The 128,346-nt window shown below is 38.1% G+C and overlaps 1 protein-coding gene across 1 annotated transcript; it reads right to left on the bottom strand.

The window, feature by feature from the left end:
* Positions 1 to 20,515: 20,515 nt before the first annotated feature.
* WDR44 (WD repeat domain 44) lies at positions 20,516 to 105,715 on the bottom strand. The gene is made up of 20 exons (XM_082865430.1): positions 105,632 to 105,715; positions 82,006 to 82,039; positions 76,576 to 76,650; positions 71,396 to 72,026; positions 70,775 to 70,905; positions 69,061 to 69,156; positions 67,585 to 67,721; positions 66,367 to 66,450; positions 61,373 to 61,479; positions 60,466 to 60,617; positions 57,567 to 57,705; positions 56,237 to 56,301; positions 41,710 to 41,823; positions 33,166 to 33,288; positions 30,369 to 30,560; positions 30,060 to 30,161; positions 29,728 to 29,843; positions 28,743 to 28,870; positions 24,435 to 24,569; positions 20,516 to 21,201 (listed from the first exon to the last, which is right to left on the bottom strand). Exons 1-20 carry the CDS (start codon positions 105,706 to 105,708, stop codon positions 21,107 to 21,109), a joined length of 2,733 nt encoding a protein of 910 aa, XP_082721556.1. The 5' UTR covers positions 105,709 to 105,715; the 3' UTR covers positions 20,516 to 21,106.
* Between the last annotated feature and the right edge of the window lie 22,631 nt (positions 105,716 to 128,346).

Below are 128,346 nucleotides of genomic sequence, written 5' to 3'. Positions count from 1 at the left end.
AGGGAGTAGAGATTTAGTGTTTAATAGGCACAGAGTTTCAGTTTGGGAAGATGAAAAAGTCCTGGAGATGGTTGGTGGTGATGGCTGCACAACAATGTGTATTACTTAATGCCACTGAACTGTACACTTAAAAATGGGTAAAATGGGGACTTCCCTGGTGGCGCAGTGGTTAAGAATCCGCCTGCCAACGCAGGGGACACAGGTTTGAGCCCTGGTCCAGGAAGATCCCACACGCTGCGGAGCAACTAAGCCCACGAGCCACAACTACTGAGCCTGTGCTCTAGAGCCCGCGAGCCACAACTACTGAAGCCCGCGCTCCTAGAGCCCATGCTCCGCAACAAGAGAAGCCACCACGATGAGAAGCCCGCGCACCGCAACGAAGAGTAGGCCTCGCTCGCAGCAACTAGAGCAAGCCCGCGTGCAGTGACGAAGACCCCATGCAACCAAAATTAAATAAATAAAAAATAAATAAATTTATATAAAAAAATAAATAGTACTTTTCTATGACAACAAACTTGGGTATATTATGGAGTAAAAAGCAAAAATGCATGGATTTTTAAAGTTAAACCCAAGATTTCAATGAAATTGTATGCTTACAGCATGTATACGCCTCTGCTCAGAACACCTCTGTCTGTGCACGGAGCCCTCAGGAAGGGTTTAACTGAGAATAAGGCCCATTTTATTTAACAACTCCAGATCTCTTCAGCATGACTAAGTAAATGGGCGGTAATGATTTGTTTTCTCCCCCCGTCAACGCTTGTGTAAGGAGCTTTTCTCCTTTGCCTACTTGGTTTATGCCCTGGAGTTTTTGTGCAAGACTGGCTAACGTGTTATCTCTGTTCAATTTTATTCAATATGTGTCAGAAATCAAGTGTCCTCAGAGGGGCATTCCTTATCAAGGCTTTCCAGATACATTCTGTGATTGCAGAGCCAGCCCTAAAGTCCAGCTTGTAGGTTCCTCTTCTAGAATCTCTTAAACAAACTTTTATTTTCTTCCAAGTCTTAACAGTGACCTCTGTTCTCTGAAGTGATTGCAGGGCATGTTGGACGGAACTGTGAGACACTCTGATATTCTAGAAAGAGAAATGGGTCAGGTAAAAACCCACTTATTCATCCATTATTTCAATGACATTTATGAAGCACCTACTGCGTACTAGGCACTGTTCTAGATGCTGGGGTTTCAATGGTGAGCCTAACTTGACACCATCCGGCCCTCAAGGAACTCTTGTTCAGTGCAAGAGATAGGTCTTAATTAAATAAGCACAAATACATGGATAATTATCATAAGAATAAATAAACAGGACTTTGCAGCCACCTCAACTCTGCTCTGGTGTGTGGACAAGAATGTCTAGAATACAGGCTAATTATTCTCATCTCTTCCTCCTGCCTATAATAGAATTATACATCTGCACCCTTTGCAATGCAACTTTGTAGTACATCCCACCCAGTGGAGTAAGTGGAGTATATTTCTTCCTTCTATCTACTTTGGGTTTGAGCATGTGACCTACTTTGACCAAGCGTTTCATTTGGCCCATATTCGTGGGCCAAAGTGATAGTGTATCAGTTCTGAGCAGAGGCTTTAAGACGCATTTTGTATTTTTGCTTCTGTCTTGTCCTCCTGCCGTCCATTAAAAGAAGACCATATACAGGTAGCTGCTCCTCTTTGGCATGGGTCCTGAATGAATGAGCAGACCTGAACCCAAACCTAAGAGGCCAGGCTAGCCAATCCCAGTAGACCCACAGCCAGCCCACAGAACCGTGAGCAAGAGATAAAGGTTTGTTGTTGTATCTGGAATTTGAGGGGTCATTACTGCAGCAAAAGCTGACAGTTCATCAGCTTATAGGTATTTACCTGAGTACCTACTATATGCTAGGCCCTGGGCTAGGGGTTGGGATTAAGTGGTTAACAAACCCAGACAGCGTTCGAATGAAAATCACAGACTACCCTTTTTGTTTGCCTGACATATTTTTTTCTCATCATTTTTTTAAAATAAATTTATTTATTTGTTTTTTGGCTGTGTTGGGTCCTCGTTGCTGCACGCGGGCTTTCTCTAGTTGTAGCGAATAGGAGCTACTCTTCATTGCAGTGCGTGGGCTTCTCATTGCGGTGGCTTCTCTTGTTGCGGAGCACGGGCTCTAGAGCGCAGGCTCAGTAGCTGTGGCCCACGGGCTTAGTTGCTCCGCGGCATGTGGGATACTCCCGGACCAGGGCTCGAACCCGTGTCCCCTGCATTGGCAGGTGGATTCTTAACCACTGTGCCACCAGGGAAGCACCTCTCATTATTTTTTATTTCCTCCTTAAAGTGGGGCCAGCAAAATATGCTAAAAATATGCCTGAAACCTCAACGTTATTTGTTCCGGTCTTGAGTTTCTGCCTTCCACCAATTCCCCAACATTTTTTAGCTTTTCTTGGGCTCCTAGAATGGAGCTTTGATAGAACTGATAGGGCCCCTGCTCAAAAGTGACAAACTCATTTAAAACTTACAGCAAAGGGGGGATTCCCTGGCACCCAGTGGTTAGGACTCACGCTTCCACTGCAGGGGGCATGGGTTCTATCCCTGGTTGGGGAACTAAGATCCCGCAAGCAAAGGATACCAAAAGTGCTATTTACATCATCCTATTTAACCCTCCTAACACTCGTAAGGCTTAAGTCTTCATTGAAAGCGTTACTGAGCATCTGCTATGTGCCAGACATTATTCCAGATGCTTGTGGACATAATTAAACAAAATAGACAACGACCCTTGCCCTTGTAGGCAGTGGGGGAAGACAGAAAAGAAACTATTACAATGTTAAATAAATTAATTAAATAGGGCTTCCCTGGTGGCGCAGTGGTTGAGAGTCTGCCTGCCGATGCAGGGGACACGGGTTCGTGTCCCGGTCCGGGAGGATCCCACATGCCGCGGAGAGGCTGGGCCCGTGAGCCATGGCCGCTGAGCCTGCGCGTCTGGAGCCTGTGCTCCTGCAACGGGAGAGGCCACCACAGTGAGAGGCCTGCGTACCGCAAAAAAAAAAAAAAAAAAAAGTAATTAAATAATGTTTTAGAGTACCATAATTACTATGTAAAAAGAAAAAATAAATATGACTAGGTACTATTATCTTCTTTGGAAATGAGGTCTCAGTATCAGACCTGTGTTCAAATCTCAACCTTACCAGTTAATAACTAGGTGATTTGGGGCAAGTTACTTAACTTCTCTGAGCCTCAGTTTCCCCATCTATACAAACAGGGTAAAACCTCCCCTGAAGTATTGTTTTGAGGACTGAGATGATGCAGGCGCAGTGCCTCCCACATTGACCCATGGTAAGCGTCAGTGATTGGTAGCTGTCTCTGCTGGGAAGTCATGCATATCACCTGTGGTTGTAGAGATCTAAGGGGCATGATCATGATTTGCAACCACATTTTTTAAGCTTGTAAATTTAGAAATAACTTCAAAATTACAGAAAAGTTGAAAGAATAAGAATGGTACAGAGAATACCTCTGACTGCTGTACATGCTCTCTCTCTCTCTCTGTATACATATTTTTTCTGAACCATTTGGGAATAAGTTACATAATTTATGACCCATTACCCCTAAATATTTCAGCATGTATTTCATAAGAATAGGGATATTCTTTTACATGACCACAGTACAGTTATCGACTTCAGTAAATTTAATATTGACGCAATTTTATGTGATCTACCATCATATTCCAATTTTGTCAACTGATCCAATAATGTCCTTTATAGCATGATCCTCCCTCCCATACAGGATCCAGTCTAGGATCAGATATATATTTAATTGTCGTGTCTCTTTAAACTCGAAACATTTCCATAGACGTTGTCTTTTATGACATTGACATTTTCAAGCAATACAGTCCTCACCCTCCTCCTTATTTTTTCAGTAGGACATTCTTTATTTGAGGTTTGCCTGACATTCAGGTGATGCTTTCTCAACTGAAATACTACAGAGGCAATGCTGGGTCCGTCTCAGGGTCTCACATCTGGAGGCACACACTGTCCATTTGTGCCTCTCTGGTGATGTTAATTTGATCACTTGGTCAAGATGTTAACCAATTTCTTCACTGTATAGTTATTTTTTTACTATGCAGTTGACAAGCAGTTTGTGGGGTGATACTTTAAGACCATGTAAATATCCCACTCCTAATCAAAAGCCATTGATGATTCTTGTCTGATCAATATTTAACATGATGTCGATTTTCCAACTCAAGTACTTCTTTTGCCTTCACCAGTTGTACTCTACAGTTAACAAGATCCCTCCCTTTTCCTCCATTTATGTAGGCATGTACGTGTTTACGTCTATCTATTATCTATCTATTATTGTTATAGGCTCATGGCTTTCTGTTTTTTCAATGTTTCATATTTCATGACTGTACTTAATTATTTGGATTCTCAATTTGTCACATATTTGGCCTATGTCCCTTTCAAGCTGGTTCTTGTTCTTGTGACATACACCCATCATTATTTTGAGCACTTTCTTAATTTCTGGCATAACAATATGTTCCAGAGTCATCTTGTTCCTACCTTGTCTAGCCCTGAAATCAGCCGTTTCTCCAAGGAGTTCTGTGCAATAAAATCTTTTGACTCGAGCTTGAGGCTCTTTCTGTCACACCACAGTGAGTTCAGCCCTGCAAAGACCAAGGCTATACTTGGGGGATTTTTATGGAGAGGTGCACCTCTGGGGTACAGGATGATTTCTGGGGAGTGATGGGAAACAAAGCTTATCAGAAAGTTGTCCAGAGTATAGAATTTTTTGTGGTAAGCAAATGGAAATCAATGAAGTTCCTAATCAAAATTCTTGATTGGAAATCCCAATAAAAAGAATGGGAAGGCTTCCCTGGTGGCGCAGTGGTTAAGAGTCTGCCTGCCAATGCAGGGGACATGGGTTCGAGCCCTGGTCCGGGAAGATCCCACATGCCGTGGAGCAGCTAGGCTCGTGCACCAAACTGCTGAGCCTGAGCTCTATAGCCCATGAGCCACAACTGCTGAGCCCACGCGCCACAACTACTGAAGCCCGCGCACCTAGAGCCCGTGCTCCGCAACAAGAGAAGCCACCGCAATGAGAAGCCCGCTCACCACAACGAAGAGTAGCCCCCGCTCGCCACAACTAGAGAAAGCCCATGCGCAGCAACGAAGACCCAACGCAGCCAAAAATAAATAAATAAAATTAATTTATAAAAAAAAAGAAAGATTGAATTTCTTAGCTGGGGGTAGACAGTATGGACAAGGCAAGTATATACTTGATTTCCTTATATTGAATAAAAAGAAAATTGTATAAAACACGTCTCTCATAATTTCTTCGTGTAATATAGGAGCACAATTGCTAAGAGAAATGAAATCAGCAGAAATAGCAATTTCATTTTTGTCCATGTAACATCAGTTTCTTCGGCTGACTTTTGTTTTGGGGGGGTGGGGTCCAGACTGACTGCAAAGAATACAAGCGTTTTGAGCTTCATCTCCTTTCTCTGGCTGCCCTCTAGTGGAGATGAACTGAAATTACACAATGGCTTAAAAACAGATTGCTAAAGGAAAAATAAAAAACAACTAGGTGAAATAGGCGAGATCACCAGTTAGAGCAGGAAGGACTTGAAATATCTTTGTATTCAATCCCTTATTTTGCAGATAGGGATAATGAAGCCCAGGGAAGGGGGGAAGCTATTTGCTCAAAGTCATAAAGCTAATGACAGAGCTAGGACACACGCTGCTCCTGGAACGCACCATCATTTCAAAGAAATCCTTGACAACTTTCTATTAAAAACAGCCCATTTGAAAAAAAAACAGCCCATTTGAATGCAGAAGAGTTTACTTAAATTTTGTAATACTCTGCCATCAAATATATATTTTTCAGAACTTCATTTTTAGGAATGTGAGGAAAATCAGTGGTTATTCCATACATGCACCCCACCCCATTCCCAATTTTCTTTTTTCTTTTTTTTTTGCGGTACGCGGGCCTCTCACTGTTGTGGCCTCTCCCGTTGCGGAGCACAGGCTCCGGACGCGCAGGCTCAGCGGCCATGGCTCACGGGCCCAGCCGCTCCGCAGGATATGGGATCTTCGCGGACCGGGGCACGAACCCGTGTCCCCTGCATCGGCAGGCGGACTCTCAACCACTGCACCACCAGGGAAGCCCTTAATAACAGCTTTTTAAAGATATATTTTATATGCCATAACATTCAACCATAACAATTCGACAGCTACCATCATTCCTTTCAAAAACATATAGACAAGCTCCTCTTTAACAGTTGAAAACTATTATTCCCTTTTCTCCTTGAACATATAGTTCCATTCCTCTTCTCCCAGATTTTTATCCTAATGTAACATATTTTCATTCTTGAAAATGTTTATATTTATCACCCTGTCATGCTTCTTTGCAGCAAATATACAGATACACATGTTAAACTTATATTTTTCATTTCCTGTGACCACAGTGCTCTAAATGTTAACACTTTTATTCTGATTTGAGTTAGCCTTACAGTTACATGGCTATAAGGCTTGATCAAAATAAATGTAACAATTTTAATCAATTATTAAACATAAGGAGTACATTTTTATTGGAAATACAGCTCTAAATGTGGTGTATGGGGCCCTTTTCAATTAGTTCATATTTCTGTGGCTGACTAGTTCTTACTGCTAAAAGGACACAGCATTCAGCTTCAATTTTGTTCCTATTTTCTTTTCCATTTATAGACATAAGCATTGAGGAACCTTATTCACAAATTTAAGTATATGAGAATTCTGTTATAGCAATGCCACTCAATTCTTTGAACCTTTCCAAGTATATAAAAAAATAGAAGTGATCTATTACCAAAGTTATTTTTTAATGGTTATCTGACAATTAGGTTCTCATTCAATTTTGTTGAAAGCAAAGAATCAGAAACCACTTAACTGGCAAGAAGATACGCTACCCCATTGTTGCAGTAACACATGTTCTCAGCACCGACACCAGTATTTTGAATTGTCCCTCTGTTTGCCTCTACGGTGGTTTTTACACCCTGGGGCCATTCCCTACATAAGTTTTAGGATAGATAAGTATGATTTTTTTTTATTTTTGGTCTGTCAAGGGAGATACAGGTGATCATGAAAGGCGAGGCAGGAAAGGAGATTCTGCAGGTTGCCTCTTTCTCAGGCAGATGGATTTTAGGAACTCTGAGGACATATGAAAATGGAGGATCTGGAAATTGATTCCTTTAAGACTATCTGTGCCTATATATGCCTTGGAAAATCTTCATGTATCCTCAGGGGTATGTGCACATATCTTTTTGTTGTTGTTGTTGTTGGCCTCGCTGTGCATTTGTGGGATCTTAGTTCCCTGACCAGGGATCGAACCCTGGCCCCCTGCAGTGGAAGCGCGGACTTCTAACCACTGGACCGCCAGGGAAGTCCCTATGTGTACTTATCTTTAACAACAGCTGCTCCAACCCAGGGCTTCTAAAATGTTAGTGCTTATCAGAATTGCTTGGTGAGTTTGTAAATATGCAAATTCCAGGGCCTGGCTCCCTTTAATTCTGATTCAGGTTTGGGGCACCCTGGACTCTGCATTCTAAGCACACCTCCTCTCCCCTCATCTGATGCAGGTTGTATGTGCCTGACGCTCAAGAAATCCTGGGCTAGAATATAAGATGCAGAGGAGAGTTTTTGCCTGTGGGCTGTAGCATATACGCATACCCTTATTTTCTTAGCTCAGGCTCTAGACTGAAGGGAGAGGGCCTTGAAGAAGGAGAAACAAAATGTTCTGTTCTCGACATTAACGCATGAGAGTGAAATGCTTTCATGTATTTATTTATAAGCTTAAAATAAATCCTCTCCCTAATGGAGATGCACAAAAGCTTGGCTGACGGAATCCAGCCTCTAATGGTTTATTCCTTTGATTTAGCAAATGCCCATGTCAAGGCAAAAATAGAGCCAATGAAGTCACACATAATTCCCAATCTCTCTTCTGTTACTCTAGCCTTTTTCACATTGTACTTTGCACTGCAGCAGACTCAATTGCGATTGAACATCTGTTGAGTATCTCATACTTGCAAGACCCTGTGATCAACTTTCACGTACATTCTATGGGTCAATTCATAATAATCAACCATGAAGTGGAATCATTCTCTTCTGTCTTCTGTATCAGTTTCAACTTGATTCTCAGGAAGTTTTAAGGCTTTCCATCACCTTCCACTCCCATTGCCACCAGTGTCTATTCCAGCCTTTGCTGCTTCTGCAGTCTGTCTGTACCTTCCCCCCGCCCCCCATACTTAGGGGTATACTCTTGCCACACACAGAGTTTCACGAAGATCTGTCTTTTTTGCCTCATGCCAAACTCACCTTTTAGAAGATGCTCCTGATTATGGACTCTGATTTACCAAAGCAAGATTCAATTTAAGTTCTCTTTGGCCATTTTTGTAATAGTTAAGTTTTACGCATACTCAAATTTTTTAGAAAGTAGGTTCACTTCTGGCTTGCCCTGCTTTACCAAACACTTTGTTTTGTAAATAACTTAGGTTAGTTTCATGGTTCACTAAAATGTATGTGAAATTCGTTTGGGGGTTCAGCAGATTGATACAGTTCATTTTTGCTTTTTGGTTCCCTCCATTTGGTCTGGTCCCAGGAGAGGCAAAATACTGCCATCTGCTCCAGTACTCCTCCCCACTCTCCCCAGCTAGCGACAGCGAAAAATCTAAGGCCTTTTGTTCTCCTAGCAATTTTAAGTTATGCTTTTGGTCTCCTTATCCAGATAATGAATAATATGCACTGCAATATTTTAAATGTTGAGTACCAGCTAGAGGAGACAATATTTACTGACCCAGCTGATGAATGTGTTTGGGGAAAAAACATTAGGGAAAATGCTTCTCAATATACTGATTTGGGGCATGGTTAGTTGTAATTAGAAATTCTAGGTGTAGAACTCAGACTGGGCCATTCTGGTGCTACAGGTCAGAAGTTATAATGTCAGCATGAACATAAACACATTAACAACACAAAGCCTGACCTGTCCTGGCAGTTGGGTGAGACAGGTGATGGGCTTGGCTTCATTGGGGTTCCTAGTTGCCATGCACCCAATACAGCGAGCTCCAGGAGCAGTTGAATTTACTGCAGTGGAGATCTCAGGGATGCTCTGACTTGGGACCACTAGTGCCCCTCTGGTAGTTTTGGTTATTGTTGGGATTGGGCTGTGAGCCATCAATTTATTGTCATCGACCTGGTGTAACATTCCATATGCCAGAGGTAAGTAACCTTGGTATGGCCTCTAACAGTGACGTAGTTTGGAATATCTTAGACAAAAATGTGAGGCCCATAGCATTTGTGTTGCAGTCTTCTTATCTCCCATATGTTTCCCTTTCTTCCTTCCTGGTATCTTGCAACATTTTTCCAGTGCACTATTTTTCTTTATACTCAACTATTAGTTTATGCCAACTGATAAGGAAAATTAACTGATACCAGCATAACTAGTTATTCCTTCCCGGGGTGAAAAACCTTCAAGACCCAAACAAATGAAGCTATGGAGGTATAATAAAGGCAGAGGAGCTGATACACCCAGATGCGGTGGCTAGCCAACTCTGTTAGCCACCCTCCCTTCTCCTGCCAGCCAATTCTATCACCAGGAATTCCATCTCTGGAAGTGAGCTCCCCAAGTTGACTTCAACAGACTTCACATGGCTATGACTTTGCAGGTGACATAAACTGCGAGTGACTTGCATATCGTATGTCCTCTAGATATCTGCTAAGAAACAGGAAAGTGGGTAAATTCTTAGCTATACTGCCTCCGAAAGAATGCTGACCAGGCACATGGACCACTTGAGTTAGACGGGCTCTTAATCTAAATGCCTCATTTTGTTAGGCTCTCAGAGAATTCCTTAACTTTCCTCAAGTCACAAGGCCACCAGAACCAGGACTACAAACTGGGGCTCCCAACTCCTGTGCAGAAGATTTTTACAGTCTATGATACTGCTTATCCTTAGGAGTTCATGCCTTATACTTTCATTTTAAGGATTTATCATCTTAAGTCAGTAATTAGAAATTCTGACAAAGATATTTGCCTCTATATCTCCCATTGTTATTCATGGTAATAAGATACGGGTACACCCTGAGTGTTCCATACATTGCTTAAATTGTGTCCATATGATGGAACATTTATGCACCATGAAAAAACATGGAAACTGCCCATGATGTGTAGTATGAATATTATTCAAATTATCTTGTTTAATTATATAAGCTCTTAAAAATATATATGCATAAAAATAGAGTTAAATATCCTAAAATATCAATACCAGTTATCTCTGAATTACAGTATTATGGGTGATTATTTCTTATAATTTTTGGTATAAGTCAAGTTTCCTACACTGTGTAAATATTAAAGTAGAATAATATTTTAAATTAGAAAGGATTTCTTATGAATTTGTGTCAGTTTAGAGATCAGGTATGCAGCAACCGAATTCTCTCTTCTACCTAAGCCTTGCTACTAGTCCCAGCCAGGAATCAGCGTATATAACCCAACTCTGCTCCCACAAATGCTTCTCCAAGGGTAGTATTTTACATGTAAATAATCCTTAAGTCATGGTTTCTCCACTGCTTTTTGCCAAATCCTCCTAAGATTTAGGTTTCCCACAAAACTGGAAATTGAATAGATGTGTAACAGATCCTCCTGTTATTTATGCCCTTGTACTAATCCGAAGAGGCTGTATTAACAAGTTCTAATAGTGGAAAAAGGTTTCTACTAATGAAGGGTGTTCTGATTGTGACCTTTGAAGGAAAGGGCTATACCTTATAATTTTTTATTCTTTACAGTACCTCACAGAGTAGGAACTCAGAAAATATGCAATAAAATGATTGAAATCGTAATTGTAACTCCTTCATGAATTTCCGAGATCCAAAGCATATTACAAATGGTTCAAGGCAACGTAGGTGATTATCTGAAAAGCATTTGCTTTGAAATTTTTCCTATGTTGTTTAGCTTCAGCCAGCTGCTTCACACTTGGTTCTTACAGACTTCAAATTCTGGTGAGCTCTTCAGCCATACATCAAAAATATCTTTTTTACTGGAGAAATTAGGGTTAATTTTCCTATTAAATTCCAACAGTTTTTGCAGAAATTGACAAGCTGATCCTAAAATTTATATGGAAATGCAAGCGACCGAGAATAGCTAAAACAATTTTGAAAAGAAAGAACAAAGATGGAGGACTCACAGTTCCCAATTTCAAAAGTTATTACACAGGGGCTGTAATCAAGACAATTTGGTATTGGTATATGGATAGGCATACAGATCAATGGAATAGAAGTGAGAATCCAGAAATAAACCCTTACATTATGATCAAGTAATTTTTGACAAGGATGCCAAGATAATTCAATGGAGAAAGAATAATCTTTTCAAGAAACAATGCTGGAAAAACTGGATAGCCACGTGCAAAAGAATAAAGTTGGACCCCTCCCTTATACCATACATAAAAATTAACTCAAAATGGATCATAGACCTAAATGTAAGAGCAAAAACTATTAAGACTCTTAGAAGAAAACTTAGGAGTAAATCTCTATGACTTTGGATTAAGCAATGGTTTATTAGCTATAACACCAAAAGCAAAAATGACAAAAGAAAAAATAGATACATCAAAATTAAAAAGACTTGTGCTTCAAAGGACACATCAAGAATATGAAACGACAACATACAGAATTGGAGAAAATATTTGAAAATCATATATCTGATAAATCATGTATCAGGTATATCATATATGTGATTCGTATCCAGAAAAAGTACTAACACACTCAATGACAAGAAGAAATATAACTCAATTAAAAAATGGGCAAAAGACTTGCATAGGCATTGCTCCAAGAAAACATATAAATGGCAAGCAAGCACATGAAAAGATGCTCAACATCATTTGTCATTAGGGAAGTGCAAATCAAAATCACAAGGATAATGGACTTTACATAACTAGGATGGACAACAAGTGTTGATGAGGATGTGAAGAAATTAGAGCCCTCATACATTGCTTGTGGAAATGCAGAATGGTACAGCCACCGCAGAAAAGCTTGGCGGTTCCTCAAAAAATTAAAAAGAGTTACCATATGACCCAGCACTTCTATTCCTAGGCATATACTTAAGAGAAACGAAAACAAATGTCCCCACAAAAAGTTGTGCATAAATTTTAAGAATATCAACATTCATAATAGCCAAAGACAGGAAACAACACAAATGTCCATCAACTGATGAATGGATAAACGAAATGTACAACGGAATATTATTTAGAAATAAAATGAAGTACTGATATATGATACAACATGGATGAATCTTGAAAATATTAAGCTAAATGAAAGAAGCCAGAGACAAAAGGGCACATACTGTACGATTCTACTTATATGAAATGTCCAGAAAGAAATTATATTAGTGGGGCTGGTACTGGATGAGGGGAAGCGGGAAGTGATTGCTAATGGGCACAGGGTTTCTTCTTGAGGTGATGAAAATATTCTCAACTTGGTGGTGATGGTTGCTTAAGAGCATTGAATTGTACACTTTATTATTATTATTATTTTTTGTTTGTTTTTTGCGGTACATGGGCCTGTCACTGTTGTGGCCTCTCCCATTGCGGAGCACAGGCTCCGGACGCGCAGGCCCAGCGGCCATGGCTCACGGGCCCAGCTGCTCCGCGGCATGTGGGATCTTCCCGGACCGGGGCACGAACCCGTGTCCCCTGCATCGGCAGGCGGACTCTCAACCACTGCGCCACCAGGGAAGCCCGAATTGTACACTTTAAATGGGTGAATCTGATGGCATGTGAATTATATCTCAATAAACATGTTTAAAAGGTTTTATGTGGTGCATGTGAATGAGTTTCGATCTTAGACATTTACTTATGTTTATGTCTAAACATTTTATACAAACACACACACACACACACACACACACACACACGAGCCCTGTCTACACAGCCCTTTCTATGCTGTCAATTTGTTTCACCTTTGAGCTTGTCTAGTTTAGATGCATTTCATGTATAACCTTAAATGCAGGGCCTGAAAAAACATAGCCACAGGCTGAGTAATTAATTTGAGTATTTCCAATTTCCCTATTTCCTGCTGTTACTACAGTCTTATCACTTTTTAGATTTATTTTAAATAAAATGACTGTTGGGGACAGTGTTAATGGAGTGAAGTGTGTTGCCCCCAAATTCATATGTTGAAGACCTAACCCTCCAGTACCTCAGAATGTGACTATATTTGGAGATAAGGCCTTTAAAGAGGGAGTAAGTGTAAATGAGGCCTTAAGGTGGGACTTAAGCCAATCTGACTGGTGTCCTTATGAAAAAAGGAGATTAGGACATACAGAGACACCAGGGCACATGTGCACAGAGGGATGACCCTGTGAAGAGGCAAGACGGTGGCCATTTTTAAAGCGTAGGAGAGAGTCCTGAGAAGAAATCAAACCTGTTGTTTAAGCCACTCAGTCTGTGGTATTTTCTTATGGCAGCCCTAGCAAACTAATATAGGCAGACTCACTGCAAACAAGTTATGGGGCTGTCAGGCTAACTTCTATAAAGACCCACAGCATGAATCCAAATGACCTATGTACTCAACTTTCAGAGTATCCATTGGAACGGCTCTACCTCTGCATCTTTTCATCAGGAGAGAGAATTAAGGTATTCATAACTAAATTAGAAATGTCTTTGAGAATGGACTTCATATATTCTAATGAATTACTAATTCCTTTAGATAATCACCCAATTCTGTATATGCTCGAATAAGTTTGCTTTTTGATAACTGAGATTACTGCTTATACTTATAAGCAGTACTTATATAAACACAGTCTTATATAAGCAAGGGGGAATCAATACCTGCTTGCATGGTAAATCAGAGAACTGGGTTTTGACTTAACCCAACATCATATGTATATATATACATTCATGTATATATATATGTATCAGTAAATGGCTTGGCATTGAGAAGTAGGAAAATCAGGTAAGACTACCCTTTAATCATGCTAAGAGTCTGGATGGAATCATCATTCTTGTCTGTTTCTTCTACTGGACTCCCTCAAGGTCTTGACACAGACTAAGCGCTTGATGTTTGCTGAATAAGTGCAACCCCAGTGCAGCAACAGGACAGACTGTAAAACTGCTTTGGGATAATGCTAAGCATTTGAAAGCAAGGCAGGAAGTTGTCTACAAAAGAATGTCACTGCTTACTTACTAAGTAAGTTAGTAAGTAAGGAAACCACTATTGGGATTTGTACATCATCAAATCCCAATAGATTTTTAAGTTTTAAAAAATTTTAATTTTTTAAAATTTTTAATTAATTAATTTTTGGCTGCGTTGGGTCTTCATTGCTGTGCGCAGGCTTTCTCTAGTTCTGGCGAGCGGGGGCTACTCTTCACTGTGGTGCACGGGTTTCTCTTTGTGGTGGCTTCTCTTGTTGCGGAGCACAGGCTCTAGGTGCGCAGGCTTCAGTGGTTGTGGCACGCGGGCTCAGTAGTTGTGGCTTGTGGGCTCTAGAGCGCAGGCTCAGTAGTTGTGGCGCATGGGCCAAGTTGCTCCGTGGCATGTGGGATCTTCCCGGACCAGGGCTCGAACCCGTGTACCCTGCGTTGGCAGGTGGATTCTTAACCACTCTGCCACCAGGGAAGTCCCCAATAGATTTTATTAGAGGAACAGATAATGTAAATGAATCTAATATTTAAAAAGGTGGTGTGAGTGGAGAAAAAAGGCGCTGATCTTAGTAACTTCGAAAAAGTGTTGTAACCAGAAATTATGATATAAAAGACAAAGGACTGTATGTAAAAACTGTATTCTAGTTGGTAAAGGTATTTCTCATGGGGGTATGGGTTAGCAATTTTGAAACTGCTGAATATGTTATGTTGTGATTGAACAAATAAGTAAATGGGAAGTAAATGGTGGAAACCAGGTGTCTCACTGTTGGAGAGGGAGGTTATCCATAAGCAAGAGGAGGAAACTAGAATAATCCATTTGTTAATGGATTACTCAGAGACATCAGCAAGGATTCACATCTAATTTAATATAGAGATGGTTACATAGAAATTTTTATAGATGTGTGGAGATTAGTATACATGCACATATTTCTTTGCTCAGTCAGCTGAGAGGGCCTAAGAGAAACAATGCCCCAGTAGCAATGAGCACACCTGTCACCCAAATCTTACTTTCTAATACCAGTCTCCAATAAAAGGAACTGGGATAAATGGTTGATTATAGGGCTGGAGCAGGAAATACACAAAATGAACCTGGAGCATGTTGGGAGTGACAGAAAGTAAGGAAGTGCTCAAAAAAAAAAAAAAACAGTCAAAGGGACACAGAAGCCAACTTGAAAGAACTCTCAATGGCTAAGGCTGGAACAAGTTGAACAACAAAATAATGTAGTATTGCGCTGTAACTCAAAGTATAAAATAAATACCCGTAAGTCCATGCTGATATAAACAAATGGTTGAATAAATAAATCAGGAAGAGACCTACCTCCTGTACTCAGCAATTCCAAATTAAGTTACACAGATACTTGCTCCTCAAGGAGGTGGGCCTTAACTCTTCCCTACCCCTTGAGTTTGGGTTGTGCTTAGTGATTCACTTCCAAAGAGAAGATTTATGGAAAGTGAGAAAAAAGTAACTTTATAATAGAGAAACCTGACAAACACTCCTCAGCCAGGTGATGTCATGTTGGTAGTATGTATCCTTTTTTAAAAAATACATCTTTATTGGAATATAATTGCTTTACAATGGTGTGTTAGTTTCTGCTGTACAACAAAGTGAATCAGCTATATGTATACATATATCCCCATATCCCCTCCCTCCCACCCTCCCTATCCCACCCCTCTAGGTGGACACAAAGCACCGAGATGATCTCCCTGTGCTATGCGGCTGCTTCCCACTAGCTAGCTATTTTACATTGGGTAGTGTATATATGTCAATGCCACTCTCTCACTACGTCCCAGCTTACCCTTCACCCTCCCCATGTCCTCAAGTCCGTTCTCAACGTTTGCATCTTTATTCCTGCCCTACCACTGGGTTCATCAGTACCATTTTTCTGGATTCCATATGTATACGTTAGCATACGGTATTCGTTTTTCTCTTTCTGACTTACTTCACTCTGTATGACAGACTCTAGGTCCATCCACATCACTACAAATAACTCAGTTTTGTTCCTTTTTATGGCTGAGTAATATTCCACTGTATATATATGCCACATCTTCTTTGCCCATTCATCTGTCGAAGGCCATTTAGGTTGTTTCCATGTCCTGGCTATTGTAAATAGTGCTGCAGTGAACATTGTGGTACATGTATCTTTTTGAATTCTGGTTTTCTCCGGCTATATGCCCAGTAGTGGGATTGCTGGATCATATAATAGTTCAATTTTTAGTTTTTTAAGGAATCTCCATACCGTTCTCCATAGTGTATATCCTTGATGTGATGTAATGAAAAGAGTAATTCACCTCTGTGGTCTTCCTCCCCAAAGTTCATAGCCTGTTGAATCATGAGAAAAATACCAGACAAACCCAAACTGAGGGACATTCAACAAAATACTTAACCAGTACTCCTCAAAACTGCTGAGGTCATGGAAAGCATGAGAAAACGTCATGGCTAAGAAGAGCTAAGGAGACCTGACGACCATGTGTAATGTTACATTCTAGACAGGAATCCGGAACAGAAAAAGGATATTAGGTAAAAACTAGTGAAATCTGAATAAAGTGTGGAGTTTAGTTAACAGTAATGTACAAATGTTGGTTCCTTAATGTGAAAAATGTGCCATTGTAATGTAAGATGTTAACAATAGGAGAAATTGGTGCAGGGGATATGTGAACTCTTTGCAAACTTTTCTGAAAAATCTAAAACTATTCTAAGATAAAAAGTTTATTTAAATTAAGAAAGCACAATATGCCTAAATGGAATAAGGTATTCTGGACTGGATCTTGGAAGTGAGAAAGGACACTAGTGGAAAACTGGTGCAATGTGAATAAAGTCTGGAGTTTACTTAATAGTATTGTACCAATGTGGGTTTTAGTTTTGATCACTGTGCCATGGTAACGTAAGATATTAACATTAAGGGAAACTGGGTAAGGAGTATATGGGAACTCCGTATTTTCTTTGCAACTTTTCTGTAAATCTAAAGTTATTCCAAAATAAAAATTTAAAAATGTAATGCAGGGTAGCTGGACGTACAGGCAAACTCCATGTGCCTGGACCACCATAGATTACCTACATGATGACATTTGATTTGCTGGGGACTCTGCAGTGGATCTCTCCCCTCATTTCCACACCACCCTTCACACTGGCCCTGCTGTATCAACCTGAATTTACTTCATGTGCATGGGTCTACACCAGCCAAGTGGTTGTGGCTAACGGGGGGAACCTGGCTTCCCCAAGGCTAGATGACTCAAATCTAGAGAACGAAAGAAAAATGGACCAAGCTTCAGAACTGAAGGGAATAGGAGAGCAGTTGCGGGGAAGGGGGGTCTGTTAAACAGGAGGTAGCTCAAAACAGAAGACAGGTAAGAATTTAGAGGAAATAGACAATGATTTTAGTCTGGGAGGAGGGAGCCAGAGACCAGCGAAGATGTTGGCATGGTGGGTACTCCATTTTTTCCACCTTACCTATGGCTTACTCATAAGGTCTTTTACCCATATTATCCTTGCTATTTGTAATATTATATGAAGCCTGAGAATCAAGTGGCTGCCATGAGTTACTAGGAAGGGTAGAACAGACAGGGGATAGGATGAGAAGGGGCATTTCTAGGGCCACAGCCACAAGATAGTTCCAAGTCTCTTACTTGTTTCTGTGGCCATCTTCTCCATCATCAGACTGTGAGCTCCTCTGGCACATGGCTGCTGCCTTATTCTTTTCTAGTCCCAGCAGTGGTCTGTACATAGTAGGTGTTCAATAAACATCTGCTTAATGAAGAAGGCAGGAAGCTAGAAACCAGTGAAACTGGGAATGATTTTCTTTTGAAAACTTTATCTTGAATCCCCATAATAATTAAATAACTTAAAAACATTCTGATAATTTGATTTTTTCGTATCAGTGAGGAAAGCTGGCTCTCAAAATTATGCAACTGAAACTAGAATTTTGGGGATGGATATATTAATGTTAAACATATATTTCAAAGAATAAAAAGCAACTACCCAGCTGTATAATTTGAAGACCAGAGAAAATGGCATGCTAAATCTGTTGAGTCATTCATATTTTAATTCCAATTAAGGTAACCAAGATAGAGGCAGGGGAAGGCTCAATATGACTCTTCAAAGAGTTTTCAATGAAATGTGGTTTTAAATTTGTTCAGGCAGCCACACCAAGTCTGTGATGAAATTTTCACCAAAGGAAAAAGGGAAAATAGGGTAATATGGTTACTTTTTTCAAAAGCTAGGTTTATTCACTTTAGACTGTTTGTTGCTCTAAGATAAAACTGTGCTTGACTTTTCTTAGTGACTTTTTTAGTATTAAAATGTTCTCTCTTTTATGATGAGGTGATAGTAGACGGTGGCAGTTTTTAAAAGTGTTGAGTTGGCAGAAAAAGGCTGGTGTCCTATGTCAATCCCTAAAATACTATTTGTCCATGAAATCTCAATATCTAGAAAGCACTTCCACATCTTTTTTTTTTTTTTTTTCGTCTAGGAGGGCACTCAGGGATTCGGGAGAGGCAGTGAGAAATGTGTGTTTGTTGAGTACACCTACTGGTTAGGTACCAAGCTTTATACATACACGATTTCTCAGTAAATCTTTATAATTTCCATTAGATATTCTTGTACTACAGATAAGGACATGGAAATTAATACAGAATAACTTGCTCAAGGAAGGTGCTAACAGAGGAGACCAAATGTAAGTTTATCTAATTCTAGAATCTGTGCTCCTTCCTATAATACCACACAACTTATTACAGTGAGTTTCTAATATTCATTTTAGGGAAAAATATTGTTCAATTTTTCTTTGTATACATCTTCATGCTACCTTTTCAAACTCACTTTCTGACTTGTAACTTCGCAGTGTATTTATATAGTGATAGCCAACAATTTATAAAACGAAATTTAGAAGTGTCAGTATTGTTCTCTTAAGCTTGCATCCCAACTATTTTTTGCCTTTTTGTTCAAGAAACCACATAAAACCTATCAGGAAATATTCATATTGGCAACACCCTGATTATCTGCAGTTGAAACATCTAGCACCGCGGCAGACTACAAGGCCTCAGGCAGAAGTCAGTGAAAGCCAAGAGGGTTGAAGACACTGAATTCTTTGACACACTAGACCAATCACACTGCCATCCAGACCCTGAGACTACGAAAGTGACTGGTTAAAAAACCAATGGCATAACAACTTGGTCTGTCAGGTAGAGTACAGAAAAGTGAGCAGAGGTGGGGAGAGAAGTGTGAGGGAGGTGAGAGGAGGGGAAGGAGAAAGCACAGCACTGGCAAGAGGAAGAAAGCAGCATAGGGGTAAAACCAAGGCAAATAATATGCAATGAACTAGAAAATCCATGACACCTCAAGACCATGCTGATGGGCTTCCCTGGTGGCGCAGTGGTTGAGAGTCCGCCTGCCAACGCAGGGGACACGGGTTCGAGCCCTGGTCCGGGAATATCCCACATGCCGCGGAGCAACTAAGCCTGTGTGCCACAACTCCTGAGCCTGTGCTCTAGAGCCCGCGAGCAACAACTACTGAAGCCCGTGCACCTAGAGCCCACGCTCTGCAACAAGAGAAGCCACCGCAATGAGAAGCCCACACACCGCAGCAAAGAGTAGCCCCCGCTCACCGCAACTAGAGAAAGCCCATGTGCAGTAACAAAGACCCAACGCAGCCAAAAATAAATAAATAAAATAAAATATTTTTTAAAAGACCATGCTGATTGATAAGGATGTGATCACGGCTCTCCAGCTTCTCACCTATATACTGAAAACAAATGCAGTAAAGAACATATAAGCATACAGATGAACTGTTAGCAGTGTTCATTTTAGAACTAGAATTAAAAACTTTTTTTCTTAAAGGTATGTAGCTAATGCATTATAATTTAGGGGTCCAAAATTTGATCTCTGCTTGCTAAAAATCAAATTATAAAACAAGATTTTGGTTTTTTTACATTTCTCAATTTACCGAAGTCATCTGAAAATAAAGTCATATGTTTAACAAGTTTTGGCCACCAACTTTTAATAATACATATTTAATTTTCAGAAACATATGCTAACCATCAACAACATTATCAGGGTTCATCACCCCAGATGTTATTTCATTGGTACATTATATCAATATTTACAAAGGCTTTCAAATTCAACAACACAAAACAGCTTAATTTTTAAAACTACAATGCTTTAAAAAATGTAAACTGTCCATTTTTACATTATTGTAAAAAAAGAAGACTCACTCCTTAATGTGGCTTAATTTTTTTAAGTGAGCAAAGCCTGGTGCTCATGGATAAAGAATGAAAAGAATTCTTTACATAGGAAACATTGTGCTCCAGTGTGGCAAAAAAAAAAAAAAAAAGAATATATATATATATATATATGTGTGTATATATATATATATATATATATATACACACACACACACACACATACACACATACAAAAAAAGAATCTTAAGTCCACAATTTAGACCACACACAAAAAAAGTCCCCAAATTGAGAAATTTATAAAAACCATTTACACATGGTTGTTGACCTATTGAAAACCTATATAACATTTAAAAAATATTAACTCAGTCAAAAGATACCACTTCTCTTAAAAATGAAATTTTGTGCAAAAGAAATTATTTAAGCTAGAAACAAGACACTCCCCCTCAGTAAGAGGCCAAAAGAGCCACTGAAATAATTTAACTCTGTTAGATTTAGTGCATGTAACCAAAAGGCACACACATGTGATTAATATATTAATATATTTTCATGCAGAAACCTGTGCATGTTCACAATTATATAACACAAACATAACAAAACGTGAAGCCTAATGTTTGGCAATGTTATTCTAGCTACATTCCTTTCTAGTCTATCAGTCCCGGGTTTACTAGATCATTAACGTTGCCTCTCAAAAAATATATTATATTTGAACAACTTCCAATAAAAATTAAAAAAGGATGTTGGCCTGAAACACTATAACTCTTTTTCAGTTCTGATACATATAGAAACTTACTGATATGTTTATTTTAAATGTCATTTCAAATTAAGATACATTTTTCCTTTTGTTAATAAACACTTTGATTGCTCCAGTGAAGTCAGCAGAGAGAAGAACTTCTGTGTTATCTGTCTTCATAATACCTTAAAAGCATAAAAGAAAGTTTTTAGTTGATTTTAAAAGAATATGAAGCCTGCTGCCACAACTGTCACATGCCCATGACCCTCTACCTTTGGGGTGGAAGAACCTCTCCCAGCCTTCAGTCTCTTTTCTGGCTTGCTCCTGTGATCCTTTCATCCTCCTGTACCTCTCCTCTCTGAGGCTCACTTCCACTTACCTTGTCTTAGCTGCTCTTTTCCTGGTAGCTAAGGAGAGATTATGGTCCCTTGGGGCCAGGATGCCTGGATTTACTCCCAGACAGCCAAGGCCTCTAAGTTGTCTAATTCTTCATTTCGCGACAAGAGGCTAGCATGTTATTCAGCCCCAGGACTGGAATGTTGGCAGGACGGGATCAGCTGGGCAAGTCTTTTGCCAACAGGGTTCACTAATGAGGTTGACAGTAAGGTTTACTGTACAGCAGACATACTGGAACTGCCATGAAATGAAGCACACACGATCACTCTGTGAATGCTGAGAGAACCTTTTGCCTTTCCGGTCCATACTGAAGAACCATGTAGCTACTACGCTGAATGGCAAAAACGCTTACCACTTACATTTGCTGGTAAAAACATTTAATGAACAAAATTCAGTGTTAACTATTATGCATAGGCAAAAATTGTGGGCTTAAGAAGGACTGATTAGTAAGGAAGAAAATAATCCAAACTTTAACTGGGAAGTTGTGTACAGGATGAGTTAGACAAAATGGTTTCACTTAGATTTGTTAAAAACATATGCTAAGCTGCTGAACATTCCTAACCACACTTTTGGTATATCTCAAAGTAGTGCTAAGCAGCAGAAGCAGCAGCAAACAACTGAGGGATATCAGAAAGGCTAGAGAAGAAAATAATTCATCATATATATATATATATATATATATATATATATATAGAAATGCCTTATAAGGTACAATATAATGAAGATGATAATGTCTATTACATGCCAGGCATTTTGCTAGACACCTTACATGTGTTATCTTTAATTCTTCTCACAACCTTGTTTTGTCTTTTTTTTTTTAGTTGTCAGCTGTATCTTTTTTTTTTAATTGAAGTATAGTTGATTTAAAATAGTGTTAATTTCAGGTGTACAGCAAAGTGATTTGGAGATACTCCTAATTTATCCCTCCCCCCTTCCTCATTGGTAGCCATAAGTTTGTTTTCTATGTCTGTGAGTCTGTTTCTGTTTTGTAAATACGTTCATGTGTACTATTTTTTAGATTCCACATGTAAGTGATATATTTGTCTTTCCCTGACTTACTTCACTTAATATGATAAGCGCTAGGTCCATCCACATTGCTGCAAATGACATTATTTCATTCTTTTTTATGGTTGAGTAATATTCCTGTGTGTATGTGTGTGTGTGTGTGTGTGTGTACACTGTAGTTTTGATTTGCATTTCTCTAATAATTAGCGATGTGGAGCATCTTTTCATGTGCCTGTTGGCCATCTATAGGTCTTCTTTGGAGAAATGTCTATTGAGGTCTTCTGCCCATATCACAACCTTATAAACGAGGCATTATCACCATTTTAAACATGAGGAAAACTGAAGTTTAAGTTGCCAAATACGTCAGAATAAAGAGGAGGGCAATCAGATATATTTTATGATCTCATACCCCGAGTTTAAGAGTTTATTCTTAGAGTATACCTACACAGGTACAAAACAGCAAACACAAATCTGAGTATGATCCAAAGTTGTGCCTCTTTAAAAAGGACGCAGTGAAGTAATAACTGAACCATGTTAATATGGTGCAGTTTGAGAAGTTTAAAAAAGGTACTTTTCATTTTTCCTCAAATGGTTTAAAAAGCTAGAATTTTCTGTTCAATGTGTAGGGGAAATGTGCAGAGTGTAAAAAGGTATTGGGGAAAAAGAAAAGGAAAAAAAACCAACCAAATGACTTAATTTAGAAGAGAGAAGTAGGATTTGACTGTGAGAAAAAAAAAAAAAGAAAATGAAAAGAAATATTTCCAAACAGGCATTTAGTAAAGGTGTAATAATTCTGAGTTGGTTGATTTTTAAATCTGGTAATAAAAGAAGTGCTAGGGACTTCGCTGGTGGCACAGTGGATAAGACTCCACGCTCCCAATGCAGAGGGTCTGGGTTCGATCCCTGGTCAGGGAACTAGATCCCACATGCCACAACTAAGGAGCCTGCCTGCCACAAGTAAGACTCAGCGCAACCAAATGAATAAATAAATAAATAAATATTTAAATTTAAAAAAAAAAAAGAAAGAAGTGCTAGACTGAAGTTCATCTTTGCTATCAAAATTTTTCTTCACAGACAGAAGAAATAGTGTATTTAGTACAGTGTATAGTGCAAATAATGCCACAAGGGAAATTACTTGATATTAAATGAGAAAAATGCTTGAGAACTTTTTAGTATTCAAATACTTTTAGAAGCACTCTTACTACATTGTATCTATTGTTGTGACTTTATAACTCTCTACAAGGCCTGGTTATAGTCTCTAAAGTGAGAAAACACATTTAATAAAATATTCTGCAATAGATTTTAACAATACAAACTTGTTTTCATTAACAACTGGCCTAAGTTTCCATGGTTTTACCTTACTCTTAAGAATTAAGAGGGACCATTTTTATATAATTGGCACTCAATACTACTTGACGGGTTTCTTTTTACTTCCTAATCTGAGCATTTTATATAATTGAAAGTACTATTCCTTCTCAAAGTATTTGCTGCAAAGGGAAAGAATTACTGGCTTGTAAATAGCTATCTATGAGAAGCTGTAAATTTGTGGCAACTAGAAAAGAACACTGCTTTCATTTTGGTTTAATTCACTTATTCAGTAAATGTTTATTAAGCACCTACTATATGCAGGCAAGCACTGTGCTAGGCATTGGCCCTACAACAATAAATAAAACACATAAAATCTTTGCCCTCACAGAGATTATAGTGCAGCAGAGACAGATAATTTATCTTGTATGTATTTATGTCTGGTTTGCATTTCTCTAAAGAGAATAGTTGTCCATAAAAAAAATTACCAACTTTCAAAAGTTTCAGTTTTAATTCCCAGGTGAATTTAAAAGAAGTAAAACTTGCAAGAACTATATTACCAAAATGTTCAGAAATGAACATCTGACAACCATTATGTTGCATAAAGGAAATATTCTTCATACTCATGAAGACCTCATAATACCCACGGGTCAATGAGGCTATTAAAGGCTGACTAGAGAAAACGAAGGACAAATAAAATATGAATACCTACCAGAGGGCATGTTATCCAAAACTTCAGCATCTTCACCTTTATCGTTCCCTTCTGATTTTTCAGACTGCACATCCAAAGACAACATCAAACTTGGGTTTGGAGCAAAGATGGCTGATGTAACAACTGCATTATGGGCTGGGGAAAAAAATTTACTTTAAGACAACTAATAAACTTGATTCTAAACATCAAGACAAAAAGCATAATATTTCAAAAAACATAATAGTGTATGTTATATGCAAGTACCTTTAAAAACTAACATATAAGTAACTAAGAACTATTTAAAACCCAAAAATATTTTCTTAAAAGAAACCAAATCCATCATAGTAGGGGACTGTAACACCCCACTTGCACCAGTGGACAAATCATCCAAAATGAAAATAAATAAGGAAACACAAGCTTTAAATGATACATTAAACAAGATGGACTTCATTGATATTTATAGGACATTCCATCCAAAAGCAACAGAATTCACTTTCTTCTCAACTGCTCATGGAACATTTTCCAGGATAGACCGTATCTTGGGTCACAAATCAAACCTTGGTAAATTTAAGAAAATTGAAATCGTATCAAGTATCTTTTCTGACCACCACGCTATGAGACTAGATATCAATTACAGGAAAAAATCTGTAAAAAATACAAACCCATGGAAGCTAAACAATACACTACTAAATAACCAAGAGGTCACAGAAGAAACCAAAGAGGAAATCAAAAAATAACTACAAACAAATGACAATGAAAACACGATGACCCAAAACCTATGGGATACAGCAAAAGCAGTTCTAAGAGGGAAGTTTATAGCAATACAATACTACCAAAAGAAACAAGAAATATCTCAAATAAACAATCTAACCTTACATCTAAAGCAATTAGAGAAAGAAGAACAAAAAACTCCCAAAGTTAGCAGAAGGAAAGAAATCATAAAGATCAGAGCAGAAATAAATGAAAAAGAACTGAAGAAAACAACAGCAAAGATCAATAAAAGTAAACCCTGGTTCTCTGAGAAGACAAACAAAACTGATAAACCCTTAGCCAAACTCATCAAGAAAGAAAAGGAGAAGACTCAAATCAACAGAATTAGAAATGAAAAAGGAGAAGTAACAACTGACACTGGAGAAATACAAAGGATCATGAGAGATTACTACAAGCAACTCTATGCCAATAAAATGGACAACCTGGAAGAAATGGACAAATTCTTAGAAAAGCACAACCTTCCGAGACTGAACCAGGAAGAAACAGAAAATATAAACAGACCAATCACAAGCACTGAAATTGAAACCATGATTAAAAATCTTCCAACAAACAAAAGCCCAGGACCAGATGGCTTCACAGGCAAATTCTATCAAACATTTAAAGAAGAGCTAACACATAACGTTCTCAAACTCTTCCAAAATATAGCAGAGGGAGGAACACTCACAAACTCATTCTACGAGGCCACCATCACCCTAATACACAAACCAGACAAAGATGACACAAAGAAAGAAAACTACAGGCCAATATCACTGATGAACATAGATGCAAAAACCCTCAACAAAATACTAGCAAACAGAATCCAATAGCACATTAAAAGGATCATATACCATGATCAAGTGGGGTTTATCCCAGGAATGCAAGGATTCTTCAATATACACAAATCAATCAATGTGATACACCATATTAACTGAAGGAGAAAAACCATATGATCATCTCAATAGATGCAGAAAAATCTTTCGACAAAATTCAACACCCACTTATGATAAAAACCCTCCAGAAAGTAGGCATAGAGGGAACTTACCTCAACATAATAAAGGCCATATGTGACAAACCCACAGGCAACATCGTTCTCAATGGTGAAAAACTGAAACCATTTACTCTAAGATCAGGAACAAGACAAGGTTGTCCACTCTCACCACTATTATTCAACATAGTTTTGGAAGTTTTAGCCATGGCAAACAGAGAAGAAAAAGAAATAAAAGGAATACAAATTGGAAAAGAAGAAGTAAAGCTGTCACTGTCTGCAGATGACATGATACTATACATAGAGAATCCTAAAGACTCTACCGGAAAACTACTAGAGCTAATCAATGAATTTGGTAAAGTAGCAGGATACAAAATTAATGCACAGAAATCTCTGGCATTCTTATACACTAATGATGAGAAATCTGAAAGAGAAATTAAGGAAACACTCCCATTTACCACTGCAACAAAAAGAATAAAATGCCTAGGAATTAACCTACCTAAGGAGAAAAAAGACCTGTATGCAGAAGACTATAAGACACTGATGAAAGAAATTAAAGATGATACAAAACAGATGGAGAGATATACCATGTTCTTGGTTGGAAGAATCGACATTGTGAAAATGACTATACTACCCAAAGCAATCTACAGATTCAGTGCAATCCCTATCAAACCACCAGTGGCATTTTTCACAGAACTAGAACAAAAAATGTCACAATTTGAATGGAAACACAAAAGACCCCGAGCAGCCAAAGCAATCTTGAGAAAGAAAAAGGAGCTGGAGGAATCAGGTTCCTGGACTTCAGACTATACTACAAAACTACAGTCATCAAGAAGTATGGTACTGGCACAAAAACAGAAATATAGATCAATGGAACAGGATAGAAAGCCTAGAGATAAACCCATGCACATATGGTCACCTTACTTTTGATAAAGGAGGCACAAATATACAATGGAGAAAAGATAGCCTTCAATAAGTGGTGCTGGGAAAACTGGACAGCTACATGTAAAAGAAGGAAATTAGAACACTCCCTAATACCATACACAAAAATAAACTCAAAATGGATTAAAGACCTAAATGTAAGGCCAGAAACTATCAAACTCTTAGAGGAAAACATAGGCAGAACACTTTATGACATAAATCACAGCAAGATCCTTTTTGACCCACCTCCTAGAGAAATGGAAATAAAAATAAACAAATGGGACCCAATGAAGCTTCAAAGATTTTGCACAGCAAAGGAAACCATAAACAAGACGAAAAGACAACCCTCAGAATGGGAGAAAATATTTGCAAATGAAGCAACTGACAAAGGACTACTCTCCAAAATTCACAAGCAGCTCATGTAGCTCAATATCAAAAAAACAAACAACCCAATCCAAAAATGGGCAGAAGACCTAAATAGACATTTCTCCAAAGAAAATATACAGATTGCCAACAAACACATGAAAGGATGCTCAACATCACTAATCATTAGAGAAATGCAAATCCAAACTACAATGAGGTATCACCTCACACCAGTCAGAATGGCCATCATCAAAAAGTCTACAAACAATAAATGCTGGAGAGGGTGCGAAGAAAAGGGAACCCTCTTGCACCGTTGATGGGAATGTAAATTGATACAGCTACTATGGAGAACAGTATGGAGGTTCCTTAAAAAACTAAAAATAGAACTACCATATGACCCAGCAATCCCACTACTGGGCATATACCCCGAGAAAACCATAATTCAAAAAGTGTCATGGACCACAATGTTCATTGCAGCTCTATTTACAATAGCCAGGACATGGAAGCAACCTAAGTGTCCATCGACAGATGAATGAATAAAGAAGATGTGGCACGTATATACAATAGAATATTACTCAGCCATAGAAAGGAATGAAATTGAGTTATTTGTGGTGAGGTGGATGGACCCAGAGTCTGTCATACAGAGTGAATAAGTCAGAAAGAGAAAAACAAATACCGTATGCTAACACATATATATGGAATCTAAAAATTTTTTTAAAAAAAGGTTTGAAGAGCCTAGGGGAAGGACAGGAATCAAGATGCAGACGTAGAGAATGGGCTTGAGGACACGGAGAGGGAGAAGGGTAAGCTGGGACGAAGTGAGAGAGTGGCATGGACATATATACTCTACCAAATATAAAACAGATAGCTAGTGGGAAGCAGCCGCATAGCACAGGGAGATCAGCTTGGTGCTCTGTGACCACCTAGAAGGGTGGGATAGGGAGGGTGGGAGGGAGACGCAAGAGGGAGGAGATATGGGGATATATGTATATGTATAGCTGATTCACTTTGTTATAAAGCAGAAAGTAACACACCATTGTAAAGCAATTATACTCCAATAAAGATGTTAAAAAAAAAAAAAAACCCACCAAAACCACATACAAGTTCTGAGATTCCATGACTTCTCAAATGTTAGACAAGTATACGTTCTTCCTTGGTACAGAAAAATCAAACAAAGCCAATACAATGCGAAAGCAGTTAAAACTGCCAAACTATCTCTCTGAAATAAAGCCTATACAAATTTACTTATAATACATCTCCATTTTAACTTTATTCACTTATAAGACACATAAAAGTATGCATTTACTTACCTTTAATACCTTCCCAAAAGTCATTACGATCTCTCCTCACTGAAGTAAACTTGCTTAAGTCATGATAAGTACTCCAGATATAAACATACTTATCTTCTGAGCCACTAACGAGGTAACTAAAATCATGGCTACATTTAGGGAAGAAAGAAAAAAAAAATCTAAGTTGTGGGTTTTTTTAGGTTTCCCTCTATCAGAGCTTCCTAGTTTGAAACACCTAAGAAAATAGCCAAGAGAACTTGTTGAAATACAGACTCCTAGTCTCACTCCAGAGGTCCTGAACGTGTAGGTTTGATATGGGTGGCTAGTGGCATTAGTATTTTCATCGAAGCTCTAGGTAACTGCTGCTGGGTTAACCCACACTGGGATGAGTGCCTACTTAAGAGATAAAAGAGAGAAGCAGAATGCTTTACCAATTAAATTACTGGGTAATTCAAGAAGAAAGGAGAACTGGTAAGAAAAGAGCTGAAATAAGGAGGGCTATAAAGGAAGAAAGGCAGGTATTTCAGGAGAGCCTGCAGATCCCAAACTAACAGTTCAAATAATAATGATATGCAAAGGTGTAAGTACAGGACACTGTACTTTAGGGTCTCGAAATGCTTTATTAGCTTCTGTACCTAAAAGGATCAAGACCATGGGTGGGGTGGGCGGTGGTGGGGTAAATCTCCTCTTAGAAAGCATACATGAAAGTACAAAAGCACAAATTCTGGAGCTGGGTCTTCTAATCCTGGTTCTGCAACTACCAGTGTGACTTTAGGCAAATTACTTAATTTTCTGGGTGTTGGTTTCTTCATCCACAGAGCAGGGGCAATTCGAACTCTACCAAACAGCTGGATAATGTAAGTAGGACTGATAATATGAGACACCAGTTGTAAAACTGCAAGGTAACTAACAGCACCATATAAACATAAGCCATAGATCAATGGAAAAATGGGAGTAGGGGAGAAATGTTCTGATCCCTTTTGGGAATTCCTCATTGTCAATTTACCTGAAACTTGCTTTGATCTGGCTGCTGCTGTTGACATAACCCTTATACTTCATGGACAGTGACAAATCTCTAAGATCGTATAGTCTGATTCTGGAGTCATTTGAAGTTACCAGTATCTAAAAACAAATCAAAGGAAAAGTTAAAAATACCATCTTTTAATCTGTGCTAAGGTACAACCAAAAAAGGGTGTTAGACACATACAGAATATATCTCAAAACTAGAAAAAGCAATATTCCATAGGAAAGGAAATATATTCTTAGCTAAGATATGAAGAACTTACTTTCAGGAGTCTATATATAGTGTGGAGACAGATGGTTTTGAATACCTAGTACCTTATTTTCTCCAGGTAAAGGTTCAATGCCAGTAATTTTTCTTCCAACCTTGTTGCGCCCTCTGGTAGATCGGACATGTATCTGTGTGTGGTATTTCAAATGCTAAAAAAAAAAAAATCACAATTTAAAAAGATCAGAATTAGAAAGAAACTCAAAGATCATCTGAGCCAACTCACAGACAAACATGGTATTATTTGTTCCAATTTACAGATAAGGCAGTTAAAGCCCAGACAGGATACACCAACTTATTCCAAACCACGAAAGTATCTATGTATTCAAGTATGTAATTTACACAAGACAGTCATTTACCTCTGTATCATAGAAAATACACCTGCCATCATATGTCCCAATCACTGCATATTTGCCATTCTGACAGAAATTTGCAGCTGTGATCAATTTTGTTTGACCATCTACTTCATTCCACAAAGCCACTTTTTTGTCAGGTATGTTCCAAAGGCGGAGCTTTCCATCCAATGACCCACTTAGAAAATACCTGTCATCCTAAAAATGTGATGAAAGAGGAAGCTTTCATTTTATCACATGAAGAAAAACTCATTAGCAAATCAATACATTAAGTCTATCAGAAATAATGTTAAAATATATAGATTTCATTTTAAAAGTATTAAAGTAAGCATTATTTCAGTCACTAAAAATAACAACAATTAGAAACCTTAGTATTCATTTTGGAGAAATGACATTCTAATCACTTTATCATATCCTTAAACTGCTTTTCCCAAGGTATAGATGTTAATAGATAATGTGTTTGAGTATACATTGTGTAGAAGAGTTCTGTGGTCAAATAAGTTTGAGAAATTCTGGGTTACACAAAGTTAAACAGGATTCTCAGTTAACATGCACTCTGAATCTTTAACGGGCGACTTTTTTGGGGGTCAGGTAGGGATATCTAGCAGGGCTAGCAACTCAAGGAACATGCTTTGGGAAATACTATCCTAAAATGGTACATTTGCCCATACCTTCCTTGGGATACATGTAACAGATGGATAAAAGAGTAACTAATGCCAGTTAGCCCACAGAACCAGTCAATTTTTGGAACTCTGATACCCTGTCAGCAGAGAATTGCTTCACTATTTAAATTCTCAATCTCAAACCAGGGGTACTCAGCTGGGAGCAACCTGGCCCCACAGGAGACATCTAGTAATGTCTGGAGACAGTTTGGAATTGTCACAATTTAGAGGGTGGGGCGCTACTGACATCTAGTGGGTAGAGGCCAGGAATGCTGCTAAACAGCATACAATGCACAGGACAGCCTTTCCTCTCTCTACGAAAAAGAATTATCCAACCCCAAATGCCACTGGTGCCAAGGCTTAGAAACCCTGTTCTAAACTAAACCAAGCCTACCATGAAGCTGCTCTAATTTTTGGTAACATAAGAATTAAAAAGAAAATAAAATAATTGGGATGCCAAAACAAGAAACAGATTTTCTTCTCCACTCAAGATTATTATTCTTACCCACTTCTCAAGCCCGTCAAGGATAACCTTCATAGAATAGGCATTTTTATGGCTATGGTACAGTAGGCTCAACTCAATGTCTACCAGCAGAAGTGCTGAACAAATAAAATTACTTCATCTTGGTCTTACAACTCAGAATTTTATTTACATACATATATACACGTGTGTACGTGTGTGTGTATCTCCATTTTGCTATTTCTTTTATGACTCTGCTTCGTTTCTTCTAGGTAACATTATTTGATAGAGTCATATTTCCTAGGAAAATGTCAACACCACCCCACTCTTCCCTAGCCCCTCTCATAAATTCTCCAGGTCGGTAGAATTTTTAGAAATAAGGCTTTTCAGCTTCCAAAATAAAACCAAATAAAAGTATAGGAAAATTATTGACTAAACAGAAACCTTAATAATAAAGTACTACATAGATAACTATTACCACCTAATACCCCTCTCTTTCCACCTTGATACATTATAGTTAAAATAGAGGTGGGGGGATTTTGCTCACAGGTGCTGACAGGGGTAAAATCTACCCTTTTGTTGCACCCTTAGGTGACAGGATGGGGATATTATTTAGAAAGAAGCCTCGAAAGCTTGATGGTCAAAACTGATACAGTATTAACATAGATTAAGCATTTTTAATTTTCAAAAGTTCTTAATAAAATCTTCTCTAAGGGTTCAGAATTATTACTGCCTATGTTATAAGCCTGCCCAGGGATGGAAATTATATTGAGAGAAAAAGGTCATTCTTCTCTCTTAATTTGGGGAAGGAGAGAAAGAAATGTCAATATAATTGAAAGGTTGCATTAAAAAGACAATGGGTACTAAACACATAGAGATGAGGACATGATTGGAAATGTAATCATACACAAATGTAGTGGAGGGAAAGTCAACGAGGGTCAGCTCAAGCCCTCCACTTATTTCAACCTAGCTAGTGAAGCAGTGCCAACACGTGACATCCCTTGTGCTTACAGCTGCAAAGAACTAAAACTACTCTAGCCTCATGCATTTGGTGGCTCTATCCTGTAAGGGCATAAGATAGCTCTGGAGTCCATGATGGTAGATTTTTCTCCTTTAGTTGAAATCATATGAAATTCTTTCTAGAGGAAAGATATTAAAGGATTTTCTACATTGAAAATGAGTATGAAGGGATCTCAAGATTAACAATGTTTTCAGACCTGAAATAGGAATTCAGTCTATCTTGTAATGAATTTTGGTCTTTGCCTCTTTCAACCTTTTCCTCTTTGTCTCTTCCCTTCCTGACCCTCCTACAACTATTCCTGCCTATATGCTTCCCTTTCTCATTTATTTACCTGCCGTCTTTTCTTCTTCCACTGTCTCCAACCGCTCTCCTCTTTAATAAGATATTTTATTTCTTTATTTATACCCTGCAGGTCTTATTAAAGATTTGGGATGACTTTTCACTGTCATATTTAGACTATAATATTTCCAGCTCTTCTAATGAAGATTAGCACAATATTTATTTCCTTTCTTATTTTTAAAGCAGAATGAAACACTAAATTAAGTTGCTCTTAACTATGTGGATATTAGTAATTTTTTTCCTGTAGTTCAATTACCCTCCAGAGAAACCTGGTTCCCTCACCTTCCTCATAGTATAACAAAAAAACATGTAAATACTTACTCTTGGATGGAAAGCTATGGCAGTGACAAAATCTATATGCTGAAAACAGCAAAGGCATTCTCTTCTGGAAATGTGCCATAGCCTGACAGTTTTATCCATTGAAGAAGAAAGCAGAAAGTAGTTCTACGGAGAAATTGACATTGATTATTTTATCACCATATGAAAAAAAATACTTACACCATAAAAGTGAACTTTTAGTTTTCGGTATCTCAAGAGTTTTGTCATTACTATTGTTATACGCAGCATCATAAAGTACAAAGATATCCAATTCACTTGGACAACCCCATTTTTTTCCCAAATAGTTAAATACCATATTTCTTTGATTCTAAGACTTTTTCACATTACCTATTCTGAAATGAGGATGAATCTTATGACTTCTGTTGAAAGAAATCTGCCAGATGGCGACAGAGGACTAAGGTGTGCCTTGGTTGTTGGAGCCTGCATGTACTAGAAGTTAGCTATGAATGTAAGGCATCTATTCATTTGATCGTCACTTCAGTTATTTTCACATTGATAACACTGGTGAATTTTAACTCACATGAATTCCCTAATTGTCACTTAAAATGTCTTCAAAAAGATTATCCTATAATGCAGCATGGAAATGAAAAGTTATTGTGCACCTGTCACACCTTAGGCAAGCAAATTAGAGAATAGAAATTGTCAAATGTCTCAGAATAGAATTTTCAAAGCTAGAAGAAGGTAGTGTAACTGATTTAGGCATTATGATGGCCCATCACCCATAAGCCAAACATCTATCTGTCAAAAGCTTCCAGATGGATACATAAGGGGATAGGATTCCCAGGTGCTCGGCCCTACCAGGCGCCGGACGTGCCACTGCGCGGGGCGCAAGACCAGATTTTGTATGTCACTCCCTCTCGCGAGAACACCGGAATCACAACTAAATGCTGAACAATCATCGACAGGAAGACGCTGGAACTCACCAAAAAAGATACCCCACATCCAAAGACAAAGGAGAAGCCACAATGAGACAGTAGGAGGGGTGCAATCACAATAAAATCAGGGGCTTCCCTGGTGGTGCAGTGGTTGGGAGTCCGCCTGCCGATGCGGGGAATGCGGGTTCATGACCCGGTCCGGGAGGATCCCACATGCCGTAGAGTGGCTTGGCCCGTGAGCCATGGCCGCTGAGCCTGCGGGTGGCCCGCAGCAGTGAGAGGCCCGCGAACCGCAAAACAAACAAACAAAAAACCAAAAAAACCCCAATAAAATCAAATCCCATAACTGCTGGGTGCGTGACTCACAAACTGGAGAACTCTTATACCACAGAAGTCCACCCACTGGAGTGAAGGTTCTGGGCCCCACATCAGGCTTCTGGAGCTGGGGGTCTGGCAATGGGAGGAGGATTTCCTAGAGAATCAGACTTTGAAAGCTAGCGGGATTTGATTGCAGGACTTTGACAGGACTGGGACAAACAGAGACTCCACTCTTGGAGGGCACACACAAAATACTGTGCACATCAGGACCCAGGGGAAGGAGCAGAGACCCCATAGGAGACTGAACCAGACCTACCTGCTAGTGTTGGAGGGTCACCTGCAAAGGCAGGGGGTGGCTGTGTCTCACCGTGAGGACAAGGACACTGGCAGCAGAAGTTCTGGGAAGTCCTCCTTGGCGTGAGCCCTCCCAGAGTCTGCCATTAGCCCCACCAAAGACCCCAGTGTTGGGTCGCCTCAGGCCAAACAACCAACAGGGAGGGAACCCAGCCCCATCCATCAGCAGACAAGCCTATTAAAGTTTTACTGAGCTCTGCCCACCAGAGCAACAGCCAGCTCTACCCACCACCAGTCCCTCCCATCAGGAAACTTGCACAAGCCTCTCAGATAACCTAACCCACCAGAGGGCAGACAGCAGAAGCAAGAAGAACTACAATCGTGCAGCCTGTGGAACAAAAAACACATTCACAGAAAGATAGACAAGACGAAAAGGCAGAGGGCTATGAACCAGATGAAGGAACAAGATAAAACCCCAGAAAAACAACTAAATGAAGTGGAGATAGGCAACCTTCCAGAAAAAGAATTGAGAATAATGATAGCGAAGATGATCCAGGACCTCAGAAAAAGAATGGAGGCAAAGATTGAGAAGATGCAAGAAATGTTTAAGAAAGACCTAGAAAAATTAAAGAACAAACAAACAGAGATGAACAATACAATAAGTGAAATGAAAACTACACTAGAAGGAATCAATAGCAGAATAACTGAGGCAGAAGAATGGGTAAGTGACCTGGAAGACAGAATAGTGGAATTCACTGCTGCGAAAAAGAACAAAGAAAAAAGAATGAAAAGAAATGAAGACAGTCTAAGAGACCTCTGGGACAACATTAAACACAACAACATTCGTATTATACGGGTCCCAGAAGAAGAAGAGAGAGAGAAAAGACCCGAGAAAATAAATGAAGAGATTATAGTCGAAAACTTCTCTAACATGGGAAAGGAAATAGCCACCCAAGTCCAGGAAGCACAGAGAGTCCCATACAGGATAAACCCAAGGAGAAACACACCAAGACACATAGTAATCAAACAGACAAAAATCAAAGACAAAGAAAAATTACTGAAAGCAGCAAGGGAAAAACGACAAACAACATACAAGGGAACTCCCATAAGGTAAACAGCTGATTTTTCTGCAGAAACTCTACAAGCTAGAAGGGGGTGGTATGACATATTTAAAGTGATGAAAGGGAAAAACCTACAACCAAGATTACTCTACCCGGCAAGGATCTCATTCAGACTCGATGGAGAAATCAAAAGCTTTACAGATAAGCAAAAGCTAAGAGAATTCAGCACCACCAAATCAGCTCTACAACAAATGCTAAAGGAACTTCTCTAAGTGGGAAACACAAGAGAAGAAAAGGACCTACAAAAACAAACCCAAAACAATTAAGAAAATGGTAACAGGAACATACATATCGATAATCACCTTAAACGTGAATGGATTAAATGCTCCCACCAAAAGACACAGTCTCGCTGAATGGATACAAAAACAAGACCCATATATATGCGGTCTACAAGAGACCCACTTCAGACCTAGGGACACATACAGACTGAAAGTAAGGGGATGGAAAAAGATATTTCATACAAATGGAAATCAAAAGAAAGCTGGAGTAGCAATACTCACATCAGATAAAATAGACTTTAAAATAAAGAATGTTACAAAAGACAAGGAAGGACACTATATAATGGTCAAGGGATCAATCCAAGAAGAAGATATAACAATTATAAAAATACATGGGGCTTCCCTGGTGGCGCAGTGGTTGAGAGTCCACCTGCCGATGCAGGGGACACGGGTTCATGCCCCGGTCCGGGAAGATACCACATGCCGCAGAGCGGCTAGGCCCGTGAGCCATGGCCGCTGAGCCTGCACATCCGGAGTCTGTGCTCTGCAACGGGAGAGGCCACAAGAGTGAAAGGCCCGTGTACTGCAAAAAAAACAAAAACAAACAAACATGCACCCAACATAGGAGCACCTCAATACATAAGGCAACTGCTAACAGCTATAAAAGAGGAAATCGACAGTAACACAATAATAGTGGGGGACTTTAACACCTCACTTACACCAATGGACAGATCATCCAAACATTCCATCCAAAAACAGCAGATTACACTTTCTTCTCAAGTGTGCATGGAACATTCTCCAGGATTGATCACATCGCGGGTCACAAATCAAGCCTCACTAAATTTAAGAAAACTGAAATCATACCAAGCATCTTTTCTGACCACCATGATATGAGACTAGAAATCAATTACAGGGAAAAAAGCATAATAAAGACAAACACATGGAGGCTAAACAACACGTTACTAAATAACCAAGAGATCACTGAAGAAATCAAAGAGGAAATAAAAAAATACCTAGAGACAAATGACAATGAAAACAACGATCCAAAACCTATGGGATGCAGCAAAAGCAGTTCTAAGAGGGAAGTTTATAGCAATACAATCCTACCTCAAGAAACAACAAACATCTCAAATAAACAATCTAACCTTACACCTAAATGAACTAGAGAAAGAAGAACAAACAAAACCCAAAGTTAGTAGAAGGAAAGAAATCATAAAGATCAGAGAAGAGATAGAAGAAATAGAAATGAAGAAAACAATAGGAAAGATCAATAAAATGAAAAGCTGGTTCTTTGAGAAGATAAACAAAATTGATAAACCATTAGCCAGACTCATCAAGAAAAAGAGGGAGAGGACTCAAATCAGTAAAATTAGAAATGAAAAAGGAGAAGTTACAACAGACACCGCAGAAATACAAAGCATCCTAAGAGACTACTACAAGCAACTCTGTGCCAATAAAATGGACAACCTGGAAGAAATGGACAAATTCTTAGAAAGGTATAACCTTCCAAGATTGAACCAGGAAGAAATAGAAAATATGAACAGACCAATCACAAGTAATGAAATTGAAACTGTGATTAAAAATCTTCCAAAAAACAAAAGTCCAGGACCAGATGGCTTCACAGGTGAATTCTATCAAACACTTAGAGAAGAGCTAACAGCCATTCTTCTCAAACTCTTCCAAAAAGTTGCAGAGGAAGGAACACTCCAAAACTCATTCTATGAGGCCACCATCACCCTAATAACAAAACCAGACAAAGATACTACAAAAAAAGAAAATTACAGACCAATATCACTGATGAATATAGATGCAAAAATCCTCAACAAAATACTAGCAAACAGAATCCAACAACACATTAAAAGGATCATATACCATGACCAAGTGTGATTTATCCCAGGGATGGAAGGATTCTTCAATATACGCAAACCAATCAATGTGATACACCATATTAACAAATTGAAGAATAAAAACCATATGATCATCTCAACAGATGCAGAAAAAGTTTTTGACAAAATTCAACACCCATTTATGATAAAAACTCTCCAGAAAGTGGGCATAGAGGGAACCTACCTCAACATAATAAAGGCCATATACGATAAACCCACAGCAAACATCATTCTCAATGGTGAGAAACTGAAACCATTTCCTCTAAGATCGGGAACAAGACAAGGATGTCCACTCTCACCACTATTATTCAACATAGTTTTGGAAGTCCTAGCCACGGCAATCAGAGAAGAAAAAGAAATAAAAGGAATACAAATTGGAAAAGAAGAAGTAAAACTGTCACTGTTTGCAGATGACATGATACCATATGTAGAGAATCCTAAAGACTCTACCAGAAAACTACTAGAGCTAATCAATGAATTTGGTAAAGTAGCAGGATACAAAATTAATGCACAGAAATCTCTGGCATTCCTATACACTAATGATGAAAAATCTAAAAGAGAAATTAAGGAAATACTCCCATTTACCACTGCAACAAAAAGAATAAAATACCTAGGAATAAACCTACCTAAGGAGACAAAAGACCTGTATGAAGAAAACTATAAGACACTGATGAAAGAAATTAAAGATGTTACCAACAGATGGAGAGATATACCATGTTCTTGGATTGGAAGAATCAATATTGTGAAAATGACTATACTACCCAAAGCAATCTACAGATTCAGTGCAATACCTATCAAATTACCAATGGCATTTTTCACAGAACTAGAAAAAAAATTTTCACCATTTGTGTGGAAACACAAAAGACCTCAAATAGCCAAAGCAATCTTGAGAAAGAAAACGGAGCTGGAGGAATCAGGCTCCCAGACTTCAGACTATACTACAAAGCTACAGTCATCAAGACAGTATGGTACTGGCACAAAAACAGAAATATGGATCAATGAAACAGGATAGAAAGCCCAGAGAGAAACCCACGCACATATGGTCACCTTATCTTGGATACAGGATGCAAGAATACACAGTGGAGAAAAGAAAGCCTCTTCAATAAGTGGTGCTGGGAAAACTGGACATCTACATGTAAAAGAATGAAATTAGAACACTCCCTAACACCATACAAAAAAATAAACTCAAAATGGATTAAAGACCTAAATGTAAGGCCAGACAGTATAAAACTCTTAGAGGAAAACATAGGAAGAACACTCTTTGACATAAATCACAGCAAGATCTTTTTTGATCCACCTCCTAGAGAAATGAAAATTAAAACAAAACTAAAGAAATGGAACCTAATGAAACTTAAAAGATTTTGCACAGCAAAGGAGAGTACAAGCAAGACGAAAAGACAACCCTCAGAATGGGAGAAAATATTTGCAAACGAATCAACAGACAAAGGATTAATCTCCAAAATATATAAACAGCTCATGCAGCTCAATATTAAAAAAGCAAACAACCCAATCCAAAAATAAATACTTATTAAATAAATGAAATTAAATAGCGTTCTTGAACCAAGCATGATCTTACAAGTCAAAAAAATTAGATTCAGATCTAAGTTCTACTCATAACTAGTTTTGTGATCTTGGATGGGTCAGAGGCCCAGTCTTCTAATCCACAGTATGGAATATCAACTACCTCACAGCATTGTTATTTTCAGTATTAACAAGGTAATTCTTATTACGTGGCACAAAATAAGTCTTCAACAAACAGAAAACCCACTATAAACATCAACTGTGCTAGATACTCAAGAGAAACAACAGTGAAGTAAGAGCTGATCCCTACTCTTGAGGGGCTTAGAATCTTGTTGCCAATAAGATGTAGAAATGTACATAGATAAACACTTAAGTAAAAAAGAAAGTTTAAGAAAAGTGCACAGAGACAGATGAAGGCATTAAGAACAAAAACTGAGGTTTCCTGGAGAAGAAATTCTGCCTTAAGACTCCAGCATGAATGTACAACAAGGTGACTAGAGTTAACAACGCTGTATTATATACTTGCAAGTTGCTAAGAGAGTAGATCTTAAATGTTCTCACCACAAAAAAAAGGTAACTATTTATGGTGATGAATGTGTTAATTACCCTTATTGTAGTAATCATTTCCCAATATGTAAGTATATCAAATCATCACTGTGTACACCTTAAACTTACACAATGTTTTAATTACATCTCAATAAAGCTGGGAAAAAAACCAAAAAAAACTGAGTTTTCAATGCCTGCCCTACAAATTTCAAATTTGCCTGCCCCCACAACTGTGTGAGCCAATTCCTTAAAATAAACCTCCTATGTATGTATTTCCTCTCGGTTCTGTTACTCTGGAGAACACTGACTGATACAGTCATCAATGGAGGATTAATATCTTCAGTTGGTGTTACATTTTACAAAAAATATTGGTTTGCTTTAAGAAAGTAAAATGAGTGCAGGGTTCCCAATAAGGTGCTTTGTACTTTTTATTCTAGATGAATACGATTATCAGATTAAGGACACTTTAAATTTCCATCTTCCGACAACTCAGATTTCACACAGGGTGGGGAGAGAGTACAAAGATACAACTGGGGCTCAATTTAAAACCAGACTACCAGGTGAGGCCCAAGCTTGTTCCAGGAGGTTAGAGAAAAACGTTATGAAATGCATCCATAACATCTAAACAAATATGATACGAGCATAATTCAAAAATGGAGTGATTCAAAGCTGGAGCTCAGGGAAAGGCTGACTTGCCAATATATACCAGTGATATCTTTGTGATACAGTTAAAATATATGGGCGTCACTGGTATCCTTGCTAGTATTTTGTTAACTCAGATGACTTTTCTCAATTTAAAGCTTTTAAATATTACTTTCCCCCACAAATTCTTAATATATTTTAGATTTTGATTACTGACAAATTTTAATACAAAGAAAGTATAAGGAATCATGCAAAAATTCCAAAAACTGCTTCATGCTTCAAACACCTTAAATAAAATTAAAAATATCTCTTAAAAATTTTGCAAACTTCTAAGATATTTGATCGGTGGCAAAATAGCCCCTCTACTTCTAAAATTTTGCTCTAAGGAAAAAAAAATTACAAAATGAAGACTTACCATTGATCTGCAGAATATAATTATTAAACCTAAATTAATAATTTCATGAATGTAGCAGATTATCCCCAAAACAGTCTTGATTAGATAGGTCAGACTTCACCTTTGTAGCTGAAGTCATATCCATTTTGCTGAGGATAGTTACTTTGCAAAACTATTTTATAAAAGAAGCAAATACAAGTATATAGACAGATCCAGATAGAAGCTGTTAAGTAATATAAACATTTTATTAGCCTAATCTGACATTTCTCTTTTTTAACTTTGATTAATTTGTAACTCCCACAAAGTATATACAAACATTCAAACACCTGACTGTGACAATCATACAAATAAAACATTTGCTTTTATCCTAAAATAGTTTCATAGAATACAAAATTCAAATAAGAATTTCTTACTTTAGGACTTCTATGATGGCGCAGTGGTTAAGAATCCACCTGCCAATGCAGGGGACATGTGTTCGATCCCTGGTCCGGGAAGATCCCACATGCCGCGGAGCAACTAAGCCTGTGTGCCACAACTACTAAGCCCACATGCTGCAACTACTGAAGCCTGTGCACCTAGAGCCTGTGCTCTGCAACAAGAGAGGCCCATGCACCGCAACGAAGAGTAGCCCCTGCTCGCCGCAACTAGAGAAAGCCCGTGCACAGAAACGAAGACCCAACGCAGCCAAAAAAAAAAAAAAGGATTTCTTACTTTAGACCATGAAAGATCAAGGAGATCAGCAGTATGTCCTTTATATTTGCAAAACGGCCGTTGTCGAAATGGTGCATTTTTATCATCTGGGTCTTCATCAGCTCCACTGCATACCTATTTAGACATGAAAACAAATGTTAAAACTAGAAAAAACAAAAGCTTCATACTCTTCCCACCCCATTTATTCTCTCATTTTATATGATGCCTGATTGAAATCTTGATCCACTAAAAGCTGACTCCCCTTTATGCTGAATCTACTACTTATTACTTCCTCACCTCCTTGTCCTAATAAACCAGGATCATCCCTGAAGACATCGGGCTATCACAATCTTTCCCTCCCTAACAGAGCCCCCACTTTGTCCTTTTTTGAGCATCTCTTCCTTTAGGAGAGGTGGGAGCCAGCACCAGGGGGTGATCACGATTGGTCTAAGCTAATTAAGATGAGCTCACTCCCCTTTCCAGTGATGACTGGTTTAGGCATGGGCATATGTTATAATTTTCATCAAACAGACATGAGGGCAAGTCCATCTGGGGGATGAGGTGATAGGGGAGGCTTCTAGAAAGATTTCCTCACTCTTAAAAAGGGGTATACTAAAGGGACCTTCCTCTTTCCTGCTTCTGAACATTGTTGTCTGCATGTGACACCTAAGACAGTAGTAGTCATCTTACTACCATGAGGGCACCAAGCCCAGGAGAACAACAGATAAAGAACAGCAAAGCAAGAGGACGGAAGGACCTTGTGTTCCTGATGACACTACTGAGCTGCTGAATTAAGCAACCCTAGAGCCGCCTTACCTCCAGACTGGCTTCCTCATTGTTAAGCCATTTTCAGTTGGATTTCTATTATTTGAAGTCAAAAGCATCCTGACAGGTAGAGGTAGGTAGAAAATAATGCCATACACATGTGCCGTGCATTTAGTTTACAACATGCTTTTGTATTCATTATCTGAATGAATCCTAACGACCCTGTGAGGTACGTATTACCATTATGAGGATGAAGAAATTAAGCAAAAAACCTGAGAATCAAAGAGGTCAAAATAACATATTAAAAGTCACGCAGCCACCTGTAAACAGCAGAACCAAAGCAAAGGTACAAGTAATCTAACTAAGTCCAGAGGTTGTTCCTCAAATGTTTTAGAGGATGTCACTTGAGCAGAAATATGGAATGTTAGCTAAGCCTTGCATATTTAGGGAAGGGTAGGTAGGATGATGAGGATGGAGAAAAACGTATATGGAGATAAAGCAGGGGATTAGGGTAGAAAGGTACTTTGAGACCAGATCATAAAGAGCCTTGGATTTGTGGCTTAAAAATTCAGACATTCTAAGGTGATGGAGAGCCAACAAAGGTTTCTGAAAAGGAAAAGTAACACAATCTGACTGGGGCTTTAGAAAGAGAATGCTGGGCAATAATGTAAAAGATGGTTTGGAAAGAGAGTCGGGGCAGGAAAAGCAGTCAGTAAGTTTAAGTAAGAATAACGAGGGCTTAAATAGGACAGTGGCCATGGGGATAGATAAAAACTACCACTGCTATCTGTTAACAACTTTACAGTTTATAAAAACATCTTCACATTCTCTGTGGAGGTAGACCAGCAACACAGATGCCCTGACCCTTTGCCAAACACTCCTCATCCTAGATGATTACAGCTACTTCCCCTAATTTTACTGCTAGATTAGTGAGCACTGCTGGAAGACAAAACTAAACAGGCTTCTTGCCCTGTTACATAAAATTCAACTTTTTGTTTAATAATAATTTTCATTTTATTAACTCCTCAGCATATTTCCCCTAGCTGTGATCCCAGATCTTGTTTTTCCTCCTTAATCGTCCATTTTCTTTTCATTGTATTCTACATATTTTCAAAATACTTAAATAATGTATTTTTGATTATAAAGTAATATACATGCTCAGTATAGACAATTCAGAAAACATAGAAAGTAGAAAAACTAAAATTAAAACCACCTATAATCTGCTAAAATTTTGGCCACCTTCAATCTTTCATTTTTTAAAAACATAATTGAAATCACATTGTACACATGATTCAGTATCTTCCTTTTTATTTTACATGAGCACTTTCTGTATTTCACTCTTTGGAAACGTTTACTAGCTGCATATGGATGCACCATAGTTTAATCATTTCCAATTTGTTGGTAATTTAGACATTTCCAATTTTTTGCTAAATAGCAATTCAACAAACATCCTGGAGCATGAACCTTTATCCCTATTTTATTATTTGTTTATCCTAATAGAAGGGTCAAAGGCTTAAACCATAGACTTTTATAGTATCTTCTGTTGTTTGTCTTAATAAAATCAGATAAATTTATTAAAGAAAATTCTAGAAATACAGAGAAGTATAAAGAATCAAATAAAAAAATGAGCTAAACCCCTACCAGCTAGTGATAACTACTAGTTATAATTTAGTGTATTTCTTTAAAATTTTAAAATCTATATTTATAGATATTTTTAGTCAAGATTAGGATAATATTATATCTATTTTTTTATTCTGCTATTTTCACTTTACAATTTATTTAGAATATTTTAAATGTCATCAAGTAGTCTTTGAAAAGAATTTAAGGACTGCATAGTATTATACTGTATGGATTATACCATAGTTTTTATTTTCCAACTATTAAAAATTCAGGGCTTCCCTGGTGGCGCAGTGGTTGGGAGTCCGCCTGCCGATGCGGGGGACGTGGGTTCGTGCCCCGGTCCGGGAGGATCCCACATGCCGCGGAGCGGCTGCGCCCGTGGGCCATGGCCGCTGGGTCTGCGCGTCCGGAGCCTGGGCTCCGCAGTGGGAGAGGCCACGGCGGTGGGAGGCCCGCGTACCGCAAAAAAAAAAAAAAAAAAAATTCAGTTTGTTTAAATTTTAGCTACTGTGAGAACATTAATATGAAAATCCTCTTACATCTTTGGGCATACATGATCATTTCTTTGTGATAGATTTTTAAAGGTAGAATTACCAAGTGAAATGTTATATATTTTATCTATATCTCTCTAGATATCTATATGTAGAGAGATATTTATATCTCTATGTAAATATAATGTATATATAAAACTTTATTATGAACATTTCAAATATACACAGAAGTAGACAGTATAATGAAACCCATGCATCCATCACCTGTTTTAATGATTATCAACATTTTATTCACCTTGTTTTTCAATCCTCCCCCTTTTATGTATTTGCTTATTTTTGCTGGAGCAGTTAAAGCAAAATCTAAGCATCATTCATTTTATCAGTAAATACTCTACATGTATCTCTAACTAGTCATCTTCTAAATTTAACTACCATTACATCATCATACCTAAAAAAATACCATCTGTATCATCAAATATCAAATCCATATCCAAATATCCAGATTATCTAAAAATGTCATTTAAAGTTGGATTGCTTTGAAAACTTGTAAGTCTTTTGATATTTATTAACACTTACTATATACCAGATATGGTATGCTACTTGAAATACCAAAATAAATATTTCTTATCTGTTTATAATCTATTCTCAGTATTTAAAAGCCAGAATAAAATATGTCAGATTGTCATTCTCTGTTCAAAAACCCTCCATTGGCTTCTTTCTCAGAGCAAAAGCCAAAGTCCTTGCAGTGTCCTACACCTTATGACTGGCCCATCTACACCTCCGTGACTTCATTTTCTTTTTTTGTTTTCGTGACTTCATTTTCTACTACTCATCTCCTTGCTCACTGGCTCCAGCTACCCGGGCCTCAGTGCTATTTCCTGAACATACCAGGACTCCTGCCTTATCACAGTTTCACTTGCCTCCACTTAGAATGTTCTTCTCCTCCAGATAGCCAGATGATCCCTCTCTCACCTCCTTCAGATTCTCCTCAAATGACTTCTCAGTGAAGCTTTGCTTGTCCACCATATTTACCTCCTGTCACCCCGCCTTATCTGCTCTATTTTTCTCCACGAAATTTATCACCTTCTAATATATTACAAAATTTACTTGTTTTGTTTCTCTGTTTCCCACCACTAGAATAAGCTTCATAACAATAGATTTTTTTGTTTCTTCTGTTCACTACTATATCCCCAACTCTTAGAACAATGATAAATACACAGTAGACACTCAATAAATATTTGTGGACTAAATGAAGACATAGTGCCAGACCTTCAGATGCCAACTAGCAGAGCATAATGGTTAAGAGCATAAGCTCTAAAGACAGATCAGAGCTGGGTTCTAATTCTCTTGCTGTATCTACCAACTGTGTGAAAGTGGTGTTACTCAATATCTCTAAGCATTTTCTTCATCTGTAAAATAGGGTTCTTAATAGTACTTCACAGCACTACCAGGGCTGTTGTGAGGTGAAGTAAGACATAAAATGTACTTAGCAAAGTACATGGCACATAGTAAGGGCTCATAAAATGTTAGCTGTTGTTACATAAATTGATATAGTATACAGTAAGTGCTTTTAACAGAACTATGGGCAAAGTACCATGGGAACAGTGAGGGAGCACATGAGTAAATTACTAGGTGAAGCAAGGAATGCTTCAGTGAGGGGACGAGTCTTAAATGAATTTGCCAGGCAAAGGGGAACTGCATATGTATTGTTAAGTACAGGGAATCAACAAAGGGTCTGACATTTTTGTTGGGGCATGAACAACCAAGTGGCTCAGAACATAAGGTCTGAGAGAGGGAAGGGTGGGAAATAACAATGAGAGCTGAGGTCAGGCTGATCTCTGAAAGACTGGGTCATCTAAGGAATTTAGACTTAATTCTATAGGAAAAAAGAGAGCCAAAGGAGTGCTTAAAACAGGAGAGTAACATGATGAGATTTGTTTTACAGGAAAGTAATTCTGCTGGCATAATTTTATCCATAATTCTGTGGATAAAAGACTGGAATCTGGGAGAACAGCTATAGTGGTCCAGGTAAGAGATAAAGGCCTGGATTGTAACAGTGGAAATGAAAGAAATGGCCAGATTCCAAAGACATTTCTGAGATCAAGTGGGCAGGATCTGGTAAATGAGCAGACACTGAAGGGAGAGGAGACAGTGAAAAGTGATCACAGTTTCTAACTCAGGAGATGGTATGGGTGTTAAATAATGAACTGATATCAAGTATGCATACCATCAAAGGAGTGGTTTTCTCAGGAAAATGATACTTAATTCTGTTTTGGGCATATATTATCGGGTTGGCCAGAAGGTTCGTTTGTTTTCTTCCATAAGATGGCTCTAGTAGCACTTAGTTGTCTTAAACTTCATTTGAAACAATTTTATTAGATTGTATGTACAGCTGTCATATCAGCGTGCATTTAAAAAAAGACTTATCAAAATTGGTGAATTTTTGTGTAGCCATTTTAATATTGAAGATGGAAGAAAAAAAGCAACGTTTTTGGCATATTATGTTTTATTATTTCAAGAAAGGTAAAAACACAACCGAAATGCAAAAAAGGATTTGTGCAGTGTATGGAGAAGGTGCTGTGACTGATCGAGTGTGTCAAGAGTGGTTTGCGAAGTTTTGTGCTAGAGATTTCTTGCTGGTCGATGCTCCAAGGTTGGCTAGACCAGTTGAAGTTGATAGTGATCAAATTGAGACATTTATTAAGAAAAATCAACGTTATACCATGCGGGAGATAGCTGACATACTCAAAATATCCAAATCAAGCGCTGAAAATCATTTGCACCAGTTTGATTATGTTCATCGCTTTGATGTTTGGGTTCCACGTAAGTTAAGTGGAGAAAAAACTTCTTGACAGTATTTCTCCATGCAATTCTCTACTTAAACGTAATGAAAACATTCTGTTTTTAAAACAAATTGTGACAGGAAATGAGAAGTGGATACTGTACAATAATGTGGAATGAAAGAGATCATGGGGCAAGTGAAACGAACCACCACCAACCACACCAAAGGGCGGTCTTCATCCAAAGAAGGTGATGTTGTGTATATGGTGGGATTGGAAGGGAGTCCTCTATTATGAGCTCCTTCCAGAAAACCAAACGATTAATTCCAACAAGTACTGCTCGCAATTAGACCAACACTCGACGAAAAGCGTCCAGAATTAGTCAACAGAAAATACATAATCTTCCATCAGGATAACGCAAGATTGTGTGTTTCTTTGATGACCAGGCAAAAACTGTTGCGGCTTGGCTGGGAAGTTCTGATTCATCCACCATATTCACCAGACATTGTGCCTTTGGATTTCCTTTTATTTAGGTCTTTACAAAATTCTGTTAAAGGAAAAAATTTCAATTCCCTGGAAGACTGTAAAAGGCACCTGGAACAGTTCTTTGCTCAGAAAGATAAAAAGTTTTGGGAAGATGGAATTATGAAGTTGCCTGGAAAATGGCAGAAGGTAGTGGAACAAAAGGGTGAATACGTTGTTCAATAAAGTCCTTGGTGAAAATGAAAAATGTGCCTTTTATTTTTACTTAAAGACTGAAGGCACTTTTTGGCCAGTGCAAGATCATTGTTGATGTCTGTCTTCTCCCATGCATTGCTCGTTGGTATGAATTATCCACTGCATCTTTATATTTTCAGTGCCTAACACACTGTCGACGTTTAAAAATTGCTTGTTGATTGAACCAAATCTAAATCAGTGCATATTTTAAATAAATACTGCATATGTACAATTTCATAAAAATTCCCTCTCATTCCCTTACAGTTAAGGCCTTTCATCCATTTTAGACTCTAATTTTGAAAGGGATCAGAATATGTCACCCCCAAATATGCCCCTTTGCCTAAGGATTATTTTGAGCTGAATGCAACTAAGAGGAAACAGACACAAGAAAAAGTCTCTGCCCTCCCCCTTTCTACCTGAAAGCAGAGCATAAAGTGCCCTTTGTGAAGGTGTCTCCCCCTCACCTCTCCTTTACCAGGAAGGGGAGAATCAATCTTAACTGCCTAAACAGAACCTTACTAAATTACCCTTATCTTCCATTAGTTTCCCCCAGTAGATTTACCTTCCCACAATTTACCACCCCTAAAAGCCTAAACTTCTTTTTCTTTATCTTGTCACTTTTCCACAAATTTCTTGCTCTTTGTTAAAATGATATATAAGTGCCTAAGTCTAATAGCTTCTTTGGGTCTTCACTATTCCTCTAGGAAGGCCTCCATATGCATACGTAATAAACCGTTTCTCCTCTTAATCTGTCTTTTGTTAGGTTATTTCGAAGTTCCCAGCCACAGAACCTAAGAGGGTAGAGGAAATTTTTTTCCTCCCCTACAATCTACTCTCAAAAATTCTAAGCAGAAGTTAAATGCTGTAACACCCATATTGATATTCCACTAATCAAGTGCACCAAACAGATTTATCCAAGAAAAACATTAATTTTTAGGTAGATAGCATATTTATGACTTCTTGTGTCAAGCAGAAATGTTACAAGTCTGTAGCATAATGGAGCAAACTAAATACGCTGCTCTTCCTTACATTTACTGAGCTACTTTTGGAAATCAATAGAAACAGAGAGCATAAGAGCCAGAATTCTAGGCTTGGCATGACCAACGAGTAGGTGAGTGATCTTGGGTGTGTCACTTTGTATGCCCAACTGTACAATAGGTACTTTTATGTATTCTATTTTACATGGATGCTAAGAAGGCAAGAGTAAAAATGTATCAAAAGAGATATATAGAGAAGCACGCCAGGCTGCCGACCACTACGGCAGCCCTCGGCGCCCCAGTTGCCCGCTCCGAGCCTGCAAGTCGGCTCTGGGGCCGTCCGGAGGGCCCAGCCACAAGAGAAGCCTCGACGACTCGGCTCCTCACTCCACTCCTGCATGGGCGATTCGTCTTGCTCCCAACCTCAGAGCCCACCTCCCCATTCTCTATGCGAAGGCCTTGGAGCCTTCCCCAACTACTCCAACCGATTTCCTCAAGGCAGCAAGACCCTGACCGCCTCACCGCGGGTCCTCGAACTCAACGAAGGCGAAGGGCGGTCCTCCGCGGCGGTTCTTCAGATAGATGTCGTGGATAGCACCGTATTTGTAGAACACGTCCTCAATGTCCTTGGTTCGGATGTCTGGAGAGCCAAGCCGTGACTTTGTCTTTCCGCCGCATCTCCTGCGAACTGGCCGTGAGCTGCTTACCCTATCGCTAGGCCCAACGCAGCGGAAAGGTCCAGTGAAGGGCGCAGAATGAATTGTGCCTGTTATTTCTCCAGCTGCTCTCAAAGAACGAGGAAAAGCGCTCCTGCCTCTGCGTATTGCAGAATCCTGAAGTTCCTTCCTTTTTTCAAGTCATTACCAGGCTTCTCAAGTAATATGAATGAGCACAGTGAATGTCTCAGGAGTCCCCAACCCCTGCGCTGAGGACTGATACTGTTCGTGACCAGGCCGCACAGCAGGAGATGAACTGCAGGCGAGTGAGCAAAGCTTCATCTGCCGCTTCGCACCGCTCCCCGTTGCTCGCATTACCGCCTGAACCTTCCCACCCGACCCCCCCATCCACGGAAAAATTGTCTCCCACGAAACTGGTCCCTGGTGCCAAAAAGTTTTTCCACAGACAAAAGGCGGGCTGGGACTTCCTTGGTGGTGCAGTGGTTAAGAATCTGCCTGCCAATGCAGGGGACACGGGTTTGAGCCGAGGTCCGGGAAGGTCCCACATGCCGCAGAGCAACTAAGTCCATGCGTGACAACTACTGAGCCTGTGCTCTAGAGCCCGTGACCCACAACTACTGAGCCCACGTGCCACAACTACTGAAGTCCGCGCGCCTATAGCCTGTGCTCTGCAGCAGGAGAAGCCACCGCAATGAGAAACCTGTGCACCACAATGAAGAGTAGCCCCGCTCGCCGCAAGTAGAGAAAGCCCGCGCACAGCAGCGAAGACCCAACGCAGCCAATAAATAAATAAATAAATATTTTTTAAAAAGGCAGGCTAAGGACATGGGTGCGGCGGGGGGCAAGGACCATAGGGTCCTGGTCTATTTCACTATGACAAGGTCAGGGTGTAGCAAGAAAAGTCTGGATGGCTGTTTATCAAGGTCTCCTTGGGTGACATTAGCTTGGAAATTATTGCATTTAAGGGTATGATCTTATACTATCAGTGTCCCAGAGTAGATTGGCATGTTTTAGGACACAAGAGTGAAAAACAAGAAAGCGAATAAACCAAACCATTTGTTCATTTGTTGGGGGGTGAAACAGATTCATTTTTGATAACCGTGATGTTCAAATTGTACACACCAAGAAAACTTTTTGTCAGGTCTGGAAAGCAAATCAGACAGTTTCTTAGTAAATAAGGAATCAAAACAAAATGAGGTGAATCGCTTTGAGAGATGTCTCATTCAGATCCTGGTGAAACCTGATAAATGATCCCTGCCCCACAGCAGAGTGTACCTCTTCAAAGACAGGAAGATTCATACCCTCTGGACTTTGCATCTCTGTTCCCCGAATAGTGCTGGGTAAAGATTGGCAATTCTCTGTCTGTAGGCTAATCTTCATGCAAAATTTTCTCTGAACAGTGTACTATACAATTAATTAGATCTTTGCTGACCAGATTACAGCCACTTCGTTTTGCCTCCTGAGATCACCTCCTCATCTTAATTAGGGCTTTAGAGTGTTTCTAAACTCCTCAGTTACACAGTCACGGACAGTTTTATGGATTGCTCTCACAATTCATTAAGTATGGATTTTACCAGTTTAATTCTTAGAAGCTGCCTATTTCAATACTGTTGCTGTGTATGTAAAGTTACTTCCGCAAAAAGAAACTTTAAATGCTTTCGATTCAATCCTGTAAGTATAAACTAGTGTAAGCACTATACTGTACCCTGGAAATAATTACTTCGGGAAAAAAGGAAATTCAAAGAGTTAGTTACCGTAAGGGTTGAAATCACAAGACTCAGTTTTTCAGTGATTTTCCTAACACTTAAAATCTACCTGTGGTGATGGTTACACAAATCTGTAAATATACCAAAAACCATTGAATTGTACAAGTAAAGCAAGTGAATTGTATGGTATATAAATTATAACTCAATAAAAAATTTTTTAAATGACTGGGGAAAGAAATATCTCCACAATCAGCAAAATCACTCTCCAGTACCATTCCTCTAAAGGTGTTATTAAGGCTTGGAGGTGTTCTAGAGTAATTTGCACTGAAATATGCCTTCCCTAATCTGGAAATTCTGTTTTCAGTATTTGTGTATCAATCCTTACTGTCATTTCTGGGGATAACTGTTAGCTTTACTAGGTGAAGAGACACAAAGATTAGGAGTACTTAATTCTGCCATGAATAGCAGTTACTTCCAGAAGGAGTTCACTTGCATAGTTCTCTATTCCCTTGTTCCACCTGTTTAGTGATTAGTATTCTCTGAGAAAAGAAGAAATATTAATGGTATATCTTTTTATTTCATTTATATTTGTCTCATCTTCCCTAGTAAACTAGGTTGAGGACAGATTTTTGCTGTAATTCCCTTTATTACGAGTACATTTTCTGTTAAAATGAATATTATTGACTATTTCCTGACTGCTCTTTGAAAATAATGGGACTTTAGATGAGCAGAATGTTGTTTCTATGGAAACTGTATCATGTTTCTGTCAGTGGATAGACACAATGGGTACAAGGATTGTTTTTCATTTCACAGTGTAATAATAGCCACTTTTCAAGCCCAAGTAAATCATCTAATAATATAGTCTTGGTAATCTTATTTTAGGACTGGCCTCCCTCATTCTTTGATTCTTCTTGTTTTGTTTTTGGCTAATTCTGCCCATCTTTACTGTCCTATTACGGATAACAATAACATGATTTTCCCAGAAAACAGCTCTCAAAATGATCTATTACAAAGAGATATATTTCTTCCATGTCTCCCTCTTCCTATTGATATTATTACTCCCTCTCTCCCTCTTCTTGCTTAAGTTCTTTCTCTTAAAAATTAAAACACCAAATCATATTGTACATAATTGGAGTAAATGGCTGTTTAAAGAATTATAATAAAAATATGGCAGATATCCTTTATTTGCTAACAATGCTATCTTTTTTGGCAATTTTATGTTATACTATGAGTCCTATATAAGTGTTAGCTATTATTATTAGTAGTAGTAATGGTATTATATGTTAATGTGGCTGTCATGTTAGAAATAATTTCAATAAAAATTTTTTTATTTGAAAAAAAAAAAAAAGAGATATATATAAGATATCACTATCATGAGAAAAAAGAAAAAAAGAACACACATATCAGGGAAATAAACTCCACTGTGCTTACTGTGCCTCACTGCAGCGAGTACTAGGTTAAAGACAAAGGCATATGAAACAGAGGCTTCTTTTAACTGTCCCCATATAGAATGACAGAAGTGAAAGGAACCCCAAAGTATCTTTTCCTGAAAACAATAGATATAAATGATACTCAACTACTCCAGAAAAAAGGCTCAGTACTCCAGGGGCTCAGTACTTTTTGGGTCAAAGAACTACTACGCTCATTTTTTTTTTTTTTTTGGCCACACCAAGAGGCATGTGGGATCTTAGTTGCCCGACCAGGGATAGAACTCATGCCCCTTGCATTGGAAGCGCGGAGTCCCAACCCACCGGACCTCCAGGGAAGTCCCTATGCTCCTCATTTAAAAGGTCTTCTATTCAAACAAGATTGGGAGTTACTTAGGGTTTTTTTTTGGGGGGGGGCGGGGATGGAAGTAGTTAAGAATCTGTAAGTAGAATTGTTAAAATAAGCATACTATAAGATAGTACAAATAGTCTCTGTTTTTAATAGTAATCAAGGCCTGGAAACTTTATGGTAAATTAAACTAATAAAAGCAAATCCCTTTCCCCTAAAGCAAAGTGGTTAAAGTTTTCACTGCTACATTAGTCAGTGAAGGCTTTATGGAGGAAGTGGGCCTTCAAGAATGGGCAAGTTTTAAGTAGAAAAAAGGGAGACCGCAGGCATCCGGATAAGGGGAATAGGAATGAATGAAAGGCACAGAAGCAGGAATTCAACACTGATTTAGGTCTACCACAGTCAGGCATGGGGTTAGGTTCCAAAGATACTAAGATCTGTGAAGTACAGTTCTTTGCCTTAAATCAGCCCTGAGCCTAGCCAGAGGGACAAACTGCCAAGGAAGGCATGGTAAATAATATCAATGTCAAAGTACATATGATGTACTACTGTCAGAACACAAGTGAGGAACAATTTTGTCTGCTTGATTCAGGGAAAATAATAAGAGAAGATAAGATATTTGAGCTGAATCTTGAAGGATGAGTAGGGCTTTGCCCTGTAAGAAAAGGGGACAGGGAGGGAATTCCTGGCAAAGCAAACAACATGAACAAAGACATGAAAGCGAAAGAGTGTTTAGGATACAGACCTATATCTGGCATGGCAAGTAGGATGCACAGGTACTAGGGAATTAGAGCTGAGTTAAAAAGGTAAGATGAGGTAATATCAGGAAGAGTGGTGACAAGGAGCCACCAGAAGACTTTAAATCACAAAATGGCACAGGTCTGTATTTTGACAAAAAAAAAAAAAAGGGAATCTCCTGGAGGTCCAGTGGTTAGGACTCCATGCTTTCACTGCAGGGGGCACAGGTTTGATCCCGCAAGCCACGTGGTATGGCCAAAACAGAAAAGCTGGTGGCAGTAGAGACCAGCGACAGAAAAACCAACTAGGAGGCTACAGCAAGCATTTAAATGAGTGTCAAGGACCTAGACGAGGTGAGTAATGAGGGGTCAGATTCCATGGGCATTTGTAGGAGGAGGTGGAGCGGACAGAATTTTTAACTAATTTGGTATGTGGGTACGGAAGAAAAAGTAATGAGTGTTTCTGAGTTAAAAAGGTAACTTATGGATGTTGATACCATTAAAGAAGGCTCAAAACAGGAGAAGCAGGGTTGTGGGTAGATAATAATAAAACTATTTCCGTGAATGACCATTAATATCTAGCCAGTTGCTCAAGCTGGACACCTGGGAATCATCCTAGGCTACTCACTTACTACCCAGGTAGTCCAGTCATCAAGTCCTTCTTTTGTATTTCTCAAATTCAGCTCCTCTTTATGGTTTCTAGACTCACTGCTTTCATAATCTACCATAATCGAAGTACCCATTTCTCTCTGGGGTTGAGGGCCTCTCAAGCGGTCTCCCTGTCTCTAGCCAGGAGCCCCCCACCCAATCTATCTTTTACACTGCTACGAGAATGCTCATTCCAAAACAAAAATCTGAACATTTTAATTCAGCTTCTGACCCAAACCCCTCAAAGCCCATCTTCCCCTAGTACCTTGAGGATAAAGTTCGTATGTTTTGGTTTAATAGAAAAAGCCACTGAAAATACCAATCCTGCCTACCTTTCCTACAACTCTCACACATGCACCCTTTGCTCCAGCCAGGTAGTACCTTTAGCATGCCATGTCGTTTCAGCCTCCATGCCTTTGCACTTGCTATTTGCTCTGATGCGCCCCTTCCTTCCCTCACATAGTTGATTCCTCGTTCAAAGCCTCCAGGGAGCTTTTCCTGACACACTAATTCATAAGGCTAACTTGTATACTTGTGTAGTATCTTCTATAGAGTATTACCATCCAATACTATAATTGCAGATATATCTATTTCACTAGTTAGCAAGGTCCCTGAGGCCAGAAAATAAGTCTCATTTGATTTTGCAGAATCTAGCAGTGTCTGGCACATGTAACAGGCACTCAGAAAACATTTGTTGAGGGAGTTTAGTTTCAGACCTATTAATTGATGTGCTTAAAGAACGTGTAGGTGGAGAGAGCCTATATATATTATTATGTGAAAAGGGCAGCATGCACAATAAGATTTCACTGTTGTTTAAAAACCATAAAGCTATTGAAAGGAAACAAGAATTATGGAGCTAAAGCCAGTTCAGGATTGGAGGTAGCGAGTGAATATGTCAACTGAGAACAGCCAAAGGACAAAACCCAGAAAAACAGCAACATTTTAGGGGGTGGAAGAGGAAGAGACAGCAGGGATATAGGAAGAGAACAAGGAAAAACAGAACCATGGAAAGCTGAGAGGAGTATGTTTAGAGTAGGGAAAAATTAAGGTCAAATACTATAGAGCCAATGAAATCCCAGGAAAATACTGTTGAGCAGATGGACATTTTAGGTTCTATTTGTTTACATCACCCTTGCCTTGCTGAATACACAAGAAGCACAGGGACAGCTTAGAGTAATATTTTGCATTCCGCTTCTTAGGTTAAAACTAGTTATATTTAACCTTCCAGCTCTGAAACCAAATGAAAATCATTAAGATATTTTAAACCACCTGACACTGGGATAAAACATTTATTAAACCAAGAAGATGGAAAAATGAAAATATTTCAATATCTTTTTTCTTTCCTTAATTATCTTTAATTCAGGTGTCCGTTACTATTATTATTTTTAAAATATCTAACATGGATTTGAGGGGAGGGAATTTTTTTATTTAAGTTTACATTAGTATAGTAGCTTGAGTAATATTAGTTACTGTCTGACAATCTTTAAACATCACAATTTTTCATTTAACAATTCTAATAGAAAAAAACTCTCAGTTCTAATGCATCTCAATTTTAAATGCTTTCATGTACCTGTAATATCTGATAAACAATAAGGTACTTTATGGTAAAAAATCATAGTATGTAACAATAGTAACCATAAAATAATAAACATACCCCTGTATCTGTATCAGATTTTGATGAATTTAGACTTTCCTGAGAAGGTGATGGGGACACACGTCCTAAAACAACATAATAATTGTAAAAAGGCACGTATATATACAAGTGTACACACACACACACACATCAATCAGAAATAATAATACAGTAACACCTATTTAAAAGTCATAGAATACATCATTCTGGAAAAATACATTTTTCTAAACAAGCGAAGTGTTAACTCTTATGCACCAAAATATTTGTTTTTATCATTTTTATATAAAATATTTATAAAATGGCTTAACCACTTCCCCAATTTAAAAAAATACTTTTAAGTCCTCATTATTCATCGTGAAGACATTCTTGCCAATCGTAACAGTTAGGAAGATGAATACAGGGGCAGGAAGGGTCTGGGCTGGGGTAAGTCTCAATGGCCACTGAAAATAGTCTTTCTGCTCCAGGCAGGGCAATAAATGTATAATAAACATAGTTTTACTTTTTGTCAACTCATCATCATCTTGAATTATGTATTATAACATATTGCAAACAACCCCATGGGGCTACTAAAGTATATGGGCCTCGCTGGCCAGTTTAGTGGCCCTCCCTAGATTTCTATGTTCCTCAAACTGCTGCTTCAACTACAGTCTATACTCCTGCCCATACTACCTCTATTCTCCTTTCTCCCATCCCTTAACTTCTGTGTTCAGCCTTGGATGATTGGGTGGTGAGGGGTTTGTGGAGAAAATGTACTGCAGTTAAATAATGACAATAATTACAAGAAAAGAATCCCATAAACTTAAAGCTCCTATTTACATCAATTTTACACACTTTGCTGATAACACAATACAGAAATATTTTACATAGTTGTAATCGTTGCGTATACACATCATGTTCTGGGGTTTCTCTTTTCCATTTAACCTAGTTTCATATACCCTTTGATGTACTGACAAATCACATTTACTTTCCATGGCTATGTTTCCTTAATCATTCTTTACTTACTGGATGTAAACATTATTCTCATTCTTTTTCTAGATTAATCAGATATTTCATTTTAACCTAAGATAGAACTGAAAGTTACCAGGGGAAACCAAATAACTTTGTTCTCGGTAGTTGATGAATTTAACTCTGCAGTACACCTAAAAAGAGATAAAGTCAAAAACTTTGTGGTAGCTTTTTTCACTGGGTTTAGATGCTTTTTGCTGTTGACTTCTGTTTTAAGTTTGTGGCTTTTATGGAAAGTAGTGCTTGCTGCAAATGATTGCCAGATAAGAGGGTATCATTATACCTAAAATGTAAAAATGCCAGATGTCGCCAGATTTTTTAAAACCCACCAATAAATGAAAAATACCTTCAGTATTGTATTTCATCCGCATATTGTTGAAATAGTCGAAAGCATTTTTTAAAGCCCATATTCTTACTACATTGTCTTGTCCAGCTGAGGCAAGTAATCTGCCACAGTGAGAAAATTTCATGGTCCAAACAGCTCCCTGTGAAAACAAAGGAAGGTTCAAAGTTATTACTTTAGAAGTTGAGACATTGTTTTTAAGCCAAAGAAAAAAATTATGCCAAATTACACATACAGTAAATCCCCTACATATGAACAACTTCCATTCCAAGAGTGCGTTTGTAAAACGTCAGCCTAGGTACCCAACTAACACAATCAACCATACAGTACTGTACTGTAATAGGTTTATAATACTTTTCACACAAATAATACATAAATAACAAACACAAAAAATAAAGAAAACATTTAAAATCTTACAATACAGTACACCTTGAAAAGCATAGTACAGTACCAGCTACATCACCGCTGCTTTTACGCCTGTTTCCAGACATCATGGGCTTGAAATAAAGACACTGTACTACTGTACTCTATACAGTACTGTAAAGTACACAAAAACACAACCACTTGTAGAGGATGCACACACGTGACAATGTACACCAGACACGTGAACTAACTTACGTGACTAGACATGTGAACGCACATTCGCGTCTTTGAAAGTTCACAACAAGGGTCGTATGTAGGGGACTTACTATACACCAAGATAATGCTCACATAACTAACACCACTTAAGGCCAATAGTCCAATGATGCTATAATACCACAAAAAGGGACTTTTAGAAGAGAGGGAAAAGACAGTTGCAGTTTGCATAATCTAAACTAACAACTTCAGGCTTCCCTGGTGGCACAATGGTTAGGTATCCGCCTGCCAGTGCAAGGGACATGGGTTCGAGCCCTGGTCCGGGAGGACCCCGCATGCCATGGAGCAGCTAAGCCCGTGCGCCACAACTACTGAGCCTGCGCTCTAGAGCCGATGAGCCACAACTACTGAAGCCTGTGCGCCTAGAGCCCGGGCACCGCAACAGGAGAAGCCACCGCAATGAGAAGCCTGTGCACTCAACGAAGAGTAGTCCCCGCTCGATGCAACTGGAGAGGGCACACGTGCAGCAGCGAAGGCCGAACGCAGCCAAAAATAAAACAAAACAAAACAAAATTTATAAAAAAATAAAAATAAACTACTTCAAGACCCAAAACCTTGTCCACATATTAATGGAAATGGGAGATCTGAGGTGGCCAGAAACCTTCATTGCAAAAGAACAAATCCTAGTCTGGGATCTCAGTCTCCTAGCTGAACATGAGGGCAAGTGGGATAGGAGGGGGCACAGACCTCAGAATAGCAATAACAACTCCTGACCAGGGCTGAGGGAAGAATAAGGCCCAGCTTAGCAGTGACCCTCACAGTGCTGGTTATTTAGAAGTGTTGGAATGGTATGGTCTCATTCTATTTTTCTCCCCAGAAAAAAGGTTTTGCAGCATATGTGTGTGTGTGTGTGTGTGTGTGTGTGTGTGTGTGTGTGTGTGTGTGTGTGTGTGTGTGTGTGTGGCGGTGGGGGGCAGGCATGGTAAAGAATGTGAACACTTAAATTGGAAAGGCCAAATTCTATTACAATAAATACTGTTATAACCACTGTTATAACACACATCTATGCAGGTCAAAAAGATCATCCAAGTTAAAGGTAACAGTTTATTTACTGGAATAACATTCATTTCCACAAAATTCAAGTATGTTAAGAAATTTGTCATTTGGAGCCTACTTCAATGAGATTTACTTAAAACTGGAAATAATGAAAGAGAACCAATACAGTACAAGGAAATTCATCAGATTCCTTAAGGAAGTTACTATAATCAATTGAAACTTTTTTTTTTTTTTTTTTTTTTTTTTTTGGCGGTATGCGGGCCTCTCACTGCTGTGGCCTCTCCCGTTGCGGAGCACAGGCTCCGGATGTGCAGGCTCAGCGGCCATGGCTCATGGGCCCAGCCGCTCCGCGGCATGTGGGATCTTCCTGGACCGGGGCATGAACCCTGCATGATCCCCTGCATCGGCAGGTGGACTCTCAACCACTGCGCCACCAGGGAAGCCCTCAATTGAAACTTTTAAAAAAATTTATTTAAGTATAGTTGATTTACAATGTTGTGTTAATTTCTGCTGTACAGCACAGTGATTCAGTTATACATACTTTTTCATATTCTTTCCCATTACAGTTTATCACAGGATATTGAATATAGTTCCCTGTGCTATACAACTCAAACGTTTTATGTGTAGATTATAAGCACCAAAGTAAATTCAAATCTGGCTGCCAACTGATATGTGTAAGCCAACTTTTAGATTTAAAATCTAAATAGATAAGTAGATTCCCTGATCAAAGACCAACAGTATCACTTACCCAGTTCTGAGTTTATTACTGCCTTCCCTGCGTTCCTAGCATTTTCAGGGGGTAACTGTAATGTATTTGTAAACTTTATATCTACTTTGGTACATTTTAACTCTGATAGACGACTTGTACCTCTACCTCTCTCCTTGTTCTGTCACTTTACAAAATATATTGAGCTTCTGAAATATTTGTATAAATTATTTAAAATATACCAGGGAGCATTTTAAACATTGTTCAAAGTGACAGATCACCCTTAACTGCTTTAAAGTTTGGTACCTTTCTCTGGTAAAAGAAAGTTTGCATAGCTTTCTTAATAATACAGGCCTAGAGTTTACTTATTCAATAGGTCACTTCTTGAACAATCATTCAGAGACAGACTTTGCATTACCTATTCATTAAATCATATTATTATCAATTCACTTTTCATGGCTCAGGCTAGCGAAATTACATACATAAGACATCAGCTTTATAGAAACCAAAGTATTTCTCTCAATGAAAACAGAATCAATCCTGAAAAATAAAAAGGTTGCTTACCATATGTTCACCACTAAGATCTTGTACCACTTTGATCTGATCAAAATCATAAGGTCCTTTGAAGCCATGTGCTGCTTTGAATTTAACTGGTCTTGTGTATGGCATTCCTTCATCATCACTTGATGAAGGATCATCTTGATCAGTATGAAACACTGAATAGAAAAGCAATAGAAATCATCACTAGCTGATATAGATAATGCTACTGTCGTATTTTCATATCTACTGCTTACCAAGAAAATTCATTAATTGGAAAAGCAAAATCTTCTATTACTAAACAGCATATTGGTTAGCAGCATGGAGTCTGGTACCAGATTGCCTGGGTCCAAATCCAGCTCTGCCATTTATTATCTGTGTGACTATGGGCAAGGTATTTGACCTTTTTGTGCCTCAGTTTTCTCATCTATAAAATGGGGATAATAATGGTCCTTACCTCATAGAGTTTTTAAGAGGATTAAATGAGTTAACACAGGTGAAAGTGCTTGGAACAGTGTCTGGCACAGAATAAATACTATATAAGTGTTTATTAAATAAAACAAATGAGCACAATTATAACAAAGGCATAGGAAGTTAAGGTGTGGAAATTCAGAAAATTTACCTAATTTTGAGAATATTTATAAACACTAAATAGCCTTACAAAATGAATTTACAACTGATTACTGAACACTCAACTCTTCCAGGTTGCTAGTCACAAAGTATGTACAAATTCATGTTTAAGATGCATAAATTCATTTTTCTTCCCACTCATAAAACTGATAGTGAGAGTAACATGATTTATTGAAATACTAAGATATTAGCTATTAAGGTTTATTACTTTCAATAAAATAGAATGCTTCTTACAAGCTACAGGCTAAATTTAAATGATTACAAATCAATTAAGTATTCAGTTGAAATGTTCTATTTCACTTACCTTCGTCTCTAACACTTTTAACTTTATTTACAGCACGTTCGCCGTATTCCTCAGCAAGGTGCTTTGCTCTCTTTACTGATTTTCCTAGGAACTTCTTTAGTTGAGTCCTTAACAAAAATACCAAAAAAAGAAAAAAACCAAAAAACCCAACCCAAATTACTTCTTATTAACTCAACTAATTGTAAAAGTTCAACAATTCACAGATAATCTCATGAGCTGTGACTGGTAAAGTGTATCACTTTGAAATAACTCCTTTTTTATATACATAGTAGGTCTTTGAGTTCCCAAATCCCTGTTCTATGGAATAAATATACTCAAATCAATATGGCTACAAAGGAAATATAGGCAGTTCCCCCCAATGTATAATATCATATCCTCTAGAGCACTAGTTTTCAGTGGTGGATAATAATCACTTGGTGGGAACGGAGTGGGAGGGGAGTGTTTTAAAGTGCAGATACCTGGGCGCGTGGGCTTCACTAGTTGTGGCACGTGCACTCAGTAGTTGTGGCTTGCGGGCTCTAGAGCACAGGCTCGGTCGTTGTGGTGCACGGGCTTAGTTGCTCCACGGCATGAAGGATCTTCCCAGACCAGGACTCGAACCCGTGTCCCCTGCATTGGCAGGCGGATTCTTAACCACTGTGCCACCAGGGAAGCCCTAACTTCAGTTCTTGAAATGTACCAAGCTTTTAGTCACCTCAAGGCCTTTGGATGGGTGGTTATTTCTGCCTGGAACACTTCTCCCTTGGCTAATTTCTACTCATCTTTTAGGTCTCAGAACAAACAGCTCTCTTTTAAAAAAGCCCTCCTTGACTCTTTAGAACAGATTTTCCTGTTATACACTCCCATAGCACCCCATATATTCTTCTATAGTAATTACTACAAACATAGTTAGATTTATCTGTGTAATTACATGCTTAGTGTCTGTTTCTCTTATTTAACTGGAAGCTCTATGAGGGCAGAGACTACGATTGTCTTCCTAACTATTTTATCTGCAGCACCAAACTCCCATGTCTAACTGACAGAAAGACTACAATATGCTACAACTGGTACTGATATGAAGAGATGTCCATTACATAATAGGTATTTTTTTTTAAAAGTCAATAAACTATAGACACAGTATAACTTCACTTTTGTGAGAAAAAAAATTCTATGGTGGGGACTTCCCTGGTGGCACAGTGGTTAAGAATCCACGTGCCAATGCAGGGGACATGGGTTCGATCCCTGGTCCGGGAAGATCCCACATGCCATGGAGCAACTAAGCCCGTGCACCACAACTACTGAGCCTGCACTCTAGAGCCCACGAGCCACAACTAGTGAAGCCCACGTGCCTAGAGCCTGTGCTCCACAACAAGAGAAGCCCACGCATGACAAAGAAGAGTAGCCCCCACTCGCCGCAACTAGAGAAAGCCCGCACACAGCAATGAAGACCCAATGCAGCCAAAAATAAATAAATTTAAAAAAAATTCTATGGTGAACATACCTAAAGATTATTTCTGGGGGTGAGAGTATGAGAGGCTTTCATTTTCTTTTTTACCCATTTCTGTATTACTTTTGATAATCATAAAACACAGATGATAAACCTTTTTCTTTTGGCCACACCACGCGGCTTGTGGGATCTTAGTTCCCTAACCGGGGATCAAACCTGGGCCCTCGGCAGTGAAAGTGCTGAGTGCTAACCACTGGACTGCCAGGAAATTCCCAGGCAAACCTTTTTTTTTGAGGTATAGTTGATTTATAATATTATATTAGTTTCAGGTGTATAATGTAGTGATTCAAACTTTTTATAGATTATACTCCACCTATGGTCAATTAATGTATGACAAAGGAGGCAAGAATATACACTGGAGAAATGACAGTCTCTTCAATAAGTGGTGCTGGGAAAACTGGACAGCTACATGTAAAAGAAGGAAATTAGAACATTTTCTAACACCATACACAAAAATAAACTCAAAATGGATTAAAGACCTAAATGTAAGACCAGATACTACAAAACTCTTAAAGGAAAACATAGGCAGAACACTCTGACATAAATCGCAGCAAGATCTTTTTGGATCCACCTCCTGCAGTAATGAAAATAAAAACAAAAATAAACAAATGGGACCCAATTAAACTTAAAAGCTTTTGCACAGCAAAGGAAACCATAAACAAAGAAAGCCCACAGAATGGGAGAAAATATTTGCAAACGAAGTGACAGACAAGGGATTCATTTCCAAAATATACAAAATAGCTCATGCAGCTCAATATCAAAAAAACCAAACAACCCAATCAAAAAATGGGCAGAAAATCTAAATAGACATTTCTCCAAAGAAGACATACAGATGGCCAAAAAGCACACGAAAAGATGCTCAACATCACTAATTATTAGAGAAATGCAAATCAAAACTACAATGAGGTATCACCTCACACCGGTCAGAATGGCCATCATCAGAAAGTCTACACACAATAAATGCTGGAGACGGTGTGGAGAGAAGGGAACCCTCCTGCACTGTTGGTGGGAATGTAAATTGGTACAGTCACTATGGACAACAGTATGGAGGTTCCTCAAAAAACTAAAAGAACTACCATATGATCCAGCAATCCCACTTCTCTGGGCATATATCTGGAGAAAACCATACTTTGAAAAGATACATGCACCCCAATGTTCATACCAGCACTACTCACAATAGCCAAGACACGGAAGCAACCTAAATGTCCACTGACAGAGTAATGGATAAAGAAGATGTACATATATACAATGGAATATTACTCAGTCATAAAAAAAGAATGAAATACTGCCATTTGCAGCGACATGGACGGACCTAGAGGTTATCATACTAAGTGAAGTAAGTCAGACAGGGAAAGACAAATATCACACGATATCACTTACATGTGGAATCTAAAAACAAGGATACAAATGAACTTATTTACAAAAGAGAAACATACTCACAGACTTCGAAAACGAACTTACGGTTACCAAAGGGGAAAGGTGTGAGGGGGGATAAATTAGGAGTTTGGGATTATCATATACACACTACTATATATAAAATAGAGAATCAACAAGGACCTACTGTATAGCACAGGGAACTCTACTCAATATTGAGTAATAACCTATATGGGAAAAGAATCTGAAAAAGAATGGATATATGTATAACTGAATCACTTTGCTGTATACCAGTAAAACTAACATGCTATTGTAAATCAACTATACTCCAATATAAAATAAAAATTAAATTAAAGTTATTATAAAATAGTGGCTATATTCCCCATGCTGTACAATATATCCTTGTAGCTTATTTATTTTACACACAGTAGTTTGTACCTCTTAATTCCTTACCCCTATCTTGCCTCCCCACCCTTCCCTCTCCCCACTGGTAACCACTAATTTGTTCTCTATATCTGTGCTACAGAAATTAAATACAGATATAGAGATTAAAAACAGATAAACCATTTTAAAAATCACAATAAGGTCTCTGCTACCTATAACTCTGAAGTTATATTTTCTGGTTAACTACAGGTTTAGTACTACTTTAAGCAAGGAAACATATTTTAATCATTTTGGATGAGAACATTTCTAAAATACATACTTTTGTGTCTTCTTTAATGGCACTTAATGCTCGATAAGTTTCTTTCTTTAATAAATAGGGTCAGTTACCATCTTTACTATTCTTTAATACATTCAAGGCTTTTCAAATGGATTGCAAGTGAGCCATAATATTGGTTCCCCTCTCAGCCTTCAAGGCAACAGGGTAGGGCCCAGAGAAACCAGAACCCTGGGCCAGTCTCTTTTGGCCATCAGCTGCCTCATCAGTTTACCCCAGGGTTCAGTGCAAATAATACCATGTTCTGTATGTCACAACATAAGAAGAAGTTGAAAGCACTGCCATGTGAAATGGTTGTGCAATGTGAGTCCTTTATCATTTTCTGATTCCTCTCTTGCAATCAGAGTATTATGTGACATTCTTATGTGCTGATTTACATGTCAGTTTGCTGCTTCTATTTTGCTCTGAGATCAGATACCAGATGACCAGATTTTTAGAAATTATGTAAGAAGTAAGTATAAAGGCTTTGAATGAACCTGAGGAGCTTTTCTTTTAAAAAATAATGAGCTTTAGTACATGGAGCAAGTGACATCTTTCCTGGATGTCTATATGTCTCCTGAACAATTCTAATTCTCCGGTTCCCGATAGTTGCCATTGCTAGAAGGCCAAGGTCCAGATAGCTGAGGTGTTATCATATACCTCCACTGTGGGCATACCTGCTCTAAAAAATCTCAATGCTTTCTTTGCTATACTTGCCACACTAGGAGAAGATCAGACTTGAGTGGAGAGCTCATTTTAGGCCTTAGACTGAATTATTGCCAATTAAGTGACTTGTGTATAATCAAGCAAAACATACATGTCCACCACTGTGCTAGATTTTTATAGGGGAAAAAGAACAATGATGTGATCAAAATCCTTTTGCAACACATGGTCTAGTTGTTTAACATGTATTTATCTTATTTTTTAAAATCAGAAAACAGTTTAAGATAATATAAAATATAAACAACAAATGTAAGTTATGTAGACAATAGGTGTCATTGAAATTGAGAACAGGAAAAACTTTACTATGTACTGGAGTAGTAAGGAAGAATCTCACGTAGTTGGGTTTAGAGAGACAAATAAGATTTGGAGAGATGAGAAATGGAAAAAGCAACTTCAAGGACAATCATGTTCTTCTACCAACACTTCTGGCACCTACCATCAGAAAAATACAAGCATGATACAAAATGTATCGATCATTTACTGTATGTCAGATGCTATAAAAATGACCAAGACAGCCTCAAGGAACTCATAATCCATTGCCCGAGGGCAGGGAGTGGTAGTGGTGGATGGACATATAAACTGGACAGAGTGTAGATTTAAAATATGGCAGCTCTCATATATATATATATATATATATATATATATATATATATATATATATATATATATAAAATAAAAGCCTGAAATGAAGAAAAGGGATGTAATGTAACTCACGTTTTCTGTTTTAACCTTCCACCATCAGTATCTGTTTGTTGAGACTGTAACTTCTCTTCATCATCTGACTGTGCTGCGTCATTACTACAAGAAGAAGTAGTCATTTTATAAGAAGCCATTTCCCCTACACTTCTCAAAAATCTCTATGTGTACTTAGTATACAATTAGCTAATCAGTGTAAGAAAAAAATGTTAACATGCTTTATATAAGTTTAATTTAAATGATGACCCTGAGAATTTAAAGACTTGAAAGATCATAGAGTAGAATCTTTAAGCAAGGTGCAATGTACAAAATGCAAACGAATGCAATTTAGGAATTTATGAAAAACCTAACACAAACAAGGCTTTTTGCTGGGCAAAACATGCTGCACAGAAATGACACATTAACTTATAAATATCTCCCTCCTTACTTACCAGGCACATCATGTGAAAGCTTTGCTTTCACCGAAATTATTTCTTAGTTCTACATACATCTCACAGTAAAGTCAATCACCTCACTCTAAAGACACTTTCTGACCCTAAAAAGACAATACAATTATTTATAAAATTTCTGATCCTTAAAGCGAGGTTTCAGAAGACCAGGCGTTTATCCCACATGGCTTTTTAGCTTCATGTGTTCTAATATTGTCTCTAGTATAATATTGGGTTGGCTGAAAAGTCTGTTTGGGTTTTCTGTAAGATGTCATAACAAAACCCGAACAAACTTTTTGGCCAATCCAATATAAATCATTTTAAAAGAAGACAAACCAAATACTATGAGATTTAAGATATATATATATTTTCCCCCAAGTAATTGTACAATCTTGAGAACAAAGCTGAATAAAGAAAATGTCACACACACACACACACACACACACACACACACACACACTCAGAGAAGAATATTATTCAGCCATAAAAAGGAAGGAAATCCAGCCATTTGTGACAACATGGATGGACCCTGGGAGTGTTAAGCTAAATGAAATAAATCAGACAGAGAAAGACAAATACTTTATGATATCACTTATATGTGGAATCTTAAAAAAAAAAGCTCATTTTAAAAAAGAGAGAGAAAAAAGTTTAAGAATACATACATTAACTAACTCTAATTTTAATTCTAACTTTAAAAAAAGAAGACTGAATGAAACCAAATTAGGGACTCTCATAGTTCATAAACAGAGAACTTTTCACCACTCTGAATGAAATACTACAAATGATAAATAATAACATTAGGCCATACCTTACATATTCCTTAGTCCTTCTCATGATGTGTAGAGTGAGAGGATTAATACCTGTTGGCAGTTTCTCTTCTGCAAGACTCAAAGGTATTTCTTCTCCAGTATCCAGATTCTTAATCATTACACTGGCTAAAATTTCCTGAAGTAAAAAATAACACCAAGAGTACCTATAATTTAATTATCTTTTTGAATCTACAAAATCCTCAAAAATTCAAGCTAAGAACTTTCTAGATACATTCAGTACTATGTACAATAATTTTTTTTTTTTCAGTACGCGGGCCCCTCACTGTTGTGGCCCCTCCCACTTGTACAATAATTTTTTAAACATTTTTAGTGAGATACAATTTCCACACCACAAAATGCACTCATTTAAAGCGTATAATTCAATGGTTCTGAGTACATTCACGGAGTTGTGCAATTATCACCATTATCTAAGTTTAGAACATTTCTACCTCCCCCAAAAGAAAGCATAAACCCATTAGCTGTCATGCTGTATTCCCCTCTCCTCCCAGTCCTTGGCAACCACGAATCCACTTTTTTTCTCTATGGATTTGCCTATTCTGGACATTTCATATAAATTAAATCATATAGTATGTAGTCTTTTGTGATTGGCTTCTTTCACTTAGCATCATCCTGTCAAGGTTCATCCATATTGCAGCATGTATCTCTTTCCTTTTAATTGCCAAAAAATAGTCCACATGGATGGACATACTACATTTTATTAATCCATTCATCAGTGTTGGACATTTGTGTCGTCTCCACACTTTCGCTAGCATGAACACCTATGTATATTTTTTGTGTGGATGTATGTTTTCCTTTCTCTTTGGTGTATACATAGGATTGGTATTGCTGGGTCATGGTAACTCGATGTTTAATATTTTGAGGAACTACCAAACCGTTTTCCAAAGTACAATAATTTTTTTAAATGTACTGTTTAAAAGAAACAAAAGTTAAGATTTTGCTTCAAAACTACATTCTGAATAAATTGGCCAATAGATGTATACTAAATTTTAAGGTAAGAATTAAACATTGAGTCTGTATACACTGTACATAATCCAATATGTATAAAAACATATACCTATAATATCAAGTTTTTTTTAAGCCCACTTTCTATAAAACATAGGCCTTGCTTTCAATACACTTATTCCACCATATAATTATGTGAAAGGGCAAGTTTAAGTCGGAGTTCAAACTCCAGCATATTAAAAAAAAAAACTAAGACAATCTTCAATTTTCATTTTTTCCTCTACATTATGATTTTTTTGCCTAACAGCAATAAAGCTAATTTTTTTAAATCATGGTAAAATATATAATACAAAATTTACCATTTTAACCACTTTTAATTGTATAGTTCATCAGCATCAAGTACATTTACATTGTCATGCAACCATCATCACCATTCATCTCTAGAATTTTTTCATCTTCTCATCATGACCTCTATGTTTTATGTTTTCAAGAACCAAAAAATCTAATTATACCTCATCAGTAAGCTCTCTCCCAGAGTTGGATCTAGGTCTCTGAGGGCCCATCACTTCACCTGCTATTGTCTGCCCATCAGGTGCTTTTCCATTTTCCTGAAATTATAGTTTTATAAACAGAAAGTAGACTGAATCAATTTCTATAAATATTCAATTATTCATTACCACACACAGTTCTAAAGAATTGCAGAATACAGATAATGGAGCCTACTGAAAATTTAAATGGAGCACTCCATTTCAGTCTTTTATTATTCCCAGCATGCTGAAAAACATTAGGTACCAAAAGTGTTGCTGCTCATGAAATAATGTCTGAGTAGTCTTGAAAGCAAATAAATGTTCTATTTGAACCTGGCCCAAAAGCAGTTCTCTACCAGTAAAATGCCAGCACTAATATTGCCATTAATCAGAGCTATACACATGGATATCTTGAGGGTAGGGGTTGGCAAACTTTTTCTGTAGAGCCAGATAGTAAATATTTTAAGCTTTTTGCTTCATATATAGTGTCTGTTGCATATTCTTTTTTTAAAAACAACCCTTTAAAAATATAAAGACCATTTTTAGCTTGGGGACCCTACAAAATCAGGCCACTGTTGACCTCTGCTCTAAGGCTCTGAAAAGACTATATTGTCTTTTTGTGTGTGTATGTGCTTTGAATTTTATTCCAAGTTCCATTGGCCACAGAATCCTCAATTTAAAAAATTTTTTTATTTTATACTGAAGTATAGTTGATTAACAATGTTGTGTTAGTTTCAGGTGTACAGCAAAGTGATTCAGTTATACATATACATGTATCTATTCTTTTTCAAGTTCTTTTCCCTTTGAGGTTATTACAGAATATTGAGCAGAGTTCCCTGTGCTGTACAGTAGGTCCTTGTTGATTATCTATTTTACATATAGTAGTGTGTATTATGTTAATCCCAAACTCCCAATTTATCCCTCCCCCCACCTTTCCCCTTTGGTAACCATAAGTTTGTTTTCCAAGTCTGTATGTTTCTGTTTTGTAAATAAGTTCATTTGTATCATTTTTTTTTAAGATTCCAATATCATATGATATTTGTCTTTCTCTGTCTGACTTACTTCACTTAGTATGATAGTATCTCCCAGTCGGCTAACCTGCCCTAACCACAGCTACCACATAAGTAACCCTCTTGAACCCCAGAATTTGACAGTGGCAGAAATTCATGTTATCAAGTCCTTTCTATTGCCTCATATATGGATACATAGCCTAGTGTATGAAGTTTTTTTTCATGATTAGGAAAAGGAAATTATAAAAGTCCCCAATTTTGACCACTATAGGTCAGATAAATGAAGATTATAGTTGGTATTTATTAATAAATATTACATATAGCAGCATCTGTCACTTTTTGAATACCTACTACATCCCAGGTACTTGGCATACTCTAGCTCATTTCAACCTTGCAAGAAACCTTCAAGGAAGGTTTTCCCCTCATTTCATCAATGAGCCATCTCAGACTCAGATGTTAAATAGCTTGCCAGAATCAGCCAGCTACTTAAGTAGCAGAGCTAGACAAGGGATGTAAGGTAGCCAGGTTTTGGGGACAAGGAAATATTTGGCCTGGAGAAGAAAGAAGGTTCAACAATCAACAAACCAAAACCAAAACCAAAACCAAAACCAAAACCAAAACAATCAACAAACCAGCCAGTTGCAGAAAGTTGAGAAAGCCTGTATCAAATATAACACAAATTCACCAACCTGGGCAGTAACTATTTTATCTCCACTGGTAGCACTTGCCAAATCAAGAGAAGGCTGAGAATCTTTGACTGTACTCTCTGAAGCCATGTTTGTAGTTAGGAGAGTATCAGATGTAATATTCTCTTTGGGAACTGCAATAATAACAACAACAACAACAACAACTAATATTTATATAAGACCTTATACATAGCTTGAAAAGTGCTTTAACCTTTATCTGGCTGATGCTTAGAACAATCCTCTGAGAAAAGTGGTTTTATTACTCTCGTTTTATATATGGGAAAACCAGGGTTCAAATATGTTAAATTCCTCAAGGCTACACAACTTACACATGAAGAGAACTAGGACTTGAATTCAAATCTGAAGTCTCCAAATTCTACGCTCTTTTCACTATGCCACACTGGCTCTCCAATGGTAACAGATTTGAAAGTCTCCTGAAATGTTTAATTACAGTAATGTAACAACACTAATGTAAACATTTTGATTTTCTATTACTAAAATAAGTTTTATAACTTGGTCATCAATGTTGTTATATACAGCATAAAGTGGAAAAAAAATCAGAAAGTTCAAGTTTCAACTCCAAGAACTCCCCGCAAAAATAGCTATTTCTCAATTAATACTTGCCATCTAGATCAGGTGCCTTAAGAGCCTCAAACTCCAATTCGCTTTTCTTTTTTCTTGGTGGTGGAGCAGGTCGAGATGGCGGTGGGGGTCTAGGAGGCGGGAAATTAGTTGGAGGAGGTGGGCGTGCTGGAACAGGCTTCTTTGTACTAGCTACTATATCAGGTTCTGGAGTAAGCTGTCTTGGTGGTTTGGCAGGAGCAACTTCTTCCACAACAGCAAAATCTTTAGTAGATAAGGAGTGTGAGGATGCAGGTTCTAGAACATCACTTTCGTTGACTTCCAGTGCTTCCTTGTTCAACACTTCTGTTTCAGTTTCAGGCACATTAAGCTGTTGTTCAGTTGAACTTATTTCAGTTAACTTAGTGGTTTCATCTACTGGCTTGTCATATGTGTCATCAGAAGGAAAACATTTTTTTGATTCTAATTCAGTTTCTTCAGATACATCCTGACTCTCTGCCTTTTGGGAATCTTCCTGCAGTACTTGATCTACGGCTAACAATCCAGGTATATCTGTTCCAGCCATGATAGGACTGGCAGTAGCCTGATCAGACTGTCCTTTTCCTTTGGAATCCAAAGAGTCATCTTCCAGCTGTAGTACTTTCTGACTCTCTTCAATAATACTTTCAATAATCTGATGAAAGGTTAAAAAGCAGTTGAAAAAAAACAGTGAAGCTATTTACAAGAACAAAATAACAGCTAATCATTTATATAGTACTTACTATGTGCCAGGCAATGTTCTTAACACTTTACGTATTTTAATCTTTACAACAACCTTGTAAGATAGCACTCTTACTATCATCATTATACAAATGAGGGAACTAAGGCACGGAGGGACCAAGTGATTTGTCCAACGTCACAAAGCTAGTAAGTGATGAAGCTGGCATAAACGTAGGGAGTTTGGTTCCAGACACTGTACTCTTAACCATTATATAGGGAATCTGTGTTAGTACGTGTAATCACAAAAATTCAATCAACCCTGTAAAAGAAAGTTTAAACCTAAATTTACATTCAGATGCTTCATGTCATAGTTCATTTACATATTTATGCCAAGTTACTTGCCTGCTGGTTTGAGCCTAGTTAACAAAACTATGAGAATCAAAACCACCTTGTACAAGATTTCAAGTTGTTCAGCTCTGAACTCAAGCCTGACATGGAAAGCCAGCAGATGCAGGGAGATTAATGTTCTTAAACAGGCTACATCTAATCCCCTGTTCTGCAAAGAGATGGCAGGACCATGAAAAGAGTTCAAATACCCACCTCATCTTGCCTTTTTTCCCTTTTATTTCTTATCTACAGTTGAAAACTACAGGCAGGCTTTCTGCGTCTCCTACCAACATTTAGAAGAAAATATATTTTCTACCCGTCCTGTCATTATTAACACAATAAATCTCCCAGCCCACTCACTTATCTTTCCACCACGGAGACATGGATGACTTCTGCTTTCTCAATTCTTTGGCTCCAGAAAGTTAACAGAATGTGTTATGGAACTATCTTGATGTGGTTTACTACAAATTCATGCCAAGTTGAACTGGATATTAAGCCGTTCAATAATATTCATCCCTGATTTCCCAGCATATTCTACATATTCATTTTTCTCAATCTTCAAATTTTTATCCTAGACCTACCTTACTTTTACCAGAGAAATATTAACTAGAGTCCACCTAATTTGTCAATTAGGTAGTTTCTGAGCTCTGAATACTTTAGCAATAACAGAAGCCAGATTACAGTAAATTTACGAATGAATAAGAGGTGAAGACAGGAACAGCCAGCACACTCTACGTTCTCAAAAAGCTTGGCTATACATGGAAGAGGGTGCAAGAAAATGATCCAGCATTTTTATAAGCCGAGGGGAAAGAGCCAATGGAAAGGAAGGTAACAAGTTCTGGAGAAGAAAAGAAAGAAGGTCTGCTGTGTATCAGACCCAGTACACACATTTGCCATTTAATCTTTACACAGGCCTTGTGAGGGAGCTAGATTATCTCCCTTCTACAAAAGCAGGAATCTGAGGTAAAGGCATTAAGTATTTCGCCCAAGGTCCCACAGCTAGTAAACTACAAAGTCAAAACTGAAATCTGGGTTTTTCTCCCCAAAATCCAGTGTTCTTTATATTATATCATTCTACTTTGGACAGGAAAATAAAGAATACTAAATTCTCAGGAATGGCATGAAAAAGAGGTAAAAGATGACAACAAGTTTGCAGGTGAGGGAAGTGAGAGATGATGAAAAGGACTGAATTCAGGCTTCTTAGCCTCTAACACCTACATGCAGTGTGGGAAGCAAGGTTATCTGATGAAAGTAAGCAGATGCAGGTGGGCACAGTGAGCATGAGGTGAATGTAAAGGTTTCAAATAATCACTATGCAGAGTGAAAAGGCCTATGCCATCAGAGGGGTTAAAACAAGGTTGAAAATCTTAAACCTTCTCTAATCCCTTACCTGAGGACAATCTCTTCCTCTTCTGAACTCCTATCACTCTTACTGTTCATTATAATATGAACTAGAATATAAATACAGAGTAGTACATGAGCTAGCTCTATATAAATATTTTCTCCACACCTGGAAAACAAGGCCCGTGTTTTCTACATCTTGATATGCCCCCATAGCACCTATTTACAGTACCTAGCCCTGTTTCCCCACCCCCGTTCTCTGCTGGGTTTCAGGAGGTAGCAAATGGGGAAAGAACAAGAGAACAGTGAGAATCAAGACTAACATAGAAATGATCATGCTAAAGCAACTGTTTCCTATCACCTCCCTGCTTCAAAAAAATCATTGCTTTCACAGCGACTGTAAAATAAAAACCAGATGTTTTAGTATGACATGAGAGGCATTCCCATAATCTGGCCCTAACTCTGGTCTCTAGACTCATCGTCAAACATTCTGCACATTCCTCATCTCCACGCCTTTGGTTATGCCTTTCCTCTTCCATCTCTGACTGCCCAAATCTTTTTTTTTTTTTTTTTTTTTTGCGGTACGCGGGCCTCTCACTGTTGTGGCCTCTCCCGTTGCAGAGCACAGGCTCCGGACGTGCAAGCTCAGCGGCCAAGGCTCACGGGCCCAGCCGCTCCGTGGCATGTGGGATCTTCCCGGACCGGGGCACGAACCCGTGTCCCCTGCATTGGCAGGCAGACTCTCAACCACTGCGCCACCAGGGAAGGCCCCTGCCCAAATCTTATCCATTCATCAAGAACCAGTTCAGATGCTACTTCCTCCTTCCCCATTCCTATCCTCAAGGAGAAAGAAAAGCCTCCCTTTGTGTTCTTATAAAGTTTGCAAGTCTATTTGAACACTTATTACACTCAGTTTTGTGTTTATCCGATTTTCTCTACTCAAATGTAAGTTACTGGGAACAGGGATTGTGTTATACCCTGATCCAGGGTGTAACTCCACAGCCTTTATCATTAATGTTGGATACTTAATTCACTTGAAAAGGCTAGAACTTGAAAAGTAATACCTAGAGCCTTAAGACTCACTCTACGGCTCCATAGTGTTTACTACTTTTTCAGCTTCTAAACTCTCCTTAAAAATCACTTTTTTTTGGCTACTAACTATACTTACCCATTTGTATTTTATCCCAAGAAAAAAAATCTTAAAAAGGGAAAGAAAAGCTCTAGTGGAAAAACAGAAACTTTTCAAGTTTTCAACAATAAAAATGGCTAGATACATAATAATCCATTTGCTTGATGGAAGCTAATAGACCAAATGAAAACTGAGTATTAAAATCATGTAGAGGGCTTCCCTGGTGGCGCAGTGGTTGAGAGTCCGCCTGCCGATGCAGGGGACGTGGGTTTGTGCCCCGGTCCGGGAAGATCCCACATGCTGCGGAGCGGCTGGGCCCGTGAGCCATGGCCGCTGAGCCTGCGCGTCCGGAACCTGTGCTCTGCAACGGGAGAGGCCACAGCAGTGAGAGGCCCACGTACCGCAAAAAAAAAAAAAAAAAAACATGTAGAAATATGATAAAAATCAAAAAATGTTAAGAGGAAAAGGTAGAATATAAAATTCTGTCAGAAACAAAACAACACCATCACCAACAAAATTCTATCTACACTACAAACAGGCCAAAAAAAAAAAAAAAGCAAATGAGTGAGAACCAGAAGGGAACGCCAAAAAATCAAGACAGCTGTTTGTTTGTGTAGAATTGTGGGAAATTTCTGATTTAAAAAAAAAAAAGGGTACCACTCTTGTTATCTCATTCATGCTGATACACAAAACCATTTTTCCCAAAAAGGAAATTTTTCTTTTTAAAGGAAAAAGTATGATCAATATTAAAATATGTAGTCCATTAGTTTCTAAATTCCATAAGGGTAGAACAATGAATCTACATTAGTGGTGATTTTGCCTGGTATCATTCCCCCAGACATTCAGTGATGTCTGGAGACATTTTTGGTTGTCAAGATGGGGTAGGGGTTGGTGGGGGGGGGGGGCGGACGTTGACATCTAGTGAGTCAAAGCCAGGAATGCTGCTAAACATTCTACAATGTACAGAACAGTCTCTCCTTCCCCCCACAACAAAGAATTATTCACCCCAAAGGTGTTGCTGTTGAGAAACTCTGGGATAGAGGATGTGTCGTAGCATTGGTCTCTGGAAATCCACTCGCTAAACAGTGCCTGGGGCCCAGAAAACACTCAAAACTGGTATAAATGAACAGACACACACTGTTCTTTCTCCTTGGGTTTTATCCTGATACTGTGAATAACCCATTGCCAAAATTTTTATCTTATGCTCAGTCTCTTCCAGTAAACCAAACCCTGAAGCTTCATATGATCAATTCCTTAAAAGTTATCAAAGGTACTAGAAGAGTAATGACTTCTTGTAACCTCTAACTCCTCAAGACATTAGAATTTGCTGCACTGAGTTTTTCAGTACCTTTACCTCTTGGTACTAGCCTCAAGAGTAGCTATAGCTTACTCTAATAAAAATACAGGTATAAAAAATAAAAACACATTACAAAACATTTTTCAAAATACTGATTCAAGGATAAATTACCAATTAGTTCGATTACAAAATGCCTTCTAAAAAGCCTGATGCGCCTTCAATCACAAATTCAACAGATTCAGGAAGATTTACTGAACATCCACCGCGTACAGGGCACTATACTAAAAGAATATAAAAAATTTTCCACTTTAAATATACCATAAAAATATGACATCTGCTAAACTAATATTAACATTTTATCTTACAAACCTTTTTAGACACATCTTGCTTCAATTCTTGTACAGGGGACTCATTTCCAACTTTGTATGCAGAGTTCTCTGCTTCCTATTTCAAAAAGAAAAGAAACAAAGACCAAATATCTTTTCTTTAAAACTTTGTTTAAAATGGGTATAAATTAGAAATTACAACATTAATAAATCAAAGGCCCATAAAGAGCTTATATGTTTGTATACTGATAGATGCCCAGAGATTTTTATGCCAATTGGGACAATTTAATTTGCATAGGAAGGTTACCAATCAGCAATTTTCGATTTTTCTATTGTAACAGGATATTTTCCTTCACATGTACCCAACTTTTTAACATTAAAAAACTGTGCAGGAAGATAAGAACTACTAAGTACCTTTGTAGTTTAAAAAGATTAAGGACTTAAGCAAAGGGTTGAATTAGAATTGTTATTTTCCCCAAAGTATCCCTTCATAAATATGAATAAACACAAAAGTACATAATGAGGAAGACCATATTCAGAGAATCATTTTCTTAAAAACTCTATACACTTTAGATAAAAGGAATCAAGATTTAACCGGTATTAAATGAAGGCCCCAAAACAGTAACAGATGAAAAAAATTAAACCCACCAAAAATACATATATATCTACGTATACATTCATATACACATACGTACATATATATATATATTTGGGAGGTTAGAGAAGGTAAAATGGATGCTGCATTTCTGTTGGAAAAAAAATTCGGGTAAAGTAAGATAATCATACATTTGCAAATCTTAACACAATATTCTTTTCCATCCTAAGTTTTCTTTACATTTATAGAAGTACAGTAATTTGAATGCTACCACTAATACTGAGAAAAAAACTTTTCATAATTCTTGGTGTACATCACAGAGCTTGTCAGAAAGTCACTATAACCATTTTTGACAGATAAGTGACCTAAGATACATAAGGATGTATGTATGTATTAAGGTAGCAATTATACAAGTATCAGGACAGGCTCCAATAATCTCTCTACTCCAGAGATTATTATAATGCTAAAGACTTAATAATGTGCTAGAGAAATTTCTGTAGGACTTCCAGTATCTTCAAGCTGAAAAGTTGTTTCATTGAATTCCTCCCAGCATTTGGGAAATACTACCAATTCTTATATAGATTCTTCTAGAGAAAAGTTGTTTCATGGAATTTGAAGTATTAGATAAAATCTAAACTCTACCACAGCCCATGAACACCTAACATGATATGGCTCCTGCCTACATCTTTGACATCTATATTTCTCACCTCCCTCTCCCATCACAACCACACAATTATACTTTGGCCAACTGGATGGTTCCTTACCATCCTTAGGGTCATATAGCTCAGGCATTATTACATCAGAAAAGCCTTCCCTGACCACCCTGAAATAGCCATCTTGACAAGATGAGAGAGAATTCTTGAAAGCTGATGACAATTAAGAACGGTTAATGAATATTAGAGAAACACCTTCAACTGTCCTACAAATTAACTATATTTACCCAATTACCCTCCAATAACTGTTCATTAGTAGGGAAATCAGAAGCACTGTACAACCTTAATTCCATGGATATTTTCCCCAAGTTAACCTAAGAAAAATACATAATAATAATTCCTGTACCTCAATTTCATTTGTTTTAATACTTACAAAGATCACAGACCAAAACTGGCAAGCAATGATTAGGCTTCTATTTTATTTGGCTTTAACAAAACTCTCTTAGACTTTGAACTTTTGAAAGATATCAACTCCTATAAGGTAAACTGCTGTTAAGTCCTAGTTTTAAGGAGTGATATGGCACCTACCAGAGGATCTGATCTCTAGAGAGGTTAGTTGGAAGATTTCTTAGTAAAACCTGATTTAGTATATATAGTCATCTATGATTCTGTCTTTAGTGAGGTTTAAGGTCCAGGTCCTTCCCCTAGCACCTCGATCAGGCTTTGAGGACAAAGCAATGGAAGCCAAGCATGTGCCTACAGAAAACCAACACCAACTTAGCTAGACTTGAGACAGTCCTCAATTATTACCTTTTTCTGGAGATGGGCTGCCCCATTACTGTGGCACAGTATCTACTAAATCCCAGCTTCCCACCTAAATCCCAGCTTCCCACCTTTAGGCCATTTCTCTAACTCCTACCTATCACAACCTCAGACACATGCTTTCTTAAAAGGTATGATAGAGCATTCAATTTCTAGCAATTCACACCACTGTTTCCCTCCATCTGTATTGGATATCAGAGAGCTGTCTGTACCCTCCTCATAGTATTCAGTTATAAGAACTGAGCTTTTTAATTTTAATAAGCACATCCAACAAAAGACCCAGTTTCACAAATCATTTGTACAAAAGTGATCTACACTCAAAGAAATCTTCATTATCATCTACTAAAGAACATTAAGCTAAAAATGTTAGTTACTAAAAAATTCAGGTCACTTCTGGTTTTTAGTAATGAGGAAGTAACTGTGTAATGAGTAATAAGTAATTAACTGTGACTAAAGTGAAATTTTAAAAAATGTTTGAGATGTGACCGCCACTCTTTTTTGCTGAGGAGAGAAAAAAAAAAACAAGAAACAAAAACCAGGAAACAACTCTTAAATAGTTGTCATATGCATCCATCCATTCCTATCAACACCATCCCTCTGTTGGGAGTCTCATGTCTTGACATTCTAACCTCTTAATAGCTCTCTCTGCACTTAGTCTCTTTCCCCCGAACTTTCTTCCACCCTTCTACCACTTAACTTTTGTTAATTCCCCAGCAAAAAATCTTGTAAGACATATAAAAATTGACTTTAAATATCTTGCTTCAAAATTTTAAAGCCCAGATTTCTTAACCTGACATTCAAGGCTCATGGAAATCTGGCCCCAATTTACTTTACCAACATTCCACCACTGAAATGTTTACATTAGTCACACCAGTCTTTCAACGTGCCCAGCAAATTCTCTGCCTTTGCATATTAATTAGTTCATACTATTACCTAACATACAATGCTTTCCCAATTTTTCTCTATCCACCTATGCAAACCCCTCCCAATTTTCAAAGCCTAACACAAGTTCTACTTCCTCCCGAAAAATTTTCTCTCCTATTCCAGGCAACAGAGCTCTCACAATTGCTCTATGTCCCCCTTCCTCCTCCAAACTCCCTGTAATTCTTAAGGTCTATTCTAGTCTACAAACATCAATACCACATGTATCATCCTTTCTTATATATATGTATCTTTTCTGTGAGGTTGTAAAGCCATCAAAAATAGGAACTATATCAAACTTTTCTTTGGATTGCTTAAGGTATCAATAGATATGCTGTTATACACAATAAGCACTCAATAACCCATGTACATCCACATCATAGAGTATTACTTAACAACAAAAAGGAATAAACCATTGACACATGCAACAACTTGGATGGATCTCAATCATTTGAGCCAATCTCAAAAGGTCACACATTATATGATTCCACTTATAGGACATTCTCAAATGACAAAATTATTGAGATGGAAAACAGATTAGTGGCTGGCTGCCTGGAGTTAGGGATGATGTGGGGAGGCGGTGGGTGTGACTTTATAAAGGAAGCTCTCTGTGGTGATAAACTAGATCTCATCTGGATTGTGGTGGTGGTTATATAAATATACACATGTAATAAAACGACATAGAACTATACACTCACACTGTACCACCGTCAAATTCTTGGTTTTGATATTGTACTATAATTAAGACATAACCACTGGGGAAAGTGGGTGAAGGATAACAGGGCTTCACTCTGTACTATCTTTGCAGCTTTCTGTGACTCTATAATTATTTCAAAATAAAAAGTAAAAAAGAACTATATCCAACTTCATATTTATTTACTAAATATGTACATTTTCTATCTAATTTTATTCAAGTTAAGGATAATCTATAATTACTGGGATAAAATAAATTCCCCAAACCTATTTGTTATAACCTAAAAATATCTTAAGATCTAAGTGGCTTTTAAAATCTACAAGCATAAACAGCAATAGTCTCTGGATAGGAGGACTGGGAAGTGGAAGGTGAAGAATGGGAGGGAAGCTACATTTTCAACCATCTTCTTTTCACAGAGTGAATTTTTTTTTTTTTTTTTTTCGGTACGCGGGCCTCTCACTGTTGTGGCCTCTCCCGTTGAGGCGCACAGGCTCCAGACGCGCAGGCTCAGCGGCCATGGCTCACGGGCCCAGCCGCTCCGCGGCATGTGGGATCTTCCCGGACCGGGGCACAAACCCGTGTACCCTGCATCGGCAGGGGGACTCTCAACCACTGCGCCACCAGGGAAGCCCTCACACTGAGTGAATTTTAACCATGTCCATGAGTTGTTTTTTAAAACGGTTTTATTAAATAGTTAATATAAAAGAATTTTTATAAAACATAAGGAATAAAGAATTATGATATAACCTTTCTTACGTACTCAGTTTAAGAAAAAGAACAGTATTACTATTAGCTTTCAAGTCTCTTGTATGTCCTTCTCCATTTCCATTACATTCTTTCACCCTCAGAGATGACTGATATCCTAAACTTTGTGTTTATTATTCCCTTGCTGTTCTTTATAGTTTTACTATGCTTGTATCTCTGAACAATATATTCTCTAGTTTTGCATGCTTTTGGACTTAATATAAATGGAATCTTCCTACATGTATTTTCCTGTGACTTGTTTTATTTCCCCCACTCAACACCATGGTGCTGAAATTCATCCATGTTATTGTGTATAACTAATTCATTCATAGCCACTGCTACAGAATATTCCATATGAATACACCACAATTTATCAAACAGATCAATATCCAATGTGTATAAATAGAAGGTAGGGACACTGAAACTGAAAAAAAAATACAGCATGTTTGAGATTATACATACATATGTACAGACGTACACACAAACACAACCATACACAAACATACACATATAGTATATATTCTATTTGATGTAAATAGTTCTGTTTGGTGATATTCTTGTATTTAAAATGGTTCCCATTGGCATAATGTCTCAATATCAAACTTCTTTGCTTGAATATAAGGCTAGGATTGATTTTTATATATAATTATGATACCAATACATGTGCCCATAAGAAGTATACAAGTGTTTTGGTTACTCCATACTTCTGTCATGCAAGTATTACTTTTTCAATTAAAAACACACATACACACAAATACAAGTATTTTATAGTGTTCTTTTATTCTAAAAATTGTAAACCAAATAAAAATTAGCAGAAATCTAAAAAATACTTATAGTCCCTTCCTTATAGTACAATATTTAATTAGGTATTTCTAGAGTACCTAATCACACCTAGAGTAAGATACAATGATAATATTACTTAGCAAAAAATAAGTAATAGAAAGCCAAAGCAGAAAACGAAGAATTACATAAAAGAGAAAAATGAATGAAAATTGTATACAATTTGTAGAAATATACTTATCACTTTCAGAAAGCACAACTCACCTTTAATGTTGAAATCACAACCTTTCCTGGAGGCCTGTTCAGAAATAAAAGCAAGAAAGTGTTGAATAGTGGAGATGAGAAGGGAAATACTTCTACACACTCATTAAAGACAAGCCCATATTTTAAAAAACATTTACAGAAGATGTAGAAACCATAAAAAAGTAAAGAAGAAAATTAAAGTGACCCATAGCCTTACAACCAAGAGATTTGAGTTTGTATCTTTTGTCTTCCTAGATATATAACACTATAATTAGCATTAATGTGAATAAAATTTTGTACTCTTCCATGATAAATTTCTTTAAAATAAATTTCTCTAAAAGTGGAATTGCAGGTCAAAAGTATACACACTTTTCAGCATTTTGAGAAACTCTCAAATTGCCCTCCAGAACAGTTGTTACCAATTTAAATACACTCCCATTGCTCTGAGTCCCTGTTTCTTAATACCCTTGCCAAAAATGAGTGTTATTTTTAAATGTTTACAAATTTGATAGGCAAAATATATCTTATTGCTGTCTTAATTTGTGCTTCTTTGATTTACAGTATGGATGAAAAGTTTCATATGCATTAGACATTTACGTTACTTTTAAAGAGAGATAACCTATTTTTGTTTGCAGCTCTTTTTTTTTTTTAACTGGAGCAAAACTCTATTCTTAAATACAGAGTGCTCTAGATATAATAATTTTAAAAAGTAACTTTTCACCGATTATTTTCACACACACCCTTACATTTTTCTTCGAATAGGAACAATTTGATATCTGCTTCAAAGCACAAAGGAGAGACATACCCTTACAGCCGCTTATCAGGGTTATGCAGTAAGAAGCTTTTAAATGATTCATATGCCATTCCTAAATTTTTTAAATGCAGTGATCACAGATGATACAACTTTGTGTTGAAAGGCGCCTTCAAGTTCATCTAGTCATAGCGCCTCTTTTTACAGATAAAGAAACCAAGGTGCTCAGAGATTAAGTGACTTTCCCCAAAGTCACAAATTAAGTTAGGGGCAGAACCAAGAGAAGCATCGAGTCCTACTCCCATGCTCTTCATGTGCCAAATTGAGTAATCCTTGACCTCTAATCAAAACAGTGTGATAAAAAAATTACTTTTGCCATTCAATAGAAAATCAACCCCTTTATTCAACAAACATTTATGGAACATCTAACCATGTACCAGGGACTAGAGATAGGAAGATGATTAAGACACAATCCCAGTTTAGGGGTTTTTTAAAGCTTGTTTAAAAAACAAAAAAGGTAGTCTCTTTTTAAGTCTCTTTTAAGTGCCTGCCCACTTAATTGCAGTGCCTGGACGATATCATTTCATGTTAATAAAGGACAATTTCCAGGAATGAAAATTTTAATATCCGCAATAATTTGGTTTCCCTGGCAAACATATGCTGCTCTGTAACAAAATCCTGTTTATCCGGAGGTGATTAGGACCAAGGTTATTCCAATTTTAAAAAAAGGAATAAATATTTCACAAAAAGGATGTGTAAAATAATACAAGTGCACTCAAAACAATAACAAAAATTTAAAAAACAAAAACAAAAAACCTTGAAGAGGCTCAAATTTCCATATGGCACATATTCTGAATGTCAATCAAGAAAAAAAAATCATCTACCACAGAGGTGTAGCGACAAGAGGAAATAAGATGTTTTTCAAAAAACTTAACCCCCATATGAGGTAGAGAAGGCAAGAAAAAGAAAATCTGCCTTCCCCATGACTCCCACTTTGAGAAATCTGATCAGGTTTTTTAGCTGTCCAAAAAACAGAATAGGGCGCCACATTTATCTCTTGCATGTAACTGGTTTCATAAAGAGCTGATTATTCACAGGATCTAAGTTATAGACCAACTGTTGACACACATGGAAATAGTCCAGATTGGTTCTGGTGGGGCTTTACATACAGCTGTGTACAAACTATAAAGAGTAATTTATTACTTCCTTTTGAGAGCCAAGGGAATGCAGTGAAAAGAACATGTGCAGATAGACCTTGCTTGAATACCGCTTCTGCCATTTACCCTATGTGTGATCTTGATCAATTCATTTAATTTATCCAAGCCTCAATCTCCTCCTTTGGAAAAGGGGTAAAAACATCTACATTTCATAGGACTACTATAAGGATTAAGTGAGAGAGCACATGGGGCACACACAATAAGCTGTAGTTTCCTCAGCAGCTTTGAATTGCTCCATTGAAACTCACAAATAATGAGTGCACCAAGTTTCTCCAAGGGACTTTGTCAGTAGTGGGAAGCCTGAGACCAATTTCTGGATACAGGAAAGATACCCTACAGCCCGTAAAGCTCCAGGCTATTTAACAACAGGGAACATGAAAAACACCAGATTATACTGAGCTGGTGATTAAAATGGGATCCTGCTTGCATTTTGTGATGTCATTAAACAAAAAACTAATAACAAAAGCCACTCGTGTTCAAAACATAATTTAAATGTTACAAAGTTGTTAAGGTCTTAGTAGGTAGTAAAACATTTCATAGCTTCCTCCAGTCTGATTAAGCCTAAAATTGTCTTTAACAGGGTAGTCTGTAAGATACATTTTTTCATCCATTTATAGAACATTAGCATCTAGTAAAAAGTGAAAGCATATTTATAACTTGCAAAGTTGGCTAAAACGATTTGTATCATGTGCCAAAATGAGAAAACAATTCATTTCACCATAATAAACAGTAAATCATTATTTAGTATTCCCACAGGAAATGTTCTTAATAGGGGCCTTGTAATAATAATTATACAATGGCCATCATTTATTAATAAGCATGTGCCAAAAATGTGCTAAGACTTGACTTGCTTTTGCTTCTTTAGTCCTCACAACTTTCCAATGAGGTAGTTATATTACCTTCCCTATTTTACACAACAAAAAAACTTGAGGCTTGGGTCAGATTAGGTAATTTAAATTGCACTGCTAGTGAATAACTGGGCCAGAATTTGACCCTAGGCAGTCTGGCTCTAGGGTCCACTCTCTCAACTACATTGCAATATTGCCTCTTTTCTGTGTAAGGTCTTAAAAGATGACGGTTATGAGAATATTCTAAGCGGTGCTATGAATGAACACCAAACTAAAGGCAATTAGCGCTGCTTCTTGAGTTGTACTAAACTAATTAAGTCAAAGGCTTGAATCCTGATCTGCCTTTAACAACTACAATTAATGCCTAATTGATTTGGCACAGCTAGGAAATAAAATAATGAAATGTTCCATGTATAAAACTGCCAGAGAGATGAAGCTTCTCTTTGAGTGCCAAACTTCTGAAAGTGTTCTAAGTACTTTTGAATTTCAAATTTCAAAAGCAGCTTGTAAATAAGTACATTATAGGCTAAGCCTTGCCGTTTCAGTAATCTTTCCCTTGAAAATACCTTCTTAAACAAAGGATATACAATTTTCCCTTTCTTACTGACTCAGAGTAATTATCATGCTCAAATACTACACTACATTTTAATACAGTAATGCCCTCCACGGACCCTAAGGTACAGGGGATTTATTTGCCTTCACACTACAGGACCCTAGGCTACTATGCTTGGAATGTCTGTGTTTTATAGTTTTGCATCTCCCTCCTCAATAGAAGTGGTCACTTCTTACAGCTGGCCATGTGCCTGCCTTTAAAAGCTTTCTTCCCCCTTCCCTTCTAATTTTTGCTTCTAGTCTGCATCGAGCTGGGAAACCCGGTTTTTAAAACTGGAATTGTATGGTAAAGGAAGAATCCAGAGCTTCTGAGGGTCTCCCCAGACAACCACTCAACTCTTCTCCATAACTCAGTCTCTAACTTCAAAGTAGAGATAATAACATACTATTTCAGAGTGATTATGTACCTAAAGAAAATAGCTATTCATGTTGGAGTTTGGGGACAGGAGAAATAGGGGACTAGGTCAAGAAAATTAAGTTCCACTCTTGGCTTTCCCAACCAACTAGGGGCAAGACCTTTAAGCAAGGGTTTTCAGAGTTTCTGTAATTTTAGGAAAGTTTATTTTAAGACCCTTCATTAGTTTGGGAGTGAAGATGTAATTTTTATACCATGATTAATGATCTAAATTTTATACCTCTGACTTCCCGTAAATTTGAGATATATTATAGGAAACTTGGACATAATCCAGCGCACACACACACATCCAGAAATGTCCGGTAATACTCTGATACATCTAGTTTACTAGAAAACTATTCTTTCAAAATTTTCTGTAGATACTAAATATTAGATTCCTCCTGTTCAAAGGTTAAGGTCAGTAATTTTTCCCATAAAAAGCCCACATATTTCCCATAAAAAGCACATAAAATAACTTTTATTACACCGCACACAAGTGAGAGATCTGTAAGAAAACTGAAGTTAACAGGTAGATATATTTAAGTATTGGTAGTTTATCTCACTTTAACAAAACCTTTACAAACCAAAATGAGAACTTCAAAAGTTCAATTTTCATTTCAAAAGTTTTTATTATAGGATATTTTAAAATCAAATATTTTTGACACATTTAAATATATGATTAACAAAGCTTCATTGAAATAAGAAATGTGCTTCTTACAAAGCTGAACAAAAATATAACTTTAATGGGAGAAACTTCCTTCATCACCTAATAGCATAAAAAAAAACCTTTCAACATATTCATACTAATTAAAAATGCAGTAAATCTTTGATTTTGCAGCATAGTTTCTGAAATTGAAGACAATGTCTATCAATGATATTATTAAACTTAAACATGAAAAACAATTTCTGAAACAGCTCCAAAATAAAGTCTAAGTTAAACAAGTATCGGTATTCTACTAAAAAACAAACAAACAAACAAAAACCCACATGGCTTATGGATCAAATACTTATTTTTAGTGTGGCTTGCACTCAGGTTTTGAATATAAAAGCAATTTTAAGGTTAGTATTTCAGCAACTTATACAGATAGAATATTTTAATTCATTATATCCTGTTTTCTGTAAGAAAGTTATTTTCATGCACTCGCTATGTTGAGTTTATACTAACGAACCTCATATTTGAGTATAAAATAATGTGTGACTGAAGCTTTCTCCGGTCCCTGTCCATTTAGCATTTTAATTATAGTAGTTTTCCTTTTGCATCTAGGGTATTTGTGTTCAGTACCAATGCACTTTAGTATCTACACAACATTCATTATTTTTAAAATGTTACATGGCATCAAAACATTGCTCTGGTCACTTTGCAGGGCAGTATAGGAATTATTTTTTCTTTTATAAACTCTGACCTGATCCAGTGATAACTTTCAGACACCTAAGGTAAAATTTCATTAGAATAATAAGGTCATTACTTCCCAAGGTAGGTGCTAATCACTGGGATTTGGATCTGATGACAATAATTACAGCTTATCCAAAAGTTGCTCACTAAGTTTCCAGAGGAAGCAAAATGTCAAATCCTTTATAAACTCTGACATAATAATACTGCATTCAATACAATTTCAGTGAAATGTAAAAATATGCAAGCGATGCAACATTTTATTAATAACCCTCTTAGCTTGAGTTTGGAACTTGCTAAACCTGACTCTCTAATTTAGTAATGTTGAGAACAGTATTCATTTACTTAATAGAAATAAAATCAATCCAACAGAAGATGCATAGCAGTAGGCTATTTTTAAGAGATTTTGATGCAACATAACTGTGGGTTTTCTGTCACAGGTGTTGGAAGTGAGCATTCTACCTAATGATGTTACCTAGTGTTAAAAAGAAATTTACAGTAATTCTTTACAAAGTCCTAAAAGGATTTTTAAAAAATCAGTAGGAAGGGAATATATATTTTTTTCATGTTTGAAGGAAGTAAGAATAATTTAGACCAACTATCTCATTTTACATGTGAGGAAAATAAGGCCAAAGAAGGTTAAATTAATCCATTCATTCAACATTTACCTACTGCTTACCTCGTACCAGCACAGTGCTAGGCACTGGGTGTAAAGTAGTGAACAAAGCAGACATAGGCCCTGATCTCCTAGAGCCTATGCGAAGATCAAGGGCCTAATAATAATTAGGCGTAGGACCCAAGTCTCTTTGCTGATTCTAGCAACACATGCAGCCTGTCAATTTACCCTAATAAGTCTAATATTCTTTCCTGGTTTCACATGGGTAGGTAGCCGGTCAAATGAAACTGGCCATTTACTAAAGCCTTACTTATCTAGGAGTGCCACCACAAATTCCCCAGGGAAGGCTTGGGGAGGGGGTCGCAAAGACTGAAAGGGCACCATGACACCAATCTCGAAGTAGAAGGGCTGTAAGTTTAGCTACATAGTAAAAGAACATGAGCTGGAATCAGGAGACCTGAGTTTTAGTTCTGAATCTGCTAGTAACAATGTATGTGACCATAAAAAATATTTTGGGGGAGTTTTTCCAACTTTTAATTATGGCTATTTCAAACATGTACAAAATTGGGAGAATAATATTATCAACCCACATGCACAACATGTTGACCATGGTCAATAGTGATCAATATCAATATCCCTCCCTCCACTCCCCCTGCCAGATTATTTTGAAGCAAATCTCAGGAACTATTTCATTTTTACCCATAAAAATTTCAGTACATATCTAAAACATAACCACAACACTATTATCAAATTTAACAATTCCCTATTATACACAGTCAACATTCATATTTCCCAGATTGTCTCAATTTTTTTTTTTTTTTTTACAGTTGGTCCATTTCAATCAGTATCCAAATAAGGTCCTTGTGCTATAATCAGTTGATATGTCTCTTTCAATGAGTAGGTTTCCTTTCTTTTTTTTATTTCTTGCAGTTCATGTGTTGAGGAACTAGGCTGTTCATTCTGAAGAGGATTTTTTAGGGCAGTGAAACTAATGTGTATGATACTATAATGATGGATACATGCCATTAGGCAGTTGTCCAAAACCATAGAATCTACAACACCAAAAGTGAACCCTAAGGTAAACTATGGACTTTGGGTGATTATGGATGTGTCAATGTAGGTTCATCAATTGTAACAAATGTATCACTGTGGTGGGGGACGTTGATAATGGGGGAGGCTATACATGTGTGTGGGGAAGGGGTATATGGGAAATCTCTGTACCTTCCTCTCAATTTTGCTGTGAACCTAAAACTGCTCTTAAAAAAAAGTCTTAAACAAAGACAGTAGGTTGTTCATCCCCTAGAATTTCTCATTGTCTGAATTTCGTTGATTGCATCTCCATGGTGACATGTCAAAAGAAGTATTTTAAAGGAGAACATGCAGAAGAGATCGGAGGGATGGAATGGGCACACATCCAAGGAAAAGTACAAAAACCTATAAGAACAGTATCAGAAAAGACTGGTGCTCAAAATGTGCGAGGATTTAAAAAAATACCAGAGACAGAGTTTTTCATTATTTTAATTTATATTCAGAACAACAAAAAGAAACTGCAGTCTGGATATATGTGGATGAATAATATAAAGTAAAAGCCTGCATCAATTCTTTTTTTTTCCAATTAAGATTACTGATAGTTAAACCAGAAAGGGAAAAACAAATTACAGAATGAGGAAATTGAATCCCAGAGCATTCAAGGAGATAAAAGTACCTAGCTACTATAAATGATTTCAGTTCTCCTGTCCCAAATTATATCCCAGCATACTCTGAGAATTTATAGAGTTCAATCTCTAAAACCTCTGAAGAATCAGAGATGGAAAAGGATGCTAAGGAAAACTCTGGTAGTCAACACTGGAAAGTAGGTAGATGCTACAAACTATAAACAGATTCACTTGATGTCAATGTCAAGCAAAATTCTTAAACACATTGTGAAATGGTTTTAGGGCCCTAGGCGTGGGGAAAAGATACTCATTTAAGAGTCAGTAAGCACTCACAGAAAGCCAAACATGCAAGATTAACCTAATTTCCTTTTTTGATAGGGTTACTGGCCTAGAATATAAAGGGAATACTGTACACACACAAAAAATCTGGATTTACGCACTAAATTTTATAATTCTCTCATGATATCCTTTTAGACAACAAAGAGATGTAGGCTAGAATACACTTAGGTGGGTGTGTAACTGGTTGAACATTACTCAAGGTGCGATTAATGGATCAATGAAAAACCATAAGGAAATATTAAATAATTTTTATTGTACTCTATCCTACTTGATGTTCTGTCCCACTTGACATTTCAATGTCTTGAATGAGGAAACTGATGGTATATCTACCAAATTTACAGTTGGCACAAAGTTGGAGGGATAAGGAATATACTGGCTGACAGTATCCAAAAATATTTCAACAAGTTAGAAGGATGGGCCAAATCTTAACAGAATGTAATGTAATAGGGATAAATGTAAAATGCATGATTGGGGAGATATGACTTAACAACAAATCATGTGAAAACATTTAGGTATTTTTGTTGATTGCTCAGACAGTAAAGGCTGTGATATGACTACTGAAAGAGCTAGTGTGATCTTAGGCTGAATTAACAGAACTATTATGTCCAGGGCAAGGGGAGTGGTAAATTCTACTCTACTTCCCACTGATAGATAAGAGCACGCTTTAGAATATCGTGTATCATTGGGATACATTTTAAAAGAAACACTGAAAAAACAGAACATATCCAAAAGACAGAAACCAATTTGGTGAATGTTCCAGAAACTGAGTAGAATGATATAAAGAACTAAGGATGGCTAACCCAGAGAAGAGAGAAATGAACGCCTCTTTACCTTTTGGATTTTGGATTTATTTTGGAAAGTACAAGCAGTGAAACTTTGCATATAGGCTAATATTCTCACTGAAGCCTATGTTTTAACTTTTAAACTGTTATTCTATATTTGATATGTACAAGAGTATAATGTAGCATATACATGTAATTATGAAGCACAACAAATAAAATGAACTGTGACTCACTAGGTCACCTGAGAATGAGAACAGCATCAAGACCAGGGCAGCTACTGTCTGCCCTATTCTGCTGCTTTTGCCTTAGAGGGAACCACTAGCCCAGATTTGACTTATTGTTCCCTTACTTTTTTATTTTTAAAATGCCATGTATCTCTAAACAATATATTGTTAAGTTTTGTTATTTCTGAGCTTTGTTTTCAGGAATGCACTTACAAAGAAAAAAAGAGTTGGACTCTTAAAATTAACATTGCACTCAAAAATCTCGGTATTCCCAATCAGAGTAAAAGGCGATCCTTGTCACTGCATACTTAGTTGTATTTAAGTCTCACAACTGTGCCCATACCTACTAGTCTCCTTTTGCTTCTCCCCCACCTAGGGTTGCCAGATTTAGCAAACATAAATATAGGCTGCTCAGTTAAATTCCAATTTCAGATAAACAACAAATCTATTTTTAGTATGTTTATCTGAAATTGGGATTTAACTGGGAGTCCTGTATTTTATCTGGCAACTCTACCCTACCCCTAAAATAATTAGGTGGACAATTAATTCTATGATCTGTCCGTGTGTGATAAAGGGACAAAGTGGGAGGAATTGTATGGCCAATGTCATTGTATAAATATTAATCTAAGTATTCAACAGCATTTACTGACTGGGGAAAAAATTGCACATGTGTGAATTTAGTCAAAGCTTTTCCAGACAATGCATTCAGTGGATATGCCCAAATGCAAATACTGTATATATGCTATTATGTACATTTTTCAAAAACACTCAGTGAAACAGAGTAGTAAGGTCTATTAACAGCTTCATTATTTTGGCTTAGATTGAACCCCTCAAAAAAACAAAAACAAGATGGCTACTGTAACAAACTGATAAATCTCTAGATATGTAAACTGACTTATAACCATTATTTATAAAAATATTTATATCATTTGTCTTCGTGTTAAAAATGAAGTTAACCTATATAGGTCAAATAAAGATCAACAGCCAACTTTCTGGATAAATATCAATTAAAATTATGTTGTCATTAAAAATGGATCCGGTTACTGTATTTACAAAGTCATTTTAGGACACTTCACTTTATAAAAGGGATATCAGAAATATTTCAGATACGTTCTTTTTCAATAAAAAAAACTGATGAGCTTTCTACAATATGAGGTAGAACTTGCTTTTCAATTGTCTCAACATCCTCCCACAACCTGAAGCACTAATGGCTCCTCAATTTGAATGGCAGTCAATACAAGTGTGTATTAAGAACTCGTACAGATTAGATTCCCCAAATAGAAGCCAGTTGCATTTCCTTGCCTGTCTTACTGCAAAACCCACATTTTGAAATCAGGTATAAACATGGCTGACTACTGTAATAGTCTAACTTGGTTTTTCAGAGCTTCAGCGAGTGGTTTCTCTCCAGGCAATCACTGAATCATCTTTTCCATCTTCATCACTCATGCACTATGGCTTTAGGGTAATCAGTGCTTAAGTCTACTTTAAAAAAGAACACTGAATTTCTGTAGTTTCAAACAGTCAGATCCCATAAGCCACCCTACCTCTAGTTTCTCACCCTTTAGCTATAGACAGATCCTTCTGTCTTTTGGGTTTGGTGTTTCTCTTACCTCTTACCTGAGGGTTATCTGAAAAACAAACACAACCTGTAAGCCTTCTGAGAACAGGGTGGAAGGAATGTGCAGACTAAAGCTACATTTGCCACCTGCTTCATAGTCAACTAAACAAGTAGGAACTCAAAGACCCACTACACAAAATGTAAGAGTGATCTCACATTTAACATTTCCATTTCCAGACTACTCATTATACTGGGCGAAAAGAATATACCAAAACAATTGGGCAACACACAGAAAAACGGACTAACAAGGTCTTCTTTTCTTTTTTTGTCAGTAAGAGGACTCACATTTTAGGTTCTGAGGAAAAAAAGATGGTTGGCTCTGAAGAAGCCTCTTGTCAGGGTGCAAAATTCCTGACAGACTCCTAAGGAGGTAAAAAAAGAGTAATGACATGGAAGGAGGAAGCATAGAGTGAGTCAGCTGGAATAAAGCTGGTGGCTTGGCAATCATTTTTCTTATAGAAGGTGACTACCAAGGGCTTAACAGAAAATTGTCCTACAGCTTGATTTTGTTTTTATCCACCTCTTTTTGCCTTTGCCATCAGGAAACTATAAAAGTAAGATAAGCTTAAGCAGTACATCAACAAACTGAATCAAGCAGAGCAAAGAACAGCTTGCCTGTACAAAGATTTGGGATTCTAAGGTCCTTGAGGTGAACAGGAGGTGAGCGCAGATAAGGCCCTAGCTAGTCATTAAAATAAGCAGGTAATTAAAGGGTTTTGATTTCTAAAGCCCAGCAAACTGAAATAGGAAGATCTGATGGCAAACTAAGACCAACACAAAAGTGCTAAGTCTAAACTAGTAATCAAAAAGGTTCTGGTGCTCACAGAACACTGACATGAGGATTTCTTCCCCCACTTAGGCCAGGCAGGAAAACAACAAAAACAAAGCAAAAATCAAAAACAGAACCAAACCTCAGGTTGAAGCAAAATTAAGAACAGTTCAAATTTAGAGAATACGATACCGTTTTATTTTTTAAATCTTGCTCTAGGTGCATAATTTTTAAAAATTTGGTATGCAGCATCGTTCACTGGAATTAAAATGTATATACTGATGCGTATATATCATTAATGAATGTATTTATTAATTAGTTACATTGTTACGGCAAGTTTTACTAGATTACATGCTAAGCATAAAACCCCCCACAGAAGGGGGTTTCCCTTGATACATGGCAATACTGGTTTTTTAACAAGATTAACAAAAAATGGAGAATATAGTTATGACAGTTATCTAATAGGGAATTAACTGAATCCTCAAGATGTGAATTACTACTTTTATTATCCTTTGAAAGACCATTTTAGGTTTTAAATACTATGAAAGCCAAGAAGCAGAATATGTCTAAAATACCTAATGACTATTTTACCATTGATATTAATAGAAATAGATGGAGAGAAAATTTGGCACAATGGCTCTCTGTTTTCTCAATATAGGTTTTGTGGCAACATTTTTAAGTGATCTATAATGAAATCAAAGGAAACTTTATAATGAAATATAATTCTAGTCATATAGAAAGTAATTAAAGCTTAAAGTAGAACTTAAGCAGCTTTATCTTGTCTAAAATGACAAGCTGATTTTTCCAAACTGATTTATGTAATTCATGTAGTTTTACGCCATATTCCGGAAAGAACAGCTTGATAATCTATTTATTGACAAAATAAACAGAAAAATATATCAGCTCCCTGGGCCTACTCAAGAATTCTAAACTAAAACCATTCTACCCTGCACGTTTACAATCATTCAATAAATACCCACATTCAAGCAGTAACTCCAGGGTAGGGCAGCTATATCACAATGTCCCAATTTGTCAAAGTGGGTTAGATGAAAGTCACATCTATTAATGATTTAAAATAATTTCTAGTAAAATTGCAACAGAAACAGATAACTAAATTTATGACTGTCTGGAAAAGTCAATACTAATGCAATTATGCTGAATCACTTTGTAACTTACTTTTTAAAAAGTAAACAAGATGTTGGGCTACAGGCCACTTTACAGAAGCTTTATCAAGTTAACGTGCTAATATGATTTTGTAAGTTATCTAAAACACCCAATGGTGTGCTAATCTTTTTTTAAAATTTCTATTTATTTTTGGTTGCGTTGGATCTTTGTTGCTGCCTGTGGACTCTCTCTAGTTGTGGCGAGAGGGGGCTACTCTTTGTTGTGGTACACAGGCTTCTCATGGTGGTGGTTTCTCTTGATGCGGAGCACGGGCTCTAGGCACGTGGGCTTCAGTAGTTGCAGCACACGGGCCCTAGAGCGTGCGGGATTCAGCAGTTGCAGCGTGTAGGCTCAGTAGTTGCGGCACCCACGCTGGCTTCAGTAGTTGTGACTCAGGGGCTCTAGAGTGCAGGCTCAGTAGTTGTGGCGCACGGGCTTAGCTGCTCCACGGCATGTGGGATCTTTCTGGACCAGGGATTGAACCCGTGTCCCATGTGTAGGCAGGTAGGTTCTTAACCACTGCGCCACCAAGGGAGAACCTGTCACAACCCCCCTTTTTAAAAAATTTAAATAAATCAATTCTATTATCAATGAACTGATTATTCAGACTTTGAGATTCTTTGCTTTTCTTCTTTTGAGTTCACTACTTATCACCGAAGATGGGTAGAGGAACAAAAATTCAAACTAAACCATTTATTTTGTTTTTTAAATTACAGGAAAAAAATTACTGTTATCTCTGATAAAAGGTTTGATGGGAAAGGAAGTTGTAAACTAATGACTGAGCTGAGGTTTTGGTGTAACTGGTAACATTTAATTATTCATGTTTTCCCTCAATATCATGAATAATAGAAAATTGGACATATTTCAGTAATTAAGCACTTTAGGTTATAAATTCTACTTCTATGCTTTATGTATCTGAATTTCTACTTCTGCAGTCTGTAACATGTATTAAAAACTTCATAAATATTCTAGAAAAATCTCAAATTACCCAGAATGCTTACCTACATAAAACAATCTGTAGGCCAAGTTTATTATTAAAGAGATTATTCATCCTTATTTACATCTTAAATAGTAATTACTGAGAATGTAATTTTTCTAATTAGCTACTAGGAATGTATTTTTCCCATTAATTTGATAGCCAAAAGAGGTCTGATTAGCTGGAAAATATTAAAAACTCCCACATGCATTCATTGTGACTGCTAGAAAATACCTTTGAAGGGGAAGGGAAAAAAAAATAAAGAAACATTGTGTTTCCAATTAGTGGCTTGTAGCCAAAAATATGAATCAGAGTTATACAGCAAAAAAAAAAAGGAAAAAAAATGTGGCGTAACTAAACAACTGACAACAATCTACAAAACAATTACAGAAAAAAAAAATCTGTGCTCAAGACTTTTTGATGAGGCACAGAAGCCCAAATCAGCAGTGTCTCACATCTTGAGGGGTTTTTCCCTTAGGAACAAAGAACATACCCTTTGAAATGCAGTTAGCAGTGTCTGGGATTCCAGCTCTTTCAGTAGCAAGGTCATTTTCTGACCTAGCTACCGTACCATAATCAATTCCGTCAAAGCTTAAAAAGAAAAGCATAAAAAATACTGCTTTTTGTTGTTTTCAATAGTGAATTATACATACCCAAATGGCAGGAGAGTCAGCCTCATCATTCTAATAATTCACATTTAAAATATAACATCGAAAAATGTTTATAGTTTAGAAAAGTGAAGCGGGAGGAACCTAATGTTTTACATCTCCATTCAAAACCATCATCTAATTACCACAAATTAGTGAAATTCCACTTTTGCTGGCTGACCCCCATTTATGCTGAGCTGTTTTTTTATTTGCAAAATTAGCATAATAACTGCCCTACCTAGCTCACAAAAATTGTCCTATCTTACAGAATTGCAGGATAAATCAGAAGAGATAATGTAAATAAAAGTACTTTGAAAATGAATGCCCAACATTAATCGAGAGTATGGCATTACCATTCTTTGCATGTTTAACAACATGCAGTACTATATTATTTCTTTCTTATTGGGAATACATTCATTCCTGGAAAAAAGAAAGTTGGTAACAAGGAATTGATATGACTGCAGGATAACTGGCAACACTTCCCAAGGCTTCACTGTTAACACTTAATATTTACTGAGTACAGGATGTCCCCAAGTTATAAAGGTCCCATAAATCCAAACCACTGTCCTCGTCTCAGCCCCCTCCATTTCTTCCCTTCACTCTTATAGGAACTGTATAGGGATGGGGGAAGGGAGTGAAGATTTCAGAGAACCAGGAAGTTCAAAAGTAGAAGAAATTGTGAAGAGAAGTGGAACACCGTAGAGCATCCTATCGCCACCTAAACCTTTTGTAGCTGCTACACATCAACTGCAGACATCTCCTCTCTATGCTGGGAAGTAAGGCAAAGGTTAAAAGTCAACAACCAGGAGCTATGACCTGGGATAAAAATAGGCATAGTAAAGTTCACTTAAAGGAAAAAAGACTGATCTCAGTCATTAGCCTTAATCTCGAAAGCCAATCCAATAAAGATAAAATACCAATTGCAAAATATTGACAAAACCACTCACTTTCACTCACAAAGGTACTAGTTTTATCAAACTACCTATTCATTCCGCTCACCTATCTTCTGCTAATCCAATGACCTACCCCACCTGTGACACTAACCAATCCCACTTACCAATGCATCTGCTATATCCAATTTAACCTCCCACTTACCAATGCATCCGCTATATCCAATTTAACCAATCTTTCCCTTATTCCTTCCCAAAGACCCACCCATTCATTATATTTCATCCATCACTGTTCCTTCTCAGTTGTAAGGAACAGCAAGTCATTATGCTGGGGAATCTCTGTACTAATGTCCTTGAGGTAAGCTAGGAAGGAGAAAGCTGGGGGTGAATGGGGTGGAATTGGGGTTGGGAGGAAACCTTCAAACCACCTGCCATTTGGGTAGATAGGTATATTTTAAAATAATGATTTTTTTAAAAATCACACAAATTGTTAATAGTACTGCTAATAACTAGAAAGATAATTTCCTCAGTCTCCCAATTTAAATAAAGACTTGCAGGAACAAATTTAAAAGAGGACTATGGACATTAAGTTCATCCATGGCTAGTCTTTCCAGTTCAAGAGCAATGCCAGAAAGAACACTCCTACCTCTTCTCTTGAGCCTACTTAGTAACCAGGATGCCTGCTTCTGAGAAAGTGGGTTTGAATACAGCTCTATATTCTATTTATTGGTCCTCTAGAGAGCTTGACCGGTGGTTCATAAGAATGCCCATGGTTCAATCAGTCTGTACTGGAATAGTCTATTACAATTAGTAGTGAGTGGTCAAGTAGGTTTTAAACAGGTATGGGTTGCTCTGTACAGGCTGCCTACTGGAAAACATTGTTAAAGTTTTCTGTCAGTAGTTTCCAAAACTTTTATGCTTCATCCTTGGCCCTTTTTGAAAAAAATTTTATCCTCCCCTCCCCCTTCTTTTTAAAAATTTTAAGGATTAGGATCCTGCGGATAAAGTAAAACCTTTTCTGCTCTTAAGCCTATTTATACAATGAAAATAAAGTTCTCCTTGGGGCATCCTCAGAATTTGGTAACCAGAGTTCTGAATAGGATAAACTAATATTAAAATGAAACCATTCGAATATGATTTAAATAAAAATTCAAGCCAGGAAATTTTAATTTAATCATTTCACAAACTTACAAGCTCACTACATAATATTCTAGTTCAGAAAGACAAACACTTTTTGAAAAGTACACACAATATCTTAAGAGAATTCTACTTTGATATATATATTTTTTAAATGCTTAACCAAATGTGGTTTCACTTTTTGTCTTTTAAGACTGCTATAAATCAATTTACAAATATGTAAGAACTATCCTTGCCCGAACCATGTGCTCCAGCTCGAGGTTTGGTAAAACAAAACAGACTGAGTTCCTGGCGAAACATGGCATAAAATGCAGACAGCAGTTCCAATATCTTCTTGCCTGCCTTTTAGACAGGGATAGCCAACATAGCCCAACTTGCATCTCTCCAGCCGCCCCCACCAGGAGGCATCAGCAGCACTCCCCAAGAGAACGTCCTGTGGTGACAGAACATTCTAGATCTGTGCTGCCCAAAGCAGTAGCTGTAACAATTACTTATGTTATAGTTGTGTACAGAAACGGATACCAATATTGGCTAAATGACTAAAAGATTAACCACCTCAGTTAAACTGAGATTAATTATGCATATTTAGAAGTTATTACTATACCATACAATATTAACAAGCATGAGCACCAAACATTAACACAAACACTAATACATAAACTACCAGTTTATATATCCTAAATATTTCTTCAACATCCTTATTTTTAGCAAAACAAACATATATATAACTTAAAACTATTTTAGTTGTTTGAATTCTGAAGTTTTTAAGAGATAAAAAAATAGAAGGACACGGGCTTCCCTGGTGGCGCAGTGGTTGAGAGTCCGCCTGCCGATGCAGGGGACACTGGTTCGTGCCCCGGTCTGGGAAGATCCCACATGCCGCAGAGCGGCTGGGCCCGTGAGCCATGGCCACTAAGCCTGCGCGTCCGGAGCCTGTGCTCCGCAACGGAAGAGGCCACAACAGTGAGAGGCCCGTGTATTGCAAACAAAAAAAACAAAAAAAAAAAACCCAGAAGGACATCATAAAGACCCATACAACTTTGCAGTCTTTACCTTTCTTTTCCCGTTTATTCAAAGGCTGCAAAAGAAAGATAACCTCTCCTATTAAATTTCTAAACTGTTTTCTCAAATTAGAATGAAAGGTCCAAACATTCTTTCTACAACCTACGGAAATCATTTTTGTTAGAGGTAGTTATGGTTATTTGGTAGTTGCTGATGAATCAAGGTACTTTTAAGTCACTTCACATTTGCATATATTTCTTAAATGGTCACTCTTGATCTTGAAGTTTATTCTAGCTGATATGACAAATGGATGGCCACTGGATGCCAGTGATGTAATGCATTCAATCTTCAAGACAATGACTAACAATGGAACTGAGAAAATTAGTATGAGAAAAATGTTGCCTAAACATGTTCCTGTTAAATTCTGTATGTTTAAAATGTTTGGAGACAAAAAGGTTTTGTGGACTTAAAACCGACTGACACTAATGGAATGCCAAGCTGTAAACTGCCAGACAGCTGCGGCTGGTAATAAAATGCTAAGACCTGAAGAGCTTTAGCAGAACCTGATTATATGGTAATCCTAGTATCTGAGAAGGCAAAAGAGCTAGAAGAATAACTGATAGGTTGGTTGCTATAGTAACCAAGATAAATTTGTATACTGAATGGGGGAAAACACTGGGGTTGCCATCAGGTATGAGGCCCACATTATGTCTTATGTGCTTTTTCCACAATCTTGAATCACGAGATGACAGACTAACACAAAGACTGCTCAGTTTGAAATAATAGATAAGGTTCCGCTCTGAAGAGTAAGGAAAGCACCCAATTAAAGGTTTAGCTTGTTAGCAGAATAATATCTGACAGCTAGGGGGGAATAAACCTTGTGAAAGTTTGTAGAAATTAGCTTAGCTCTGGGTAGAAAACAAATGTAGGTTAATTATCAATTCAGGTTAAATACCTACAATTTTTATTACTTTAAATTTTGTTTGAGGTAATTCTTATAGGCTATTAATCTCTTACAGAAAGGGTTGTTTAATTCACTGTGTAGGCATGTACCTAAAACAATGCTAAATAGTATGATTTGTCTGGTCTCAGTTACCCATGCCCCAGAAGCAGCCTTAGAACCTGGTCTCTCTATCTCGGCTGCTGGGGCTACCTTCACCACCTACTCCATCTCCATCACCTCCTCCACCACCACCACCACCACCACTCCTTTCCTCCATACACCAGGAAGTAATTACCAGAACTGCAGGCAGAGTGTGAGGAGGAAACAAACAGCCTCTTCAAGGTGCTTGCCCGGCAAATTCACCTGACTTTGTCAAAATCAAAACAATGAACCAAAGAGAACACATGGATTGTCATGTAATGTAAAGGTTACACAAGTCTCAAATATCAACAATTAGAAGTTATTTTTTGTTCTGTAGGATCACCACTGAATGGTCAACATCCTAAATCTAGGTTTTTAATATTTTTAAAGATCAAATTTTATCTACCCTATTTTATGAAGTAGGTTATCATAAGAACAGAATAAAGTTTTCAGTTTACAGGAGTTTGTACAGATTCAAATTGAGCCCCCAAATTGCAGTACTGGTTCGGACTGTCCCGCCTCAATGGGTCACCAAACTGACAGTTTGAGGCCACTAAATTTAGAGCCTGAATTTACTAATTAATATGCAGAAGGTTTCCCCCCACTTCTATATGATGCTACATGGGTGTGATAAAACAGCATATGTAAATATATTTCTATCATCCACAAAGCCAATAGCAATCAAATATAATCCATGATTAAATACAATTTATGCTTAAATGCCAACCCATGAACAGCCATTTTTAAGGACTCTTTCCTTAAGTAACCCATAGCACACAAATACCTTTTTAATTGAAACTTGTATCACTTTTCAATTCAGAGAGAAATGTTTCTGATGCCTAAGTGAGAAGCTGAGTTTTCAACAAAGGCAGCTATGCAAGTTTTTATTTTTCAGACCAAACAATTCTTTGGGGCAGGTGGATCTCAGTTCTCATAACTTAAAAATCAAGATTTTGTCACTACTCCAATCTAAAATAATATACTGTGACTCCAGGGAGATCAGCTCGGTGCTTTGTGACCACCTAGAGGGGTGGGATAGGGAGGGAGACGCAAGAGGGAAGAGATATGGGGATATATGTATATGTATAACTGATTCACTTTGTTAAAAGCAGAAACTAACACACCATTGTAAAGCAATTATACTCCAATAAAGATGTTAAAATAAATAAATAAAATAATACACTGTGACTGACAGTAACAAAACAAAACAAATAACCATCCCTGTTCTTAGATTAGCTATTCTGTCACCGTTTTTCATCCTGACTTGGAGAAAATTAGTGGACAAAAGTTAGGATCCTAGAACAGTCCATGTCCTCTGACAGAAAGGCATGAAAGAAACAGAATCATGGTAGATAGCAGTTGACCATCTTAGGAGTCCCGCTAACAGGGTAAGTGCCGAAACCTACAGCAGGGATACCTGGCAACACTTCCCCTCCTTCTGCAGACAAGGCATCACGGTATAAATGAAGAATCAGGAGACCTGGGTTCTAGTTCTGAGCTTGCCACTAATCAGCGATGTGTCACTTCCCCTGTCTGAGCCTAGGTTTCTCTTTCAGTTAAATGGAAGGGCTGGGCTAAATGATCTCCTGTCCCTTCCTACTCTAAAAATGTTACCATTCTAGCCTTCCTTCCAAGGGCTTTTTAATTGAAACTTGTATCAATTTTCAATTCGGAGAGAAATGTTTCTGAGGCCTAAGTGAGAAGCTGAGTTTTCAACAAAGGCAGCTATGCAACTTTTTACTTTTCAGACCAAACAATTCTTTGGGGCAGTTTGATCTCAGTTCTCATAACTTAAAAAATCAAGATTTTGTCATTACTCCAATCTAAAATAATATACTGTGACTCCATGGAGATCAGCTCGGTGCTTTGTGACCACCTAGAGGGGTGGGATAGGGACGGTGGGAGGGAGGGAGACGCAACAGGGAAGAGATATGGGGATATATGTATATGTATAGCTGATTACAAGTATAGCCAAAATACAAATATTTTGGTTGCCAACACAAAAATAAAGAATGCTCAAAATGTCACATTTAATTTTATAACATGTTTCAGTGCCAGCCTTTAGTAGGTGTATGTATAATCCACACAAATTAGCAGGAACATTCATTTCATATATAATTTACCCAGTAAATATTTAATTTCAAATCTATGGGTCTCGAATCATGTACCCAATACCATCCAGTCTGTTAAACTCTCCTAGAATTAAAGATGAGGAAATGAAATGACTCATAGTCCAGGGCTTTTTTCTACTATACCAAACTTCCTCCTCCCTTTCCTGCTTTATCAAAAGACAGCATGATAGCAGAAAAGAACTCTAGACTGTGAAACTCATCTGGATTCTAGTCCTAACTTTGCCATTAGTTTGCTGTGGCACCTTGGACAAGTCACTTTACTTTTTCCAGGCTTTGGCTTTCACAACATTTTACATGAAGAGTTTAACTAGATGTCCCTTCCAGCTGTAACATGCTATGATCTTATAACATTCCTATCTGACAAAACAAGATACACATTCTTGAAAGAGAAAGTGGGAATTTCTAGCCAAGAGAACTGAAAAGTTTGTGCTGCTAGTTCTAAATATATGCATCAGTTCAATTTAGCAAGTTGGTCCTAAAACATTTTACTCCAGCATCTCTTGGAGGAGGTTACCCTGTATAAACACACACACACACACCACACACCCAGTATGGGGCAGCTATGATGTACTAGAAAAAATACTGGAGTAGGAGTCCGAAGAACTGGTTTCAAATCCCAGCTTTCACTTATAAGCTGTGTCTCCTAGGCCAATTCATTAACCTCTCTGAGCCTAAGGTTTCTCATCAAAACGGAGATAAGAATAAGGAAACCTGACTTAAAATACCAATCAAAATAAAGCATTATAACTGATGTACACTGCAAAGCTGTACAAGTGGAGATGATCTGCCACTGTGTTATAGTAGGGTGCATTCGAATCAAGCCTTTCTATAAACAGCTGGGCTTATTTTTAACTTATTAAATTTGCTTTCAAAGAGTAGAATAACAAAGTTGAAGACACCACTGGAGGGAGAAAAGAAGAAATAAATCAATTTTAGGAAATGGATTGTTTATCTGGATTCTGCTGATTAACAAAACACGAGATTACTCTCAACAGTCTACTCAGTTTACTACAATTTGGTGAAATGGTCTGTGTACTCTAGAACGCGCAATGCAAGGAACATTTCTTAAAGTGCCCAAACTCAGTCTGTTAACCTCTTAGAGTTTGTATGGTATGCTACTCCAAGTGTATCTCAAGGGAGAGAGGATACTTCTAATGACCAGATATCTAGTGATACCATGTGTTTCCACAAATCAAGATTTCTCACTGCATTTCTAGGTTGTTAGTTACCCAGCCAAGTCTCCTCACAGTACCTTATGCAAAATGACAAAAACTGTCACAAAGGACAGAGGAAATGCTAATGATGCCAACCTTGTGCAGTCCTCCCAGTACTGCTAGTTCTTTTCAGATGCAATTCTCCAGATGAGTCTAATTCTCTTCCAAATCCCCTCACTAACGCAGAATGGAGCTGAAAAATTCACAGACTAACAGTTTTATCCACAGAGCTCAACACTCTCAATATATAGGCAGGTTAGAGTTAAAATCAGAAGGCTGGGTCCCAAGAGATGTTTTTACTTTTCACCTAGCATATCAAAGGATCAAAGTGCTTGAGAAACTATATTATCCCACGAGGGAATAAGTGACTCTATCAATTCTATCAAAATGACTCATTCGGTTTGGATACGTTAAATAAGTCCAAGTTCTGCATACTTCCTCCCAAAGTAAGCACTGTGTGAAGTTAAATTTGCTAATTCCAAGAAAAGAAGGAGAAGGGAATGAACATTGCAGTTCTTTCTCTGTGCCAGGTCCTGGACTACTAGGCAGTTTACACAGGTCCTGATGTAGCTGTCCTTCAAACTTAAATTTGTTATATTCATTGAAAAGGAACAATATTCACATAGCTCTAAATTGATTAAATCATATATGTCGACGGTTATTTCCCTTCCCACTCCACGCACGCGCACGCGCGCGCGCGCACGCACACACACACACACACACACACAACAACAACAACAACAACAACAACTAAAGGATTAGGTCTCTTATTTAACCTGAATTGACAGTTCATAACTTTAAAGGGAATACCACAAAGACAAAATTTAATTTCAGGGGGCTCCAATGTACTTGGTAATCCAAGTGAATTTTCTATCCTCTAACATCTAGCTATGAACTTGTTTCATATATTGAACTTGAAGGAGATTCAATGCCATCTCAAGATTGGCCATTGCAGCCCCGAAATCCCATAACAGTGATTTGAAGGTTGGTGGAAACACACTCATCAGCGATCTACCAACGTAGAAAGTTCTCTCTGATTTTGTTGCTGTAACTTTTGAGGTATATATTATATATAATACATATTAGGTTTTAGAACGACTTCTAGAATGTACAGATAACATTATCTGCATTAAGATATTTCTTCCACGGGTAAGCTTGCAAATTGAAGGCAGCTGACTCCTGGAACCATATTAGTGACTTACATTAACATACAAATTTTACCGATTTTCAAGTTCTTATAGCATGAAAATGTATTTCACTGCCTCTAGTTCCACACAAGCCCAGTAGAAGAGTTCGGTGAAATCGCTTTAAACATATTCCAACTTTGAAAAGCGGAGGAGTGGGTAAGTAGAAGTCCCAGGCAAGCGAAGCATTCCAACTACTCTATTTCCTACTCAGAATCTCCCATATTAATCACCACTAAAACATCTTGCAGAATTAGATAAAGAGCACAAAGCTGTAGCTCTCCTTCTAACCACAGATTACTCAGCACTTGTTTGTATCTCTGTAGTCGGTTGTGCACATTTATGTCCGGCTACTCTTTTAAGACCGCATTCTCCCTAATGGCAAAGGACCTTGTCTTCGATTTCCTTTGCCTCACGGCAAGGTGCTATTTTAATAAAACACCGTGGATCTAGAGTACATCACCTAGAGGACTTTCCTAAGTAAACACCCAATCTTCCCCCCCACTCCGCGCTCCGCTCCTTTTCTTTCTGTGCAACGAAGAGAAGAAGGCAAAATAGGGAGAGGTACAGCCACCTCTGAAACGAATAGGTAAGTTAGCGGCAAAAGAAATAAAAAACTGGGCACTGTAATTTCTCCTGTTGCTGCTCCTTTAAACTATGGCCCCCAAGGCTAAAACGGATGTTTCCAAAGTATGCTCTGAAGCCCACAGATACAAATCTCCGGCTCTCAGGTTCGTAAACTGTCCCACCTCTTAGAAAGCTGGACAAGACAAGAAAGGAACACCTGGGGCCGTTCACCAGGGAAAAGAGGAGGGTTTGCCCGAAGTGGCCAATCGCCCTCCCCCGACTCTCTCTTAAGTGCCCGAGGGAGGCGGAGAGGAGCAGCGGTGGCGGACACAGCCGGCCCTGGGCGGGGTGTAGGGGGGAAGGCACGGGGGAAGGCACAGGGGAAGCCGGGGGACGGGGACGCCCGGCTTGTGGGCCATGGCTCAGGTTACTTACCCTACAGGGTAGCCGCCCCCTAGGTGCACATCTTCAGGGGCATCAAAGAATTCCTCTGTGTCGCTTTCCGACGCCATTTATAAGACACACCCGCGGGTGAGGGAGCCGGCGCCGCCTGGAGGGAGGGTGACTCTCGTCTCCTCCTCGTCGTCCTCCACCCCGGCGAGGCCGTGGGGAGGTGGGTCCCGGGGAAGGATGAGGAGGGAGCAGACGATCTGAAGTGAGGAGCCGGACAGTGGCAGGGGGCCGCCGGCAGCTGCCGGACTGAGGGAATGACCAGCAGTGCGGCCGCCTGAGGAGGCGCCGGTGGGTTCAGGGACTGTTGCTGCCGCCGCTCCCGGCGATAGGTGTACGAGGAGAGCGAGAGAAGAGGCGGTGGCTCTCCTCAGTGGGGGAGGGGGGGCACGCCGACGACAGCAGCTCCCATTTCTCCCGCAGCTGCAATTACAGCAGCTGGGAAAGCTAGTTGCCCGCAAAATACGGACGCTCACCAACCCTCGCGAGGTTTCAGGAGAGGCCAGTAAGGCGTGGGCGGGGCGAAGAGGAGGCGGGGGCGGTTCCTGGGAAGCAGCGCTCAGATTTCTTGTACTCGAAGAGCCTATCAAAACGGCGCAAGCGCGTTGAGGGCGTTCGGTGAGGGCCGGAAGTAGCGGGGAAGGGTGGTGATGAGCGTCCTGAGGGGAGGAGTCTAGAACCCGCGCAGGAGCGGCGAGGTTCCCCGGCCTTGTGAGAGTGCGCCCGACGTAGGTGGGGTCCGGCAGAGTGTTCTACCCACTAACTCTGCAGTTCCAAAGAGGCATTTTTAGAGGGGTGATTTGGGGTCTGCTTTTTTTCTTACAAGGAAATGCTGTCAGGAAAAGTTAGCATTGTGGTTTGAATCTACTTCGTTTTAATTTTTCCAAGCGCGGAATATCCCACCCTAGGGAGTAGGCAGGTCCACCTCCTCTAGCGTTACGGGCATAACCCGTCTTATTTACTACAAGCTCTCTAATTGAGATCCCTAGATACGTTTCTGCCGGCCAGAGGGTGGGGTCCAAGAGAGATACGTGGGGAGCGTGACAGTTGCATGGAGTAATGATGGATTTGTTGCTGGAGCTGAGCCACTGTTGGGCCTCCGGTTACTTTCTCCCTACAAATACGCATTTTTGCCCACACTTAATGCAAGAGAAATTCTTACATACTGGCCAAGATGTGCGTCAGCCAAATGGTAAATATATATTGAGCAGATTCCGTTGCAAGGCTAAGAGCTGGTAACTTAATTCTAATCCTCGACTGCCCAATGTCCAGTGATGAAAATAGAAAGGTGCTTTTTAAAAGACCAAGATGGTCTTTCTTAACGCATCATGGACCATCAAAGTGATAATACTGACTTTCTATGGGATTGGGAGGCACATTTACTTTTCCCACTGCCATGACAGGAAGGAAGGTGGTCTGATCCGTTTGCAGCCTCAATTGTTGCTCAAGATGGTCGCAGAAAAGACAAGTGGGACCAATGGCATGGCCTCAGGCTGGAATGGGGCTCTAGATTACTACGGAAAGCAACCAGGAAAAGATCTGGAGTTGTGTAAAACCAAATGCCATAGATTGTGTATTCTTTAACACCCTAGAAGTTCAGGGAAAACGCCGCATAATGAAATAGGGTAATATATTTTGCAGTAAACCATGTGATTATTCATGCGTGGTAAATAAATACCAGTAAATAGCCTCCTTCAGTTCAGATCAGCTACTACTGTCAAGTAAGTTTAGATTAGAGTAATTTAACTGTCAAAACAAAAATGTTTGGTTTCCAGAGCTTTTGAGATTTAAGAATTGCACATAAGGGATTTGTGGATCCTTGTGAGGACATGACTTTTGGCACTGTCCAATAATTATTAGCTTTTTTTGTTGTTTAAAAATATTTATTTAGGGCTTCCCTGGTGGTGCAGTGGTTAAGAACTTGCCTGCCAACGCAGGGGACACGGGTTTGAGCCCTGGTCCGGGAAGATCCCACATGCCGCAGAGCAACTAAGCCCGTTCGCCACAACTACTGAGCCTGCGCTCTAGAGCTTGCAAGCCACAACTACTGAAGCCTGTGCTCTGCAACAAGAGAAGCCACCGCAATGAGAAGCCCGCACACCGCAACCAAGAGTAGCCCCCGCTCGCCACAACTAGAGAAAGCCCGGGCGTAGCAACGAAGGCACAACACAGCCAAACATAAAAATAAATAAATTTATTTTAAAAAATTTATTTAGCTGCATTGGGTCTTAGTTGCAGCACGTGGGATCTTTTAGTTGTGGCATGTGAACTCTTCGTTGCGGCATGTGGGATCTAGTTCCCTGACCAGGGATCGAACCCTGGCCCTCTACATTGGGAGCACAGAGTCTTAGCCACTGGACCACCAGGGAAGTCCCTAGCTTTTATGTGTTTCAAACATGTTAATTTCCTAGGTATAAAAATATATCTCAAAGTACTAACTTTTTATTTTGTTGCTCACTAGGAGAGATATGCTATTTTCCTTATGGATTATGGAAAGATACAAGTAAATAAACTACCTGAATTTATTCTCTTCCTAGCTTTCTGATAGTGAATTTACATTTGCCTTAAAAATTAAAGTTTGGGGCTTCCCTGGTGGCGCAGTGGTTGAGAGTCCGCCTGCCGATGCAGGGGACACGGGTTCGTGCCCCGGTCCGGGAAGATCCCACATGCCGCCGAGCGGCTGGGCCCGTGAGCCATGGCCACTGAGCCTGCGCGTCCGGAGCCTGTGCTCCGCAACGGGAGAGGCCACAACAGTGAGAGGCCCGCGTACCGCAAAAAAAAAAAAAAAAAATTAAAGTTTGGTGTCATGTATTATTCTAGGTGCTGAGGAGAATTCAAAGATGAAAAAGACAACTTAGTTCCTCTCTTCCAGAAGCTCGCAATCTAACAATGGATGAAAACACAGAATCCCAATTTGGTGCTTTTTTTCACTATACCATACCACCTCTCTTGGACCTTTTAAGGTACTTTAAACATTATACTTAGAAAACAGTTAAAATGAACTAGGAAAGATTAAGCTGATAACATTTTTAGAGCTGTTAAAATTATCTATGTAAATGCTTTTATCAATTTTATGAGAAAGTGAATTTCTGGGAACATCAAAACACATGTGTACCACCTATGATCATTTTTAAAGATGTCAGAAGATGTGTTTGTTTTGCCTGAAACGTCTGTTCTTGAGTTTTAAAGCAGCAGGTTTTAGGCTTAGTCCAAGGCAGTGGTTTTGAAGCCTTTCTCCTTATTAGAAATGGAACCCTTTAATCAAGCCTAATTTCATGCAAAAGTCCACATATCATAAAAATAAAAACGATTTTAGTTGAAGCAGGGATAGTTCAGTTTCCTGCCTGCTTGGCCTTCCTTGAGTCTCAAGAGACTGCTGCAAGGCTCCATCAAAAAAAAAAAAAAAAGAAAGAAAGAAAAAGAAAGCTATTGGTCCAAAGCAGGGGTTGGCAAATTATGGTACTGGTACACTGGACAAATCTGTCCTGCTGTCTCTTTTTGTAAATAAAGTTTTATTGGAACACAACCAGCCCTATTTGTTTATATATTGTATATGTTTGCTTTCAGAGCAGAGTTGAGTAGTGGGGACAGAGACTCTATGGCCCTCAAAGCCTAAAATATTTACTCTCAGGCTCTTTGCAGAAAAATTTTGCCAACCCCTGATCCAGAGGATACTATTTTCTAGGGTAACTGAGAACTGAAATTACACTCAAATTAAATGGTTGTTTGAATTAGTTTCACAACAGAATTGTATAATGGCACAAAATTATACGTATAGATAAAAATGAGAATAAAACATTTTCCCACCTGGCTCATTTCCAATGACTATAAAAACTGCACAGGTCTAGGGCTAAGGTGGGTTTAAGGAAACTTTTTATGCCTCCTTATCTGCACAGCATAAACTCTACTTAGGAGTTTCAAAGGCTAGGGTCACAGCCAGTGTATAGAACAGCTTGTCTGTGGGATACTTGCCCTCTCCTCTTGTCAAGAATAATACAAAATGGCAGTATCCTTGGAGCCAATTTTGCTCCATCCCCAAGGATAATCACTCAAAACATCAGTAACAAAACTGTAATGCATGTAGGCTTTTGTTATAAACAAGAGCTAACATGATAACTCAGGGGAAAACTTTATGTACAGGGTTAGGTGATTTGAGATACAATATTGACATGAAAAGATTTAATATTATAATCTCTGTGAGAGTTTTTGTGGATTTTGAAATATAAGAATCCATGAAAAAATCATTCTGAAACTGGCCACAGTTTGTCAGGGCCAAGACTAAATTCTGTAATCATCAACTTTCAATTATCTGTTTGAAAAGTCAGTTGTGTTACAGATTATAATAGTACAAATTCAAAAAATCTATTTGGCTTTGGAATTTTTATATCTTTTTCAGGTCTACTCCACCTTCTTAATGATAGTTTATGTTCATATTAAAATGAATTTTCAATCTCTGAGCACACAAGAACTGAAAGTAGAGAGTGGTAGTCTAGAAATGTGTCAAGAGACACAGAAAAGCCAGCCTGACACTTAAAATGTGTTAGTATTGTGCAATGGAATATTTTGTAGCCATGTATTACTATTCAGGACCCTGGAAGAAAGCTAACTGGAATTATCTTAAACAAAAAAAGAGAATTTATTCGCTAACATAGTCAAGTACAGACTGCTCTAACACTTGTCTATTCCTTTGTGACTAATATATTAGAGACAATTTAAGCGGAAGGTGAATTTTGCATTTGCTTATGTGCAATTTTGTCAGCCAGATACAGGTGAAAACAGAAAACTACACCCAGATGAATCAAGTTGCGTAGGAATACACAAAATACACGCACACAGACCTCAGACGTCTACCAGTTACCTCACTTCATTGTGTGTTTTGAGTCACACCCATCCACATGGAGTGTTACAGCTTTCCATCTGATTTCAGATAACCCTCCTTCCACCACTTCACAATAATTCACAAGTTGCAACCCTTCTGATAACCCATTTCCACAAGCAAACTTTAGTTCTTTTTCAAAATAAAGCACCATATTTATTGTAGTATTTATGTATTTCTTAACCATTTAACGTGTAAAACTGCTACCATTTTCATTAGGTTTGTATCTTTTAGTGTATGTGTCACTGACAGTTCTTAAATGTTGCACTCATAGCCCCATTTCCCCCATAAGCCCTGTGGTTTTTATTGAACAACTTTGCATAACGCAGTAATTTTGTGGGAAAGCATATGCTGTCTTTTTAAAAATTTATTTATTTATTTTTGGCTGCATTGGGTCTTCGTTGCTGCACGAGGGCTTTCTCTAGTTGCGGCGGGCAGGGCTACTCTTCCTTGCGGTGCGCGGGCTTCTCATTGCGGTGGCTTCTCTTGTTGCGGAGCATGGGCTCTAGGCATGCAGGCTTAGTAGTTGTGGCACATGGGCTTAGTAGTTGTGGCGCACGGGCTTAGTTGCTCTGCGGCGTGTGGGATCTTCCTGACCAGAGCTCGAACCCGTGTCCCCCACATTGGCAGGCAGATTCTTAACCACTGTGCCACCAGGGAAGTCCCCATATATTGTCTTATAGCAGCACAGACTATAGTCCAGATGAAGTAGCTTTAGGCATGGCTGGATCCAGGGTCTAAGATATATCAAAACTTTCTCTTTCTGTCTGCCTCTCTTCTTTGCTTATCTCTGCTTCTTTTTGTGCTTTGGCTTCAATTTTCCTGTCACAGACAGCTTCCTTTTTGTACTCAGCAAAGATGGCTGCAGGCAACTTCAGTTTATAATGTCTTAATAATTCTCAATCCCAAAGGAAGTAAAACTTTCTCTTGGTGTTGATATATTAAATCTCAGGGTCTATGTTGATTGGTCTTAGGAAACCTCTCTGGGTCAACTGATTCCCTGCCACACACCATGTGGGGAGAGATTACTGTGATCATCTTCCTCACGGACCACATGGAGTATGCAATGGATGTTTTTTTCAAGAAAGGGTTACTAGCAGACAGGAACAATGTGCTAACCACCAGCTGCTAAGGGGTAAGTCTCTATATTCATTGACATGACAGGAGCTCATGATGCATTAAATGAAAACAGATGTCATGAAATAACTGCATGAGGAATAATCCCATTTATGTAAGATTATCTGTGTATCTATATGTGTATATAAGCATAGGGAATTCTGGAAGAATATTCATAAATGCTTGATGGTGATTGTCTTTGGTTGCTGATTAAAATAATAATGAAAGTTTTGGTTATTTGTACCTTTATATAATGACTCAGTTTTCTACGGTAAATATGTATTACTTTGTAAACAAGGGGAAAATGTTGAAAGAAAATATATAAGCAATCATATACAAGGTAGACTTACACACAAAATGAAGATCTGAGATTCATTCCCAATATAGTGCATGACTGTGAGTCCTGGGCCTATTACAGGTGTCACACTTAGCTTTTGGAACAGTTTAATAAGGGCCACTGAGAAAATGAACTTGGAAAAAATAGTCATATTTTCTGCACTGCAGGCCTGACACACAAAGAGAATGGTAACGGTAATTTCCAAAGCAACTGTGAAGTGATGCACTGATATGGAGCTTCTAGAAGCAAAGTATAATATTAGAGGTTCACTTGTAAATAATATGGACTAAGCATAATTTTGTTTTTCAAAACAATAAGCAGTATATGTGGCCTGATCTAAAGAGAGAAAAACTAAGACATATGAAATTTATGCTTCAAAATTTCACTCCAGGTCAAAATCTGAGGAAGAGATCTTTTATTTTTCTTTCAGGGAAGAAAAGGAATATATACATACATACATATATATACACATATACATATGTATTTTTTAATTGGTGAAACAATCTATTGGCAAACATTTATATAGAAATATCAATCAGGCTAATGCATGTGTGTGTGCTGTTACAATTGGAAGGGACTTTAAAGGTCACTAGTGTAAGCCTCATATCTAATGCATGAATTCTTTCTACAAACTTCCCCGATAAGTGGTCACTCAGGGACATGGAACTTACTATTTACCCAATCCATTTTTTTGATAAATGTTAACGAATCTCTTCATTGTATTTAGCCCAAATCTGCATTTCTGTATTTTCCTTCCACTGGTTATAATTCTGGCTACTAAATCCATACAAAACCTTTAATCTATTTAAAGATGATTATCAGTCCTCTTTATGTTCTTCATCTTGGGAGCATACAGTTGACCCTTGAACAATGTGGGGGTTAGAGGTCAAAAAATCCACTTACAACTTTACAGTTGGCCCTCCGTATCTGTGGTTACGCATCTTCGGATTCAGCCAACCTCGGTTCACGTAGTACTGTAGTATGTATTTATTGAAAAAGATCCACATATAAGTGCACCTGCACAGTTCAAATCCGTGTTGTTCAAGGGTCAACTGTATGCTGATTTGTTTATGCTGAATGTGTTCAGAGACAAAGGTAAGTGGGAATTTGAACTGCACAATTAAAGTGGTACATTAAATAAGTATGTGATAATATGTGTACATACTGAACATATTCACCTTATGTACAGGATACCTGTCTAATGGTGTGCCCTCTATGTGTACCTAGTGATAATATGTTACATCAGAATCATTCTTTATGCTTTCTGAGACAGTTTTACATGTCTTATGTCATTCAATGATAAAATAATAATTGCTATCATTAAATTAGTGCTCGATACTGTATTAAGTGCTTTGCACATATTATTTCACTTAATCCATCATGCACTATATGAGGAATATACTACTATTATCCCCATTTTATAGGTAGGGAAACTGAAGTTTAGAAGAGTTAAGTAACTTACCCAGAGTTTTACAGCTAGCATTTAGTGGTGAAGATTTAAGCCCAAGGTCACACTTATTTTATTCTATTTTATTTTATTTTATTTTTGTTATCTTCCCAGAGTTTCCTCTAGTTTGACTAACTTATAGCAAATGAGCCATATTAATGAGTGAAGTGTCTGAAATAATAATATTACAACAAAAAAATTAAAGCAATTGGTTGATATTTCTTTTTTCCCACTTTTTATGGTATTTATCTAAATAGGAACATCTCAACATTGGCGTTTATGGTAGGCAGAATTTTAAGATAGACCCTTAAGATTTCCTAGCTTCTTCTATACACACATCTTCTCCCAGTTGTTCAATTCAATGCTAATCTAGGTGCTGCTATGAAGGGATTTTGCAGATGTAATTAAAGTCCCAAATCAGTTGTCTTTAAGATAGCGAGATTATACCTGTGGATCTGAGCTAATCACATGAGCCCTTTAGAAGCAGAATTTTCTCTGACTGGTGGGAAAAGGAAGTCAGAGAAATACACTCTGGCAGGCTTGGAAGAAAGCAAACATCTAAAAAAAAAGAGAGCAAACATCTAAAAAGAAGAAAGCAAACATCTATTCTGTATACTGCCTTTGGGGCCAAGGGGTGTGGAATGTGGCCTCTAGGAACCAAGAGTAGCTCCCTGCTGATAGTAAGGAAAGGGGGACCTCAGTGTTCTGGCTACAGGGATCTGCGTTCTGCCGACAACCTGAATGGGGTGGGAAGAGGATCCCAAGCTCCATACGAGAAAGCAGCCTAGCTGACATCTTGATTTCAGCCTTGTTAGACCCTGAGCAGAGAGCTCAACCACACTACCCAGCCTTCTGATTTACAGAACTGTGAGCTAACAAATTCGTATTTTTTAGGCCACTTTTTTAGGTCACTAACAAATTGGTAATTTGTTATGAAACAATAGAAAACGACTCCAGGGGTACATATCCTTATCTTCCCTCTGCTAGTTAAGAACCATGAATCTAGGTAGGTCATGGCAAAACAAGTGTGATACATCAGCAGGTGCTGTTTGCTTTCTGAAGTCCTTGAGTGCACTTGGGAATAAATGTAACACTGGGAGTGAACATTAAGGTGTAATATAACAGAAGAAAAAACAGTGAGATCAGAAAAAATTACCTAACATGCATTTAAGATATGAAAGAAGTATCTTGCTTCACGTACACTCACACACAGTACACCCAAAATTCAACCCCGTTTGCAAAATATTCTCCAGAACCGCAGCAATCCTGCTACCCGTGTGATGTTAGGGACTCTCTGGTTCCCTTGCTTCTGTGGTCTTTAACCATTGAGTGAACCTGCCTGCCTTTAGGATTTAGACTTAGTTTCACTGTTAATCTTACTACTGACCTTCCAGTATTTTTATATGGCTTCACGGTGGTTGCTTGATCATTCATTCATTCTTTCATTCATTCAACAGAGGGCTTGCTATATGCTAGGCATTGTACTAGTAGTGGGTTAACAGTGGTATAACAGTCCTTCTGGGCTGGGCTTTTCATCCCTGTCACCTAAACTCTTAATCTGAACTCTGACTTGTAGCTTCAGTACTCTGTGCCTGGCACCTGACACATGTAATCCAGGTCACCCTGAATAACTAAATGCCTAGCTTTTCATTTATAGCTTTTGCCTATGTTCCTCATCTTTGAAGCCTGAACTTCTGGTCACCAGCCTTCTCCAGCTTGCCTTGACCACAGTCTTCCAATGTTCCCTGGCTAGTGCTAAGTTATGGACTTGAAATCTAGCTTGTCATGCCAAATATTTTCTCCTACTTCAGTCATCCTATCCATGTGGGTCACACTGGCTGGCCATTCTCGTTGGTCAGTATCTCTTCAATCCTTAGACCTAGCTTGACCATATACATCTTGAAGTTGAGAAATAGTAGACATAATTTTAGTTTTTCAAAATTTTAACAAAGTTTTATACCTAAAATGGCCATTTTGTCAAAAGTAGACAATTTGTTTAAAAACTAATCAGGGATCTGACCTCAGTCTTGAACAAAAGTCTGAAAGTCATGACCTAAGAAGAGGGATGGGGAGATGAAAAGGGAATAATCACTTGTGCTGTACCAGTGATCTGGCTGGCTTTTTACATGTTATCTCAGTCATTCAGTTCTCAAACCTTCCCCCACTGTGTTTATGAAAAAATTTTTATACGTAGGGACCTGAAGCACAGTAGCAGGGTCAGAATTTGAACTTAGGTGTACCTGGCCCTTAAATGCACACTTTTCCCAGTATACTGCATCAAAATGCATACTTTTCTCTCTGTTTTTCCTTTTGGAGATTGCAGAATGGTCAAGCTAGGAGTTAGAATTAATAGAGCTCACCTACCAGATACCACTTCAGACTCTGAAGGAAATGTCTGTGTTGATTAAACAGAATCACATGTCTAGTATTCTGAAAAAAACCATAAGGCTTATTCAAGCAACTGTGCTCATTGCCCTTTGCTCCTTTTGAAGATGACATGAATGGACACCCTGATTGTGGTCAATCCAGGATTCACATGTGGGCAAATGAAACGTTGATATTCGCCTAATAAGTTTAGTAGACAAAGTGAGCCAGCTCGCTAAATGTGGCCTGAATCTGAGGATTTGTATTTCGCTAACTGTGGAAAATTCATAGCCATTTTCTCTTATTCTCTTTGATATTTCCTTCTAGAACTTCCACTAGATGCATGTTGATCCATCTCATTATATCCGTCATATGTCTTCACCTGTCTTTCATATTTTCCCTCGTGTGTATTTTGGTATTTGTTTGTGAGCACACATTTCATTGGAACTTTCTCTCTGGAGATTGAAACCTGGGTTTAAAGTGAACACTTCTAAGGGAGAGTTGCTCCTACTACTCACCTGGGAATACTGCCAGTCCAGGACTATTTTAAGCTAAATTTCTGGTATGAGGTGTTTTGGCCATAGAGGTAATGTGATTTCTGGACCCAGACCTGCCTGGGGTTATGATGTCTAAAGGAAATTTCTCTCTCTCTCTCTTTCTCCTACCCAGAGCCCAAACCAGGACAAGCACCTATCTCTACCATCTGCCTCTGGGTGGTAGTTTTGCCCCCATTCATCCATGAAGAGCATCACCCTTTGGGGGTCTGACTTTAAGCAGAGAAAGAAAGGGATGGTGTGTGCCTGATCTAACTTCTAACCTTGCCTGGGCCCCAGGATTTGTCTTTTTGGTCCCTTGCACTCGACTAGCGCATTAAAACTACTAGGATTTTTTGAACTCTAGGGTTATTAGGAACCAGTAGCTATCCAAAGGTAGTTGCCACCTCCAGAGCTTCCTCTTTATTCTGGATTACTGCTGACATGTCCTTACTGGCTCTTATTTTCCCACTATCTCAACTATCAGCCCTGCATTTAAAAGGATATATTCTATCTATCATACCTATCTATCATATCTATCTATCTACCTATCATTTTAAGATGTACTAAACTGGAGGTATTTCTTTGGCTATCTCTTCTGCCATATTTCCTCAATTCAATTCTTTTTTAAAAAAATTTTAATCTTTTTATTTCTTTTAATTTTTTTGAATTTTTGAATTTTATTTTATTTATTTTTATATGCAGGTTCTTATTAGTCATCCATTTTATACATATTAGTGTATACATATCAATCCCAGTCTCCCAATTCATCCCACCCCCACCCCCACCCCCCACCACTTTCCCCCCTTGGTGTCCATACATTTGTTCTCTACATCTGTGTCTCTATTTCTGCCCTGCAAACCAGTTCATCTGTAAAATTTTTCTAGGTTCCACATATATGTGTTAATAGATTATATTTGTTTTTCTCTTTCTGACTTACTTCACTCTGTATGACAGTCTCTAGATCCATCCACGTCTCTACAAATGACCCAATTTCGTTCCTTTTTATGGCTAAGTAATATTCCATTGTATATATGTACCACTCTTCTTTATCCATTCATCTGTCGATGGGCATTTAGGTTGCTTCCATGACCTGGCTATTGTAAATAGTGCTGCAGTGAACATCGGGGTGCATGTGCCTTTTTGAATTATGGTTTTCGCTGGGTATATGCCCAGTACTGGGATTGCTGGGTTGTATGGTAATTCTATTTTTAGTTTTTTAAGGAACCTGCATATTGTTCTCCACAGTGGCTGTATCAATTTACATTTGCACCAACAGTGCAAGAGGGTTCCCTTTTCTCCACACCCTCTCCAGCATTTGTTGTTTGTAGATTTTCTGATGATGTCCATTCTAACTGGTGTGAGGTGATACCTCATTGTAGTTTTGATTTGCATTTCTCTAATAATTAGTGATGTTGAGCAGCTTTTCAAGTGCTTCTTGGTCATCTGTATGTCTTCTTTGGAGAAATGTCTATTTAGGTCTTCTGCCCATTTTTGGATTGGGTTGTTTGTTTTTTTAATATTGAGCCGCATGAGCTGTTTATATATTTTGGAGATTAATCCTTTGTCCGTTGCTTCGTTTGCAAATATCTTCTCCCATTCTGAGGGTTGTCTTATTGTCTTGTTTGTAGTTTCCTTTGCTTTGCAAAAGCTTTTAAGTTTCATTAGGTCCCATTTGTTTATTTTTGTTTTTATTTCCATTACTCAAGGAGGTGGGTCAAGAAAGATCTTGCTGTGATTTATGTCAAAGAATGTTCTTCCTATGTTTTCCTCTAAGAGTTTTATAGTGTCCTGTCTTACATTTAGGTCTCTAATCCATTTTGAGTTTATTTTTGTGTATGGTGTTAGGGAGTGTTCTAATTGCATTCTTTTACATGTAGCTGTCCAGTTTTCCCAGCACCACTTATTGCAGATACTGTCTTTTCTCCATTGTATATCCTTGCCTCCTTTGTCATACATTAGTTGACCATAGGTGCGTGGGTTTATCTCTGGGCTTTCTATCCTGTTCCATTGATCTGTATTTCTGTTTTTGTGCCAGTACCATATTTTCTTGATTACTATAGTTTTGTAGTATAGTCTGAAGTCAGGGAATCTGATTCCTCTAGCTCCGTTTTTTTCCCTCAAGACTGCTTTGGCTCTTCGGGGTCTTTTGTGTCTCCATACAGATTTTAAGATTTTTTTGTTCTAGTTCTGTAAAAAATGCCATTGGTAATTTGATAGGGATTGCATTGAATCTGTAGATTGCTTTGGGTAGTATAGCCGTTTTCACAATATTGATTCTTCCAATCCAAGAACATGGTATATCTCTCCATCCATTTGTATCATCTTTAATTTCTTTCATCAGTGTCTTATAGTTTTCTGCATACAGGTCTTTTGACTCCTTAGGTAGGTTTATTCCTAGGTATTTTATTCTTTTTGTTGCAGTGGTAAATGGGAGTGTTTCCTTAATTTCTCTTTCAGATTTTTCATCATTAGTTTATAGGAATGCAAGAGATTTCTTTCTGTACATTAATTTTGTATCCTTCAACTTTACCAGGTCATTGATTAGCTCTAGTAGTTTTCTGGTGGCATGTTTAGGATTCCCTGTGTATAGTATCATGTCATCTGCAAACAGTGACAGTTTTACTTTTTCTTTTCCAATCTGTATTCCTTTTATTTCTGTTTCTTCTCTGATTGCTGTAGCTAGGACTTCCAAAACTATGTGCAATAATAGTGGCAACAGTGGACATCCTTGTCTTGATCCTGATATTAGAGGAAACACTTTCAGTTTTCACCATTGAAAATGATGTTTGCTGTGGGTTTGTCATATATGGCCTTTATTATGTTGAGGTAGGTTCCCTCTATGCCCACTTTCTGGAGAGTTTTTATCATAATTGGTTGTTGAATTTTGTCAAAAGCTTTTTCTGCATCTATTGAGATGATCATATGGTTTTTATCCTTCAATTTGTTAATATGGTATATCACATTGATTAATTTGCGTATATTGAAGAATCCTTGCATCCCTGGGATAAATCCCACTTGATCATGGTGTATGATGCTTTTAATGTGTTGTTGGATTCTGTTTGCTAGTATTTTGTTGAGGATTTTTGCATCTATATTCATCAGTGATATTGGTCTGTAATTTTCTTTTTCGTAGTATCTTTGTCTGGTTTTGGTATCAGGGTGATGGTGGCCTCATCGAATGAGTCTGGGAGTGTTCCTTCCTTTGCAATTGTTTGGAAGAGTTTGAGAAGGATGGATGTTAGCTCTTCTCTAAATGTTTGATAGAATTCACCTGTAAACCATCTGGTCCTGGACTTTTGTTTGTTGGAAGGTTTTTAATCACAGTTTCGATTTCATTACTTGTGATTGGTCTGTTCATATTTTCTACTTCTTCCTGGTTCAGTCTTGGAAGGTTATACCTTTCTAAGAATTTGTCCATTTCTTCCAGGTTGTCCATTTTATTGGCATAGAGTTGCTTGTAGTAATCTCTCATGATCCTTTGTATTTCTGCGGTGTCCATTGTAAGTTCTCCTTTTTCATTTCTAATTTTATTGATTTTTGAGTCCTCTCCCTCTTTTTCTTGGTGAGTCTGGCTAATGGTTTATCAATTTTGTTTATCTTCTCAAAGAACCGGCTTTTAGTTTTATTGATCTTTGCTGTTGTTTTCTTTGTTTCTATTTCATTTATTTCTGCTTTGATTTTTATGATTTCTTTCCTTCTACTAACTTTGGGTTTTGTTTGTTCTTCTTTCTCTAGTTTGTTTAGGTGTAAGGTTAGATTGTTTATTTGAGATGTTTCTTGTTTCTTGAGGTAGGCTTGTATTACTATAAACCACCCTCTTAGAACTGCTTTTGCTGCATCCCATAGATTTTGGGTTGTCGCGTTTTTGTTATTTGTCTCTAGGTATTTTTTGATTTCCTCTTTGATTTCTTCAGTTATCTCTTGGTTATTTAGTAACGTATTGTTGAGCCTCAATGTGTTTGTGCTTTTACGTTTTTTTCCCTGTAATTGATTTCTAATCTCATATCGTTGTGGTCAGAAAAGATGCTTGATATGATTTCAATTTTCTTAAATTTATTTAGGCTTGATTTGTGACCCCAGATGTCATCTCTCCTGGCGAATGTTCTATGTGCACTTGAGAAGAAAGTGTAATCTGCTGTTTTTGGATGGAATGTCCTATAACTATCAATTAAATCTATCTCGTCTGTTGTGTCATTTAAAGCTTGTGTTTCCTTATTAATTTTGTGTTTGGATGATCTGTCCATTGTTGTAAGTGAGGTGTTACAGTCCCCCACTATTATTGTGTTACTGTCGATTTCCTCTTTTATAGCTGTTAGCAGTTGGCTTATGTATTGAGGTGCTCCTATGTTGAGTGCATATATATTTATAATTGTTATATCTTCTTCTTGGATTGATCCCTTGATCATTATGTAATGTCCTTCTTTTTCTCTTGTAATAGTATTTGTTTTAAAGTCTATTTCATCTGATATGAGAATTGCTGCTCCAGCTTTCTTTTGATTTCCATTTGCATGGAATATCTTTATCCATCCCCTCACTTTCAGTCTGTATGTGTCCCTAAGTCTGAAGTGGGTCTCTTATAGACAGCATATATATGGGTCTTGTTTCTGTATCCATTCAGCGAGCCTGTGTCTTTTGGTTGGAGTATTTAATCCATTCACGTTTAAGGTGATTATCGATATGTATGTTCCCATGACCATTTTCTTAATTGTTATGGGTTTGTTTTTGTAGGTCCTTTTCTTCTCTTGTGTTCCCCACTTAGAGAAGTTCCTTTAGCATTTGTTGTAGAGCTGGTTTGGTGGTGCTGAATTCTCTTAGCTTTTGCTTATCTGTAAAGCTTTTGATGTCTCCATCGAATCTTAATGAGATCCTTGCCAGGTTGAGTAATCTTGGTTATAGGTTCTTCCCTTTCATCACTTTAAATATATCATGCCACTCCCTTCTGGCTTGTAGAATTTCTGCTGAGAAATCAGCTGTTAACCTTATGGGAGTTCCCTTGTATGTTATTTGTCATTTTTCCCTTGCTGCTTTCGATAATTTTTCTTTGTCTTTAGTTTTTGTCTATTTGATTACTGTGTGTCTCGGTGTGTTTCTCCTTGGGTTTATCCTGCCTGGGACTCTCTGTGCTTCCTGGACTTGGGTGGCTATTTCCTGTCCCATGTAGGGAAGTGTTCAACTATAATCCCTTCAAATATTTTCTCGGGTCCTTTCTCCCTCTCTTCTCCTTCTGGGACCCCTATAATGAGAATGTTGTTGCGTTTAATGTTGTCCCAGAGGTCTCTTAGGCTGTCTTCATTTCTTTTCATTCTTTTTTCTTTATTCTGTTCTTCAGCAGTGAATTCCACCATTGTGTCTTCCAGGTCACCTATCCATTCTTCTGCCTCAGTTATTCTGCTATTGATTCCTTCTAGTGTATTTTTTATTTCAGTTATTGTATTTTTCATCTGTTTGTTTGTTCTTTAATTTAGGTCTTTGTTAAACATTTCTTGCATCTTTTCGATATTTGCCTCCATTCTTTTTCCGAGGTCCTGGATCATCTTCACTATCGTTATTCTGAATCCTTTTTCTGGAAGGTTGCCTATCTCCACTTCATTTAGTTGTTTTTCTGGGGTTTTATCTTGTTCCTTCATCTGGTAGATAGCTCTCTGCCTTTTTATCTTGTCTATCTTTCTGTGAATGTCCCTCAATTCAGTTCCATTCCACAGAAAGATGTTTGGCTAGGTGGATTAAGATGTGTACAATTATCATGGAGGCAGTCTTTTTGGCAAAAAGTAAAACTGATCACACAGAAGCTCTGCCTTTAGGTTTATATTGATTAGGCCATTACATAGTTGTTGTGGTGGATATGTTTTACTGGATTTATCGTGTCTTTGAAAAACTAAGGATGTTTGAGGTCCTGGATCAGGTAGTGTGATATAACTACTTATACCAGCAGCAGGTCCTGAAGCAGACACTTTCTGGCCTAGAGAACTGCAGAAAGTAGATCAAGCACTGTTTGGGTAGAAGGTGAGAATCCTTTCTTTCCATAATAGCATAAAGATATCTGGTCTGCCTAGGACATGTGGAGATTCAATTTATTTGAAACTGAGCTAGTTTCTTACTGAGGAGCCATAACTTTTTTGTCTAAGAAGGGGTCAGTGATTTTTTTGAGTGGAATCTAAGTCTTCCTCCTTTGGGTATACATTGGTTAGTGGACAGCTATTCGATGTCCATCATTTTGGTTGAGGGATGAAGGTCAATGAAGCTAGTGACAGAAACACATTCCCTCTGGTCATATACCATATGTGGGAAACTCAAAATCTAAGCCGTATCTCATACCAGCCCTGGGAAAGACTGTAGATACTGTCAATCTCTGAGGATGCCCATTGTAAATGTAAAAGTCATTCTTTAGATCAATGGATAGAAGGCAAGAAGTGATTAGGTAGTAATACCCTGAGCTGATGCTGCCCCAGGAGTAAGGGTTGGAATGGTTGTGGAGGATGTTTATGGTGTATAGAGGAAGAGTTGTGTTATGGACTTGTGTCGTGAGAGAAACAGGAGAATTTTTTTCAGCTTAGATTCAAAAGCACGAGTGGCTTTTCCCAGCAAAATATATTTAAAATGCACCTCTCACCTTGAAAAATGCTGATTTAAAAAAAAATAAGAGACTCCACCTGTTCCAGAGAACATAGATGCAGAATGCTGGTCAGAGTGTAATTCTCAACCTGAATTTCCTACCCCATCCACAAGCATGAATCTTGCCAAAATCTCAGGCATCCTGGACAGAGGGCACATGTCACTTGGAAAAGCTCCTCAGTTGATTTTCATATATTCCCTTCCCTCCCCGCTGGCTCTCTTTTGAAACAATTCCAATTAACTAGTACAATAGGTAGTCACCTGTTTGCAGAACATATTGGAAGGATGTAAAGCTTAACATATAAGTCATTTAATTCTCAATACTTAGAGCAAGTGCATGGGATTCCTAATAAGCACTGTGAAGCAGGAATTGGATCTCCCATCTCAGTCAGCACGGGATACTAACAACTTGGTAGACAGATGGTGATCCTCAGATCCTGGAAGGAAAATGTACACAGGTCACTTCCTTAGAAAGGAGGATATGGAGATTGATAACAAAACCCACCATAGACCTTATAGTTGGTTTTATCTAAATATATGCAGTAGGTAAATAAGCAGTGTGTGTGTGTGTGTGTGTGTGTGTGTGTGTGTGTGTGTGTTTATGAGTAGGTATATGGTTCTTGTTATTAGAGTTCAGTTCAGGTTCAGTTATTTTTGCTGTCTTCATAAAGTCCCAAGTTAAAGAACTCTCCACATACTGTTATGGATGTATAATCTGACGACCACAGTCAAGATCCTAACACCTAAAGTTAGGAAAGCTATGTAAGCAGCATGTCTTACTGCAGTGATTTTCAAACTATACACTCTTCTAGGGAGCCGGTTAAAATACAGATTCTAGAACTTCACCCTAGACCTATTGAATTCTTATTTCTAGGGAGCCCCTAAAATTAGCATTTTGAGAAGCTTCCCCCAAGTGACTGTGATGCAGGTGGTCTTTAGATAACACTTTAAGCAAGGTTTACTTGAGGGAGTTTCACATTATATTTTCATTGCTGCCATTTGGCCATCAGATTGAGGATTCCAGCCGTAAATACTCAGAGACATCTATAGAAAAAAATGCCTTCCTTCTTCAAAGTGACTGTGGAATTGGGAAGAGGAGGTCTAAAAGTGGGACTCTTAAAATCTAAATGTAAGAATCTTAAGTATATGTAAATGTTTAATGGTAATTAGTGTGTGTGTGTGTTGGGGGGTACTTTTGAAGATGTGTATTATTCAAGCCTGAATGGGGGAAAGATTGAACTACAGGGAGGTGAGGAAATGGAGCCCTACATAGTGGGTGGGTGATACCGAGGGGTAAATTTGTGAAAAAGAAATCCAAAATCCAAAAGTGTTTCTTTGCAAAAAAAGAGAAGAGACAGAAAACGTGGGATGACCAGAGTCAGGGACGGAAAGAAGCTCAAGGGCACTGGGTGTGGAATATATGATGGAAACCGGAAAGTACAGGGAGAGTCTGGAGAGAGGCAATAGAGACAAATGGCAGACCACTCAGGATGCTATAATCCTGGGGGCAGGGACCAGGAACAGCGTGGGAGCAGGGCCTCTGTCGCAAGCAGGGAGGAAGAGATAGAAACAGGACATCCTGGGAGCAGCCAGAGGGAAACTAACCAAGTGGGTGATGAGAGGTGGTCAGGAAGTTAATGCCGTTTCAAGCTGAAGCCAAAACCCATGTCTGTTGAAAGCCAGATAACAAAGGACTTTATCCCGCTAAAGACCAAAAAGGAAATTAAGGCTTATATTGTAATCTGGGTCTGGAAGGTGGAAGTAGGGAAAACTAATTAGAAAAAATAGACTTCAAGGTCGGGGTTTAGTGACTGTTGTCACTCCCCTGTGTTATAGGGAATGTTAGCAGTGAATACTGCAAGGACCTACTTAGTGGTTCAACCTTTGCAAAGATGAGCAATACTTTGCCATTACCACAAATGTAAATAGCTTTTCTCCAAATTTTCCTCTCAGCGCTTTAAGTTTACTCGTGTCTGGAATAGACCAAGGGAGCTGGTCAGTAGCGAAAAAACAAGGAGCCCAGCTAGAGGGTGTCCAGGTGCATTTCATCCCATCTGCAATGCTAATCGAGCTTTCAGTTAAAGGACAAGATGCTCACCCTTTAAGTCCTGAAAATAGGAAGAATGTTTGCCATTTTTATCGTTGAACAGTCCTCCTTAGACTAGAGCTGAGGCAACAACCAGCCTCCTGGCTGCCTGTAGCTTTAGACTATGCTCCTACGTGAGAGTTTGTTAATATGTGCTCCAACTAATTTCGAACGCTGGTTTTCTTGATCTGACTACCTATGTATGAAGGTACTTTCTTGCTGCCAGTCCATGGCCTGTTCAGGTCCCTGTTCTTTTGGATAAGAGTAATGGTTCTGGCCCTTAAATACCCTGTGTGTGTCTAGATAAATGACGTGAAAGGAGTTGAGAGAGTCTTTGACAGGATACCCCTGCCAAAGCAGGGTGCAGGTTAGAAGAATGCATGTCCCAGACCCAACTCAGGTTAGGCCTTCGTATTTCCTCATGGGCCAGAAACCTCCAAACTGTGGTTAGGCACTCCTACCTAGGACGAAGGCCCAAGTTGTCTGGTGTCTTCTTTGTTGTGGAATGACAACAGCAGCTGTCCCCTATTTCCGTGGTCTCTCAACTATCTCTCTTCTAATCCCAGAAATATCTTCAAGTCTTTTGGGCTGGGCTGGATGAGCTGTCCTCAGGACTTTTTAGCTAAGCAGCTGTTGATAAGAATGTGATGGTGTAATGGAGGCATCTAGGGAAGCTGCTGTGGGGATAAATTGTCCTTGGGCATAGGATCGAGTTCTATCTAAAAAAGAAAATTTTAGGTGGCTTCATTGTACTCTGTGTCTCCTAGCAGGCCCTGGAATGCTGCTGCATGCCAATAGTAAATTTATCCCCACAAAATAGGATGAGCTAAAATTATAAACAACTTTTAAATGGTTTTATAATAAATTATTTCAGGAAGCTAAAATTATTATAGGTATATCTTTGAGCAGGTTAAGGTAGTTGTCAATGAGGACGATCATGTTCTTTTACACTATTGGTGACAATATTTAGTCTAAATCAGCAAGACAATGCTTATGTTCCTATAAGGTAATGCTCCATCATATTTTTACAGAAGAGACTTACATGTGGTTATGATATGACAAAAATATTAGTGGAAACTTGTATTTTTTATATAATTGGGAGGGTTTATTCACTTCTTCATTCATTTCTTCTCCCCAGGTACTAGGACTGTAAAATTGAATAAGACATAGTTTATTCCCTCAAAGACCTTAGAGTTTAGAAAGGAGGACAGATATGCCTAAAACTAATTGAAATATATTGTAGTTTTAGAGATATATGGCAGCAGTGGTTCTCAACCTTGGTACACATCAGAATCACCTGGAGAGCTTTGAAAAATCCTCATGCTCAGGCAGCACCAGAATGGCTACCTTTGCCTGAAAAAAGAAGGAAACTCCATAGCTGAATTTTGAGAGATGAGTATCTTAAAAAGGTTAAAAAGAGGAGGAAGGGCGTTGTAGACAGAGGAAATAACACTTGCAAAGGCACAGATGGGGGAACTGCAAGTTTGTAGACATCAGATCTTAGCATGCAAGAGAAGGGGCTGTGAAACATATGTTTGGAGAAGTAGGCAGGAGCCAGATCTTAAAGAGCCCTAAAGAGATATTTGTACTTTATTATGTGTAGAGCCACTGAAGGGTTTTAAGCAGGGGACTGCCATGATCACGGTCAGCTTTTTGGTTTTGAAAGCTCATTCTGGTGGCAGTGTTAAGGAAAGAGTAGACAACCCCAAACTGGGTCAGAGATACCCTTTCAGAGGTTATTACAAAAATCCAAGTGAGAAGTCCTATGGGTCTGGACTAAGGCCATGGCAATAGGGATAAAGGGGAAGAAATGGATGTGAGAAATATTTAAGAGGCAAATCAGTGTAGAGCATGGAGGGAGGGGACATATGGGGAAAGGAAGCATGGGACTGTGGAGTTTCTTGTTAGGTGCCTGGGAAAATAAAAACGTCATGCATAGAAACAGAAGTCAGAAAGAAAAGTCAGTTTGGGGAGGCATGTGTTTGATTTTAGTGTTTAGTTAAATGTGAGGTGGTGGACAATCAGGAAGAAATCGCTAGGATCCACTTGAATATACAGGACTGGACATTTGAAAAGTGATCAGGGCAAGTGATAGAAAACTTAGCTTTGTACTCATCAAAATGATAGGAACTGTGGGAGTAAATGGATTCTCTGAAGTTTGACAATTTTTCTTCTTCTTTTCTTCTTTTGCTTACCTTACCTGACAGCCCTCTAGTGACAACAAGCACATACTACATTTCTCAAAAGTGCCTCAACTCAGTTAATGTGATCATGAAATGTATCTTCAGAACCCTGATTTGGTCAAAATATTATTGTATTACTATTTCAGTATCAGTATGTGGCAGCACATCCATGCAGCAAGGGCCTCAGGGGTGTCAGATTGAGCCTAAAGTTGTCATTCGTCGTAATTCTGGGAGATTCAAGAGGACTTGAAATTGACCTACCGGGAATCTAATTTATATGAGGAATCAAGGAGGCTCCTGTGAAAGAATTTATTCCAAAGCAGCAGTTATCACATCAGAATCACCTTGGGAGCTTAAAAAAAACTCCCAACGCCCTTGATGCATCTCAGACCAATTAATCAGAACCTCTGAGGGTGAGACCTGGCCAGGCATCAAACTTCCTCAGGTAATTCTTTGTGCAGCCAGAATCAAGAACTGCAGCTCCAGAGGTTGAGAGCCTAGAGATACACAGGGTTGAGTCAAGAATACTGACCAATGCAGCAGGGGAAGAGTGGTTCTGGGTGCAGCATGTTTCTATCAATCAAGATGCCCCTGGGTTCAGCCCCCAGGGAGTCATACCTGTGGTCATACCTGGATTGCCAGACTTGAAACTAGGTCTAAGGAGCTGCAAAAGAGTAAAAGCTAAAATAATGGTGTCCTCTAAAACTCAGTAGGATAGTAAGAGCACAAGGGGTTAACAGCTTTGGTATTGGCATCAACACTGGCAGTATTGGTGATGGTGATTCCTTCATTCAGCAAAATTTTATTGAGAGCCTGTATTATGTGCCAGGCACCAGTCTAGGCACTAAGGAAACAGTGCAAACAGGATTGACAAAGTCCTTTCTCTCTTGGATCATGGATTCTAGGACTTTTGTTGGTGAAAACAGACTAACAAAACAACGTCAGGTAGTGAGAAGTACTGTGCAGAATATTAAATAAAGTCATATAGTAGAGAATGAGTGGCTTTTGTTTGGATTGGTAGGTCTGGGAAGTTTGCTCTCTGCAGAGGAGATATCTAAGGTAAGGTATGAATGACAAGGAGGAGGCAAGCCATATGAAATGCTGGGAGATGAATATTCTAGGCAAGGAGAACAGCAGATGTAA

This window comes from Leucopleurus acutus (genome assembly GCF_964270905.1).
Source record: "Leucopleurus acutus genome assembly, chromosome: X".
Taxonomy (NCBI): domain Eukaryota; kingdom Metazoa; phylum Chordata; class Mammalia; order Artiodactyla; family Delphinidae; genus Leucopleurus; species Leucopleurus acutus.
This window is presented reverse-complemented; position numbering and strand designations above follow the sequence as displayed.

What these genes read in the sequence shown, in the direction of transcription:
- WDR44 (XM_082865430.1), bottom strand. Translation starts at nt 105,708, where the DNA reads ATGGCGTCGGAAAGCGACACAGAGGAATTCTTTGATGCCCCTGAAGAT. An exon ending in AGCAAGATGTGTCTAAAAAG is followed by an intron (nt 72,027 to 76,575) that starts GTTTGTAAGATA and finishes ACCTTTCATCAG; the next exon opens with ATTATTGAAAGTATTATTGA. An exon ending in GTATTTTCTATGATACAGAG is followed by an intron (nt 30,162 to 30,368) that starts GTAAATGACTGT and finishes TTTTTTTTTTAG; the next exon opens with CATTTGAAATACCACACACA.